Source organism: Schistocerca gregaria, chromosome 5 (genome assembly GCF_023897955.1).
Source record: "Schistocerca gregaria isolate iqSchGreg1 chromosome 5, iqSchGreg1.2, whole genome shotgun sequence".
Lineage (NCBI taxonomy): Eukaryota > Metazoa > Arthropoda > Insecta > Orthoptera > Acrididae > Schistocerca > Schistocerca gregaria.
Window position 1 is genome coordinate 488113898 of NC_064924.1, and position 144179 is coordinate 488258076.

The 144179-nt window shown below is 43.3% G+C and overlaps 1 protein-coding gene across 1 annotated transcript; it reads right to left on the reverse strand.

The window, feature by feature from the left end:
• Positions 1–1750: 1750 nt before the first annotated feature.
• LOC126272330 (uncharacterized) lies at positions 1751–101034 on the reverse strand. The gene is made up of 2 exons (XM_049975111.1): positions 100727–101034; positions 1751–2748 (listed from the first exon to the last, which is right to left on the reverse strand). Exons 1-2 carry the CDS (start codon positions 100988–100990, stop codon positions 2608–2610), a joined length of 405 nt encoding a protein of 134 aa, XP_049831068.1. The 5' UTR covers positions 100991–101034; the 3' UTR covers positions 1751–2607.
• Between the last annotated feature and the right edge of the window lie 43145 nt (positions 101035–144179).

Sequence of the window (144179 nt, forward strand, 5' to 3'; positions counted from 1 at the left end):
ACAATTTTAATTAGTGAGTCGATCGCTGGATGGTGGTTAATTCCTGTGTTACAGATACAAGAAGACCCACTTTGAAGGAAATTCATTAAAAGTTATAGACTTTAATAAATTTAGAAAGAAATATAAACACTTTTCGTAAAGTTCTTCTTATCGTATGATTTAGGTGGAAGAAGATGGTGAATAGCCGAGAAGTTCTCCAGGAACTAATTAGCATCGGGGCGAAATAAATTGTGTACTTAAAAAGTATCCGAAAGCACAGACGTGAGTGCCGCCCAGTTGCCTGTTTCGACGAGCCATATTAACACTCGTCACAAAGCACTATATGGATGGACTGACAATTTACTACAGGGTCTGCTGAAATCTATTCCGAAAGGAAGCAGAATTATTATCACCCACACTGGCAGAGAAGGACTGTTTTGTGCCGAATGCCTAATAAGATTTAAATCTGGTCAGAAGAAAGGGGATTATACAACAACAAGGATCTTTCAAATTGTGAAAAGTGGCTCAGGGTGAGGTTGATATCTAATCTGGTACCTCATACTGTCCTCTTTACAGTTAATGCTACTCACCACAGTAAGCAACTGACTCTTGCTGCAATATGAAACTCCACTAGGGGACAAATGATGTACTGATTAACAGAAAAGGGAATTCATTTCTACAAGGATTTTCTGAGATCCCAGATGTATTCACTGACAAAGATGAACAAACCAGGTCACATCGCTAATAAAATAGACAGTATTTTAACCGAACTTGGTCGTACTGTGTTGAGACTTCCTCCGTACCACCCATAATTGAAACCTATAACGCTGATGCGGGTAAGAGGCAAAATAGGTATTCTGAACTTAATGTGACATTCAGAATTGACATGTTATTAAAACATAGATGAATAAATTGTTTCCATAACAAATTAAGACTGATAGAACGCTGTGAGCACATACTATAGATAAAATAGGAGAGCAGTTTATTTCAAGTGAAAGATGATTAAGTATTATGAGTGCTGTATTTTAGTTTTGTTGTTTGTATAACATATATGTGACATTTACACAGGGCCGCAAATCAGAGCTCCAGCGACAAACTTTCAGAGGTGTTAGTGCAGACCAAAACAAGGAAAAACTCTAGTAAACATAGGCTCTAAAATGCACACCTTCATAGCTATAAGCACGTCTTTTCTGGAGTTTATCGATGAAATTCTGGTTTAACCTGTATAAGATATTGTGCACACGGAGAATTTTGAAAAATCAATTGGTCTGGCACCCTACTACCTACAAAAACTTAGTTTCTGAAAGACATTTTATCATTAACGGTATAACATTAACTTTTTGTTGTAGAGGTTACGACAATGTAGTTTTGTACTGTAACACCTAGATAGTTCTTCGTTGGTATTAGCAAGGAGAACTTGATCGCCTACATGATGTAGCACGATGTATTAAATTTTATTACCTTATCGCTGAATGTCGCCATGACCTATTATTCTGCATTCTATTGCAATTGCATTGACATAAATAGAGAATAGAAGATGAGTTTAAATGCATTCGTATTCTGTTTCACAATTTACTGGCTTTCACTCAGAAAACTGTTGATATTCGATATTTTTAATTTACTCATTTAATTAGTCTGTTGAATCTATATGTGGATACACAAAACGAACTGAGTTCCTAAAATTATTTCTCCATAAGAATTTACATAGTTGTTGAGGAAAGGGATAGGTTGGACGTATTCAATAAAAGGTCAGAATCATGTTTAATTTGGCTTGGCTTGTTAAGAAATGTATTTGTTCCATTTATTAACACAAAATTTATTTCGCGTATTAGTAAACTACCTACTTATCCTTACGTGGTCCAGGGGTATCTTAGAGTGTAACAGCATTTAAGTGTAATGATGCTAGAATATGTTTCAGTAGATTAGCTTCTAAGTAGGGAAAGGTCATCTTCAGGAAACTAGTCCTCTGATACAATGTACATTTTCGAGTTATTTGAAATTTTTCATAAACATCACGGTTTGACCAATGTTTCAGCTTCTCTGATGGATGGTACTGAAAAATCTAAGGGGACCTCTAGGCGTTACTTCTGTTAGCGTATCAATTTGCTTCCCGCCCAATTAAAGGAATCTTGACGGCGGTGGTCAGCCACAGGGGTCAAAATTGTTTCCAAACCCCTGATTACCTCGGATGAATTACAAGCATCATGTAAGCATGCGTATTACTCGATAGCAAGTCGAAAAGGGTGTAATGACGACCAATGGAATTAATTAGCACGTTCCTAAGATCCTGAGGAATCCCTCTCTCCATATCGTAATTACAAATTTTTGTACCGTAGTAAGGGTACTCAGTGCACTATGTTGAATAAGTGAGACTCTACTAAAAGAGTTCTCAGTAGCACACGAAGACCACTTGGAACACTGTCTCCATCACACCTAGTGTCCTGTTCTCACACAGTCATTAAATAGGAAGAGAGGAAATGCGCAACTCTCGAATACAGGTCTCCAGTATTTCTCGGTGGACAGCCGCTGAGCAGAATTCGTCCTTGACAGGGCGCAGCAGTGCTGCCAACTGCGCTGCTGGTGACAGTGTCCTCAGCGCAGCTCGCAGGGCCCGCTGGGCAGCAACCATCAGCGCGTTATGTTGGCCACCTTTCTTGCTTGAGCGGGCGCCGGGTCTCGCAGAATCTGTTCCGCTGCCAGCCATGACGCCACCTCAGGTTTTGCTGTCTCAATCAACCCGTAACGCGCTGACTGCGGCAGGGGCTCCTCCTGGAACAAATAAACACACAGCTGAGATGATAATTTTGTAGTGGTTGTCGCGCACTGCTACACAGCGCAAATACACCTAAGAACACAATGAAAAAGCGGAAACGGCTCACGAAAACAAAAGCCATCACGACAGAAGTATTTGCAGTTTTAAACATCCACTGAAAGGGAGTTGAGTTCGTTTCATACACTACTGGCCATTAAAATTGCGACACCAAGAAGAAATGCAGATGATAAACGGGTATTCATTGGACAAATATATTATACTAGAACTAACATGTGATTAATTTTCACGCAATTTGCGTGCATAGATCCTGAGAAAATAGTACCCAGAACAACCATCTCTGGCCGTAATAACGGCCTTGATATGCCTGGGCATTGAGTCAAACAGTGCTTGGATGGCATGTACAGATACAGCTGCGCATGCAACACGATACCACAGTTCATCAAGAATAGTGACTGGCGTATTGTGACGAGCCAGTTGCTCGGCCACCATTGACCAGACGTTTTCAGTTGGTGAGAGATCTGGAGAATGTGCAGGCCAGGGCAGCAGTCGAATATTTTCTGTATCCAAAAAGGCCCGTACAGGACCTGCAACGTGCGGTCGTGCAGTATCCTGCTGAAACGTACGGTTTCACAGGGATCGAATGAAGGGTAGAGCCACGGGTCGTAACGCATATGAAACATAACGTCCACTGTTCAAAGTGCCGTCATTGCGCACAAGAGGTGACCGAGACGTGTAACCAAAGGCACCCCATACCATCACACTGGGTGATACGCCAGTATGGCGATGACGAATACACGCTTCCAATGTGTGATCACCGCGATGTCGCCAAACACAGATGCGACCATCATGATGCTGTAAACAGAACCTGGATTCATCCGAAAAAATGACGTTTTGCCATTCGTGCACCCAGGTTCGTCGTTGAGTACACCATCGCAGACGCTCCTGTCTGTGATGCAGCGTCAAGGGTAACCGCAGCCATGGTCTCCGAGCTGATAGTCCATGCTGCTGTAAACGTCGTCGAACTGTTCGTGCAGATGGTGGTTGTCTTGCAAACGTCCCCACCTGTTGGCTATGGGATCGAGACGTGCCTGCACGATCCGTTAGAGCCACGCGGATAAGATGCCTGTCATCTTGACTGCTGGTGATGTGAGGACGTTGGGATCGAGCAGGGCGTTCGGTTTTACCCTCCAGAACTCACCGATTCCATATTCTGCTAACAGTCATTGTATCTCGATCAAAGCGAGCGTCAATGTTGCGATACAATTAACCGCAATTGCGATAGGCTACAGTCCGACCTTTATCAAGGTCGGAAACGTGATGGTACGCATTTCTCCTCCTTACACGAGGCATCACAACAACGTTTCACCAGGCAACGTCGGTCAACTGCTGTTTGTGTACGAGAAATCGGTTGGAAACTTTTCTCATGTCAGCACGTTGTAGGTGTCGCCACCGGCGCCAACCTTGTGTGAATGCTCTGAAAAGCTAATCAATTGCACATCACAGCATCTTCTTCCTGTCGGTTAAATTTCGCGTCTGTAGCACGTCATCTCCGTGGTGTAGCAATTTTAATGGCCAGTTGTGTATGTTTGTGGCATCTAGTTGTGTTGTCCATTCTTTCTTGATGTCTCTAGTTTCCTGTATGTGACGGAAGTTAACGTCAAGGAAGGACAAGAGTTCTCTTTCCTTTTTACGCTTCCGTGTCTCCGTATGTAAGAACGGAATACTTATAGATCACTTTGTTGTCTGCCTGTCATGTCTGTCTGTTCAGTGGCTAAGACCAACTCGTCAAAACCTAATAGGTGCTTCCCGTTAACCTAGAATGATGAAATATGTCAAAAAGAAAGTTTTCCCAGTAAAATTAAAGAAAAAAAACCGCAAATTGTTAATTTGCATTAAATCTCACGGAGAACAAATATTTCTTTGTCATTTTTGTGAAACTGTCTTTTTATCCGTCTGTTAAGACCCCATTTTCCAAGCAACGGAGACATGTCAAGCTGAAACTTTTCACATACGTAGGTCTACAGGCCTTTGACGTTGTAATATATGTAAGGTTCTACGTCAATGCACTCAAAAGTTACGGCCATTTATGTCAAATATTTTGATACTTGCAAACTCACCACTAAAACCTCTAGGGTACTTCCTGTTTAACAAGAATCATGCAATTGGGCAAGAAACAAGCTTTCACAATGCAAGTAAAGGAAAAATAATCTGAAAATTGTTAATTTTTAATTATGTCACAAGAAAAAAATCTTTTCTTTTGGTCACTTGTTATCCTACCTGACTTAAAACTGAAACAGTCCCTTTTCGGGACCTATATCTGGCACCTATATCTTGCCAGTATCATTGTCGGTACCCGGCATAAACCTTAGGTATCCTCGACTCTCGGGATCGATAATTGTCTATACACATGTTTAAGTTTATACAGAACCCTCAGAACGAGAGTCCTTCTCTCACCTGGCAATGTTTTTCAGTCCTTGCAGCTTGTTTTGTTGTACTAATCGTTTATCATGTGTCCTAGCCGTGCGTTCTGATTCCGCGTACCTGGTCTAAGAATGTGAGACGAGAGTGTTTCCTTGTGGGTGAAGGGAGTCTTTCAGTCTGCCAAGGCAGTCTTGCCAACGTAGCTTGGTTAAGCGGAAGGGCACAGAGCTATACCAACAGATAGAGGTAGGTGCCTTTGTACGAGAGTTTACGGGCGCGTAGGTAACAGGTAAGCTGTGGTCTGTGGCTTAGCCCGCTCCCCTCCTCCCACCCCCCCTCCCCCTCTCCGCCTCAAAACCTTACCTCTCTGGCTTTCGGAGCGTGCGAGGCCTATTCAGTCGGATCGCAAGAGCTCTTGGTAAGTGATATTGTGTATGCCGTACACACTCCGAGATGTAGATACAGATATTATAATGGCTTTGGTATACTTTATACCCCATTTTATAGTGGGGTTTTTGCTTATGAGGTTACGAGAAAATTTAAGTTATTCGTTTTAAATATAATTTCGCATGTGCGCGAGTATTTCTAATTTTTAAACGAGACAGAGTTTTGTCTGAGATCGTTTGGCTACCATGTGTGGTAGTGAGTGAAAGAAACCAAGCTTAGATAATCTGTCAGATTGTTTCATCCTCAAAGCATTAAATAAATAAAAGGTGTCTGCTAAGAGTAAACGTGACTTTGAAATTATAAATCTCTCCATTTGTAACTACTTTGTAATTAGGTCTTCATTTAAGGCACGTTTTCGTGTGATTCTATGACACAATCGAAATCTCCTCTTTTTCTTTCTTTCATACGTGTTCCCACGTGGCGAAATAGTCAGGTTTTCCTACACTCCTGGAAATCGAAAAAAGAACACATTGACACCGGTGTGTCAGACCCACCATACTTGCTCCGGACACTGCGAGAGGGCTGTACAAGCAATGATCACACGCACGGCACAGCGGACACACCAGGAACCGCGGTGTTGGCCGTCGAATGGCGCTAGCTGCGCAGCATTTGTGCACCGCCGCCGTCAGTGTCAGCCAGTTTGCCGTAGCATACGGAGCTCCATCGCAGTCTTTAACACTGGCAGCATGCCGCGACAGCGTGCACGTGAACCGTATGTGCAGTTGACGGACTTTGAGCGAGGGCGTATAGTGGGCATGCGGGAGGCCGGGTGGACGTACCGCCGAATTGCTCAACACGTGGGGCGTCAGGTCTCCACAGTACATCGATGTTGTCGCCAGTGGTCGGCGGAAGGTGCACGTGCCCGTCGACCTGGGACCGGACCGCAGCGACGCACGGATGCACGCCAAGACCGTAGGATCCTACGCAGTGCCGTAGGGGACCGCAACGCCACTTCCCAGCAAATTAGGGACACTGTTGCTCCTGGGGTATCGGCGAGGACCATTCGCAACCGTCTCCAGTGGTGTCGCGACAGGCGTGAATGGAGGGACGAATGGAGACGTGTCGTCTTCAGCGATGAGAGTCGCTTCTGCCTTGGTGCCAATGATGGTCGTATGCGTGTTTGGCGCCGTGCAGGTGAGCGCCACAATCAGGACTTCATATGACCGAGGCACACAGGGCCAACACCCGGCATCATGGTGTGGGGAGCGATCTCCTACACTGGCCTTACACCTCTGGTGATCGTCGAGGGGAGACTGAATAGTGCACGGTACATCCAAACCGTCATCGAACCCATCGTTCTACCATTCCTAGACCGGCAAGGGAACTTGCTGTTCCAACAGCACAATGCACGTCCGCATGTATCCCGTGCCACCCAACGTGCTCTAGAAGGTGTAAGTCAACTACCCTGGCCAGCAAGATCTCCGGATCTGTCCCCCATTGAGCATGTTTGGGACTGGATGAAGCGTCGTCTCACGCGGTCTGCACGTCCAGCACGAACGCTGGTCCAACTGAGGCGCCAGGTGGAAATGGCATGGCAAGCCGTTCCACAGGACTACATCCAGCATCTCTACGATCGTCTCCATGGGAGAATAGCAGCCTGCATTGCTGCGGATGGTGGATATACACTGTACTAGTGCCGACATTGTGCATGCTCTGTTGCCTGTGTCTATGTGCCTGTGGTTCTGTCAGTGTGATCATGTGATGTATCTGACCCCAGGAATGTGTCAATAAAGTTTCCCCTTCCTGGGACAATGAATTCACGGTGTTCTTATTTCAATTTCCTGGAGTGTATTTCGCGGATTCGACAGTGTTCTACCACTTGTTCAGTATAATTTGGTCAGCTGCCTGTTAGTATCCATCAGTGAATTCTGCTACATTTTCTTCGTAAAACAAGTACCGATAAGTGTAATTAAATTTTGTCTGCATTTCTGATTTATTGAATTTTCGTAATTTTCTTATGTGATTGTTTCTGTCGGCGTACATGCTCATTAGATTATTTTGGGGCGTTTTATAGCTTTCTGTAATCGACTGCTGTCTCTCTCTCTCTCTCTCTCTCTCTCTCTCTCTCTCTCTCTCGCTCTCTTTGAAGCAAAGTGAGAACCTAGAGGCGTGGCAGGATTTTATTAATTTTTATTTTCCTCATTTAACGAAGTTTTTCGATTTTCGTATCTACTGATTGTGATGACTTGCTTCTCTGCCCAGTACATAGTAGCTTCAGTACATACGGTGGTGTGATAGCTTCTCCGTTGTAAAACCTATTCTTGTATGAGTGGTAGTGTTTAGTTCTGTGTTTATCTGTTTACCTTATGAAACCACGTTTGTCTTCCTCTGCTTTCATATTACGATACACTGATCCCTGCTTCCATTTGAAGTAAACGGGAGTACATTCCCTATAATTGCTCATTTATGATTAACATTATCATGAATTCAGGTTATTATCTTATGTGGAGTATTGATTGCCTCAGGTCCATTTTGGTGTCCATTGGACTTGCTAATAAATTCGATTGGTGAAATCTTAAACAAACCTTAGGTCTTCCACTTTGCAAAACATGTGACTTCTTGATTCATTCAGATATTATTAATGTATAAAGTACTTGGCCCGAATTTAAATAGAAAATGTTGCATTTCTGCTGTCTAAATTAAATCTGTACGTTGACAAAGCTTACTTTATGATCAAAGAAAGCGAATTTATCACCAACAGTCAAACGATATTTTATAGAGATCAGGACAAACTAAGTTCATTAAATTCAAGAACAAATAGCAAACACGTAAGTTTCAGTGCGTCCCCCTTCCCAGGAAAGAATACAGAGATACCCAACGGAAATGTCTCCGTAGCCTGACTCTGCCAAGACAGTTTCTTTTCACATAGTCTGCCAAGTAATTCAGACTGACGGGGAAAAGAAAATCACATACCCAAGAATGAGTTGTGCGAGATAATCGATAGTTGGTAGGCGTGTTTATGCGTCTGAAACACGACGTCTTTTCCAATTTCGCGCCACTAGCATGACAGTGGCTCTAGTATGGTCGTAAGAAGACCAGGCTCCGTATGGCAACGAGGCACTACTGAGAGGGAAGACCGTCGTCTTCGGCATAAGGCTGTCGCGCATCGTTCTGCATCTGCAGCAGCAGTTCGACGAGGAGTTGGCGCCACAGTAGCACAGGGAACTGTTATAAATCGGATACTTCAAGGACAGTTCCGAGCAAGACCCCTCTAAGTGGCGTACATTCCGCTCATCCCAAGTCACCGCCGGCTACGGTAGCCGAGCGGTTGTAGGCGCTTCAGTCCGGAAGCGCGCGACTGCTACGGTCGTAGGTTCGAATCCTGCCTCGGGCATGGGTGTGTGTGTGATGTCCTTAGGTTAGTTAGGTTTAAGTAGCTCTAAGTTCTAGGGGCCTGGTGACCTCAGATGTTAAGTCCCATATTGCTCAGAGCCATTTGAACCCTATTCACCGCCTTTTTCGACTTCAGTGAGTCAAGCGAGAGCTGAGTGATGAGCGCGGTGGAGGTGTCTTCTGCATTCTGATGAAAATCGGCTAGTGATGGCCGTCTGTTTGTTTAAAGGAGGCCAGGTGAGCGTGTCCAACCCAAATGCCTGCGGGTTAGACACACTGGAGGTACACATGGTGTCGTGGTCTGGGTTGCGAGATCGTATGAAAGCAGGAGCTCTCTCATGGTTATCCCACGCATCGTAACTGCAAATTTGCACGTCAGTCTGGTGATTCGGCTTCTTGTGCTGCCATTCGCGAACAATAATGCAGGGAGTATTTTTCAAGAGGATTGCGCTCGCCCACGTACCGCAGTTGTAGCCCAACATGCTCTACAAAGTGTCGACATCATGCCTCGGCCTGCCCGGCCACCAGATCTGTCTCCAGTCGACCAGTCGAGAATGTACGAGGCACCATCAAACGACAACTCCAGCATCATCCACATCCTGCATCCTCTGTATTAACCGACCAACTGCGACGCACACTGAATCCTGTGTAATATCCTCTCTAAATCTGTGCTAATCCGAGATATACTAATCGTCTATCCTTTTAATACTTGACCCACCAACTATCGATCATTGATAATGGTACTTTTAAAGCTACAACTGGGAAAATACGTCGAGTCAGTGCATTTCACCCGCGGGAAGCATGCGTTTACTCCGAGTTGTTCCATTGCGCTCGGTCGGTTATAGAAAAAATTTGCGAGCAGGAAAAGGACTGTCTATAGAGAAGCGTTAATGTATGGACCTATGGGAATCGGACGCGCATAATTATCGATTGTTGAGAACCATTTTGTAAAACGTAAACTGGTACGGAGCTGTATAAAGAAAGCGAGAGAGAGAGAGAAGTCTGAGATTTTATCATTGTAAACCTACAGTATGCGAGAATATATTGAAATTCTATAAAAGGTAATTCAGTCGTTCTCAATTATTTTCTGAAGTGGCTTTTGAGGAAGTAAATTGTGCTGAGCTTCTATAGGAATTCCGGACGTTTGGTTGATGATATCTGCTTGTGGATCTGCAAGCACGGTCATGGGAATTTAGAAGTGTTTACCAGTTATTAACAGAAATCTGTAGTCTGCTACCCATCGTACACCGGAATGTGGACTGAGTCGTACAGAATCGGTGTCCGAGACTCCTATACAAGTTCCTATTTATGGACAGTAAAAGTTCACAGGCAACCGGAGGATATCGGCACTTGCTTCTGCTCTACGAGATAACGAGATTTCACCACTGCAGATTTGATATTATTTCTATGTTAAAATCTTATCGCAGGACATTTTTAACGAAGACTAAATGATATACGCTCATATTCTGTAAGGCTGTGTAGGTAGAATAAGAACAACTGAGATTTCCAAGCATTAGCAAGAGATGTTTTGCTTATTCACGCCACAAACTTTCTCAGCGCAGAGCAGAAGACAGAGATTCAGACTTTAGTTTGTCTCTATTAACTTTTAAGCTAACCTATTATTACTTCAAGTTTAATCGTTTTTCTTTTCTCAATTAATTGCACATTCGGGAAAATACATCCGCCCATACATACAACGATATAGACTACACAAACATGATAAAGAATATACTGTACCAGCACCTGTGCAATGCAATGCATGGAAGGAAGTTCGCATGCTTGCTTTCATCATTCTGAAGGCTACACCGATTATTAATATATCAGCATTTCACAAGGCAATGTCTTTTCTCGTGATTACATTAACCTGACATATGTCACCCAGACAAATGTATTCCCAGAATCTCATTACTCTACATTAATTATTTCTTGATGTTAGGTTTTTTTCCGTTAGTGTATAAAAACATTAGTGTATAAAAAACAGACATCTTTCACCTGGATAAATAAAGAAATCAGGCATACAGTTATTTTACAGTGTGTAATAATTCTTTGTAAAATCTCGCCAAGCAAATTCTAAGTGTTGAGATTTCTCTCGTTTTGGGAATAGGAGTGTGTAAATTTCACGTTTTATGTTAGGGTAACAAACAATTTTATTCTGGCCATTAATCTTACAACTCTATGAAGGATAAGAAATAACAAAATTTGTGTATACAGTATAGGAGGAAGAATCTATGATTGAAAGCCTACATGGTTTGTGGATACACGGGCTGTGGAATTCAGTACACTGAGCTGCCTGCTCTGAAAACAAGTGTTTCCAAACCAGTTGGGTATCGAATTGAGAGTTATAGGACGTCTTTGCGGGCCGCTTGCACTCTAAACCAAAGTTCATTAGTTGTTGTGGATGACTCGTGCTCGCATGTCCATGTCTCAACAAACCATGACCAGAAGTTTTCAAGGAGTGAGAGATCCCGGGAACGTGGTTGCCAGAGCAGCAGGACAACACAGTCTGTATGGGGCAGCTCAGCACAGTATGAGCAACGTGTGGTCTTGCATGATCTTGTTGAAATATAAGCTCATGCAGACGCCAATGACAGTGTAGCGACGGATACCAATCTTAACACCACAAAAATATAACGGCTCAGCCGGCCGCGGTGGCAGAGCGGCTCTAGGCACCACAGTCTGGAACCGCGCGACCGCTACAGTCGCTGGGTATCGAACCCGGGAATCCGGGCGCGGGAAGCGAGAACGCTACCGCACGACCTCCCCCCCCCCCCCCCCCCCCCTCCGTCTGGCCTGTATCGCTCTCGCTTTAAAACAAAACAAAAAGAGTCTGTCCTCTCGGGTGTTATTCGCTAGTTAGCAGCAGCGGAAATCCTGTATGGCGTTGAGTAAGGCCCTCATCAACCCATCGACTTCATACTCCAGCACCAGAATCGCAGGACAATAAGCCACAGGCCACGATGATGTTGCTATCGATTTCCGGCTTGTCCTAGTAGCCGTTTATCCTTCTCGCACGAGCCACAACTCGATCGTCTCACAAATAATATTTAAAACAGATTTTTGATTTGGAAATACAGAGTGAGATTTTTTTTCCTAGCTACGTGTTTAGACCTGATGAAATGGAGGCGGTCAAATGTACTGAAATCTCACACCCTGCCCATCTCTACACTCACCTCCCAGGCGGCCAGTACCAGGTCTGAAAAACGTCAGTGTCATCTACCATGAGCACCAATTTGTCCTTTCGACGATGAGTGCTCTTTCTTCTACATAACAACTTTCTGCGATTGAGCTGTCCATTTGAGAATTATTTAGCCGTCACGATCACAGCATGTCAGAGTTAATGTTTTGTTGGCGAGGGAGCGATGAAATGAATGACGGCACAAAAAGTAAATAGTAGTTCTTCTGACAAAATTTCGATAGCAATTCCATGAAACTGTGGTTTGGTAGAAAAGTAAAATGTGATTTATTCATTCCTCTTTTTTTGTGCGTCCTAACGATAATCTTCGATGCGGTCAACGAGTGAACATGTACTAGAGATACACAAAAAAAGAACCAACAATCATAAACTTAATTTTTACAGTGTGTTCGCAACAGATTACAAACTCTTTGCTTAATACTCCTTATATCTATGCTTGATAAATATAACTGTACATTAGCAGGAATGCTGACACCTTGAAAAAGGTGATAGTTATATTAGCTATTAAATAGTTGCTGTTTACTTCCGCGGGTAGCGTTATATTTACTTCAATAAATTTGTATTTTCAAAGACAGTAATTGCCGTTATCAGCGAAAACAGCTGCTTGTTTACAATGCACCGTTGCTTGCGTTGCTCTCGTACCTGGCGCAGATGTACATTAACTGAACAAAAGTAAACGAACATTGATAAAAGGGTGTATTCACCCTTCGCCTTTGCAACGGCTCTAGCTCTGATGGGTACTCTTTCAGGTAGGGGTGTGAATGTCTGTGGAGGAATGGCAGATCACTGTTCCTCAAGAGCGGAAACCAGTGACAATAGTGATGTTGGGCGCTTGGGTATGGAGCGAAGTTGACGGCCTAACTCACCACAGAGGTGTTCCTCTGGGCAGGCCAGTCCATTTGAGTAGGAATTTTGGAGCAGGAATTAAAGCCCAAGGAGAAGAAATAAAAACTTTGAGGTTTGACGATGACATCCCAATTTTGGCTCAGACAGCAAAGTACTGGAAAGAGCAGCAGAACGGAAGGACAGTATCTTTAAAGGAGGATATAAGATGAAAATCAACAAATGCAAAACGAGGGTAATGGAATGTAGGTGAATTAAATCAGGTGATGCTGAGGGAATTAGATTAGGAAATCAGACACTTAAAGTAGAAAGTAATAAATTAGTTTTGCTATTTGGGAAGCAAAATACCTGATTATAGTCGAAGCAGGTTGGATATAAAATGCAGACTGGCAATGGCAAGAAAAGCGTTTCTGCAGAAGAGAAATTAGTTAACGTCGAGTGTAGAGATAAGGGTCAGGAAGTCCTTTCTGAAAGTATTTGTATGGAGTGTAGCCATGTATGGATAAATAGTTTAGACAAGAAGCTTTCGAAATGTGGTGCTACACAAGAATCCTGAAGATTGGATGTGTAGTTCACGTAATTAATGAGGAGAAGAGAAATTTGTGGTTCAACCTGATCAAAAGAAGGGATTGGTTGGTAGGACACATTCTGGGACCTCAAGGAATTACCAATTTAGTACTGGAGGGCAGCATGTGTGGTGTGGTAAAAATCGTAGAAGGAGACGAAGAGACGAATACAGTATGCAGATTCAGAGGGATGTAGGTTGCAGTAGTTGGATGAGGCTTGCACAGGATAGAGTAGCATGGAGAGCTGCATCAAACCAGTCTTCGCACTGAAGACCACAACAGCAATAACATTGTCCATGAACCATTGCTTCACGCCTACTGTTTTATGACCGGATGCAGTGTCATGCTGATACGATCATAACCTCAGAACTGTTGCTCTCCTGTACGCAGTACACACTGGTGAAAAATGTGTTCATGTCCTTTAGCATTCACCGTTGTCCTAGGTACTAAAAGGGGTCACACACTAACTGCGAAGCGCAACACACGATGGCAGGTAACATGCTCCACGCATTCATCGAACCACAACCTAGCTATCGGACTGTCACTGCACAACCTGAAAACTCGCTTAGCATTGATTACAGAAATGTATGGCGTATTAGGAGCTGCTCGACCACTTAGTTCACTACACACAGTTATTGTGCTAGCCGCACTGCTGACAGCAGTTCGGAATTCACGGGTTCTTCCCTCTATTGTTTTCATGCGACTTTTTACAATAACCCTCCGCAATGCTCGAGGGTCCATGTCGGTCAGTACACGAAATCTGTCTAGTCTTGGTTGAATTGTGGTTGTTCAGTCGCGTTGTCACTCCACAATCACATTACCAACAGTCGGCTTGGGCAGCTTTAGAAGGGTTGAACTGTCTCTGATGGGTTTGTTACTCAGGACACAACCAATGACTAACACACTATCGAAATCATTGAGCTCTTCTGACAGACACATTTTGATGTCGCTTCTTGTCTTCTGACAACACAATACTGTTTGAGCCGTGGCGTGGTTGAGGGCGTCGCCTTTCGAATTCCTGGCGCCACTAGCTCGATCTCTCGTCTGACGTCCCTCTGGTTTGAGACCACTAAGATCTTTGCTGGAGGTTGTTGATGGCTGGTCGATGTGGCCGAGCGGTTCTAGGCGCTTCAGTCTGGAACCGCGCGACCGCTACTGTCGCAGGTTCGGATCCTAACTCGGGCATGGATGTGTGTGATGTCCTTAGGTTAGTTAGGTTTAAGTAGTTCTAAGTTCTAGGGGACTTATGACCTCAGATGTTAAGTCCCGTATTGTTCAGAGCCATTTGGTTGTTGATGGGGGACAGGGCGTGTTGTGGCGTAGCGAGTTGTTGAGTGGTAACGGAGGGAGGGCGGTGTGAGAGGTCCGTCCGGCGACTAAAGCGACCGCTTGCTCAGGCGTCTCGGGCACTGAGTCCGGCGAGTGGTTGCTCGGCATACTTGTGGGCCGATTTGAACCCGTGGCTGACTTCGAGTGCCATCTTCGTACGTAGCCTGGCCAGCCAGCTCTGTCCCCCTTTGGAACCGGAAAACTTCAGCTTTTGTTAACTTTGGATTTTGAGGTCTTAGCTGTTACTAGTGAAGACCTGTCTGTTTTCTATTTAGTAATTTTACTTAACTGAAGCAGTTGTTTTTGAAGGCCTTCCGCTTTTGGTAATTTTGCGTAACTGAAGTTGTTATTTTTGTAGGTCTGCGTGTTTTCTATTTGCTAATTTTACTTAACTGGAGCTGTTATTATTGAAGGCTCTGATGCTTAATAATAATAATAATAATAATAATAATAATAATAATAATAATAATATTTCCGCGTGTCCAAAGGCAATTCAAAATATGTACATGGACATTTCCCAGGATATAGAGACTGTATAACAATAAATGCATCAAAACTACGGACTTATGTCAAGCACCGAGTGTACACTAAACACGGACAGTGGTATAGTCATTTCAGAGCGAAAATAAGATATTACTGAACAGTGTATAAATGAAGTGAGCGAGTACTCACGCTAGCTTCGTAAATCTCATGTTCACATCCTATTAGTGATGTAAGATTAGTGTTAAGCAGAACCTAACTCAGGTTTTCTTTATTGTTTCTTGAAAAAAAAATGCACCGAAACGAACACACGTCACGTAAGTTTATCTACGTGGACGGACATTTAACATTATGAGACTCCACCTTCGCAACGTCCTTGTCTTGCCCACCTAACCATGTCAAGATGTGGCGAGACAAGACCACAAACAACTATCGATAACCCACAGCGAACAACGTCAAAGTGTTTTGTGTTCGTGTGCAACATGAAAGTTTATTAGTGTGAATTTAAGCGATGAGCAAATGACGTGCACATAAAGTAAAACTCTACAAAAGAGACAAAACCCCTGAACTAACTAAAACATCGTGCAGATGTACAGACAATTATTATCGTATAAGCCACCTACCTTTGATTATCATGTTAGATTATAAGTTTCTCTCTTTTCAGCAGGACTGAATTTATTAAATTTAAGAATATGAAAACTAGACCAATGTGTTGTACAATTAATTTTCAAGGAATGAAGGTCACCGCCTCTCCACTGACAGACGAACAGAAATGACCGTGGTACCGACCGCGATGAACTGAAGCATACTAGTGCGAAAACAATGGACTTTTAGTTTAAGGCATTAACACTTCTACGTAGTTATTTGATAAATATTATTGATATTCATGTATATGTCACGTTAATTAATTTGAGAGTGTGATTTTGACCATTTACATCAATGCATGTACTGTGCGCAACTACAACATCGCTGGAATTATGTGTGGACCACGAGAATCCAGTAGGAGTTCTCGTTCTCCACACGGCAGGCGATGAGATGTTGTATTTTCACACCAGAGTACCGGTACTGAAAGAGTCCACGAGCCATTTATTTGCTAATGTATAATATTTAACTACGCTTTGTAATGATAGATTTTGACGATTTACAAGGAGAAATGAATCCAGCGCCACTGACGCACCTAAGAAACTATAGACTAATTCAATGCGCATATTAAAGACAGACTCTGAAGACATTTGAATATTACAAAAACAAGCGGCCAACTCATCGTCCACTGACTGACGATATCACTCTCTTTTTATCTCCTGAATAATACGGACGCACCATTACATGGACGTCCTTATAAGATTTGTAACTTGTTTAAGTCTATTGAGAAATTCTGTCATTTTGTTGCACGTGAGACTACTATGTGTGAAAAACACAGTGTCTTAATGAATGGACATTTCTACGTGATTTATAAACTGTAATGGTCATAAAAAACCGCTCAGGCCATGTCATTGTTATTGACATAAGTGTTTACATGTTATATGTGTTCCAAATCAAAGCTCGTAATTATAGTGTCAATTACTCTAAATTAGTGTTTGCTTTAGTTGTTGGACAACCTTAATCATTTATTTTCTATGTGCCAAATTTTTTTCTTCAGATCCAACCATTGTTGAGGTTTCCCGACGATTTGAGGAGTCGGGGCAGACCAAGGAGAAGGTACCTGGATTCGGTTAAGAATGATTTTGAAGTAATAGCTTTAACATCAGAAGAGGCACCAATGTTAGCACTGAATAGGGGATCATGGAGGAATTTCATAAGGGGGCTATGCTCCAGACTGAACGCTGAAAGGCATAATCTGTCTTAAATGATGATAATGATGATGATGATGATGATGATGATGATGATCAGATCCAACCGTGTCCGACGTGTCATTGTGTGGACAGAACAGTCGAGGCCGATGTTAACATACTACTTTTATCCCCCCCCCCCCGCCTTGTAATATTTTTCAAAGTCTGTTGTAAACTGGCCCTTAGGTACATTTTCAGTGCGAGTGACGTCCGGAAATTTCTTAGCAAACTTCACTTCTCAAATCGTATATCGCTCGCACAGAGCCTCACTAATCCAAAATAGTACACGGCACTTTCTAAGCGGGAAAGGGAGCCACGCAAGTATATGTTGCTTCCCCTTCTCAATCTGGTGCTTAATAATAATAATAATGTTTCCTTACATCAGAAGGCCTGCCTGTTCCCTTCTTAATTAAATTAGGAGCTGTTTCATAATTTGGGTTAGCTGACACTCTTATTAATCACGACCTAGCTGTTTCTATTACCCTCTTATTGAGATTTGATATCTTACTCTGTGTTGTAATTAAATGAAATTGTGACTGATGAAGGCCTTGCTGTTTCAGAGGTATTGTGTCAACAAGGTAGTAACAGGAAATGACACATGGTGCTACTCGGGCCCCAACCTTCCGCCTTACATCCCTTTGTCCACAATTGTAGCTTCCACTGTTTCTATGAAAATTGGAGGTGGAGTGGGGAGAAAGGAAAGGAAAGGAAAGGGAAGGATTTCCTGGTTACTAGGCAGCTGCATTAACCATTGCGTCATCCAGATACAGCGTTTATCAAAATCGCGAAGATTGTTTCGGCACGCCTTCCGGTGGATCCAAAGTCGTACATACCGCCAGCTATACGCTGTCCTTGTCGTTCTCCATGCTCGCTTCTTTTGAGATTCCTGCAGGAGGTCGAACGTAATTGTGCATCCGTAGTGAAAGTGGTGAATTCATTGTTCATCGAGACGAATCACTCATTTGCATGCGTATTCTTTCGAACATTACTGTTATGTGATCGTTCTACTTTAAACTGTCCGTGACGGTTACTCCCAGATATTCAACGTATACGTTATTCATCAATTATTTAATCAAACAAAAACAGGTCCTTTAGTCTGTTTTGCGCAATACGATACATTTGTTTATGCTTAGGGTCAACACCCATTTCCTGCACCGAGAGCTGATCTTTTCCAGGTCTTCCTGTCGTTCGCTACAACATTCTGCAGTTGCGACATCTCTATATACAACAACACCATTGACGAACAGCTCCGTGAAGTTTCCGATGTTACCCATAACGTCATTCACACACAGAAAAGCTGACACGGATGAAGCAAAAACATTCGTCCGCAAATGGTCGTTTGTACAAAAGCCTCCAATATGTAGGCTACTCAGCAGAAGCAGCAACTGATTGAGAATGAAATACTGTCCTAGTCACTGCAAATGTGGTTGAAATGTTAACTTTTCGAAGAAGTAATCATCTAATGGGTTTCAAATTCCCCATTTGGCCTAACTTAAAAAATAACACAAATGAGTTGTCGATCATGCATTTATATACAATACAGAAGCAACCTTTACTGGAACGTATTTTTTCTCTTATCTTATACAGTACCCAGTGTCAGTTTTCGCTTTTGATTAGCATACGTGACGATTATATGGTAAACAATGGTATCCTAAGATACAGTTACGTCTGAAGATTTCTCTCCGTTAAGAACAAAGTGCAGTTGTCTGTTTGATAGATGATACGAGATCTAATAACTTCAACATCGTTGGAACATTGTACTCCTGATCTTTGTTCCTGCTTTATGATCCAAGAGGAAGGTAATATAGGGAAAACATACTGCTCTCTGTTTCACTGATTTCCATTGAGAGACGTTTCTACAGAAATCAGCGACAAAATCATCAGGGCGAACGCAAAGAGTGGCAATACCGCTGTCTCAGCCCTACCTTGCGTCTTCCTTCGTACTTATTCGGTTCAACAGGTAAAGGTCTTTAGCGAAAGTCTGCTGCTCTGTTTTACTTACCTCCCTTGAGAGCCATTTCCACATCAGTCAGCAAAATCATCACTAGGCGCGAATGTATTCCGGGTGTTCATTTTAACTGAAGACATTGGAATATCTCGAAAGATGTACACCGGATCAAAGAAAGTTATAATTCCAATTTGTTTGTCTCGCAGGGGAACATCCAATGATACCACACTCGACCACCCAACCCATCTTGTTTGTGCGTGGCGGGGGCAACATTGAAATCTACAATGGGAAACCCCGTTTTTTTATTGCAGATTAAGGTTCTACGTCAAAATCGACACAGGTTTTGTCTGAAGCATTTCCTTCGTTTAGCCACAGATTTAGCTGTAATAGGAGGAATATAAATTAGTACATAATCGTAATTTACGACGTACTACTCAATGGCCCTTGACTATCAAATGGAACGCGGGACCTCACATCCATGCCGGGACGGCATGTGGGCACTCTTAACGGAGATGAGTAAAACTGAAGGCAACCGCAATTTCACTGAAGTTCTTTACCCATTGAACGGAAAAAGTAGGAAGAAAGATTGATAGTGTGAACGAGGGTTAATGTTGGTGTAAATCGTAGCTACAAAAATGTAACTGAGAGTGAAACAGTTTCGCTAAAAACCATTACATGTTGGACCAAAGTAGTAAGAGGAAGATTGACAGCGTGAGATGGTGCCAGGGCGACGCAGCCGCTGTTCTGTCCATTGGCCCCGATGCTTACGAACAACTTAAATTGGAAGGAACGCATAGAAAATGTTGTGGGGAAGGGTAATCAAAGACTGCGTTTTATTGGCAGGACACTTAGAAAGTGTAACAGACCTACTAAGGAGACTGCCTACACTACGCTTGTCTGTCCCTCTTTCAGAATACTGCTGCGCGGTGTGGGATCCTTACCAGATAGGACTGACGAAGTACATCGGAAAAGTTCAAAGAAAGACAGTACGTTTTGTGTGATCGCGAAATATGGGAAAGAGTGTCACAGAAATTATACAGGATTTGGGGTGGAAATCATTAAAAGAAAGGCGTTTTTCGCTGCAACGGTATATTCTCACGAAATTCCAGTTACCAACTTTCTCCTTCGAATTCGAATATATTTTGTTGACACCGACCTACATAGGGATGAACGATAACCACGATAAAATATGGGAAATCAGAGCTCGTACGAAAAGATATAGGTGTTCATTCTGTCCGTGCGCTATAAGAGATTGGAATAATAGAGAATTGTGACGGTGGTTCGATGAACCCTCTGACAGGCACTTAAAAATGTGATTTGCAGAGTATCCATGTATATGGAGATGTAGATGATTGTGCCGCAGACTGCTGTAGAAACGGCTGTCCTCAGAAATCAGTGAAACAGAGCAACACGCTTTCACTAAAGACCTTTGCCCGTTGGACCGACGAAGTAGGAAAGAGTGAGCTGGGGCCAGGTCTGCACTGCTGTCGCTCTGTAGTCTCGTAGCCTATGACTGTGTCGCTGATTGTTATAGAAATGTCTCCCAATAGAGATGAGTAAAACTGAGAACAACACACTTTCACTAAGGACCTTCGCCCAATGATTAGAAGAAATAGAAAGTGTGTGAGCCAGATTGGTCAGGCACTGCTATCACTGTACAGTGTGTTCATTTTAACTGAAGACATTGAAATATATCGAACCACAATCATACTATCTCCCTGCCATTCCACTGCCGAACAGCGCGCGGGAAAAACGAACACGAAAACCTTTCTGTTCGAGCTCTGATTTCTCTATTTTATTTTGATGATCATTCCTACCTATGCAGGTTGGGCTCAACAAAATATTTTCGCATTCGGAAGAGAAAATTGGTGACTGAAATTTCGTAAATAGATCTCGCCGCGACGAAAAACGTCTTTGCTTTAATGACTTCCATCCCAACTCGCGTATCATATCTGCCACACTCTCTCCCGTATTACGTGATAATACAAAACAAGCTGCCCTTTTTTGCACCCTTTCGATGTCCTCCGTCAACCCCACCTGGTAAGGATCCCACACCGCGCAGCAATATTCTAACAGAGGACGAACGAGTGCAGTGTAAGCTGTCTCTTTAGTGCACTTGTTGCATCTTCTAAGTGTCCTGCCAATGAAACGCAACCGTTGGCTCGCCTTCCCCACAATATTATATATGTGGTCTTTCCAACTGAAGTTGTTCGTAATTTTAACACCCAGGTACTTAGTTGAATTGACAGTCTTGAGAATTGTACTATTTATCGAGTAATCGAATTCCAACAGATTTCTTTTGGAACTCATGTGGATCACCTCGCACTTTTCGTTATTTAGCGTCAACTGCTTCCTGCCACACCATACAGCAATCTTTTCTAAATCGCTTTGCAACTGATACTGGTCTTAAGATGACCTTACTAGACGGTAAATTACAGCATCATCTGCGAACAACCCAAAAGAACAGCTCAGATTGTCACCCAGGTCATTTATATAGATAAGGAGCAGCAGAGGTCCCAGGACGCTTCCCTGGGGAACACCTGATATCACTTCAGTTTTACTCGATGATTTGCCGTCTATTACTACGAACTGCGACCTTCCTGACAGGAAATCACGAATCCAGTCGCACAACTGAGACCATACCCCATAGGCCCGCAGCTTGATTAGAAGTCGCTTGTGAGGAACGGTGTCAAAAGCTTTCCGGAAACCTAGAAATGCGGAATCAACTTGAGATCCCCTGTTGATTTCTGAGGAGAATCGTTTCCACAGCAGTCTGCAGCACCATCTTAAGGGAAAAACGCACAGAGCAGCAGCTGCGTTGCGTCGATTTGTCACCAGCTCACACATTGAATGATCCTTCTTACTACTTTGGTCCCAAGTTTAGCGAAACAATGTTGCTCTCTGTTACACAGGACGTTTCTGCAGCAGTCGGCGACGCCATCGTCAGGGCGGCCCGAGCGCAGGCCCCGGGCGCGCGGCGTGCCTGTGCTGTGGCGCGCCCCGTTATTGATTGCCGGCGCTGCTGGCTCCCCTTTAAAGGCGACCCAGTGTGGCGGCGGCAGCGGATCATTGACCCAGCGTCCCGGCGGCCGCACTGCAGCCGTGGCACGCGGCGGCGAGCGCGACAAAGCGGCCTGCCCGCCAGACCGCCAGCCTCGGCCAGTGCATTTGCTGCATGCCGGCCGCCTCTGCGATCCTGCGGGGCGCCAGCCACCAGCATGTCAAGGCCCACCCCGCCCACCGTGGAGGCACACGCACTCAGCCGTCTCCCCTTCACCCTCAGAGAATACCGGAAACATTTATCATCTGCACTGACGGAGGCGGGAAGTGTTACACCACGAAGCACCGCTCTGACACTTACCTAACTTCGTCAGAGGTCGCACCGGGTGCACGCTAATGGAAATTAGAGATTCAAATGGTTCAACTGGCTCTGAGCACTATGGGACTTAACTTCTGAGGTCATCAGTCCCCTAGAACTTACAACTACTTAAACCTAACTAACCTAAGGACATCACACACATCCATGCCCGAAGCAGGATTCGAACCTGCGACCGTAGCGGTCGCGCGGTTCCAGATTGTAGCGCCTAGAACCGCTCTGCCACCCCGGCCGGCTATTAGAGATTGGTATCAGACAATTCTATAGGAATTATTACGTATTTTCCTTCCAAGATGCACTGTCATACGTTTCGTAAGCACTATGTAAAGGATGAATGTCGAGCTATTCGTTTGTCTCGGTACGACTCGGGATATAAGGCTGGTCGGAAGGGCCTGATGTGGTGGTTCCATTGTTTCTATGTAAATTAAAGGTGGAATGGGGAGAAAGGAAAGAAAACGAAAGGGAAGGAACTATTCATGTCAGCAGCATCGGTATTTCCATGCTGAATAAGCGGCTCTGAGTGAAAATGTGTGCCGGACCAAGATTCGCCGTGGGTTTCACGGACTTAGATCAAACTTTATACACCTTTAGTAAGCCATTAAAACAACACAATGTGAAAGTAGTAAGTTGCTCTACCTTGGCATTTCCGAGAAAATCGCAAGAGAAGTTTTACGCGTCTATTGTACAGGGTGAAAAACGGTATAAGGCGCCAAAATTATACAGATGGTAGATCTCGGTGTGCTTGACAAAAAAGTCTAAAGGCATTTTCTTGTATCACGTACTTTATTTTGTATTATTAAAACAATAGATAGTATACGCATTCCTGTTTACGGAGTCAACCGACAGTAAACAGCGTACCGACCTTATTGCCTATAATGACGGGCGGCCAGAGAAAGGCAACGAGCCGACCAGAGGATTGAAATCATTAGACGTGTACAACGACATTGTATGATAATCAGGTGGTACCGAAAAAGGAATGTAAACGGTTTTTGGGTTGTCAAGAATGTGTAATTCGCTTTACGTGAATTGAATACAACCAGTCTGTTTCTCAACAAGTCGATAACGAAGGTCGTAGTAGTAATGACAAGCTAATATCAAACACAATGTATTGCCATTAGTACAAATTCAATCAATCACCAAGTAGATAGTTGGGGCAGGTGCCCACGATTGCTATGATTGTGGCATTTGAAATGGTGGCCGTATCGTGTGCAATTGACTGCAGAATTTTATAGGCAGGATGGTCGTTTTCCCCAATGTCAGCGAGAAACTTCGTAATGTAGCCACGCAGCAGCAGAAGCTATACAGTACCTTACAACTAATCAAAAGAATAAAGACATTAGCTGCTAGTGGGTACTGAAGTCAATCCATGGAGAAGGTTGAAAATTTTTGCCAGACTGGAACTCGGATCCGGATTTTTCCATTTCTCTGGAACTGTTGCCTTAGCACCTCGGCTATCCAGAGGCTGTCCCTGAGCGACCCAAATTTCCAGCTTGTCCAGACACTGTTGACATACTGCCTCGCATTACTCTCACTGCTCAAAGCGATCCCTGATTCCCGTAGGAGCTGGGCTTATTTGTGCATATGCACTGAAAGGTTCACTGGCTCTCTTGCCATATACAGGGTGTTACGAAAAGGTACGACCAAACTTTCAGGAAACAATCCTCACACACAAAGAAAGAAAATACATTATGTGGCCATGTGTCCGGAAACGCTTACTATCCATGTTAGAGCTCATTTTATTACTTCTCTTCAAATCACGTTAATCACGGAATGGAAACACACAGCAACAGAACGTACCAGCGTGACTTCAAACACTTTGTTACAGGAAATGTTCAAAATGTCCTCCGTTACCGAGCATACATGCATCCACCCTCCGTCGCATGAAATCCCTGATGCGCTGATGCAGCCCTGCAGAATGGCGTTTTGTATCACAGCCGTCCACGATACGAGCACGAAGAGTCTCTACATTTGGTGCCACGGTTGCGTAGACAAGAGTTTTCAAATGTCCCCAAAGATGAAAGTCAAGAGGGTTGAGGTCAGGAGAGCGTGGACGCCATGGAATTGGTTCGCCTCTACCAATCCATAGGTCTGCGAATCTGTTGTTGACAAGCGTACGAACACTTCGACTGAAATGTGCAGGAGCTCCATCGTGCATGAACCACATGTTGTGTCGTACTTGTAAAAGCACATGTTCTAACAGTACAGGTAGAACATGCCGTATGAAGTCATGATAACGTGCTCCATTGAGCGTAGGTGGAACAACGAAACTAAAATGAGCTCTGAAAATGTCTGAAACGCTTGTCGTGATGTTGTAGGGCAGATTGTACTGAGACATAAATGATGAGAAAAAAAATGCGATACGTTGCGCCGTTTCCGAGTTATTTAGCATAGAATTCAGCCAATCGGGGCGTCGCGCGCTCACATTCAAGCGGCCTTGCCAGGGGCGGTGTTGCCCAACGAGTGCTTTGTATCGTTAGCTGAAACTTGAATTCACGCGCGCGACGATCTGATTGGCTAACTTCAATGCTAAATATCTCGGAAACGGCCCAACGTATCCAACTTGTTTCTTAACGTTTATGTCTCAGTACAACTTTCCCTACAACATCACTATAAGCGTTTCAGACATTTTCTGATCACCATATATATATATATATATATATATATATATATATATATATATATATATATATATATATATATATATATGGGAAGAGGGCCAGTGAACTTTGCAGTGCATATGCACATACAACACAAACAAGCCCAACCCGTACGAGAATCAGGGATCACTGTGGGTAGTGAGGGTAATGGGTAGGGGCACTAGGTCAGTACTGTCTGGACAAGCTGGGAATTTTGGTCAGTCAGGGACCGTGTTCAGATAGCCGAGATGATCAATGCGGTCATTCACGAGAAACGGAAAAAGCCGGGTCCAAGTCCTGATCCAGCATAAAATTTCAGTTTTCCCTATGGGCTGATTTCAAAGCCCTCTAGCAGCTCATGTGGTATGCTACTGATTAATTGTCAAATAAAGATTGTAGGATCAACGATGGCGTCTGTTCTTTTGGACATGACCGAAGTAACAGACAACCATATAAGAGGGTTGTTCAGTAAGTACTGCAACACATTTTTCTATAGCCCAGTCTCCTTTGAAAAAAGACAATTTGCTGTGGGACTTCATGTAATATTCCCGCTTCAGCCCCTATAGTTTCATGAAGTTCTTGATAGGTGGTGGCGTCTACGTTATCTTCAAAATGACGTTTGTAAAGAGGTGCATTCCAAGCAGAGAGCTGCTGTTGAGTTTCTTTTGGCAGAAAAACAGCATGTCAGATTTTCATAGGTGCTTGCCAAATGGTTAAGGAGACCTGGCAGTGAACAAAGGCATGATGAGTCGTTGGGCGAAGCGAATGACTTCATCTTAACAAGGTCATGCAAACCTGTCCGATCTCAAGCGTTCCGGCCGACTGCACACAACTGTGACACCTGGAATGTTGGAACGTGCGGACACTCTCATTCTAGGTGATCTACAGTTCACAATCAAACACCACGCTGCTCAAATGGACGTCTCTGTTGATGGTGCTGTGCACCATAGGAGCTCACGAAACTTAATTTTTCTCATCCACCCTACAGTTCAAATCTAGCACCTTCCTACTTCCGTCTGTCTGGCCCAACAAAGGATGTCCTTGTCGGGAAACAATAGTTGGATGATAGGCAGGTTGCTGAAGTAGCAAGACGTTGGCCGCGACGTCGACCAGTAGAGCGGTACCACGCGGGTACGCAGGTCCTCCCACTAAGTTGGCGTGAGGGTGCCGTGTTGAACGGAGGTTCTGTTGAAAACTAGGGTTTGTACCCAAAAAGGAACTGTTTAGTGGCGTGGCATTCATATCCTTCCGGAGAGGTCGGAGAAATGTATAAACAGCAATACAGATTATTTTGAATAAAATATTATCAGCTTCAAACAACAGACGTGTAATTATTGCAACCGAATTCCGGTTTTGTACTTCTACACCTGCAGATGACGACAAACGTTATATCGAAATTGACACGGTGGACGAAATTGGAATGGACTCCAGGGAAACAGATGCAACCCTTTTCATCATGGACCATACACTTCACAACTCTAATCGTCAAAATTAGTGCATTTTTCATTACATCATTGTGTTTTCACGGTCCTTCATTTCCTCCAACACCCCGGATGGAGCTGATTCGCGATAAGCCGCCCGAAGTGTCTTCAGTCCCAGGTGTAAAATATTCTGATCGACTAATAGTTTCTCTGCCTCTCATCCTTGCTACAACTACGGCAGGACGCAGTATCCAGAATGCCCAGATTGTTTTTCTAAACATGCGTATGTTCAGTACATGTCCACCTTGGTACGAACAGGAGCATGTGGCGGAACTTAGCAGAGGCTCACAGCGCCAACTCTGCGCAAACACGCTACAGCCACATCTGAAACTTTTGACAAAATATCCGCAAAAGATTTCGCTTTCATTAAGTATCAGCTGTTCGCTTGTTTCTATCATAAATAAGGAAACCACTGTTTAGAGTAGTTCTCCGCCTCTTAAGTCCCGACATCACCAAGGTTACAACCCTATAGCAAGCAACAAATAGTCCTGTGCTGTATATGCACAGTAATGGCATATCACAAGGAGGTCAGCCTTTCAACTATGCTATTGGTTGTGCCACCACTTCAAGCACCAAAGCTTGTTGGTAAAGGCGCTTTTTCATCTTTGGTTTTAAAATAGTAGGTGCCATCAACATTACATTGTCCAGTCGCATTATTGTAACATCACCTTTTGTAGACCAGATAGAAGCGAGACGCGCAGGGAAAGAAAGTCAATGAGGTCCTGCAAGGTGTCGATAGGGATGTGAAGCCATGTTGACTCTGGTGACTTTGCCAGCTGCGCCAGGTTTCTCGGCTGAGGATCCACAGCGCGAACAGCCTCATCAAAGTAGTTTCACAGGTTCTCGATTGCGATTAAATCTGGGGAGTATGGTAGCATAGGGGGTACGCTAAATTCTACCTCATGCTCTTCCAATAAACACGTACACTGCGAACTGTGTGACACGTTGCATTGTCTGCTGGTAGTTGCTATCGTGTCGAGGAAAAACAGACCGCATGTAAGGATGAACATGATCCCAAAGCTACCGTCGCAGGTTCGAATCCTGCCTCGGGGATGGGTGTGTGTGTTGTCCTTAGGTTAGTTAGGTTTAAGTAGTTCTACGTTCTAGGGGACTGATGATCTAAGATGTTGAGTCCCATAGTGCTCAGAGCCATTTGAACCATGATCCCCAAGTATATGTTCGTGTGTGTTGATCTACAGTGGCTTCCAGCACGGCGAGATCACCCTAGGCACACCACGAAGATATTCCCCAGACCGTTACACATTCCATCCTTCGGTCTGGTACCTTCCGTCGACTGTTTCCCACTTAGTGGTCGTCCAGTAGCGATTTTTTAAATTTTATTTATTTGTTTATTTATTTTCAGTCAACAGCCTTCTGGCTGGCTTGATCTTGATGCGGCCACCACGAATTCCCTTCCCGTACCGTTTTTACCCTCTACAGCGCTCTCTTGAGCCATTAAGCTATTCCCATATGTCTTAACACTTTGCAATCAGCCCGTCTCGTACAAATTTATTCGCTTGTCGTCGGCTAATTTGGATTACTTGGCTTGTCACCGGCCGCTTGTCACCTTTCCGTTGATGACAAGCTTCAAACACATTGACTTTTGCGCGGTTTAAATTTCCGGAAATCTTCTGTTTTGCCGTATCGTTGCACAAACTCGAATTTTCTTCTCAAGTAACTTCTCTGCAAGTTCTCCACTGTTATAATATACACTCCTGGAAATTGAAATAAGAACACCGTGAATTCACATAGACACAGGCAACAGAGCATGCACAATGTCGGCACTAGTACACTGTATATCCAACTTTCGCAGCAATGCAGGCTGCTATTCTCCCATGGAGACGATCGTAGAGATGCTGGATGTAGTCCTGTGGAACGGCTTGCCATGCCATTTCCACCTGACGCCTCAGTTGGACCAGCGTTCGTGCTGGACGTGCAGACCGCGTGAGACGACGCTTCATCCAGTCCCAAACATGCTCAATGGCGGAGAGATCCGGAGATCGTGCTGGCCAGGGTAGTTGACTTACACCTTCTAGAGCACGTTGGGTGGCACGGGATACATGCGGACGTGCATTGTCCTGTTGGAACAGCAAGTTCCCTTGCCGGTCTAGGAATGGTAGAACGATGGGTTCGATGACGGTTTGGATGTACCGTGCACTATTCAGTGTCCCCTCGACGATCACCAGAGGTGTACGGCCAGTGTAGGAGATCGCTCCCCACACCATGATGCCGGGTGTTGGCCCTGTGTGCCTCGGTCGTATGCAGTCCTGATTGTGGCGCTCACCTGCACGGCGCCAAACATGCATACGACCATCATTGGCACCAAGGCAGAAGCGACTCTCATCGCTGAAGACGACACGTCTCCATTCGTCCCTCCATTCACGCCTGTCGCGACACCACTGGAGGTGGGCTGCACGATGTTGGGGCGTGAGCGGAAGACGGCCTAACGGTGCACGGGACCGTAGCCCAGCTTCATGGAGACGGTTGCGAATGGTCCTCGCCGATACCCCAAGAGCAACAGTGTCCCTAATTTGCTGGGAAGTGGCGGTGCGGTCCCCTACGGCACTGCGTAGGATCCTACGGTCTTGGCGAGCATCCGTGCGTCGCTGCGGTCCGGTGCCAGGTCGACGGGCACGTGCACCTTCCGCCGACCACTGGCGACAACATCGATGTACTGTGGAGACCTCACGCCCCACGTGTTGGGCAATTCGGCGGTACGTCCACCCGGCCTCCCGCATGCCCGCTATACGCCCTCGCTCAAAGTCCGTCAACTGCACATACGGTTCACGTCCACGCTGTCGCGGCATGCTACCAGTGTTAAAGACTGCGATGGAGCTCCGTACGCCACGGCAAACTGACTGACACTGACGGTGGCGGTGCACAAATGCTGCGCAGCTAGCGCCATTCGACGGCCAACACCGCGGTTCCTGGTGTGTCCGCTGTGCCGTGCGTGTGATCATTGCTTGTACAGCCCTCTCGTAGTGTCCGGAGCAAGTATGGTGGGTCTGACACACCGGTTTCAGTGTGTTCTTTTTTCCATTTCCAGGAGTGTATATTCATGCAGAGGTGATGCCACTTTCCATCAGAAGGTTTCAATAGTTCCATCACTGTTTGTGCTAAAGGCTGTCCAGTGCCGGAATATATCTTGAATGAGGAAATATATCCCGTACTCTAATCACACAGCATCCGAATGAGTATGCCGTATTTCGTAATTTTCAATGGATTGTAAACTTTAAAATTTAACCGTCCACGCCACGGTATCATTCCTTCATCGATTGAGATGTTTTGACTTAGATTAAATATTTCTTTAAACTTTTTGGAAAAATAATCAATTTCGAATTGCACTTTTTACAAGCCGGTCGGCATTATCCGGTTTATTGTTGCTGTTGGAAAAATGTAAAATGACAATATTTATCTGAATCAGTTGCGGGACGTCGTTTTGCGAAATATCGGTGTATCTATCAAGGGATTCGTTGACCAATAATCACCTATCCTTGCTATTTTTATAATTCACATAAGGATAGGAAGCTCAAACTATTTTCTAAGTTCGGGTCCCATGACGTCGACAAATTTAGAATTTTTTAAATCCAGTTTCCTTCTATTTCAATTTTGACTGTAGTACTTGTTGGTTTCGTTGCTAATATATTCGAATAGATCATTCCCGACGTATAATTCTACGATATCCTCGACGCGCTGTGTATCTTTCGGAAGCATATTTGGACCCGAGGATCCTTCAAATTTATTATTGGTCCTCGGTAAATCAAAGTCTGACCACTGTGCACTGTCGCCTTCATCTGATTCATCCGGTTCAGTTGGCAACCGTAGCGTTCTCCGAATTCTTCTTGGACGTATTTCACTACCTTCCGGCGACTCTGCTTCATTTTCATTTTTTTTTATATTCAATGTCTTCTTCCTACTCGGCCAAGTCGTCCGGAACGTCAGACAAGACGTCTGCTGCCTCTGGATCCCAGAGACCCGGGTTCGATTCCCGGCCGGATTGGGGATTTTCTCTGCCCGAGGACTGAATGTTTGTGTTGTCCTCATCATTTCATTATCATCATCATTTGTGACAGTTACTAGATTCGATTGGGAGAAAAGAAAGGGACTGTGTAAAAATTGGGATTTCGTACGGGCGCTGATAACCGCACAGTTGAGCGCTCCACAAACCAAACATCATCATCATCATCTTCTTACGCACGCCATGATAAAAGGGAACAAGTATTTATAAAAACAAAAAACTTGATGAAGTGTGTAACTTATTGTTACCTAAACAAAACACCAACAGAATGCAAAAAAGACACTACAGTGGTGTCGCCGGCCACTGAGCGATACTGTGCAGACGACACCACTGTGGTGTCGCCGGCCGTTGACCGCTCTTTCGCGCATTACACCACTGTGGTGTTGCCGAACGGCATAGTGTTAAAAGTCTCCCATTACCCGGTCCCTTCTTCCGTCAGTGTTTTCCATGTATTCCTTTCCTTGCCGATTGTACGGAGAGCCTCCTCATTTTTAACCTTATCAGTCCATTTAATTTTCAACGTTCGTTTGTAGCACGACGTCGCAAATGCTTTGATAATCTTCTCTTCCTGTTTTCCCAGCCCTTCTCTCATTACCATATAGTGCTGTGCTCCAAATGTAAATCCACAGAAATTTCTTCCTCAAATTAATGAAAGAAATGCCGTTTTTTGCCGGTGCTAGCCTTTATTTTATGTCCTCCTTGCACCGTCTGTCACGGGTTATTTTGCTGCATAGACAGCAAAATTTCTGGCTTTGCCTACTTCGTGGTTCCCAGACCTGGCGTTAAGTTTCTCGTTATTTTCATTTCTGCTACTTTTTATTACTTCCTTCAATTTACCCGCATTCCATATTACGTACTCATTAGACTGTTCACTGCAGTCAACAGACCCTGTGATTCTTTTTTTACTTTCATTTATGCTAGCAATATTATCAGTATAGCCGGCACTGGTGGTCGAGCGGTTCTAGGCGCTACAGTCTGGAACCGCGCGACAGCTCCGGTCGCAGGTTCGAATACTGAATCCTGCCTCGAGCATGGATATGTGTGACGTCCTTAGGTTACTTATTTTTAAGTAATTCAAAGTTCTAGGGGACTGATGACCTCAGAAGTTAAGTCCCGTAGTGCTCAGAGGCATTTGAGCCACATTTTTCATCAGTGTATCTTATAATTGACATCCTTTCACCGTGAATTTTAACATCGCACATGAATCGTTTATTTCCGTCGTTACTTCTTCGATGTGTAGACTGAACAATACGGGCAAAAGACTACATTCCTGCCGTACACCGTTTTTAATCCGAGTACTTCGTTCTTGGTCTCCGACTCTGATTGTTCCCTCTTGCTTATTGTCCATATTACATATTACCGGTTTTTTTTTCTACAGCTTCTAAGCACTTTTCTCGATTTTCAAACGTATTGCACCATTTTACATTGTCGAACGCTTTCTCCAAGTCGACGAATCCTATGAACTTCTCTCGATTTTTCTTCAGTCTTGCTTCCGTTATCAACGGCCATGTCAGAACTTCTTCGCTGATGCCAGTTACGGTGTTGGTGTGAAAATTGCAGCCTTAGTCGCCGACGAACAGCTGTCAGTATGAACCAGATGCCTGCCGCAGAGTTCCATGCGTAGCAACGTTCGCTGTACGTTCGTTGAGGAAACACTGTTGGTAGGCCCTTGTTCCATCTGGGCCGTCAGTCGCTTATTAGCTGCACTTCTGTTCGCAGTAGTCGCTCACCTCTATCATCTGTGAACTCATGGCGCATCACAGATGCGTCGCAGCCGGTTCTGGATACCGCCATTTTGCTATAAACAATATACTTTAAGTCCGGCATCACGTGAACTGTGTACAGACTTAGCCGTTTCGGTAGTGCTTTCATCCTTGGCCCGAAAGACAATGCTCATGCCCTTTTACACGTGAGATAAAGCGCTCCGTTTCCGCATTCCGACAACGGCTGCACTATTTTCCTCGAATCCTGGCCACGCTTTATATACCCTGCAGTGCTAGTGTTGCCATGACTGTTGTTTGCTCAACAGCTGTCCATGACTGGTTAATGAGCGTTGATGTCGAACAGAAGCGGTGGTCCCATTAATATGATAGCCCATGTATATCAGTGTAGTACCATCTTATAATCTTGATTCGCTAGGCACTGAATTTCCAGATCTATTTTCACCAAGTTTAGGATTATTCATCTTCAGGTCTAAGCCACTCTTGCGTTCGTGCTTTCTCACAAATAAACCTACCTCTCGATGGTTTCCGCCTTGAACAAACGCAAAGTTTCTTCTTTGTTACCCAGAGATGTTACCTTGAGGATGCAGTATCTTCACTGTGTTTTGTTAATTCCTCTCTGTCCAATAACACAAAAAATTCCGTTTTACAATCTGCGCATCTAGAATTTCAGTTTTTAACTAATGTATTCACAAATTAAGACACCATTTTTTTTCAACTTATTAAAACAGCATTTATAGCTTTCTGTACTTGTAGTGTAGTTGATATTCAGTTGCAATTTGTCGTCTCCAATCATACAGAATTTAATATAGAACAATTACTTTCACTGAAAATTACGCACATTTACATAATTTTACTCTTTGTGGAAGGTTGTGTGTGTGTGTTGTGTGCTTGCTTGCAACATACAACTAGGCGACAGAAGTAATGGGATACCTCCTAATATCGTGCCGGACCTCCTTCTGCCAGGGCAGTGCAGCATTCGACGTGGCATGGACTCTGGAAGCCCCTGGAGAAACATTGATCCATGCTGCCTCAACAGCATGTGGAAGTGTCGTCAGTGAAGCATAATGCCCACGAACTGACCTCTCGATTGTATCCCATAAATGTTTGATGTTTTCTGGGTGGCTACAACATAAGATCGAACTGTCCAGAACTTTCTTCACACCAGTCGCGAAAAATTATGGCCTTGTATTATGGTGCATTGTCGTCCATATAAAAATTCCAACGTTGTTTGCGGACATGAAGTTGTTTGGGAACATGGAGTGCATTAATACCCATTGCCAGTCAATGATAGCTTCAGTTGGACCACAGGACCAAGTCCAATCCATATAAACACAGCCCACACGATTATGGAGTCACCATCAGCTTGAACAGTGCCTTGTTGACAACTCAGGTCCATGGCTTCATGGGGTTTAGGCCACTCTCGAATTCTTCCATCAGCTCTCACCAACTGAAATTGGGACTGCTTCCCCCTACTTATACTTCCCGAGGAGATCACGAATGTAAAATTAGAGAGATTCGAGCGCGCACGGAGGCTTTCCGGCAGTCGTTCTTCCCGCGAACCATACGCGAATGGAACAGGAAAGGGAGGTAATGACAGTGGCACGTAAAGCGCCCTCCGACACAAACCGTTGGGTGGCTTGCGGAGTATAAATGTAGATGTAGATGTAGATGCCGTACCCCATTATCATAACATTCGCCGCATTGTCCTATGGCATACGTTCGTCGTATGTCCCGCATTAATTTATGTCGTTATTTTATGCAGTGTTGCTTGTCTGTTAGAACTGACGATTCTACATAAACACCGCTGCTCTAGGTTGTTAAGCGAAGTCCGTCGGCCACTGCGGTGTTGTGTGGTTCGTTTAGGTGGTTCGCTGTTGGGGAGGTTTTCCTGTCAGCAGCACCGAGTGTTTCTATTGCTGAAATTTAGCCGCCATGCCGTGCAACTAACTATATTGGTTGACTGCAGTTCAAGTGCACCAGCGGAATTTTCTGCCTTGGTGTTCCGGTTACCTGCCCTGGCCACTAACGTAACTTCAGGCAGCGTCCTTTACTCACCTGTTGTTGCTGTCCAACATGGTGTGTAGTTTTGACAGCTAGTACATATTTCATTGTGGGGAATCACATTCTTACCTTTTGTGTTTGAGTTCTCATGTACTGATTGACGGGAAGCAAGTTGTTGTGTCGGTCGGTCCGTGGCAGTCCCCTGGTTGGGTTCCGACGGATCAAGTTCTCACTACCTGTCTCACCCAAGTGAACGAGGGCAGAGCGACCTCCGTGGTGGAGGCTTCTCCGTGCCATTTTCTTTATTGTCCTTCTCACAGGTGTTTAATTGTCTGTTTATAATCTATCATAGCCAATGATTTAAAAATCTTGTTTTTACTGTACCTTATGTATTTTTGAATTTTGGAAAATCAATTGTGGCCCTTAAGCCGCTTAAAACCGTATTCTTGAAATTACCCTTTAAACAAAAACATTGCGGCCTTCTGACTTAAATGATTATGGTAATAGATTTTAAAAATTTAAAATTTGAAATTTAATTGTGGCCCTCAGCCGCTTGATTTGCACCTTGCATAAGTTTCCCCGCGACCGCTACGATCGCAGGTTCGACTCCTGCATCGGGCATGGATGTCTGTGATATCCTTAGGTTAGTTAGGTTTAAGTAGTTCTAAGTTCTAGGGGAATGGTGACCTCAGATTTTATTTGAACCTTGCATATGTTTGTTCTATCTGCTTTTGCCTTGAGGCTTTCCAGCCTAACTGTGATACCATATATGTATTAATTATTTTATTTGCTATTTTAACAGCCTTTTATTTTGTTGACTTTTAAGATTTCTTGTTTGGAGGCCCTCGGCCGTGAAATAATTGCCCGTTTGAAACTCGTAGTTCTAAATGTTCGGCTATGTGCCGTTGTGGTTTAAAGCTGTTATTAAAATAATGGTTCAAATGGCTCTGAGCACTATAGGACTTAACATATGAGGTCATCGGTCCCCTAGAACTTAGAACGACTTGAACCTAACTAACCTAAGGACATCACACACAGCCACGCCCGAGGCAGGATTCGAACCTGCGGTCGCGCGGTTCCGGACTGAAGCGCATAGAACCGCTCAGCCACAGAGGCCGGCGCTGTTATTAAATTATAATAAATTAACAGTTTTGAGTGAATCTGACCGATACCTTATTTGGCCCTTTCCACAATCCTAATCACCTGTTCTGCCGTGCGGGTTTAGTGGCACTCTCATAAACTGTTTTCAAATCAAGGAAGAATCCCTTGCGTTCAAATTTGTCATTCAGAAATTCCATACATTTTCTTAGAACACAAAATTTCACACCAAAACTGATCAAAAACTACTGAATTCCTTTTTCGGCGCTGAGACCCAACTTCCTGAAGAAATGGCTCGGCATCTCCAACGCTAGAATTCCTAAGTACATATACTTGCAGAAATCGTTATGTACCAGTAACACAACACGCTAAAGCCAGTGCCTTACCCAGAGTGTCTGTGGGATCAGCCCCCACGTATGATTCTCAGGAAATACTGCGTTTTCAAATCAGTGACACCCTATAAAACCACCTACAAGTTTTTTCCCTCATTTCCGCAAAGGACACGTGTGAGAATTCTCTTCAAAAGCAAATTATGAGATACATTAGCCACAGTTTGCCTAAACGTTCCCCAACACACTCCCTTACAGGACTCTGTATATCCTTCGGAAAATAGGATTCAAACCTTCTGCACGCGGACGACGGATGAAGGCATTCCAAAGGCTCCTCGCTTACTGACCAGGCATCAATCAGGAAATAGAGAGGACAATCAAATCCTGCGTGACCTGCACACCAACTCAGGTAGCACCTCCGCAACTGTATCACGCTTGGCCAGCACTGCAGTACCTGCAGGAGCGAGTACATGTGGCACTTCACCAGACCAATCCTGCTCATTGCCATCGACACATACTCCAAATTCTCATCTGTCAATCTAATGTAGAATACCACAGAAAGGGAAAGAGTAAGTGTGTAGCGGAAAATACTCGCAGCTGAACGGACTCCAGAAGTAATCGTTCCGATTAATGACTCTCATTTCTGATCCAGTATGTTTCTAGATTCCTGCTCTTTACATAGCCTAGCACATTTTGCAGTGGGGCGGATCCACCCAGCTTCCAACGATAAGGCCGAGCGATTCATCTGCACTTTTAGTGGCAGATGCGGAAAATGATGTCAGCTGCTCTTAAAGACGACTTCCTGACCCAGTTCCTACTCTGCTAAATAACCACAGCAATCCAGGGAAACAATTTAGCTGAACCGCGACACGGCCGCCGACACTGAACTCCCTGGGATTTTCCGTGGCTTATGTCACACCCAATCCCGTCCTGCCAAGTTTTTGTTGTTCTCTGGGCGGAAATGTATGGACCTGCACCTTCAGGACACTTGCGGAAAGGCTATCAGGCGTCATGAGGGCCATCTGTTGATGGTAGATGGTCACCATGGAAGCCAATGGCGCCATACTGCTATGGCAAGCAAACCAGTTGCAATTACGCCTAGCGGCTTCCAACCCAAGCTAAACAACAAACCAACTTTGCTCCTGGAAACAGCTCGGTACAGCTGAAGACGCCAAACAAGCTCCTTGGAATGTCTGTATCCTTCTGTAGGAGTTTGTCTACAGCTAAATGTAAATGTCGTGTGACTAGGGCCTACCGTCGAGTAGACCGTTCGCAAGTCTTTCGATTTGACGCCACCTCGGCGAATTGCGCTTCGATGGGGATGAAATGATGATGATTAGGACAAAACAAGAACCAAGCCCTGAGCGGAGGAAATCTCCGACCCACCCGAGAATCGAACCCGGGCCCTTAGGATTGACATTCTGTCGCGCTGACTACGTAGCTACTGTCTACAGATTTATTCGTATGACGACCTGGTGCAGAACGATTTTGGGAACCGTCGAGTGATAACAGCGTTTCCACCTGAAATGTGGAACAGAAAGTGTTCGGAGAATTGTAGCTGGTATAATGTTAATTATGAGACGTACATTACGGGGTAGACACAGTGACCATAATATGATAATCACAAACAATGCAACACACTCAACTCAAGAAACGCATAGCAAGAGATTTCTGTGTAGTAAAGTAGATTGACGGAAATTACAGGACATAGTAGTGACGCACGATCTTTCACAGACTGAGGAAATCATTCACTATATATTTCGTAGACTGACGGGTATCTCGCAAGAGGCCTTAGATAAAACAATCCTAACAGTAACACACAAGAGTAGAAGGACATACCCTGGTCAAACGAAATTGGCAGCCTCAAAATACATCCCAGAACGAAACGTAGATACTACAAGAGGTCAGTAACTGCTACAGAGAGACAAGAATAGGGAGGCGAAGCGACAATAAAAGGACTTGCTAGTGCGAAAAAAGAGACGCCGTTGGGACGAGCATGTTCAAACACAATTAAGTGACAACTTATGGTCAGCACCGTACAATCTGATGACCGACGAGGTAAGAAAAGCAGTTTTGCTGTCTACACTTACGCAGTATAACGGTGTTCCAGCCTCGGTCCGGCACAAATTTTCAGAGTCACCCTTCCATTACACAGATGATGATTGTCCATATTTGAAGCTATGAATACGTTTCATACATTTCATAATGGTTGTAGTCGCCGCAATGCCTGTTGCCTCGGACATGTATGTATGCACAAAGAAACATTACATTGCGTCGTACTTCTGAACACTGCAATATCGTTTTTATCCGCTAACACCCGCCAACCGATCTTCAATTGAAACAAATTAAATGCTTACGCAATTGCGAATAAGGAGAACCATTAGCTGCAGAATGGAATGTCGACAGTGAAACCCTAACTTCCATCTGTCGCCAAGCATCCGTCTGCGACCTGGACTCGTACATTCATTAAGTGTATTCCCGTACAGGTCAGACATTGTACTTGAAAGTCGCTTGCACGGTATGGCCAGAGAAATACGACATTGCTGTGCCTGTCTTATTCTGATTACGATATGAAGTTCCTTCGGACATACATGCACGTCCAAAGGAGCAGACACTGCGGTGACTATGCCCGTTATGAAACACGCAATAAGCGGGAAATCCGGGTTTGAGTACCCGTCCCGCATGAATTTCCACTGTCGTTATTCCATTCTACAGTTGATGATTGTCCTCATTCGAAATTGCGAAAACATTTAATGTATTTCATAACGGCCGTAGTCGTCGCAGTGCTTGTTCCCTTTGACATGCGTACATGTCGAAAGGAACGTGGTATCGTAATCAGAATAACACAGACACTGGAATGTCGTATTTCAATTAAAACATGTCCAGTGCATGGGAGTATATACAGGGTGGTCCACTGATCGTGACCGGGCCAAATACCTCACGAAATAAGTGTCCAACGAAAGAACTACAACGAATGAAACTTGTCTAGCTTGAAGGGGGACACCAGATGGCGCTATGGTTGGCCCGCTAGATGGTGCTGCCACAGGTCAAACGGATATCAAGTGCTCTTTTTAAAAATAGGAAGCCCCATTAACAGCTATTATAAATAAGAAATGTGTTTCCTGTTTGGGAGGGAAAGCGTCGCATTGTAAATATTGCCATATCGACGTGATATGTTTCCAGCATCATAACGTGCTGAGCTATATAGGTTATTCCAATGATAGTGACCCAGCCAAACAACTCACGAAATAAGCGTCAAAATAAAAAATTACAGAGAACGAAACTTGTCTAGAGTGAAGGGGGAAACCAGATGGCGCTATGGTTGGCCCGCTAGATGGCGCTGCCATATATCAAACGGATATCAACTACCTTCTTTTAAAAATACGAACCCCTATTTTTATTACATATTCCTGTGGTTGGACCGCTTTTTTCACTTTGTGATAGAAGGCGCTGTAATAGTCATAAATATATGGCTCACAATTTTAAACGAACAGTTGGTAACGGGCAGAGTTTTTAAATTAAAATACAGAACTTAGGTACGTTTGAACATTTTATTTAGGTTCTTCCAATGTGATACATGTACCTTTGTGAACTTATCATTTCTGAGAACGCATGTTGTTACAGCGTGATTACCTGTAAATACCACATTAATGCAATAAATGCTCAAAATGCTGTCCGTCAACCTCAATGCATCTGGCAATACGTGTAACGACATTCCTTTCAACAGTGAGTAGTTCGCCTTCCGTAATATTCGCACATGCATTGACAGTGCGCTGACGCATGATGTCAGGCGTTGTCGGTGGATCACGACAGCAAATATCCTTCAACTTTCCCCACAGAAAGAAATCCGGGGACGTTAGATCCGGTGAACATGCGGGCCATGGTATGGTGCTTCGACGACCAATCCACCTGTCACGAAATATGCTATTCAATACCGCTTCAACCGCACGCGAGCTATGTGTTGGACATGTTGGAAGTTCATTGTCATTCTGTCATGCAGTGAAACGTCTTGTAGTAACATCAGTAGAACATTACGTAGGAAATCAGCATACATTGCACCATTTAGACTGCCATCGATAAAATGGGGGCCAATTATCCCTCTTCTCATAATGCCGCACCATACAGTAACCCGCCAAGGTCGCTGATGTTCCACTTGTCACAGCTATCGTGGATTTTCCGTTGCCCAATAGGGCATATTATGACGGTTTACGTTACCGCTGTTGGCGAATGACGCTTCGTCGCTGAATAGAACGCGTGCTAAAAATCTGCCATCGTCCCACAATTTCTCTTGTGCCCAGTGGTAGAACTGTACACGACGTTCAAAGTCGTCGCCATGCAGTTCCTGGTGCATACAGATATGGTAAGGGCGCAATCGTTGTTGATATAGCATTATAACATCGACGTTTTTGAGATTCCCTTTTGTCGCGTAATTTGTCTGCTGCTGATGTGCGGATTAGCCGAGACAGCAGCTAAAACATCTACTTCTGCATCATCATTTGTGGCAGGTCGTGGCTACGATCGCAAGTTCGACTCTGCCTCGGGCATGGATGTTTGTGATGTCCTTACGTTAGTTGGGTTCAAGTAGTTCTAAGGTCTAGGGGACTGATGACCTCAGATGTTAATTCCCATTGTGCACAGAGCCATTCGAACCATTTGAACCAAGTGGGTAGATACATGGGAAAGAAGAGATTAGTGCAGGATAGGAAGAGAGAGGGCACAGCATCAAAAATGATGGAAGCATTCTGAATAGAATTTATAACTACACATATCTGCAACCAGTCACTTATGAAACATATTTTAGTTTCATTAAATAATTTTTAAATCATTACAGCCTAAGGTGAGGCAAGAATAAGTGACATTTTTGCTCTTGGAGCAAGATGCTGGGTACCAGAAATTGCTTTACTGTACAAAAGTTCAGGAAGTCTTTTCGCAAAGTATTTGTATGGAGTGTAGCAATGTAGGAATGTGAAACGTGGTCGATAAATAATTTAGACAAGAAGAGAATAGAAGCTTTTGAAATGTGGTGCTACAGAAGAATGCTGAAGGTTAGATGGGTAGATCATGTAACTAATGAGGAGGTACTGAACAGAACTGGGGAGAACAGGAAATTGCGGCAAAATTTATCTAGAAGAAGGGATCGGCGGTAGGACATGTTCTGTGGCATCAGGAGATCACCAATTTAGTATTGGAGGACAGCGTGGAGGGTAAAAATCGTAGAGGCAGACCAAGAGATGAATACAACAAGCAATTTCAGAAGGATGTAGAGTGCAGTAGTTACTTGCAAATGAAGAAGCTTGCACAGGATTGAGTAGTATGGAGAGCTGCATCAAACCAGTCTCAGGACTGAAGACCACAACAACAACAACAGCAACAACAGAAGATACGAAAACCTTGGCATGTTATGTCGGAAGTTGGCCTTAATAGCATACTGAGGAAGAATCCAGATCCAAGTAACAGCTTCCATATCCATCAATTTTAAGTGTCAGAGTTGAGCACCATGTACAAGGTAGTGAAAGCATTGTAATACTTCATACTTGGCAGAATGCAGGTTTCAGTACATATAAGACAATGGTGGACTGAATATGTGCGCAGCACAAACATGAATCCTCCCGAAAGTTTTTCTTTGCAGCTGAAAGTGTGCACTGCTTGAATAACAGTTCGCATTTTTTATCAGAAAAATCTTCTGTATTTCTCCAGACTTCATACGTATTAATGCGTTTCAACAGACTGACTTTCGTCCGTTACATGTGCGACTGTGTATACACGGTGGTCCATTGATAGTGACCGGGCTAAATATCTCACGAAATAAGCATCAAACGAAAAAACCACAAAGAACGAATCTCGTCTACCTTGAAGGGGGAAACCAGATGGCGCTATGGTTAGCCCGCTAGATGGCGCTGCCATATGTCAAATGGATATCAACTGCGTTTTTTTAAAAATAAGAACCACTATTTTTTATTACATATTCACGTAGAGCGTAAGGAAATATCAATGTTTTAGCTGGACCAATTTTTTAGCTTTGTGATAGATGGCGCTGTAATAGTCACAAACGTATAAGTACGTTGTATCACGTAACATTCGGCCAGTGCGGACGGTATTTGCTTCGTGATATATTACCGGTGTTAAAATGGACCCTTTACCAATTGCACAAATGGTCGATATCGTGTTGATGTATAGGTATTGTCATCAAAATGCCTAACGGGCGTGTGCTATGTATGCTGCTCGGTATCCTGGACGACAATCATCCAAGTGTCCGGACCGTTCGCCGAATAGTTACGTTATTTAAGAAAACAGGAATTGTTCAGCCACATGTGAAACGTCAACCACGATCTGCAACAAAATATGATGCCCAAGTAGGTCTTTTAACTGCTGTCGCGGCTAAGCCGCACATCAGTAGCAGACAAATTGCACGAGAATCGGGAATCTCAAAAACGTCGGTGTTGAGAATGCTACACCAACATCGACTGCACCAGTACCATATCTCTATGCACCAGGAATTGCATGGCGACGACTTTGAACGTCGTGTACAGTTCTGCCACTAGACACAAGAGAAATTACGGGACGATGACAGATATTTTTCACGCGTTCTATTTAGCGACGAAGCGTCATTCACCAACAGCGGTAACGTACACCGGCATAATATGCCCTATTGGGCAACAGAAAATCCACGATGGCTGCGAAAAGTGGAACATCAGCGAACCTGGCGGGTGAATGTATGGTGCGGCATTATGGGAGGAAGGATAATTCGCCCCCATTTTATCGATGGCAATGCAAATGGAACTACTCGCTGTTGAGACATCATTTTGAGCATTTATTGCATTAATGTGGTATTTACAGGTAATCACGCTGTAACAACATGCGTTCTCAGAAATGATAAGTCCACAAAGGTACACATATCCCATTGGAAGAACCGAAATAAGATGTTCGAAAGTACCTACGTTCTGTATTTTAATTTGAAAAACCCACCTGTTACCAACTGTTCGTCTAAAATTGTGAGCCATATGTTTGTGACTATTACAGCGCCATCTATCACAAAGCGAAAAAAGCGGTCCATCTAAAACATTCATATTTATTTACGTACTACACGAATATGTAATAAAAATAGGGGTTCGTATTTAAAAAAAAAAAGGTAGTTGATATCCGTTTTATATATGGCAGCGCCATCTAGCGGGCCAACCACAGCGCCATCTGGTTTCCCCCTTCACTCTAGACAAGTTTCGTTCTCTGTAATTTTTTATTTTCACGCTTATTTCGTGAGTTGTTTGGCCGGGTCACTATCATTGGAATAACCTATATAGCTCACCATATTATGATGCTGGAAACATATCACGTCGATATGGCAATATACAATGCGACGCTTTCCCTCCCAAACAGGAAACACATTTCTTATTTATAATAGCTGTTAACGGCATCTCGCAGTGTTCTGGCCGCTCTCTGGCGGGAGCGTTCGACTCTGCACGTCAGCCGTGGCAGTTTCACGTATTTTTATTATGAGCCTCGCACGAGTAATGGCACATTCCGAGAACTGCCACGTCTTCCGGGCGCCGGCCAGAAGAAATTCCAGTAATTTAGTGGCGCGCCAAGACTCTCAGCCAGTGCTGCCTACGTCTTGCATAAGGGCGTCTCTGCTAACATACGCTGAGTCTCCTATTCTAGCGCAGCCATTTGGCAACGTTAAGTCTTCAAACTGCTTCTCTCAAGTAGCTGGCCACACCAAGGAGACATCGTAAATTCACTAGTGTATTTTTTTACGGTACAATGAATGGAGCTCTGCACTATCTTTCTGTGCTGTTGATTTCTGCGGACTTTAATATGTGAGTCGGATTGCTGTCATATATTTACCATCAAAGTTTTCTGTTAATTTATTTCAAATTATTAGTTCAAATGCTTTCAGGATTTTGTAGATGAGCTAATCAGAATTTTGAGAAAAACATAGAATACTTCCAGTACAGATACATACATATTCTAACAACTTACCGATTCCAGAATGAAATTTTTACTTTGCTGCGGAGTGTGCGCTGATGTGAAACTTCCAGACGGATTAAAACTGTGTGACTGACAGAGACTCGAACTCGGGACCTTTGCCTTTCGCGGGCAAGTGCTCTACCAGCTGAGCTACCCGAGCACGACTCACGCCCCGTCCTCCCAGCTTCAGTTCTGCCAGTACCTCGTCTCCCACCTTCCAAACTTAACAGAAGCTCTTGCGCGAAACTTGCAAAACTAGCACTCCTGGAAGAAAGGATATTGCGGAGACTTGGCTTAGCCACAGCCTGGGGGATGTTTCCAGAATGAAATTTTCACTCTGCAGCGGAGTGCAGGCTGATGGGAAACTTCCTGGTAGATTGAAACTGTGTACCAGACCGAGATTTCAACTCGGGGCCTTTGCCTATCGCGGCCAAGTGCTCTACCATGTGAGCTACCCAAGTAACCGAGATCGAGTCTCGGTCCTGCTTACAGTTTTAATCTGCCAGGAAGTTTCAACTTCTGCCGTCCTAGCAACCGTCTGCTTCGCGTCTGATGTGCGGCGAGCTGCCTTGGTTTGAGTATTGACTGTGTTTTTCTTCCTTGTCACTTCTTCTTCCGTGTGTTTTTGTTTTTGGGAAGCTTTAATTGTCTAGTGCTGTTGGTCGTGTTCCATAGATTTCGTGTTTGTTTTGAGTGCGGTCGGAGAGGGTCCCTTTGGTCAGCTGTGCTGCCGGTAGTGTCGGTGTCGTCCTGGCCGCCGTCTGCTTCGCGTCTGCTACGCGGCGAGCTGCCTTAATTTGAGTATTGACTGTGTTTTTCTTACTTGTCACTTCTTTTTCCGTGTGTTTTTGCTTTTGGGAAGCTTTGGTTGTTGAGTGCTACTGGTGGTGTTCCATGGATTTCGTGTTTGTTTTGAGTGCGGTCGGGGAGAGTCCCTTTGGTCAGACGTGGTGCCAGTATTGCTAGTGTTTTTCAACACAGTCCAGAGACAGGTAGTGCTATTTTCATTGTTTTCTACATGAGGTAGCTAGCAATCACAGTTTAGTCAATAATCAGCCGCCTTTAGTGAATTAGCAGTCTAGTTAAAAGTTGATTAAGTCTCTTCAGTAAATTGATTCCTTAGGATGGATAGGATGTGTGACTGCTGTGTACGGACGCAGGAGGAGCTGGCCACTCTTCGCGAACAGCTGAGCGTGTTGATGGCCGCGGTCGGCCGTCTTCAGGCTGCTGCCTCGGAGTGTAGCGGCAGTGGGGAGTCGGGTGCGTCGCAAGGTACACCCCAGGTGTTACATGCTTCACCCACTGTCTCTGCTGTCGAGACATCTTCGCGGGTACCGGGCGCGGTTGGACCACCCTCTCCTCAACGGGAAAACAAAGGAAGTAGGTTACAGTACGCTTGTTCGCCCACTGCTCGAATACTGCTCAGCAGTGTGAGATCCGTACCAGATAGGGTTGATAGAAGAGATAGAGAAGATCCAACGGAGAGCAGCGCGCTTCGTTACAAGATCATTTAGTAATAGCGAAAGCATTACGGATATGATAGATAAACTCCAGTGGAAGACTCTGCAGGAGAGACGCTCAGTAGCTCGATACGGGCTTTTGTTGAAGTTTCGAGGACATACCTTCACCGAAGAGTCAAGCAGTATATTGCTCCCTCCTACGTATATCTCGCGAAGAGACCATGAGGATAAAATCATAGAGATTAGAGCCCACACAGAGGCATACCGACAATCCTTCTTTCCACGAACAATACGAGACTGCAATAGAAGGGAGAACCGATAGAGGTACTCAGGATACCCTCCGCCACACAACGTCAGGTGGCTTGCGGAGTATAGATGTAGATGTAGATGTAGATACATTGTTTTAGTATTTCAGCAGATATTGCCAATTTGGTTTTTTCAGGGTTTAGTGGAGTGAGACCAAATAAACACTCCTGAACAAGTGTTTCAAGTGCAGCCTTGTGTTGATGGAATGCGCTGGATTATTTTCCGCGATAATGTTTTGAAAAGGAATTATGTGTGTATATTCGATAGAGTGGTCCCAAGATAGTCTATTGCAACATTAAGTTTACCGATATGTACTAACGAATGGAATGGACAGTGTAACGAGCACTGAATATGGATTGAGAGTAAACCAAAGAAAGACGAAAAGGATAAGGAGTAGAAAAAATGAAATTAGAGGTAAGCCTAATATCAAAACGACGAAGGAGACGAAATGAAGGAAACAAAAACATGCGTAACGACCGAGGCAATGAGGATGTAAGAAAGAGACTAGCACAGGCAAAGAGGGCACTCTTCGACAAATAAAGTCTACTACTGAACGGTCCTGTCACATTAATGTGACCATTGCCTATATTCGACAAAAGCCACTCACAGACGGCAGGTGGCAGCAGTAACAGTGGAAGGAATATAAAGCGTGTCGGAAACGGAGCGATTTATCTTATGGGAGAAGGATATGATCACTGGCTCTTTGAACCAAGTGTGGAAGCATTTCCGAACCGGCTAAGTTTGGAAACTGTCCGCTTGCCGCAGTGGTTGAAGTACATCGTAGGCAAAACCGGCGCCGAGGCAACCGCAATGTACCATGTGCCATAGAGGATAGAGTAAACGACGGCTGCGTAGTTGAACCAAGCGGCTACCAACAGTCTCTCCTCAGCGAATGTTGCTACGTATGGGCCTTTGTAGTAGGCACCTGGTTCATGCACGCATTCTGAAGCTGTCAATCGGCTATGAAGGCTCGAATTTACACGCTAGTGCCGCAGCGGGATGTCTGCTGAATGGCGGCAGATGGCCTTTACACATGAATCATGTTCTATGCTCCATCGGACAGATGGTCTTTGGACTGTTCGGAGTGAAACAAGCAAACACCCTGCAACAGTCGTCGGAAGGGTCCATTGTGGTCTGGGGAACGCTTCCGTTCTATTTCTTGGGTGATATCGTCATTCTGGAAGGCATAACGGATCAACATAGTATGCACCTATCCTTGGGAACCATCGTCACTCATGCATGCCGTTTCTTTTGGCGCGGCACGATGTCATTTACTAGCAGGACAATGCAACGAGTATACAGCTCGCACTATACGTGAGTGGTTCGCAGAGCAGGATTAGCTTACCGTACTCCCATTGTCAACCAACTCCCCGGGTGTAAACCGACTCGAGAATCGATCTAGCTTTGCGCTACGGATCCTCTGCAGAGAAACCTAGTGCAGTTGGCTACGGCACTGAAATCGGCATGGCTCCACATTCCTGTCGGCACCTTCCAGAACGTCAGTGGATTTGTTCCTGCATGTTTGGCGCTGCTTAAGGTGGTTATTCAGACTTTTCAAAGGTGGTCACATTATTCTGAATTGACAGTGTATTTTGAGGAAGATAATTCATTACGTAGATACGCAGCTCGTGGTCTTGCGGCAGCGTTCTCGCTTCCTGTGCACGGGGTCCGGGGTTCGATTCCCCGCGGGGTTAGGGATTTTCCCCGCCTCGTGATGACTGGGTGCTTTTTTGTTGTTTTCATCACTATCATTCTTCCCCATTACGGTCGACGGAAGACAATGGGAAACCACCTCCGCTATGACCTTTCCTAGTCGGCGGTGCGTGTCCCCGCATCGTTCCCTACGCTCCTCGGAGTATGGGACCATCATCAACATTATTCATTACGTAGGGGCATAAGTGATGCTCTGAGATAAATAGAATTTCAAAGTGCGCTGCATCAAACTACTCAATAGTCTGAAGTTTTCTTGAGTCCAAGAAAACATTAACAGGGACAGAAAGAGACGAGGAATAGCCAACAGTCCAGCATCAACCAAGTAACGTGTTGCAGTGTGGTAGCAGACACAGCAGACGACTCGGGCCCCCACTCGAGACGGGGAAACTCGAACAAGTTAAGACGTGACTGCCGATGGCAACCAGTCTTTCGCTTCCATCTTGTGTAAGTGGAATGGGACTGGGGCTGGTCAGCAGTAACTTTATTAATTATTTTATTTGACTACCAGTTTTGGTGATTCTCTGGCATTGATGATGGTGCCAATGAGACACTGAAACTGGCAGTAAAATAAAAACTTGATAAAATTACGGCTGTCCGTATTTTTTTCTTCCAGTCAGTAAGTAATCGTTGGTCCGTTAGTCGAGTGATATAGCGTGTGCACTTTCGTTAATTTAATTTACTTACATTATCCGTTAGGTGCGAGTTTTTGTTAAGCCAGCGCAATGTGTTCCTGCATTTGCGTTCAAGTATGATCTCAGCCGACAGATTCAGACAGCTACAAACGCGGCGTGCCAGAACGTCATACCTGTAGTGAAAAAAAATGGTCGTGTCGGGCTTTTGGGCAGTAATGCACTGACTCTAGCGGAGAAATAATTTCGTGCATCCTATATGTGACGGTCGATTAGATTTGCATTATTTGTACTGTCGGGGTTGGAATCCGCTCAGAGGCACAATGAACGAGCGCCGTTATCATCAAATCTGTTGTATTAGAGGGGACTATGGAAAACCAAAAAAGTAGAGAATGGAAGCGTTAGAGAAGTCATGTCAGAGACGGACGCTGAAAATCTAGTTGACTGATTAAAAAAGAAGTCCATCGTAGGATGAAAAGTATAGTTGGAAAATACTGACAAGGACAAGTAGGATGACATACATGTATTACAGCTGAGAATGATCGCCAGCGGCGGAAAAAATGCTGCTATCAGAGCACAAAAATGCGAATGAGCCCCTGTTTAAAAGTCTATTACTGCAAAATAAGATACCAGCTGCCCCAGTCTACCTTCCTCAGCACATTTAAAAATTTTCCCAAGAATTTTTGTATGCGAACATATTCGTGGCATTTTCAACATGCAACTCATCTCTCACTTCCACAACCTCCCCTAACTGTAACTTACTCACACCCACTGCCCATCCACTCTCACTTGTCCATCCTCACGCAGTCATTTAACCCAACTCATTGTCTTTATCTCTTTCTGTCTCTAACTGTCACTGTCTCATACATCATGCTCATAATCTCCTTCGTTCTGTCCTGCTACTACACTCTTCTCACTTTGTCACTGTCTCCCTCTCACTCTCTCTTACTGCTACTGCCTCATTCGTTCCTTCCCCCTGCTGCTGTCCTTTCCCAACCTCTCTCTTCATTATCATAGACTCCTCATCTCATTATCACTTGCTCTCATACAATTCCACTTTCTCCTTCTCTTTATTCCTCTGCCAGTGGCATTGTCTCTTTGGTGCTTTTCCTACTACTGTTTTGCTCCTGTCAGCTGTGTTCCACTGCTTCTGTATACCTCCCTTTGTCTCACGCTTCCGTTGCCTCCTCTGCTCTTTCTATACCACAACCACTGTCTTCCACTATTTGTTACTATTTCTTCTTTTTCCTAATGCCACTGTCTTCTCTCTCAACATAAATGAACAGGAATGTGTTCGCATGCCAAAATTTTTGAAAATTTTGTGAAGGTGCCGAGGAAGGTAGAATGAAGCTGGTACCCGACTTTTCAGTCATAATCTTTTTAACCGTAGCATATTCGCCTTTTTTGTGATTCGATAGAAGCAGTTTTTCGCTAGTTCCCTTCTCTCATCTGCCACAGCAGGGCATGTCATTGACATGAAAAGAACTTAAGAGGTCACTAAAATTTTGATAGTTTACTTATGCGAAAGAGAAATAACACAAAACTAATTTTACACATCATATCGGATTTTATGCACTCAATAATTTTGCTTGTGCTTCAGTACTACAACATGAGATTCCCTGAACTCTTCTGATGGTGAAGGGGGCACTTTATAGCATATGTGTTCTTGCTGCGTAACTTTATAAACTATGTTTATGTGATTATTTTACGTGTACAAGTAGAATAAGTTTGAACCTCTAGGCATCGTAAACGGGTAAACGTATGAAGAAAATTTTCAGGCTTGTTAGAGATTTGGATTTTAGGAAAATATAGTAAAAATTTAGCTGTGTGCTGTGCATAATTGTCTTGGGATCTGCAGCTCAGTTTTGGAACCCAAAAACTATATTTTTGAAGTGTTTCTAGATAAAAGATAAAGATTTTTGAAGTAGAGAAAATGGTACTTCTAGATATATGCCTAGATAATATATCTTTAAGATTTGACCAATTTGCAGCTGTCAGCTCTTTAGACATTCGCTGCTGGGGGCGCAGATATGGTGAACTACAATTTTACCGGGTATTCTCAAGAACCGATAATGAACTAAATGGTGCCTCCATACTGTAAGTCCCTTAAGCCGCACCGTATACTACATATAATGCACAATGAACGATCGATTCGCCCCAGTTGACTTAGCTGGAGGAAGGCTGTATGTAATGTTAGTGGTTAGCACACTGGACTCGCATTCGGGAGGACGACGGTTCAATCCCGTCTCCAGCCATCCTGATTCAGGTTTTCCGTCATTTCCCTAAATCGTTTCAGGCAAATGCCGGAATGGTTTCATTGAAAGGGCACGGCCGAATTCTTTCCCCATCCTTCCCTAAGCCGAGCTTGCGCTCCGTCTCTAATGACCTCGTTGACGACGGGACCTTAAACACTAACCACCTCCTGTATGTAATGTTGAAAATTCGGCCCTGTATTGTAGGAACGATACAGTAAGACTATTCTTCTGTTTGGTATGGAAATGGTGCCTAGTCTAAGGGCTATCGGAAACACATGTCCATACCTTTCTATGCCCAGTAGAACCAGATGTATGAGTCTCGGAAAAATCACGTTTTGGAACATACTGGTAGCATATGCTATCATGGTCGTACCAATGGTACTAGAGAGTAAAAACTGTAGGGGAAGAAAGGGATTGGACTTTGTCCAACAAATAATAGGCATTGGGTGTAACTGATAGTCTGAGATGAAGAGCACAGTGCAGGACATGAAGCTGTTCACCTGAAACTGGTGACAAAATAAAATTACCGGTATCGTGGAAAGGCGGTGACTTTATTAATTGTCCATTGTCGTTATAATTCTAAACCAATCACAGAAAGATGTTGGTGACTAATAAATTTCCATGTCAGCTGTCATTTCGCTTGCGTAATAACTTATCGCCTAATTACTTATGAGAATGGTCTTTAATGGGCGTGGATTATCTTTTTAGCGCTGACCTGCTGATAATACGATGACCTTACTATAAGATACATGCATCCACCCTCCGTCTCATGGAATCCCTGATACGCTGATGCTGCCTTGGTGAATGGCGTATTGTATCACAGCCGCCCACAATACGAGCACGAAGAGTCTCTACATTTGGTACCGGGGTTGCATAGACAAGAGCTTTCAAATGCCCCCATAAATGAAAGTCAAAAGGGTTGAGGTCAGGAGAGCGTGGAGGCCATGGAATTGGTCCGCCTCTACCAATCCATCGGTCACCGAATCTGTTGCTGAGAAGCGTACGAACACTTCGACTGAAATGTGCAGGAGCTCCATCGTGCATGATCCACATGTTGTGTCGTACTTGTAAAGAAACATGTTCTAGCAAGACAGGTAGAGTATCCCGTATGAAATCATGATAACGTGCTCCATTGAGCGTAGGTGGAAGAACATGGTGCCCAATCAAGACATCATCAACAATGCCTGCCCAAGCGTTCACAGAAAATCTGGGTTGATGACGTGATTGCACAATTTCGTGCGGATTCTAGTCAGCCCACACATGTTGATTGTGAAAATTTACAATTTGATCACGCTGGAATGAAGCCTCATCCGTAAAGAGAACATTTGCCCTGGAATGAGGATTGACACATTGTTGGATGAACCATTCGCAGAAGTGTACCCATGGAGGCCAATCAGATGCTGATAGTGCCTGCACACGCTGTACATGGTACGGAAATAACTGGTTCTCCCGTAGCACTCTCCAAACAGTGACGTAGTCAACGTTACCTTGTACAGCAGCAACTTCTCTGACGCTGACATTGGGTTATCGTCAACTGCACGAAGAATTGCCTCGTCCATTGCAGGTGTCGTCGTCGTTCTAGGTCTTTTCCAGTCGCGAGTCATGGGCTGGAATGTTCCGTGCTCCCTAAGACGCCGATCAATTGCTTCGAACGTCTTACTGTCGGGACACCTTCGTTCTGGAAATCTGTCTCTATGCAAACGTACTGCGCCACGGCTATTGCCCCGTGCTAATCCATACATAAAATGGGTATCTGCCAACTCCGCATTTGTAAACATTGCACTGACTGCAAAAGCACATTCGTGATGAACACTAACCTGTTGTTGCTACGAACTGATGTGCTTGATGCCAGTACTGTAGAGCAATGAGTCGCATGTCAACACAAGCACCGAAGTCAACATTTCCTTCTTTCAATTGGGCCAACTGGCAGTGAATCGAGGAAGTACAGTACATACTGACGAAACTAACATGAGCTCTAACATGGAAATTAAGTTTTTCCGGACACATGTCCACATAACATCTTTTCTTTATTTGTGTGTGAGGTATCTTTCCTGAAAGTTTGGCCGTACCTTTTTGTAACACCCTGTAGAGAAGACGTTTGGTCTCTATCAGATTCATCATACGTATGCAAAAATTAGAAATTTTAATTTTACAATAAATTCACGTCAGTGCGATAGGTATAAACTGCTCGCATCTGTCCGTCGAGTCTACACTGCATTATATTTTTACATTTCCTGCGGTAGACGATGGACTGTTGGTAGAAGAGGAACCAGTTGTTTCAATAATCATTTTCGAGCATACCAGGCAGTTTTAGAATTCCATTGGCCTATCATCAATGGATCGCCCGCACCGGTAGCTGAGTGGTCTGCGCGACGGAATGTCATACCTAACGGCCCAGGTTCGAGTCCCGGCTGGATTGGAGATTTTCTCTGGTCAGGGACTGGGTGTGTCCTTATCATCATCATTTCATCGCCATCGACAGGCAAGTCTCCGAAGTGGCGTCAACTCGAAAGGCTTGCACCAGGCGATCGGTCTACCCGACAGGAGGCCCTAGCCACACGACGTTTCCACTTATCAATGGGTCGTCTCCAGCTAGTTTTCAACTATGCACTCATTATTTATTTTTAAATGGAGGGTTACTCCATGAAACACCAGGCAGATATTTATCACACTTTGTGACTTTTCTCGTCATAAAATGGATATTAAATGACTAATTTTCACTCGGTAACTGATGTGCGTCAGTAACGTCAGAACGAGGTGTGACATCCACAAGTAAGAATACATTCTTCCAGTCGTTGTGGTATGCAAGCGGACAGCCTCTGAATATCTTGAAAAATGTGTTGCCATACCTCTAACACATGATGTGTCACTGTAAAGTTTCCTGGCTCGAGCCTGGTATGAAAGTACACGACTTCTGTTTATACACCGATATACTCAATGTGTGACATATCAGGAGACCAATTAGTCCAGTCAAGAATCAGCACATTCCTTAAGGCGTTTCTAGGGTAAACTTGAGCGTGGAGTTCTGCAATCTCGCAATGGACTATGTCATTTGGTAACTTTGTCATGAAAAATGTGACGACAGGGTTTACCACTCCTCCCGCAAAGTGATGAGCATACAGCCTCCCATCACCAGTTATCAAATTAGTGCTCTTATCGTCTCTAATGGCTCCATACACCATGATACAAGGTATAATTCTCGAAAGTGGTAGTTTCCTGTGACTTTAGACCAGATCGCACATGTTGGCGACGACCTTATCGCTGCAAGTAGAAGAGTGACTCATCACTGAAAATACAAAAAAATCTCAGTATAAGTATGTGGTGTGCGTACTGTAAGATCTTCGGTACACACACTATCAGATTATTTGACTTGTCGCTCTAACGAAGTAGGCGAGTGTTAGCAATATGTCTCGTGGTCTTATCGTGGCGTGTTTATCTTCTGCTGTTAGGTCAACTGATAGAAATGCCACTTGCATGCTTAGAGTAGCAGATTGATGGTGACCATCTTCAAACAGAACTTGATTAATTTTAACACACATTTATTAAAATAATAAAAAGCATATAAATTACTTAACTTGATTCTGGATGCTATTTACAATTGACAGTCTGAAGTTCCTTTGGTCTTGGTACGTTAATCTTATCCTCACATATCTCTGATACTTGACAATGTGTCTATACATTATTCATGGATATGTACAGGAATATGATAATCTTATTAGGCGCAGACTGAAACTTGACTATAGACTAATGGAGACTAATGCAGACCGACTAATCGGAGGTCTGTACACTCGTTATAATACCTCACGTATTCAGGTATCACTGTGCAAGTGTGATCCGCGAGGAGAAAAGGATCTACGTTAGCAGAAATCTCATTGGCTGCATCACATATTAATACGCCGATCGGCGGAAGCAGAATTTGGTCCGACTCTAAGGCAGCGCCATCTCGTAGTGCGGAGACAGACGCGGGCTGGGCCTGCGCTGTTGTGCTTAGTGGGGCGCGCTCTAGTGGGAAAGTTGTGTACGCGCAGACTACACGGAACTATGTACACAACAAACTAGTTCTACATCATGTCCTTGACGCATTTTCATTATGAGCCCACACCTCCTCACCACCTGTTCTTCTGTCACAGCACTGCTGTCAGTTGTCTGTATGATCTGCCATTATGATGGTATTATGTCCCTCAAGAAATTGATTCAACATGTGTCAAAGTCAGAAGATCACTATCAAGTCAAATTAGTGTGACCAATTGTCAGAATGGTGAATAACCACCTTTTGCACCATGGACCACAGCAGAGAATCCAGGAATGTACCGACAGGGGCGTGGAGCCATGCCGTCTCCAGTGCCGTGGCCAGATGTGCTAGGTTTCTCAGCTGAGGATACATGGCGCAAACAACCAGGTTAAGGTGGACCCAGAGTTTCTCGATCCAGGGCGTTTGGTGGCCAGGGATACGATAAACTCATCCTGGTAGTCTTCAAACCATCTGCATACACAGCAAGTTGTGTGAGTCGTTGCATTAGCCTACTGATAGATACCAACGTGGCAAGGCGAAGCAAACCGCGCTTAGGGGTGGATGTTGTCCCTAAGAAACAGATACAGTCGTGGCGAGGAAAAATAAACTGTGCATAGGAATGGGCGTGGAATAGACACTAATGTGGCCAGGAAAAATAAACTGCATGTAGGGGTGGACATAGTCCTCATGGAATAGATACCATGACTGTGAGGAGAACAAACTGCGTATTGGGGTGGACGTGGTCCCCAAGGACAGATGCATACCTGTGCTGATCGATTGAACCTTCAAGAATGGTGAGATCAGGCAGGGAATTTCACAAAAACATTTCCCAGGCTCTCTCGCTCCCTCTTCCGCCTTGGAACCTTGTGACAATTGTTGCAAAATGTCGGTCATCCGTCCGATGAAGCATGAAACGTGATTAATCTGAAATGGCTACCTGTCACCTCTCAGTGGACGTTCGGTTGTCGTACTGACTTGCAAATTCGAGCCTTCGTCGCCAATGAACAGTAATCAGCACGGGTGCATGGACCGGGCACATGCTGTAAAGGCCCAAATGCAGCAACGTTCGCTGAACGACCGCGATCGTTGAAGAGACACTGTTGATAGCCCCTTGTTTCATCTGGGCGGTCACTTTCTCAACAGTTGTACGTCTAGTAACCCATACAGATCTTTGCGCCATCACTCATCCCTCCCATCTATGGCTCATGGTGTAACACAATTGCCTCAGTGCCAGTTTTGGACAGCGACATTTTGCTGTGTAGCATTATACTTTAGCCACTGCGGCACACGAACAGTGTACGAACTTAGCCGTTTCTAATGCTTTCAAACTTGGCACAAATGCCAATGATCATGCTTTGTGGATGGCACATAAATCGCTCCGTTTCTGCGTCACGACAAATATTGCAGTATTGTCGACGTCCCCACGACATGCTTTGTACACCCTCGACTGCTAGTGATGCCGCCGGCTTTCTGTGAGTGGTTATGGCTTGTTGGCGTCGAATATATGCAGTGTTTATGTTAATGTGACTGGTCCGAGTATGTCTAATAAGCTGCACGTGCGCTATCTCTGAGCATGGTATGTTGCGATCTCCACCTGAAAAGTTCCACCATGTACACACACCATTCTTCATCCGTGTTAGTGTTTTTTTTTTTTCTTTACTGAACATAAACTCGAATAACTATGGATTGTAATCAACACTTCCAACCGGTACGGAAATACAGGGGCGTCAGCTTGTTGGTGCTCAGTCAAGACGTTCATGGTTTATCTCTTTCCACTTCCCTCAGTGTATGTCTATCATCTTTCGCACATGTGCGACGTTCTAAATGATGACAGGTTTAGTGAATTACTTCTATAGAGACTGTATTTAATATTTTCGCTTTAGTTTCATCACATTCCATTTCAGTCAGTGTAATTAATAATCAGCGAGCACCAGGACCAACAACGAATCTTATAAGTTCACTAATTTATTATAGGCCTAAAACTTCTTAATTTTTGGGTCACTCTGACGATTGGATCTTACATTAAAATTCATTGAAGACTCCTTACTCGTAGCTTATTTAGCTTTTGAGTGTTAGTATTAATTCGACTTTGTCTGAATCAGTGCTTCATTAAAAAAAAAAAAACTGTTGGAGAACAAGTGTGTGTATCCACCAGAGAAGTACATCAGTAGGCCCAACAAATATTTTGTCCTCTAACTGTGCGTGACAGAGCATGCGATTCCAAAGTTCAGATATGATCACGTTGTTTGTTGGATTTTTATTCAATTTTTTATAAAATAATTTTAACTCACATTTAAAGAAGTTGATTCCTTTGCCATGTGGCCGCAGGTGTTCGTCCTTATCACGTACGCTCCTCAGGGAGTACTCAACCCAGTCGCGTCGCTTTCAGAGACTAGCTAACTACGATTAAAATCATTTTGTGATAACGTTTCAACGAGTCGAGTGATATGGGCTAACCACCAGACAATCACTGTTTTTCCCTAGTTACATGTCATTTAGCTGGTGCCTTTTTTAAGGTACACTGTCTGATAAAATGTATCTGGACTCACTTATACAGTGTGTAATTGACCATTAGACGTCACCAAAACTGGACCCACCAATATAAAACGAGGCGAGGAGAATTGTCTTGGCAGAAAAGAAGCAGTAAGAGCAGAATGGTTCGATTAGGAGAACTCAGTTTTCTAAAACCTGGGCAGTCAAGGGATATCAAATGGTTCAAATGGATGTAGGTACTATGGGACTTGACATATGAGGTAATCGGTTCCCTAGACTTAGAACTAATTAAACCTAACTAACCTAAGGACATCACACACATCCATGCCCGAGGCAGGATTCGGACCTGCGACCGTAGCAGTCGCGCGGTTCCGGACTGAAGCGCCTAGAACCGCTCGGCCACGTCGCCGACCTTTCGTGAGAAGATTGTGTTGCAATGAAGAACGCCTTTCTTTTAATTATGTCCAGGCCAAATCCTGTGTCATATCTGTGACACTCTCTCCCATATTTAACCATAATACAAATTGTGTTGCTCTTTTTTTTAAATTTTTCGCTGCACTCCGTCAGTCCTATCTGGTAATGATCCCACACAGCGCAGTAGTATTCTAAAAGAGGACGGACAAGCATAGTTTAGGCAGTCTCCTTAGTAGATATGTTACATTTTCTAAGTGTCCTCCCAATAAAACGCAGTCCTTCGTTAGCCTTCCCCACAACATTTTCTATGTTCTATGACACTTCAGTTACTCATGTTAAATATAATTCTTTTCATTACGAACAAAATTTTGCAGTCTCACGGTGTCAAGCAGCCGCGGCCCTTTGAAATTTGCGCCACCGGTGCAGCATAGATGATAGGGTAACGCAGTGGCGGCGCTATGCTAAGTGTATCGCGTCACAGGCTCCACCGCGAAGACCTTCTGGAGAAGAAGAAGCGGCAGTGGAGCCTTGTTTCGGAGAGCGAGCGAGCAACAAGCAGCGTGCATATACCAACAGAGGAAACGGCCATTGGATTTGAGTGGATGCGGAGGCTGCCGTGGTGGGACAGCGGCGACAAGGCGGAGTGCGCTGGTCGGATACTTGCGATAGGCGAGGCTGGGCGCACTTTGTTTCTGGGCTGTCTGGCTGGTCGATTCCGAAGCAGAACATGGAGACAGCGAGATTTCCAGTGTGAGTGTGCTGTAAGACGGGGCTGTTCTCTGCTGGTTGGGCGTCTGCTAGTGTTTTAAACTAGTGTTGGCTGCTGTAAGGAATGTGTGTAATTCAGCCTGAGCAGCACACATTATGTTACCAGTACTCTCTGTGTGACTGAGTTCACGTCTCTGAATTCCTTACACATATTGTTGTCAGATGCCTGTCTGGTAGGCCACTTTCCGTTTGGCGATATTTGAGATTCATTTATGTTTCTGTAACCAACACGCTTCTTATTTAGTGTGTATTTCAAGTTCTGGATAATGCATAATGGTTTCGTGTCTGATAAAAATTAATGACAATTTGTTAGCAAGTTAACGAGCTGTTGAGTGAAATGAATTCACTACAGTGCACTTAGTTTTAATTGGGTAACTGCAAAGCAACATCGATGATGTTCCATGTACCGTATTTTCCTATGTAAGTGGTTTTTACACTATTACTTGGGCATCTTATTGATTTTGTAATTTTGTTTTCATTCGACAGCTACAGAGCTGACTCGTTATTTCATATTGTACTAGTTCTGCTTCTGGACGACAAAACTGCCTTAAAATATGTTTAAAATTGTACTGTGTATATATTACCAATTTAATACTGACAGCTTGTTTAAATAAAACAAAAATAATTTTTGCAAGGGGCAGAAAGCGTTAACAGCTCAAGTCAGCCCTCCCATTTCCTCTAGCGGTATAAGAACCTATCTAGAACTCCAGAAATCAGGCACTGGTTAGTTTAACATTACAACACGGGAAAAATATGTAAAGAAACTTTCACCTGTATTAATCAATTTTGCACTTCCACGTGGGTATTTAAATACTGATTCTAAACTATACTCTTCATCGACTGCACATAATCAACGGATTAAATGATTAAGATTCAGTACTTCCATCAAACGACCAGTCGGCCATCTGCGAGGATTCACCATCAAGTCACAACCATTACAAATCTCGCAAGTGGCAATCCATGCGTCTAAATCACTTAAAAATCATGTTGAGACAGCATGAATGGAGCACGCGGTCCTATCGTCGTTCGGAAAACCGTCACAGGTGTAAATGATACTTGGACGCTCATTCAAAGTCACTTACCACTCGCACACATTACCGCGTGTAATGTTTGTGGAATGACCCATCGCTACTCACAAGCTGTTTTGGACACTCGTAGCACTGTCCAAAAAGATGTGGTACACTGAAAATGCTGTATTACGTCAGAAAATGAACTTCTTTTGCCACGCGTTCATCTGCGTGACGTGCCTCTGAGACGGCGTGCTAGCGACTCCATCTTCCGAGATGCCCACTTCACTCAGCATATGCTTCTGCGCTCGTGAGACACACTAGATGTACACGCCGAAATTAAATGAAAACATATGAACCGAAACAGAGGAATCTGACCCATTATGTACCTTCTTTAGATCACAATACAAGCCAATAATTCTTAACCTGAAGGTTTAACAACTCATGAAACTGATTTACGTCTTTGTGTGACATCCCGATCTATTGCATAGCAGACCAGTACAAAAATTCCCTTTCGGCATAGCCATTCCACGCGCTTTCAAGATAACAGAAAGGACAACCTTTACCAAGCTACTAGTAGAACAATCGAGATGTTTTCTGTGTTGCCACGTAAACGCCACGCCCATGTATCTTCCAGCTATTTCACTGTCACCTTCCCGTTCTAAGCAACTCACCGCCTTCTATACGTAACGTTCAGTCGTCCGCCTGTCTGGTATTTGCGGTGTCACCGCCAGACACCACAATTGCTAGGTGGTAGCCTTTAAATCGGCCGCGGTCCGGTAGTATACGTCGGACCCACGTGTCGCCACTATTTGTGATTGCAGACCGAGCGTCGCCACACGGCAGGTCTAGAGAAACTTCCTAGCACTCGCCTCAGTTGTGCAACCGACTTTGCTAGCGATGGTTCACTGACAAAATACGCTCTCATTTGCCGAGACGATAGTTAGCATAGCCTTCAGCTACGTCATTTGCTACGACCTAGGCAGGCGCCATTATCAGTTACTATTGATATTGTGAATCATGTACCGTCAAGAGCGACGTTCTTCATTAATGGATTAAAGTTAAGTATTCCACCAGCTACGTCCGTTTTTCTAAATTCTAAATTCCTTGTGCTGTTCCAGACCTCACGCCAGCCTGCGCGAGTTAAAACGCGTGCCTTTCGGCCTCCTCTAGTAACACGTGTTGGCTCTCCTGCCATTCACAACAGTATTCTTCAAGTGCTCCCTCTTGCTTTAATCCGACTATAAAGTAAATAGTTTATTTCATGTCGCCTTACGGGTGGCGTGAAATTCTTCTCTTTATATATTTAAATGAAGCCTCTAGTTATTAGTATTATTGTTAAGAAGTAAGTAAAAAGAAAAATAGTGGAGGATACATTCACACATTACTACGTAACGTAGTTGCTGTGTTGCACGCAGAGGTGATTCACTGGTTCTTGCAGGTCGCCTAGCCGGTCTGGGGCAAATTTCGAATATTAAATATTTTAGAAGTTTTTTTGCACTGAAATTTTCATTTGCTGTATTCGGGTACAGCTCATTGTAGCCCACCTGGCTAGTCGAATCGTCACCTGAGCAGTTGTTGTTTGCTTTCGTAAAATGCGGGGACTAGGAAGCGTTTACGCAGTACTTTCTGAAGAGCCAATAAGGATGATGATGATGATGATGATGATGTTGAGGTTTGGTTTGTGGGGCGCTCAACCGTGCGGTTATCAGCGCCCGTGCAAATTCCCAATAATTACACAGTCCAATCTTATTAAGTTCATCAATGATGATGAAATGATGAGGACAACACAAACACCCAGTCCCCGGGCAGAAAAAAATCCCAACCCGATCGGGAGTCGAGCCCGGGAGCCAATAAGGAGCGAGGAAGATAAGTCACGTGTTGGCTAGAGGATGCACCCAGAGCGTCGGTCCAACGCCGGACGCTGCCTGTGGTCGAGGCCTCCAGTTAGACATGACGTGCACCATATCCTCTAGCTCTCAGAATTGTTTACAAACTTGTTGCGACAAGACGACATCTTTCCGTGACCTCTTTGACTGGCTTTAATGATCTCCCTTTCTGCACTAGGTGCGCCCAAAATATTGTATTCTGTACTCCAGAATACAAGGAAGTGACTCGAAATGTTTCTTTTACTTCGCACGCATTCCCTTTAGCTGCCCACACCAGTAAACGTTCTTGTAAGACTCTTGGAAGACCCAACAGGTTGTCATTTCTTCAAGTCCACATCAAAATGATATACAATCTAAGACGAAAACAACTACACACTACGGAGAAGATTTCCTAATGGGCTGGAAATCGGAATATGTGATGTACACGTGCAGACAAGGAAATGATTACAGTTTCAGAAAAATTGGACGATTTATTCGAGGTAAAGAGTTTCACAAATTCCGTCCAATTGGCGCATTACAGCTGGTTGGAGGGCCCTGCCCATTACGCTCCAAATGTTCTCATTTGGGGAGAGGTCCGACGACCTCGGTGGCTAAGGAGTGCAAGCATCGTCAGGTGCTGACGGGCATTTTCTTGCTGAATTGTAAGCCCAGGATAGTTTGCCATATAGTGCAACAGACATGGTGGAGAGCGTCGTCGACGTGCCGCTGTGCTGTAAGGGTCCCACAGATAACAACCAAATGGGTCCTGCTATGAAATGAAATGAGGCAACATACCATCGTTCGTGGTTGTCGGACTTAATGGCGAGCGATAGTAAGGTTGGTATCCCATTGCTATATAGGAAATCTCCAGACACATCTTCGGCCTGGAATCACGTTGACTGGAGTAGAATTGTCTTCAGCGATGAGTCCCGCTTCGAACTGGGGTGGGATACCAACCTATCTGTCGTCCGCCATACAGCCCAACAACTAGGAGTGATAGTCTTGGTGCACCTTTGGTTCTCATCCAAGGCAGCCTTAGAGCGCAGCGGTACTTTGACGATATTCTAGCAGGCCGTTGTGGTCGAGCGGTTCTAGGCGCTTCAGTCCGGAACCGCGCTGCTGTTACGGTCGCAGGTTCGAGTCCTGCCTCGGGCATGGATGTGTGTGATATCCTTAGGTTAGTTAGATTTAAGTATTTCTAAGTCTAGGGGACTGATGACCTCAGATGTTAAGTCCCATAGTGCTCAGAGCCATTTGAACGATATTCTAAGCCTCTTTTGTTGCCCTTCATGGCAAGTTTCCATTTCACCAAGACAATGCCCGCCCGCACATGGCGAGAGTTTCTACTGCGTGCCTTCGTGCTTGCCAAATCCTACATCGGCCACCACGGTCACCGGATTCCTCCTCAACTGAGAACGTTTGGAGAATTACGGGCCGGGCCCGCAAAAAAACATGGGATTTGAGCAATCTAACGCTCCAATTGGACGAAATTTCGCTCGATATCCCTCAGGAGGACATCTAACAACTCTGTCAATCAATGTCAAGCCGAAGAGAAGCTTGGATAAAGGCGAGAGGTGGACCAGCGCGTAATTGACATGCTCAGTTTCTGAAGCTCTATCACTTGAATAAATCATACAATTTTTCTCAAATTGTTATAATTTGCTTATGTGTACATGTGCATCACACCTAACATATTCCGTCCAATTCTGATAAATCCTTCGTGGTGGCTTTTTGTCACAGACTGTATTTTACCAACAGTAAAACTGAAATTCCATTTCCACTTTTCATCTGCACTCGTTCGCTCACTTACCGATTGCAAAGACTCATCGCAATGGGATAAGGCGTTGTGTGGTGGTTCGCACTCGACATTTTCAAAAAAGGAAAAGGAGAAAGAAACACGCTGCTCTTCTTTGAGCTTTCTCCATATTTCTTCATTTTGTTTTAATACGACTTCCGATTAGATGTCAGGCGTCTAGAGCGCAGCATGTGAGTTCATGATTTTCTTTCAAACTGCCTTTTTCGTATCTGTTCAAAATTGCATCAAGTGATATCTGGTATTTGCATTCACCATTTGAAAATATGTGCAGCGATTCTCTGCATGACCCAGAGAAGAATCAGGTTAAGTTATGGGGTCGTAGTCATTTATTCTTGACACTTATCGGTAACGCCATGTCGAAACAGTCGTCGGTTTTGCTGATATTTGATTTATGGGCATAAGGCCGTGGCCCAAGACATAATTGTCTGCCTGAAGTTTCGTCTTCCATTGCTGGAGACAGCATCAGAGGCTTTAATGACTCGGAAAACTGTTACAGACTGAAACAAGCTCACCAAGCCGAACTGTTTAAACATAATGATATAAACACATCGGCTTGCTGAGTGTGGAAGATTTCTTGCGCACATCGTTTGGTGAGGATCGCGTGCCGAGCTGCAACTTCTGTTATGCTTGGCTTTTCAAGTCCCCTGACCTCAATCGTGTCATTATTGGTATTGGGATTATATGAACAAGGAAATCTAGTGCTATCGTCTGACCTCATTAGAAATGCTAAAAGACAACATCCTTCGGTAGTTTCTCACCATACCTACTGATGGGCCGTACAGTGCCGTTCACACCATTGTCCCTCGACTAAGGGAAAGGGAAGGGAAGATGACGAGGAGTCTAAGATGACGAATCGTCAACTTAATGGGATTGCCGAGAGAGAGCACCACTTGAAAGACTTGCTTTGCTAGATAGTAGCCCTCCACGTGTACTACGATAGTAATTAAAGCTAACCGCCACAATATAGCCGTGAGACATCATCATTTGTGTTTACACGCATGTTCGTTGTAATATTTCGGTAAATCGAAATAACATCTGGATTACAGATGGTAAGTTTTTCTACTCTGGTTTCAATTTTTTCGTAAACTATAAATTTGGCTGTTACTTTAATGTATAGAGTAATTTCTAAAGAGAGTTCTGTCAACTGTTGTTTTTAGGTATAGATTACAAATGGCCGCTCCCGGTAAATTGACGAATGTACTCGGCAGATCAGATGACGAATTCGCCATCTTATCCGAACGTTTCGTAAATTATTTTAATAATCTTTTCAATTTCGCCCGCATCTCGTCGTCGTGCGGTAGCGTTCTTGCTTCCCACGCCCGAGTTCCCGGGTTCGATTCCCGGCGGGGTCAGGGATTTTCTCTCCCTCGTGATGGCTGGGTATTGCGTGCTGTCCTAGGTTAGTTAGGTTTAAGTAGTTCTAAGTCTAGGGGACTGATGACCATAGATGTTAAGTCCCATAGTGCTCAGAGCCATTATTATTCAATTTCATTTGCTGTATTCAACATGGGTAACAAATATAAAAGACAGCAATGGCCAGAGGAATCTATTATCCTAGCTGTGGAGGAGGTAAAGAATTGTGCGACAGTATACGCAAATGCGAAAAGATGCAATCTTCCAGAAGCTACATTTCGGCGTTACGCCAAAAAATACACGAGAGAGGTAAGTATTTTTAAATGTAATACCTCGGTTTTAAGTTGGAGGCTCTAGAGGAGCTAAATATAATGGACTTTAATTACTGTATTACGTTCGAAAAAATTAAATTTTATTTATTTTTCAGATTTTGCCGACCAGCACCAGACTGTTTCGATGTACGTTCACTCATAAGCAGCTGCAAAATCTCAAGGAATACGTCCAGGACTTGGACAGAAGATCTTTCTGCTTAACAAGGGAACAGTTTGCAAAACTCGCCTTTGGCTACGCTGAAACACCGCTTTAAAGTGGAAAAGACTTCATCCAGAACTTTAAGGACAAATTCAACCTTTCCCTCAGAAAACCAGAAGCCACATATGCATCCACACTAGGAGCTTTTAACAAAACTAGCGTTGAAGCGTTCTTTAATCTGTACTCACATATTCTAGCTGAGAAAAAGTATGGGCCTCGTGAAATTTATAATGATGAGACTGGCTGCTCAACTATTACCACTAAAAATTTGAGCGTCTTAAGCCCAATTGAAATCGTAGGGTTATTTAATTATGTTCTTCTGAAAGGGGTGTGAACGTTAGTGTAGCACGCAGTTTCAATGCTGTTGGTCAGTATGTCCCACCTTTCTTCACATACTTCAGGGTGCTAACGCAACAGCACTTTATGAACAATTCAGTGGCAGGTTCTGAAGGTGTGTGTAATGAATCGGAGTGGATGAACGCTGAAACCTTTGTCCTGTGGTTTGAACAGTGCATAAACAATGTAAGGCCAAGCAAGGAAAACCCAATTCTGTTATTCATGGACAACCACACATCACATGTTACATTGAATACTCTCAATTTATGTCGAAAAAATCATATACGTTTACTGGGTTTTCCCCCACATACCAGCCATCGTATGCAACCACTTGATGCTTCTTTCTATGGCCCATTTAAAACTGCCTACACTCCAGCTTATGATAATTACTTAATGGGGCATACAGGAAAGTGATAACTGTTAAAGACGTTGCTGGGTTATTTAATATAGCGTATAGTTAAGTTGCTAGAATAGGTAGCGCCGTAAAGGGCCTTAAAGCAACTGGATTTGTTCCACTGAATTCCCAAATATTCAGTGATTACGATTCTGAGCCATCGATGACAACAGAGAGACCACACAATGCATCAGTGGTTACCTAATGTTGCTCTAAAAGAAAGGAAGCAGAGAAAAAAAAATCCCTCATTCCAATTCACAAACAGTCCTGTCAAAACAGCTTTGCAAAATTAAGAAGCTGAGAAGAAAGTCAAAGAAAAGGAGAAAGAAGAAAACCAAAAGAAAAGAGATGAAAAACAAAATTCCAAAAAGGTGGCTAAGCCAAAAAGAAAAAAAAATAAATGTATTAAGGAACAATTTTGTGGAAGATTCCTCAGATTACTCGATATCAATCAATTACAGTGAACATGACGAAGACATTGATCTCGTCGGAGAAGAACTTTGTAAATCTGCAATGACTATAGAATATCAGAGACTTGGTATGTTAGTTCTCGCTGTCACAAATGGGCCAATGCTGGTTATATTGGGTCCACTGCTACAGAAACGTGGCATAAAGCGATCCGTTCAAAACCGTAATGGTAAGAAGGGGGTTATGTTATTCTCGCTTCCCTTACTGTGTTGGTGAATGATAGCCGATATGTCGAGTATTTGTGGATAAAAAGGTTCGAAAGCTAGCTGGCGTTATCTTGCTCTCCCTTCTCTTACTGTTGATGAGTTATAGCCGACATGTCGAGTGTTCGTTGCAAAGGAGGTAGTCTTTGCTAAAACTCAGAAGATATGCTAGTTATTGCTTGTGTATCATACGAAGCGTCGCCGGTTGTCATTTTGTAGAACTTTTTGTTTCAACAAAACTCTCTGTCATTTCAAGCATGTGTCTATTTTTACCTCTCTACCTATACTATTTCGTGAAATACTGAATTTACGAAAGTTAACGGATTTTTAGGTCATCAGGTACACATACATATGATTAGAGTCTTGCCAAACTGCCGTTCTTCGACTAAATTTTATGCTGTAAATATGCTTAGGACGAAATTCTTCTTCACTCTTTATACAGCATTGACTGAAACTAACTGAGGAAACACCTGCTGTGCCCTTCAGCATGAATAATTGTGCAGTCAGACAAAGATTGGGACATTACATTAATGATGCGCAATTATCTTGTAACGATTGAGGGTTCATCCGGTTGATATTGTATCCACACGTGGTTTAAAAGGAATTTCATAAGAAATTGCTCTTCATCGTGACGTACAAAATCCGAATTGCAACAGACAGATCTGTATAGAGGAATGCACTTCTCGATTACGCCACCATTATGTGGAACAATTCCGTGTTCTCATGAATACATACTGGTGTCTAAGCGCTGTCGTATGAAAGTCGATGAGCTTTTGCAACAAAATGTGTTGCTACTGAAACTGTTCCCACATGAAGCCAGCTTCAATAAGCGGTTATGAATATGCATTAGATTGATCTCAATATGCAGGTCTATTCCAGTGGCACGTCGATGTTGGGTATTCCCATGATAGAAGCTAGATATCGTCTACAACTAGCTAACTTTCGTAATGCAGTAGTTATTGGGTACACAATTGATAGCCGTACAGGGTAAAAGATTGCATTCGTTGTGTTTTAAAGGCTACTCTTGGAAAATAGAATGATATTAAACTTGCCTCTAACCATTTCTGTGGCCGTGGAAACTGTATATACCGCAATTATGCTGCCAAAGAATTTCAAGAAGGAACTGTTATGTGCCACTGTCTGCATAGACAATTTTAGTGACTTTCCTAGATGATCTAGTTAAATGCTGCCAGAGTGTATTAGACGACGTTTTGACCCCTTAAAGGTCGTATTTGCTTTATAATGATTTTATTAAGATGTTAAAAAGAATTTCGATTTAGTTCCCCGACTGATAAAGTAACCGATTTTCTCAGCTTTTAGGGATGTTAGGGGCTATCTTACTCTCGACAGGATTTTTTATTTATTAAAATAATCATTCTTGCAGCTTCGATAATGTGCTTCACATATTCCCTTATACGGCTGATCTTCCCATAGTTTCAAACCTACTGCTCAACGTCATGCACAATCCATTATGTTGACTCCAATCCATCTCTCTCCCTCTAATCTTTCCCCTTACTTCTCGTTGCAGACCATAGTTGATTATTCCTAGACGTAGTAGCAGAAATCGTATTTGCTTACCTTTTCTTAGGGCTAACGTTTTATAAAAGCTTATATCCTTAAATCTTTTTATAAGTATTTTTTTCATTTTGTAGAAATATGGAACACATTTTTGCTCTCCTGTGATGTTACTAGAGACCGAAAATCTCATCTTTAGGAGCCAGGGTCAATACGGAAAACATCAGTCTTAAAGACCTGTGATCACACTGTTCATCCGCGAGACGCAGGAGGCAATAACTAATGATGTCCAGGTTGATGATGTGTGCGTCATCTTCTTCTTCTACTACTTCCCCTTCTGCTGTTTTCATCCCGGAAGGGACTGATACAGTTCCACACTAGTCACAAGAATAAGAGCTCACTGTGCTAACACAGGATGCTCAACACATCGTTCTTAACAGTGCTCAACCGACCGAGTTACTTCGAGTGCATTGCTATGAATTATTATAGGGGCGCTATTTTCGCGATTTATATAAATATGGTGAACAGTCCCGTAACCCTGTTTGCAGAGGTTACTGTTGTTCAATGCGATAATGTGATGTTACGAACTCTCAGAGATGATGGAGACTGGTAAATACATCAATTTGAAGTTACGGATCCTAATCCGAAAACGAACAAGTCGAAAGTTATACGCAAAAATCGTTCTGACACCGTAGCAGTGGAGATTTGCTACTGCAGGTTCTTTGCTTTCCATATTTTGGGGGAAAGTAGTACGGAGCAATACAAGAAATAAATGTTTTGGAAACATACTATAAAGGCCATACGCACCTGTTCATCTTTGCTACTGTGAAAGATATCCCTCATACTGAACAAGTGCTCACAGCTCTTAAAGTATAAATTTCAGAGCCCATGGTTTACTAGACATTTTTTTCTTGCTTTGGTCCATCGGACCAGGGTCCCTAAGATCAACCTGATACATTTATCCAGGTCCATCATGCATTAAAGTTTGTAACATCATCACGGACCCATCCTGTGTACAAGCCGAAAAGCCAGAATATAAAACAAATGAAGATCGCAGGATGAGATTCATTGGAAGGAGTCGTTCGAGCGATTCTCGGTTATTCCTCTTCAGTCGACGTCTCTTACGAGATAGGACTGATAAAGAGAAACGATGCAAGGAATCGCGACTTCCATCACAGTTTCGATAAATATGCGTTTGACCATGACAACGGTTTTCAACTAGCTACAGAAGCAAACACTACAAGAGTCATTGAATAATACGGAGAGGTTTACTTTTGAGGGCGCTTGTTTCAAGAAGACCAAGTTGATTCGCACGTCGATGACGATGATGTAGGGAAAGACAGAGCATTCCGAGCTGAGACAGAGATTTCCCGCCAGACTTTTTTCCCGCTCATCTGTTCGAGAATGCAACAGTGATGTCCATATTACCCTTCGCCACTCACTGTATGGTGGCTTAAGCAGTATATACCACAAGGCGGCTTTGCAGTGTAGCTGTAGATGTATTTGTGCAATGAATTTTTGATTTCCTTCTATAGCATAACATTCAAGTGCCTCCAGTTTTTTGTTATTTCTAATTTTCCTGAGGATTACTTTTGACTGCCATACAGTGTTGTACACAGAGATCGAGAAAAGTATGCCACTTAATTGATTCGTAATATTCTATTGTTTCACTTCATTTTATTCTGTGTTGCTGGAGTGTTGATATCCTTAGAACCCTATCTGTCGGACCCATTTAGTAAGGAATTTAAAATAATAATTTAATGAAGATAATTTTAGCTGTGGGGTTTACAAACAGTACAATGAACAGAACACGACAAGTAAATTTTGTTGACGTTCTGTTTACTATCTATCAGTTTTTGAATAATCTGAGGAGAGCGTCTGCGTCAATAACTTACCATTATCGCACAAGATGCGTAACAGTAACCCCTTGTGATATTTTGTGTCTACTAACAGATGTTGAAGCTCCTTTACTGTATCATCTCCTCATCTTCCCACTGCTCCACCATAGGCGGCTACCCCTACCTTTCATTAAAATGGTAGATAATTTTTTTTTTTTGCTTTCCAGCCGTTTATGCTTTCTAGTACCCTTTTTAATTTTTTCTTAAAACTCATTTTTCAGTTTACAGTCAACTTCATTTGTAGATACATTAGCTCAAACAATGATAATGATGATATTGGTAATAGTTATAATAATAATAATAATAATAATAATAATAAACTTTAAGACAAGGGCAAGAAAAGAGTCACCACGAAGGTTAATTTGAATGGGACGGAAAACGGTAGATGTTATGTACATGCACAGTCACACAAACGATTACAGTTTCAGAAAAAATGGATGATTTATTCTAGAGAAAGAGGTACACAAATTGAGCAAGTCAATGAGGCGTTGGTCCATCTCTGGTCCGTATGCATGCCGTTTTTCGTGTTGACATTGATTGATAGGGTTACTAACTGTCCTCCTAAAGGATGTCGTGCCAAATTGTGTCCAGCCAATTAGATCGACAAGATCCCGAGCTGGATGGAATACATGCTAATAATACCGAAACCGTTCTGTATGCGGAGAGATACCGCAGCTTTGCCGGACGAGGTGGGGACTGTGACAAGAATGAAATAAGCAGTTGAAAATTCTCGCCTTACGCAGACCGGCATTATCTTGCTGAAATGTGAGCCCAGGATAGCTTGTAGGGCAACAAAACGGGCCTTAGATATCGTCAACTGTGTTTCAAGGGTGCCGAAGATGACACCCTCGGAGGTCGTGCTACTAAATGAAATGGTGCCCAAGACCATCCCAGACTTAGGGATGTCGGGTGGTATGGCGGGCGACAGTGAGGTTGGTACCACACCACTATCAGGGACGTCTGCAGACACGTCTTCGCTGTTCATCGGAGCTCATTTCCAAGCGAAACCCATCACTGAAGACAATTCCACTTTAGTCAATGAGATCCCACACATGGAGACGCCCCAGACGGTGGCGGGATACCAACCTGACTGTAGCCTGCCATATCGCCCGAAAACCAAGAGTGATGGTCTGAGGTGTCATTTCATTTCATAACAGGACCCCTTTGCTTGTAATCTGTGGCATCGTTACATCAAAACTGCATGTCGACGACACTTTGTTGCCCCTTTCTTTTCTAAATTGTAATCATTTGTTTGTCCGATCAGGTACATCAAGTCTACCGATGCCTGTCCCTTTCGGATAATTCTTTCGTAGTGTGACGCCTTTTCTTTTTTGTCTTACAGTGTGCTTTGATATTCAGTCATAACGCTCTCTTCAGTTTCCTCTCAGAATGTGATATCTCTTCGACGCTGCTTATGAGCTGATACTGTCCGCCCCGTTAATGCCCGCACGGTGGCTCACAGTGTTCGGTCAGGGGGTTTAGCTACCCTCTGTAATAAAAAAAACTGAGTGAACGGATCAACGAACAACCTGTACGTGTGTCATCGGACGTCCGCCACGAACAAATTCAACGAACAATATGGAACAAATGAGATTAAAAAAAATAAATCGGCTCAGTTGTCAGTAAGACGGATTGTCGTCCTACGGTCCCGGGTTCGATTCCCGGCTGGGTCAGAGATTTTCTCCGCTCCGGGACTGGGTGTTGTGTTCTCTTCATCATCATTTCATCCCCATCCGGTGCGCAGGTCGCTCAATGTAGCCTCGAATGTCATAAGACGTGCACTAAGGCGGCCGGACCTGCTCCGTAAGGGGCTTTCCGGCCAGTGACTCAAAACGCTCATTTTTTCATGAGCCTATACTGAGATCCCTCTCTTGGCCCTTTCCTCCGTTTTAACGCCACTGTAAAAATGAATTTATCTACTATAATTTAATTTTCCTTGTCCTTGACCTTATTTTTTACGGAGAATACCCTTCTACCTTCAACCTCCCTAATCCTGGAATAGTATCTTTTCTTTGTGCCTAATCCCCCGCACATTCAAATTTGTTACGAACATAGTCCATTTCCGTAGCCATTTTTGCTTCCGTGATTGTCCGATCCCGTTATTTTTCCGAAACGTTTGACGAAGTTGTTGAGCCGAGAAAATATACACTCACGCTCATAAATTAAGGATAATGCTGATACATGGTGAATGAACGCTCTGGTGGGCGGTTTGTGGGTTTAAATCACCTCTAGGTATGACCATGCTGTGCATTTGACCTGCGGTCGTCGCACGGTGGCACTGGCCGCAGTCCACATACGCAGAGGTGTGTTGGTGCTTGTCGGGGTACGGTGCAGCGAGAAAGTGTGCAGATGTTTTCAGAGGTGCTAAAGATGACTGTGTGTTGAAAATGGCACAAAGAACACATATTGATGACTTTATGAGCGGCAGAACAGTAGGGCGACTGGAGGTTTGTCAAACACTGCAGGCTGTAGCGCTGGCCCTCCGTGTGCTACAAACTGTGATCTCAAGACTATGACAACGATTCCAGCAGACAGGAAACGTGTCCATGAGCTGCGGTGCGATATCTCACTATCAGTGCCCGCATACCGCCACGGAGTACTGCAGGTAGCCTTGGCTGGATCTTACCGCAGCTACTGGAACAGTTGACACCAGACTCAGTCTACAGAAGACTGAACAGACATGGTTTATTCGTCCGGAGACCTGCAAGGTGCACTCCACTGACCCCTGGTCACAGGAGAGCCCGTAAAGCCTTGTGTCAAGAACACAGTACATGGTCATCGGAACAGTGCTTCTAGGTTTTGTTCACGTTATAGTCTGAACAGTGATTCTCGCCGGGTTTTCATCTGGCGTGAACCAGGAACCAGACACCAACCCCTTAATGTCCTTGAAAGGAGCCTGTATGGAGGTCGTGGTCTGATGGTGTGGGGTGGGATTATGATTAGTGCACGTACACTTCTGCGTGTCTCTGACAGTGGAACTGTAACAGGTCAGGTGTATCGGGACGTCATTTTGCACCAGTATGACTGCATTTTCAAGGGTGCAGTGAGTCCCACCTTCCTCCTGAGTTATGATAAGGCTCGGCCCCACCGAGCTGCCATCGTAGACCTTAAAACAGAATGAGAGGCCTGCCTGTTCTCCAGACCTAAACCCGATCGAGCACTTCTGGGATGCCCTCGGTCGACGTATCACTGCACCTCTTCAAACCCCTACGACACTTCGGGAGCTCCGACAGACACTGGTGCAAGAAAGGGAGGCTATACCCCAGCAGCTGATCGACCACCTGATCTAGAGTATGCCAACCTGTTGTGCGGCCTGTGTACGTGTGCATGGTGATCATATCCCATATTGATGTCGGGTTACATGCGCAGGAAACAGTGGCGTTTTGTAGCACATGTGTTCAGGGACGGTTTTCTCAACTTATCACCAATACCGTGTACTTACAGATCTGTGTCGTGTGTGTTCCCTATGTGCCTATGCTATTAGCGCCAGTTTTGTGTAGTGCCACGTTGTGTGGCACCACATTCTGCAAGTATCCTTAATTTATGAGCATGAGTGTATATTAAAAATGAGTGGGTGCCGGCCCAGCGATTCAGCGCCCATCCTGGAGGACGAGACAGTATTTCCGATTGCCATCCCCTAGGCACACGGCCTTCCAGAACTTTGAGCTCTGTCCGTGCGATAATCAAAGGAAGAAAATGTCAGGGCCGGATGATGGACAGATGGGACGTTGCGAAGCACCTTGCGTCTCGTTCCTCCGCAGATGGCCGCGTGCTAGCATGGAGAGTCTGCCAGCAGCTATGCTAACGCCGGTATAGTCCTCCACTTCAAGGAAACACGCAAACACTCTCGCCTCCGTCAACAGTGCTAAGATAAAGCGGTGTCTCCTGTGAGGTGTCAACAAATTCCTGTGCTCAATTATACCAGCTCACATTTATATCTACATACGTACTCCAAAGACCAGCAAACGGTGCGCGGCCGACGGTATGTTGAACTCGTTCTACTCGCAAATGAGGCTAGGGGAAAAGGCCTATCTATACAGGGTGCTCCATTGACAGTGACCGGGCCAAATATCTCGCGAAATAAGCATCTAACGAAAAAACTACAAAGAACGAAACTCGTCTAGTTTGAAGGGGGAAACCATATGGCGCTATGGTTGGCCCGCTAGATGGCGCTGCCATTGGTCAAACGGATATGAACGGCGTTTTTTTTTAAAAAGGGACCTCCATTTTTATTGCATATTCGTATAGTACGTAAAGAAATTTGAATGTTTTAGTTGGACCACTTTTCTCGCTTTGCGATAGATGGCGCTGTAATAGTCAGAAACGTATAAGTACGTGGTATCACGTGACTTTCCGCCAATGCGGACGGTATTTGCTTCGTGATACATTACCCGTGGTTAAATGGACCGTTTACCAATTGCGGAAAAGGTCGATATCGTGTTGATGTTTGGCTATTGTGATCAAAATGCCCAACGGGCGTGTGCTATATATGCTGCCCGGTATCCTGGATGATATCATCCAAGTGTCCCGACCGCTCGCCGGATAGTTACGTTACTTAAGGAAACAGGAAGTGTTCAGCCACATGTGAAACGTCAACCACGACCTCACGACCTGCAACAAATGATGATGCCCAAGTAGGTTTTTTAGCTGCTGTCGCGACTAATCCGCACATCAGTAGCAGACAAATTGCGCGAGAATCTGGAATCTCAAAAACGTCGGTGTTAATGCTACACCAACATCAGTTGCACCCGTACCATATTTCTGTGCATCAGGAATTGCATGATGCCGACTTTGAACGTCGTGTACAGTTCTGCCACTGGGCACAAGAGAAATTACGGGACGCTGAAGGATTTTTTGCACTCCTTCTATTTAGCGACGAAGCGTCTTTCACTAACAGCGGTAACGTAAACCGGCGTAAAATGCACCATTGGGCAAAGGAAAATCCACGATGGCTGCGACAAGTGGAGCATCAGCGACCTTGGCGGGTTAATGTATGGTGCGGCATTATGGGAGGAAGGATAATTGGCCCCCATTTTATCGATGGCAGTCTAAATGGTGCAATGTATTATGATTTCCTGCGTAATTTTCTACCAATGTTACTACAAGATGTGTCACTGCAAGGTAGAATGACGATGTACTTCCAACATGATGGATGTCCGGCACATAACTCCAGTGCGGTTGAAGCGGTATTGAATAGCATATTTCAAGACTGGTGGATTGGTCGTCGAAACACCATACCATGGCCCGCACGTTCACCGGATCTAATGTCCCCGGATATCTTTCTGTGGGGAAAGATGAAGGATATTTGCTATCGTGATCCACCGACAACGCCTGACAACATGCGTCAGCGCATTGTCAATGCATGTGCGATCATTACGGAAGGCGAGCTACTCGCTATTGAGAGGAATGTCGTTAAACGTATTGCCAAATGCATTGAGGTTGACGGACGTCATTTTGACAATTTATTGCATTAATGTGGTATTTACAGGTAATCACGCTGTAACAGCATTCCTTCTCAGAAAAGATAAGTTCACAAAGGTACATGTTTCACTTTGGAACAAGAGAAATAAAATGTTCAAACGTAGATACGTTTTGTATTTTAATTTAAAAAAAACCTACCTGTTACCAACTGTTCGTCTGAAATTGTGAGCCATATGTTTGTGACTAATAGAGCGCCATCTATCGCAATGCGTAAAAAGTGGTCCAACTAAAACAGTCATATTTCTTTACGTACTACACGAATATGCAATAAAAATGGGAGTTCCTTTTTTTAAAAAAACGCAGTTGATATCCGCTTTAGCTATGGCAGCGCCATCTAGCGGGTCAACCATAGCGCCATTTGGTTTCCCCCTTCAAACTAGACAAGTTTCGTTTTCTATAGTCTTTTCGTTTGACGCTTATTTCGTGATATATTTGGCCCGGTCACGATCAATGGACCACCCTGTAGGCTTCGATAGATCTCAAATGTCTGCTATCTCGACTTAGCGATACTTACACGGTATGCAGTTTGGTAACAGCATAATCGTTCTGTTGTATGTTTAAATTACGTGTTTTCTAAATTTCTCAATAGTGTTACACGAAAATAATGTCTTCGTTCGTCTAGGTATTCCCATTTCAGTTCACGCAGCATTTCCATAACACTCGCGTGTTGATCAAACGTAGAGGTAACTAGGACCATGCCTCTGAATTGCTTCGACATCTTTCTTCAATCTGAAATCGTGAAGATCCCAAACACTCAAGAAATACGAATGCGTCGCATAAGTATTCTGTACGTGGTTTCGTTTCTACATAGCTTCTCCTTCATAGAATTCTTCCAATTAACCAAAGTCGTCCATTCGCCTTTACTGCAGCCCACCCTGCATGCTCTTTCTACTTCATATCGCTTTGAAGCTCCCCGCCTATATACCTAAACGATGTGACTGTGTCAGGCAGCACACAGCGTTACGGGGTCGGTTTTATCACTCATATGAGTTAATCGTTTGCGATCCTGTGTGCCCTCTAGGGTTCCTTGACTAGTAACCTAAACGTTCTGCGTCTCGGGTTCATGCCTCGCCACTCCTTAAATTTAGAATACAAATGATCAGCAATGACGGCCGAAGACATTCGGCATCAGAGGCCACCCTCGTTCTACCAACGACCTTATCAAAGAGGGCGGAGGATCGGCGAGAGGTTCAAGGTACTCTCTCGACCTTCGATTGGGAAATTGTCTCAAAAAGGCAGCAGAGTCAGCAGTGATAACGGCGTAAGGTTTCAGGAGACAATGGATATCACTGCTTTAAAGACACATAATACGTATCCGCAGGACATGTGGCTTGAAAGTGAACAAGCATCAGGATGATCTCTCTATTGGCAAAGCATTCCGGATTAGTCCCACATCCACATCACCGGGAGGCGACTGTTAAGGGGACTTCATAATGAAAAATAAATGAATGACCAACGACGAGATAACAATTACGAGTCGGTGCATGAAATTTCAAAAGTTTGAACGCAGTAGAAAAACTAGGAAATCTGAAAACTTAATACTAAGCCCCAATCTAACTGTAGCGGGGGTCAATGAAATCAGAAGAAGATAATGGTTTCTGGTCAGACGAATAGGGAGCAGAATCGCATCAGCAGAAAAGGGTGTAACGGGAGAGGGATTCGTTGTGAACTGGAAACTAGGGCCGAAAGTCAAACTACTGTGAACAATACAGTTACAGGTTTATCATCAGATGCGACTGCTTACCAACGCCGACGACGATAGTTCAGGTATACACGTCCACATCGTAAGTAGAAGATGAAGACACGGAGAAAGTGTATGAGGATACTGAACGGTAGATCAGTTTTTAAAGGGAGATGAAACTCTAATAATCGTGGGAGACTGGCACATTGTTGTAGGGAAAGGAACAGGAGAAATGATCACGAAATAATATGGGCACGGCAGTAAGAATGAAAGTGGAGAAAAACTAAATAAGTTTCACTTGCTAATAGCGTTTACTCTGTTCAAGAATCAAAAGAAGACTTACTAGTTGGAAAAGACCTGGAGACACAGGAATATTCCTGCTGGATTAGATCCTGCTCAGACACAGATTCTGATATCAGATATCGGATTTTAAGGCTTATCCATGAGCTGGTACAGATTCATATCACAATTTACTAATGATGAGTGTAGTTTAGAGAATCTTACTTAATAGTGTGGATGGAAGTGGAATACTGAAGTAATGAGGAATGATCATTCGTCATTGAAGTTCTCTAAGGATGTGGATACAGCGATAGTGATTATCGGATTAGACAGTTCAGTTGAAGAGGAGCGGACATCTCTAAGAGGGGCAATCACAAATGTTTGACAGTCAGACACAGGTACGAGGAACGGTGACGAAACCTTTACTAGGAGAAGAATTATTTCACTTGATCGACGAGAGAAGTAAAAAAAGATTCAGGAAGAGATAGGAATATGGTAATACGAATTCCGTAGCAATGAAATAAATAGCAAGTGCAGGATAGCCAAGATGAAATGACTGCAAGAAAGACATGAAGAGGCCGAAAAATAAATGGTCTTCGGGAGACTGACTCGGTATACAGAAAAATCAAAACAACCATCAGTGAAATTAGAAGCTAGGGTAGTAAAATCAGGAATGCGCTTGTAATTCTACCGCTTAATGCGGAAGAGAGAGCAGACAGGTGGAAAAAGTAGATGGGAGGCCTTTATGAGGGTGAGGATCAGTCCGATGACACGATAGAAGAAGAAATTGGAGTCGACATGGAAAACATCGGCGATCCAGAATTACGATTTAAAAGGGTGCTGGGAGACTTAAGATCGAATAAGGTAGAAGGGATGGAAAAAATTCCATCGGAAGTTCTAAAACCATCTGGTCAAGTGGCAACCAAATGGATATTCAAGTTGGCTCGTAGATCTCAATGCCACTTGCGACATAGCACGAGACATTCAAAAGAACTTCCGAAGGTAATAAGAGCAGATAACTGCTGGAAGTATCACACAATCTACTGAACATCTCAAACATCGAAGATCCTAACAGGAACAATGCACAAGAAATGGAAACTGAAACTGAAAATCTCTTAGATGACTATCAGGTCGACTTTAAGGAAGTTAAAGGCCCAGAGAGACTTCTGACTTTGTGCCTGATATGGAAGCAAGACAAAAGAAAAATCAAGACACGTTCATTGGATTTGCTGACCTGTAAAAAGCATTCGACAATGTAAAATGGTGCAAGATGTTCGAAATCGTGAGAAAAATAGGAGTAAGCTGCAGAGAAAGAAGGTCATTACATTCGTGAAATATTTACGGTACAAGAAACAAGAGGGAACAATAAGACTGAAAGTCGAAAGTTGAAGTGATCTGAATAAAAAGAGTGTAAGATAGAGATGACATCATTCAGCCCCATTGTTCAATCTATAGATCGAAGAAAAGTGAGGACAACAAAACAATGGCTCAAGGGCGGTATAAAAATTCAGGGTAAATGAAGGTAAAGAGGAATTACAGAATCTGTTGCAGGAGATGAACCGTCTAATTAGTACAGGATCTGGATTGAGATAAAAACGAAGAAGGATGAAAGTAATGTGGAGTAACAGAAATTAGATAGCGAGAAGCTTAACATCAAAACCGGGAATCAAGAAGGAGGCCAAGGTGGGGAATCAAAATATCTCACGACGGACGAGCAAGGAAGACATAAAAAGCAGACTAGCGCAGGCATAAAAGGCACTCGTGGAAACGAGAAGTTAACTTGGGTCAAACATAAACCTTAATTTGAAGAAGATATTTCTGAGAATGTACGTTTGAAGCACAGAGTTGTATGGCAGTGATCATGGACAGTGGGAAACGCGGAACAGAGGAGATTCGAAACGTTTGAGTTGTGGTGCTGCTGAAGAATGTTAAAAGTAGATAAGAAATGAGGTGGTTCTCCGCAGAATCGGCGAAGAACGGACATATGTAACTTATATCTCTGAGATGAAGTGATCAGCGCAGGAGAGGAATTCGTGACGGGCCGCATAAAACCAGCCAGAAGACTGGTAACTCAAAGAAATATTAAATTACATTTTTCCAGATTCAGATCAAGCTGCTGTTCACCATAATAAATAGTAATTCTGTCAAGTTCGTACTGAATTGTACTAATTGTACTAAAGTCACTAAACGACCACACTTTGCGCACACTACAGCGTCATCAGCAAAGATCTGGCTTATCTACGTAGAGAAGAAGCGCGGTCCTATCATGCTTCCGAGGTGGGATCTTGACGTTGCCTTTGTTTCAAATGAACACGGTCAGTCCAATGTATTTGGTTCAATTACTTTACAAGCGTCCCAGCCATTCATATATCTAGGAGCGTATTTCACACGCTCGGACTCTCCTTAACACTATACAGTGTGGCACTTTGCCAAACGATTTTCGGGAACCTAGGAATATGCAGTCCGCCTGTTACTCATCATCCAAAGTTCGTAGGACATCGTGTGCGAAAAGGGCAAGCGTACATGAGCCGTGTGTGGCTCTCGTTGATGCCGTTCATAGCTTGGCATCCTGTAAGAATGATTGTGGCGTCTCGTTTTCTTAGTGTGTTTACTGGCGCACACTACGTTTGCTCGCCTTGTCTGTCCGTGAGTGGCAGCAGCAGCGCTTATCGATAGCGCGCACTGTGGTACCATCTTTGGAGTGGCCTCTAGTATTTTCCGGGTCATCGTGTGTCGAGCGAGTGGTGTTGGGACAGAGCAGCAGTGAGGTCCGGACAGCAAGTACTCGCCCGACCGCTGGCGACACACATGAACTGGTCGCGAAAGTGCACGACCACGCCAAAGACCGGATTCAGCGAGTTTCAGTACAATTTACAGTGATATTCGAGTAGTGCAACTTTAACCTGTATGTGTGTGTGTGTGTGTGTGTGTGTGTGTGTGTGTCCGCCCGTCGAAGTGACCTCATGGCAATAAGCTGTCAGTCGACGACTTGTAGTGGGACCTTTCTCGTGTCTCACTTGAGTGGGAACGACCGTTGGTTGGTTTTTCGGTCGGTCGTCGCAGCAGAAGACATGTATTTGGTGTTCCGACCGACTATGGCTTCTCTGTGTCTGTGCCGACTTATAATTCGTCCGTGTTGTTTCACAGTGACTGGTTTTAATATTGTGAGTTGTTGGTGGAATTATTTTCCCGGATCCGCGTGTATCTTGTGGTTTTGAATGAGCAGTTATCTTAATGCTGCGTGCGTACTGGATTTGGTGAGGGGTAGCAAACGGACATCAGTTCGGTTGGGGCTCAGCAGCGAGCAGGTCTGTGCAGCGCGAGGGCAAGCCGAGGCCGCTGGCGGCGTGCTGCCACTGCCGGATCGAGGAGGGGTAGCTGCGAGAGCGACGACTTCGTTGCACACCGAACCCTGGACGTTTAAATTGAGTGAAGAGTTAACTGCTAATGCAGCCCCAACTATTCTGAGATCTCGCCTTTGGTCGGCGGGTAGTTGCTCCCAAGGTTGCTGAGCCTGACGGCAACGAGTGAAGTGTTTCAAGGCAGTGAAATTTTGGAGCCGTCTTCCTCTATTTGTTATTCGTCATTGAATTTAGTATTATTCTTATTAGTGAAGTGAAACAAGCGGTATTTTCTGCTTTGTGGTCGTTAATACTCCAGTTATCTGCCCTGGAGGTTAGCGTATTTTTCCGGCAGTGTGCCTCTCCTCGTCGTATTGATGCTGTTCGACACAGCCTCTCGTATTGTACTATGCATATTTTTTGGGAGGTCTACCCTGGTTCAAGTGTTTTATAAAGACTTAGTGCTCTCTGTTTCTTCGCCCTTGCCTAAAAATATTCCATCGTTGTACCGGTGATAGGACGCTAGGCGGATTGGTTAGTCGGTCGGTCGGTCGGCGCTTAAGCTGCACCTAATTTGAGTTGCCATCCTGTTACGTGACTACAACTCTAGGCTGCTTGTCTCATCTTACCTTATGTTTGAGTTACCTTCCCAGGCTGACCCTTGGAACACTTGCTGAGAACCAGTTGTCGTGATTTATTAGATGGTGATGTTTGTCTTAAGGATATTTGTAATTTTCTAATTATTGGTGGTGTGGCCTTCATCCGAGCAATAATTTCACTTCTTTCGTGATAAGGCATGCAGCCATGTTACAGTAAGTTTTTTTTAAAAAAAGGGAATTATTTTAAAAGTGCTAATTGGAACTGTTTTCCTGACTTTTAATTCAGGCCTTGAGCCGTTTGGTATTTGAAATTGTTTATGACCTTGAGCCGAGTAATAATTTCACTTCTTTTATAATAAGGCCTTCAGCCATGATACAGTTCGTTTTAAAACGAAGTCTTTATCTTAATATATGTTATTTGGAATTGTTCTTCTGATTTATAATTCAGTCCTTCCGCCGTTTGTGATTTGAAGTTGTGTAAGGCCTTCAGCCGAGCAATAATTTCACTTCTTTCATAATAAAGCCTTCAGTCGTGTTACAATAGTTTTTTTAAGCAAAGTTATTTTAAGAGCAAGGTATTTGTTGAGATGTGTGCTATTTGGAATTGTTTTCCTGACTTCTAATTCAGGCCTTCAGCCGTTTGTTGTTTGAGGTTATTGTTGGTGGCACTGCGCCCAAAAATTGTGAATTTTTTTTTCCTGTGACAAGGCCTTCAGCCGTCATACAGTCGAATGTGTTTTTTAAGAGATTGTTTTAAAATTTTGATTTCTTTAAATAAAGTTTACGTATTTATTGTGCAACCAAGAGTAAACTGACTATGGCCACGTCCACAATCGTAACCTTATCCTGCCCCATCCTGATAAACCAGGTCTCAAAATATATAAGAAATTTTGCTGGAGCATCATCGTCAGTTACCGTAATACTGAAGACACGGTTAGGTATATCGTGTACTCCGTCAGTGCAAAAAGTTTCCACGGCGAGTCCAGTTAGTTGTACCAGAAGTAACCTCCACCACAGACTATCAGGTGGCATGCAGAGTATTTATGTACTTGTAGAAACAATAGGAATGCTATCCAAACCTTTCGTCTACGACGGAGAGAGAGAGAGAGAGAGAGAGAGAGAGAGAGGGGGGGGGGGGGACATGTGGAATTACCATCTAGAACAGTATTAAACATTATCAGATTAAACATCAGACAGAAATGGAAGACAGAATACAAAAACTCTCCAAATAAAAAGTTTAAGTTTGTGCTAAAGTGGTCCCAGTATCTACCTCCGTAGTCAAGGCTGCTCAGTTATGCCCGTACTTTGGCGCTCGACTCGGAGATAAGCGGATTCAAATCTTGGGGGTGGATGAAAATTTCATCGGCAGTATTTGTCCGGGAAAGGTGGCGGTGTACGTTGTTGATCATTAAACGTTGCGCCATTGTCCATCACTACATTACGAGCCTCTCCGCACTGTCTCGTGGAGGGACGGCATGTGACACTGTTGACGGTGATCCCTCCATCGGATGGGGACGTTAAGCTCGTCGTTCCACTTGGTGCTGTTCGAGAAGCACAGGTAGTTTGCTGGCACCAAGTTCCGCTCCGCCCTCCCCCCCCCCCCCCTGTCTCCACCACCACCACCACCACCACCACCACCATCAACATCACCATCATGCAACATAAACATAATTCATATCCGACACAACTCTCATGTTGCAAGCAAAGCGGCGTGTCGCAAAAGCCGTCAAACGCCGATGCCGCACGCCAACACACCGCCGTATGGCTGGCTGCCAGCTCAGCCCCTGCGAATACACAATGTTCCTACACCACTATTTGCTGCGCGACCTGCAGAGGTTTTTCACATACACCGGACCAAACCACAGAAGGCGTGTAAATGGCCAAGAGAGGGCGCTCCTGTCACAACCCTTTGCTGCATCCCATAAAGTGACGTCCAGCCAATCAGGCGGAAGTTTACCTCCGCCGAACAGGTATTTAAGACCGCGCCTGCGCCGATCACGGCTCCTAAGTCACCATCCATAACACGGATTCCTACACCTTCTACCCCTCCGCCGGTGTGCCACAAGGTTCCGTCCTCTCCCCTCTTCTCTACGTTCTATATACGGCGGACATGCCGCCGCCTTCACCCCCCGTCCACCTTCGCTGATGACATTGCCCTCGTCTCCACCTTGCAACGCTCCCAACACCTTCTCCAATCCCATCTTCACCGGTTCACCGCTTGGTGTAACCAGTGGTTGCTCAAGGTCAATCCTTCCAAGACCCAGGCGATCATTGCAGGCAAAACCACCCGTTCCTTCCGTCTCCTAGACTTCTACATCACCATTTATGGTCGTCCTATCGCCCTCACCCTCACGTACCTTGGCGTCACCCTTAACCGTCGCCAATCCTGTACCCCCAAATCCAGATTATCCAAGTCAAGGCACGCTCCCGACTCCGTCTCCTTAAGCTCCTTTCTGGCCGCACATGAGGTCTGGACCCCTCAACCATCCTCCACACCTATAAAACCCTCATCCGCCCTATCCTCTGCTACGCACATCCTGCCTGGCTCTCCGCCCCTCCTACTTTTTACAGATCCCTTCAAATCCTACAACGCCTTGCGCTCCACCTCGCATATCACATCTGCCTCCCATCCCCCACGCAAATCCTGTATGACCTCATTCCATTCCCACATCTCCTCCTTTTCCTCGAATGGATATGGATCCTCTACACCTCCCACAAACTTGATCACCTTCACCTCCCATCCTTTCCCGACCCCATCTATTGCCATGCCTGCATTCCCACATCGTACCTGCTCTCCATCTCTCCACTCTCCATATCCTCGCCCAAGGTGGCTTCCACCAACTCTCCCTCCCTTTTGATGCCCTCAACCCCTGCATCTACCCCTCCTACCAACCTTGATCCTCCCCTTCTACCCCGTTTGTTTTTTCCCAAGGGCACCTTCTCTCCCTCTTCCCTTCCCCCCTCCCTCCTCTCCCCTGGGCTTCCCCTACCCTCTACCTTCTTTCCTCCCCCTCCCCTCTCCCCTGCCACTGGCATCTAAACCCTCCCCTCTCCCTCCTGCCCCACCTTTTCCTCTTTGGCATGTCCCTGGAGTTGTACTCGTCCTGTGAACATTCGCGCCGGAGATAATCGACATCGGTTTTTTGTGTGCTGTCGCGTTAGTGCCTTAGTGCTTCACCGTCTCTGCTCCTCGTTTACGTGTGTCGTTTCTGTCATCTATGTTCGAGTATAAGTGCTGAACGTTTTTTATTTCGCTACGCCTGTGAACGGCTCCATGTGTTTTACTTTGTGTGTCTACTGTTTGTTAGCCATCATTTTGTTTTTGCTTTTGCATATAATCATCTGTACTAATAGTAATGTCTGTGGCCGGAGAGCGGCGTACCAGGTATAAAATGATAGTGAAGGAAAAAAGCGATCACGGCAGTTACGACGCAGCCAGCCGAGAGAAGGAGTTTGCTCCGGATACAGAGCCGTCTCCACCGCCCGCCGCCTTCGCCGCCAAGGGACCTTGGTAACATGCTCGCGGTCCTGTGGGTATTACTGCAGGCTCATTTCACAATACTGTAGAAACGTGAACTCGTACAGGACGTAAGTTACGTACTGTCGGTTCTGATGTGCTCCACTCAAGGAGAGCGAGGCTTTAAACATTTGGTGGTCAAACTAGTGAAGAACGAACTCTGACTATATAAGCTTTCATTGTGTCGTTTCCTCATCCAAGATTGTATTCTGAATACTCGCGTTTAATTGTGGACTTATTTCCCTGTTAGAAACTAGTTACAAAGTTTGTCACTTGTTTGTGACAGTCAACGAAGACTATTTGTGTTGCAGTGCCGCGGGTTTTGCGATAAGACTCATCACCTACAGTCACAAACGTTACAGAACACATTTAGAGCGTATTGGTCTTGTCGCATGCCAGCTGCGTTGAAGAAGAGGTTGTAAACCACATCTTTATAGTCTGCCTGAACAGGTACAACACTACGAATCACCTACTGCAACGTCTGGTCACCACTGGCTGCGGTTTGCTGACGTATATAACCGTATTGCTGTGCTTGAAAGACTTTCCTTTTTGTTAGAAGAACAGACCAATTTTTAATATGATTCTACTGTAATTTTATGTTGATGTACAATGTATGAAACATCAATTCTATGATGATTTCTGCCTAAGTCCTGCGAAATAAAAAAATAAAAAAATAGAATAAAGTACACTGCAATATCGTCAACACTAGCTACTATGACGCGTTCTGAACATCTTCATATAGCGGAGTGCTGTACTCTGGCAAACGTTACGGGGTACGTTATAGACCGTTTGACGCTGGATGATTTGCCCAGCGCCGTGGGCGTCTGCAACGGCCTTTACCACTGTATGCGGCAGCCTCAGTCGGACTCTGCCTCCTAGCGAGATGCTGTGTATTCGTCGTGTCGATATCCTCAGCCGACGAGAGCTCAAACAGTTCTGCATCTCCCTAGTACAAGGTGAGAAATCAATACACCCTTATAGAGGTTCCTGAAAGCCATAAGTTGTAGGTAGCCGTCAGCAGTTGGTAAATTTGAGTATATTCATCCACTAATAGGCAAATAATCAGTGATTTGCTTTTCGGGATATTAGTTGAATGGTCGAGTGACGTTGCTGTGCTGTACATGAATTTGCTGGGCAACCCCCTACTCCCTTACTGACACCTCTTCTTGCCGAAAAGCCATAATGGGTACATACCCTAAGCTTGAAATGACACTACAAGGCACGTTGGCAGACCTAACACTGTACAGAAGAGGCACAGTCCTTTCACTATGCTGAGAAAACAGATTTACTGTTACTTCCGTTATACACGTGGCTGTAAATAGCGCTTTCCTGTGGTCACACGTTATGTAGAGAGATATTTTCGTTGAAATAGAAAAACAAACACCCACTGGTAGCGGCACCACCTTTTAGTATAGGGAAAGTTGGTTTTGTGCTATATTCTAACCACAAAATTGTAGGTGCAGACCAGATTTCAGTGAGTTAAGCATACCAACAGTTGCGATGTAGATTAGAAGCCACAAGGCTGTCAAATTGCTGAAAGAGTATACATAGCGGTTTTGCATGGCCCAAGTCTCAGGCAGAAGGGGCACATTGGTCAGCCTAGCGTCTTATGAGTTCTTGACACGAAGCGGCGCGTATGGCAAACAGGGGCACACAGCTGCATGTAAATAGGTGCGGGTTTCTAACGAGATTCATTCAAGTGTGTCAGCTCTCTTGGACAGCAGGGCGTGTCACAACACCAGCTACACGCAGCAGCAGATGGGGCGCCAGTGTCCCAGTCCACGGCGGGTCGTTGGTTCGACCCTCTGAGCCCGACACAGGGTCCGCAGGCAGCCAGCCAGCGGCGCGCCACTCTTGGCTCACTACCACGGGCAATCTTCTGGGCTCTAACATGCACCAGTGACATCCAGGAAGAGGGTCGCTGATTCGGCTGTGGATCACAGGTGCTTGTCGTCTCCATGTCCCAAGCCACGCCGGCGAAGGAACACTGTGAAGACCATCCTGCAGTTGTCAGCCGGCCGCTCGGCGGGTCCTCAGAGCAGCGTGGAGCAACGAGGATGGGGACAGCTGAGTCGGCAGCTGGTGCAGCCTGGCCAAGGCCAGCTCGACACAGCATTGAATTGCACGGGTCACTGGGGTGTTTCCTCAGCATTGCGGGGCCCTTTGATGCAGACCTAGGTGTAGGAAGGCGCTGTGGTTGGAAACGATAAATCATTTGGAAAGCTCGGACGAATCTTAATACGGCGCCGTCTACCTCTTCCCACTACACACTGTAGGAATCATGAAACAGATGCAAAATTGTTTTTGAAATAGTTTGTAGGAGAAAGCAACGCATAAATAATAAAAAGAATCAAGAAATGTAATCTGACACGGACGCCTTAATAAGCTGAATGAAAATGAGTAGCCAAAAACAGTGCAGAAGAAAGTTCCTCGAAAGAAGAGCACGTGGAGTAGTCAAACTATAAGCCGGTATAGAGCTGTTGGCAGAGCGATGACTGTTGTGTACACGGTTCAGTCACATTAATTTGACCACTGCCAGCGTTCGATGTCAACATGCAATAACCACTCGCAGACGACAGAGGCCAGCATTAGCAGTCGAGGGAACATAAAGCGGAGCGACTCACAGACGACACGTGGCAGCGCTAGCAGACGAGAGTTTCTAAAGCGTGTCGCAGGGAGGCGGTTAACAGGGCAGTCCTCATAATGCGCAAACGGAGCGATGTATCTCACGTCTAAAATGGCATGATCATTGATTTCTGGGGCAAGGGTGGAAAAATTTGCGAAACTACTAAGTTCGTAAACTGTTAACGTGCCGCCGTTGTTAAAGAATTTTGTGCACGGCAAAATGGCGCTATCCAAAACCGGCGCCGAAGCAATTGTGCTTCACTATGGGACGTAGATGACAGGGGTCAACGATGGCTGTGGAGATGTGTATTGGCGAACAGACATGCAGCTGTTGAGCAATTGGCCTACTGATACATAAATTATTGATACATAACCAATACGGATTCAGAAAATATCGTTCTTGTGTAACACAGCTAGCTCTTTATTGCAATGAAGTAATGAGTGCTGTTGACAAGGGATCTCAGACCGATTACAGAAGGCTTTTGATACCGTTCCTCACAAGCGACTATTAAACAAATTGTGTGCAGATGGAGTATCATCTCAATTGTGTGACTGGACTCGTGATTTCCTCTCAGAGAGGTCACAGTTCGTAGCGATAGACAGCAAATCAACGAGTAGTACAGAAGTGATATCTGGCGTTCCGTAAGGTAGTGTCATTGGCCCTCTGATGTTCCTGCTTTATGTAAATGATCTAGGTTATAATCTGAGCAGCTCCATTAGACTGTTTGCAGATGACGCTGTAATTTACCGTCTAGTAAAATCATCAGACCATCAATTCCAATTACAAAATGATGTAGAGAGAATTTACGTGTGGTGCGAAAAGTGTCAATTAGCACTATAGAAAGAAAAGTGCGAGGTCATCCACATGGTTACTAAAAGAAATCCGATAAATTTTGGGTATACGGTACTCGCACATATCTAAGGGCTGTCAAGTCGGCTAAATACGTAGGAATTACAATTAAGAACAACTGAAATTGGAAAGACCACATAGGTAATACTGTGGGGAAGGCGAGACAAAGACTGCGCTTTGTTGGCAGAACATTTAGAAGATGCGACAAACCTGCTAAAGAGACAGCCAACATTACACTTGTCCGTCCTCTGCTGGAATATTGCTGTTCGGTGTGGGATCCTTACCAGGTAGGATTGACGGAGGACATGGAAAAAGTACACAGAAGAGCAGCTCGTTTCGTGTTATCGCGCAACAGGGATGAGAGTGTCACTGACATGATACGCAAGTTAGGGTGGCAGCCACTGAAGTACAGACGGTTTTCTTTGCGGCGAGATATATTTACGAAATTTCAAGCACCAACTTTCTCTTCCGAAAGCGAAAATATTTTGTTGACACCCACCTACGTAGGGAGAAATGATCGTCATAATAAAATAAGAGAAATCAGAGCTTGAACGGAAAGATTTTGGTGTTCCTTTTTCCCACACCCCATTCTAGAGTGGAATGGTAGAGAAGTAGTATGAAAATGGTTCGATGAACCCTCTGTCAGGCACTTAAGTGTTAATTGCAGAGTAACCATGTAGATGTAGATGTAAACCTCCCAGATGAACTAAGGGGCTACCGACAGTATCTGCTCAGCGACCAATCAGCGAACGTTGCTACATATGGATCTCTGCAGCAAGCGCGTCGTTCATGCATCCATGCTGACTGCTGTTCGTCGGCGATGAAAGCTGAAATTTGCACGCCAGTATCTCAACTGGACGTCTACTGAGTGGCGACAGTTGTACTTTTCCAATGAATCATATTTAATATTCCTTGGGCATGAAAGGAGGGACCATTATTGTCTTGGGAATGTTTTCGTAGAATTCCCTGGGTGATCTCTCCATTCTGCAAGACACAATAGATCTACACAAGTAAGCATCTATTCTTGGATACGATGCCTTCCCTATATACAGTTGTTTTCCCTCGGCACTATGGCAGCTACCAGCAGGATAACCCAACGTGTCATACAATTTGGAGTGTTTTTTGCGTGGTTCGAAGAGCGTCGGAAAGAGTTTACTGTAATCCCCTGGCCATCAAACTCGCCGGATTAAAACCCAGTCGTGAACCTGAGAGAACCATCTCCATCGGTCTGTATGCGCCGTGGATTCCCATCCGAGAAAACTGGCGCATCTGGCCGCGTCACTCTAGTGGTCACGGCTCCACATCGCTGTCGGTACCTTCCAGAACCTCGCTGGCTCGCTTCCTACACGTCTCGCAGCGGCCCGCGGTGTATAAGGTCAGTATTCAAGCTTTTGACGAGTGGTAACATAAATATGGTTGGACAGTGTAATTCCACGTAGCGGACTGGAAAGGAATGGATGCTAAATAAGGACGGTAGCAGCGAAGACAGATGCAAAACTCGCACTCATCTCTGCAAATCACGAAATAACATCGAATCATGACATGGTGGGGAAACATAGAAGCCGGCTGCTGTGGCCGAGCGGTTCTAGGTGCTTCAGTCCAGAACCGCGCTGGTGCTACGGCCGCAGGGTTGAATCCTGCCTCGGGCATGGTTGTGTGTGATGTCATTCGGTTAGCTAGGTTTAAGTAGTTCTAAGTCTATGGCACTGATGACCTCAGATGTTAAATCCCACAGTGCTTAGAGCCATTTCAAAACACAGAAACTTCTAGCATTCACGATGATAAGGGGTTCAAGTCCCATCGACGGCGACAGTACTGGAGATGGAGCGCAAACTAGTATTGTAGAACGACGGGGAAGGAAATCGGCCGATCTTTTCAAAGCAACCATCACGGCATTTGTCTTAGGTGCTTTACGGAATTGATACATAAGGTAAACGGTAAGGCCAGACGAAGATTTGTTAGGCTGTCCTCCCGAATGCTCCTACAGCGTCGTATTGACGGGGAAGAGACCGCTTAGTGTGTTTTCATAAATGTAGGTAACCCATGTGTATAGTGGTTCTGACAGGCTGATGTACACGTTCTACACTATTAGAGATGCCAGTTGCAACAGTAAACATATTCGGATGACATAATGGATGAGTTGTTGGCAGAATAGGGGCAGCGAGTCGTCAGTACGCAGCATCGTCTACGACTGTGGGGAAAATTCCAGAGGTTGGAATAATGGTACTATCGGCAAGATGGATTATGCATTAAAAACCAGCACCAGATTCGTTATTTTGGCCTCAGACGTCAAAAGGGACAACATCTGCCCCAGCTAGAAATCTTACTTCAGCGTTCGCTGGCAAAGCTGCATTCAGCGAGTGTATCTTCTGCTTCTAAAGCGTGCTCTGTATCCTAGACCAACTGTCAGATTCATCCCCCCTCACAGGAAGGCCCCAAAATTGATTGGGTGCTGTCTCGGTCGCTGTAAATAAACGCAGGAACATTGGGACAGTCTCCCCTATACGGGCAATTTTCTCTAGAGTCTGACAGTGATTCGAGTCATTGCGTAAGTTTTCGATGTTGTGGAAGGGACCTACAGGGCGGCATCAGTGTTCATCACGTTAATGGCATGTATGCCATTACTTGTATTTTCGTGCGAATAAGCACACAATATGTGCTGAGGGCAAACCAAAGGTAGGTGAAAGATATGAAAAGCAACAAAATATCGGATTAGTGGGAAAATTCTTATCGAAAATGGGGACCACGTAGTTCACGATATAAGGGAATTAAGTTATAATGAAAAAAATAGCACATCAGAGACGAAGCGAGATAACAAAAAGACTAGCACAGTAGAGAAGGGATTTCATGAAAAAAAATTAAAAATGACATATAATTTCAGAAGGTTATTTCTTAGCATGTGCATCTGGTACGAGGAATGGGAGATATGCACTATGAGAAAAGATCTAACATAAGAAATAAGAAGCTTATCGGCAGAATGGGCGAGAGAAGGAATATGTGAAGAACAATGACCAGAACAATGTACGAAGTGACTTCGAACAGTACGTCACATATGTCATCATCCCTCAACAAGAATGACACTTTGTCGGAGGAGAGTACAATGTCACTGAAACGCTTAGGCTACCAGGACAGAGCGGATTAGGTTGCGGAAAGGGGCCAAATTGAGTTCCTGTCAGTTGCAATCACCTCCCGTGATTAACTTTAGATCGGCTATAGGCCTCACTCAATATCCAAGACACAAGACCTAAGCAAGAAACGGAATTACAAGGTTCTTCTGGAGGTTTCACCCAAAAATATTCTCTAAATCTTCGATCTAAACAGGCTCAAAGCCTTAGGAATTTAATTTAAATATAACTTGGCTGGAGGCCGCATATTAAGCAATAAGGAGAGTTGCAATCAAAAGGCAGAAGGCCATTTCTCAAAACATTTCATGCAAAAGGGCAAGACAAGAACCATAATTTAAGAAATATTAAACCTCGGCTGAAAGCCACATATCAGCCACATATGTTTAACGGCTTAAGGCCTAGAAAAAGAGTTTGAATTAAAAAGGCAGAAGGCCTTACCTTAAAACATTTCATGCAAAAGGGCAAAACAAGAACACTAATTTAAGAAATATTAAAACTCGGCTGAAAGCAGCACATCACCCAAATAACTAAAACCTAAACAGGGAAATTACTATGTAGCACACAAGGAACGGCACTCAGAAGTTTCCAAGGGTCGGCCTGGGATTGTAATACTAACGCCCGTTTAGGTGAGACAGGCAGCCTGACGAACAATCTCTGAATCGGAAGGCAACCCAACCGACAGACAGCCGACGAACCAACCAGATACCTAATTTCCGTCACCAGACCAAAAACACTACAACCAAAATGCCATTCTTCGAATATAGGTGTGTCAATAAGCCAAGGCACAACAACTACTGACACTCATGAACATCGCAACGGATGTGGAACTACATGCCGTGGCGAACAGCATCAACACGGTAAGCAAACACTTACTCGCTGCTCTGTCGCAACCTACCAACTGGCTACTGCAGTACACAGACAGCATTACAGAATTTAAAGTATTGCTCAGTCGAACCGACAGAGTACGTAGTGTTGCAAGAAACACTGCCACAAGAAACTCGAACACTTGTAAAACGAATCACTGATGAACAACAAGAACAAACCACAGACGGACACATACACAAAACCAAACGACGGTCGGTAACGAAACACACGTAGTCTGACGAGACAACCAAGCAAGGTCGTTGGCGCTCAAACCATGTGTGTCAGCAACGGTCGGGTGAGTCTTACCCATCCGGAGCTCACTGCAGCTCCAGCCCGAATCAACCCGATGTCCGTCGGGAACTGGGAGATACGGCGATCTGGGCACACTGGCTCGGACCCAATCATGCAGAGGTAACTCTTGTCCATTGGCTACGACGTCTCCGCACAAGAAGAAACCGATCCACATCCAGCAAGATGCACCAGTTACGAGGCCCAGAAACGGTCAAACACACGTCGCCCAAAGGGGCTACCAACTGAACGACCGACCAACGGTCGGACACCCTGCCATCACCGTCCTTCGGACAGTTTATCCAGTGTCGCGAGCGGTCGGCGAGTACTGGATGTCCACGCCTCTCCAGCGCTCTGTCCCCGACTGCTGCTACGTCACGACTGCACTTCTCCCGCGTTCCAACTCCAACCGCTCCAGGTCTGATCTCCATCTGACTGCCAGACACAAGACGACCCGGAAAAACTATCGGTCACTCCAAAGACGTTAGTGGTTTCAGTGGTGAATAAGAAAACGAGGCGGCAGTACCGCAAGAGAAGATGACAAACAATAAATGGCATTAACACGAGCCGTGCAGGGCTCAGTCGCGTACTGGGTTTCCTGCAAACACCGTTCTATTGTAGTACGGATGAAAGTTGAAGCAAAGTATGGGTGTGAAATGGCATGGCAACTGGAAACATATTCCAACGTTAAAATACGAGTGACAGAACCAATCTTCGGGAAAACAGCACAAAGATTCGCAGTGAAATTCTAGTGTTATAAGTACTAAATGCAGCGACACTTCTAGCCGCAATGAAATGGTGTCAACAATTTGACAAAGGCCCTACGGATGTATGTGATGTTGATTGGGAAGGAAGGCCATCGACGCCTGCCACAGACAGTAATGTCTAGTCCATTGAAGAACTGATCGGCAGAAATCGTAGATTATCCGACGTGCAGGATGTTTACACGGAAGTTTCTGAATGTTTCCGTGACCAAGGAACAGATTTCAATCGTTGAAGAATTGAACCATTCGTAGAACCTTCCGACCATTATGTACTAAGACATGAGAACTGTTGAAAACTAGTGTCATGTCACTGTGTCAGTTTGAAATGTAGTGCAGCATACTATAAAAGTTATTTGGCCTGCCCTTAATAATGTATAACTATACTTTTTGAATTTCTCTCGCTCATAAAGACTGAACATGGATTAAAGCATCAAGCAATAACAGCGTCCATTGGAGTGGAGTAGCGAAGTTCAGACATTGTAGTGGAAGACAGAGAGACGAAAACATGTAACAAATAATTGAGGGCTTTCGTTGCAAGTGCTGCTCTGAGATGGAGACGTTAACGTAGGAGACGGGGGCAAGAGGGGACTCGCCTGGTGGCACCAAACAAAGTCAGAAATCAAATGACGACACCCCTCCCCTCAACATGACATCCTACAGCAGAGTGTGACTTCGTCGTTTCTTGGACGCATTTTGATTTCATTAAATGTTCTAGTGATTGTGAATATGGACAACCATCAGCTTTAGAATGGAATGACGGCAGTGAAAATTATCCAATTTTACAGATGATGGTTGTCCATATTCGCAACTGCGAAAACATTTAATGTAGTTCATAACGACTGTAGTCGCCGCAGTTCCTGTTGCTTTGCTCATACATGCATCGTAATTCAGAATAATATAGGCACTACAATACCGTATGGACCTCGGTTTCACCCAGTGCATCATAACAAAATAGCACCGAGGGCTGGCCTGATCGTCGAACACTGGTGAGACGAGGATATTACGTACATAGAGTGACGAGATTACTTCTCAGACCTCTTGTCGGTTGTGTACAATTCGAATGGCTGTACATCAGAAAGTATTGAGCTTATTCGGCCATCTACACTCATGCTCATAAATTAAGGATAATTGCAGAATGTGGGAACTGGCGCTAATAGCATAGGCCGTAGGGAACACACACGACACCGATTGGTAAGCCTACGGTATTGGTGGTAAGTTGGAAAACGGTCCCGAAACACGTGGTACAAAACGCCACTGTTTCCTGCGCGTGTACCCCGACATCAATATGATTACCATGCCCACGTACACAGGCCGCACAACAGATTGGCATGCTCTCGATCAGGTGGTTGAGCAGCTGCTGGGGTATAGCCTCCCATTCTTGCACCAGGTCCAGAAGTGTTGTAGGAGTTTGAAGTGCAGCGATACGTCGACCGAGAGCATCCCAGACGTGATCGATGGGGTTTATGTCTGGAGAACAGGCAGGCCACTCCATTCGTCTGGTAACTTCCGTTTCAAGGTGCGCTTCACGATGGCAGCTCCATGGGGCCATCAGGAGAAAGGTGGGACCCACTGAACTCCTGAAAATGCGGACATATTGGTGCAAAATAACGTTCCGATACATCTCACCTGTTACAGTTCCTCTGTCAAAGAGACGCAGAGGTGTACGTGCTCCAATCATAATCCCATCCCACACCATCAAACCACGCCCTCCATACACGTCCCTTGCAAGGACATTAAGGGGCTGGTATCTGGTTCCTGGTTCACGCCACATGAAAACCCGGCGAGAGTCACTGTTCAGACTATACTTGGACTCGTGCGTGAACATTACCTGGGACCACTGTTCAATGACCATGTACTGTGTTCTTGACACCAGACTTTACGGGCTCTCCTGTGACTAGGGTCAGTGGGATGCACCTTGCAGGTCTCCGAGCAAATAAACTATGTCTGTTCATTCGTTTGTAGACTGTGTGTCTGGAAACAACTGTTCCAGTGGCTGTGGTTAGGTCCCAAGCAAGGCTACCTGTCTAGCTACTTGTCTAGCTTGAAGGGGGAAACCAGATGGCGCTATGGTTGGCCCGCTAGATGGCGCTGCCATAGGTCAAACGGATATCAACTGCGTTTTTTAAAAGAAATAGGAACCGTGGCCATCTGCGGGCACTGATGGTGAGATATTGGTCTTCTTGTGCTGCTGTACACTGTGGACATCCCGTACTGTACCGCCTGGACACATTTCCTGTTTGCTGGAATCGTTGCCATAATCTTGAGATCACACTTCGTGGTGCACAGAGGGCGTATGCTAAGACCTGCTGTGTTTGACCAGCCTCCAGTCGCCCTAGTATTCTACCCCTCATAACGTCATGAATATGTGTTCTTTGAGCTATTTTCAACACACTGTCACCATTAGCACGTCTGCACACTTACTCGCTGTACCGTACTCTGACATGCACCAACACTCCTCTGCAGGTCAAATGCACCGCATGGTCATACCCCGAGGTGATTTAAACCCTTAAACCGCCCACCAGAGCGTTGTTTCATCATGTATCAGCATGATCCTTAATTTATGAGCATGAGTGTAGTTAGTCGATTACGGTTCAGATTGTGAGTTCCCAATGAGTCAGGCAGTAAATGAGATAGTGTCGTACAGTTAGGATGCTGGTTGTGCTCACCAGTATGCGGAAAATTATATCTGATGATTGTATCCGCAGTGCACAGTTTAGACGGTGATGGTATCCTTCAACATGTCTAAAGGTATTGATTTAATGTAGACTTGTGAGGGCGAGGGTTGGTACTATCACGATACGGGCATATGAGGAAACCCGTGGCATTTCCATTGTGGTTCCTCGCACACAAACTACCCAAAGAATTGATGGTGGACGATTTACCTGTAATTCACTTATAGCATCCCGATAGAGTCCAATAATTTCAAATAAGATCAAGCAATACACTACCTTCTGCATGTAGTGTCTCCATACACGTGAGAGTTGCCTGGATTCTGAAGTCACTTGACATCCTATCGATCATAATAGACTTTTACTTGGGAGTAGCATAGTCTTGTTGTCCTTTTACATTTTATGTCATTTCCTGAAATCACATCAGAGGAATGGTGAGATGTTTCCTTCAACGAAGACGTAGGCGATTATCTTCCTAGTCTAGTGCGAGTTCGGGTTTGATGATCTAGACGTGGACGGCAAAGTTAACGTTACCTTTCCTTAACCCTTGTCTGTCATTTAGCTTCATAGTCACCAACAATTCCATTCACAGATGGTACCTGGGAAGAGAACCACATTTTTGTTTTTCTGTCTTGTTTCGGTCATCAGGTCCGTTACTGGGCCAATCTCTTGATCTCAGAGAGTCACCAACATTCACAATTCCTCTGTTATTTGGTCTTTCCCTTGGAATTTTTTCTTCTGCTCCTGTCTCTAGGGCCGCAGAAGTATTTTAATGATATTCCATTTTCCAGTTAGCGCTTTTCATACATACATGTCCTCCCCGATTCACTTCATTTTCAACCTCCTTCTGTAACAAAACCTCTAACACTTCGATTCTCTTCCACTCCAGTCTTGTATCAGTCCATGATTCGTTTCCACATGATGCTGTACTGCAGACATAAATCATCAGAATTGTCTTACACAAGTTGAGAGGGCTGTCTGATACTTATTTTAGTGTGAAATTATATATTTTCCTGCGCTGTCTACTTGTTGTATCGTCCTTCTTCCGTCTGTCGTGCCTTCTGTATGGGCCCGCATTTCTCCATTGCTTGCATTACCCGAGATATATATTGGAGGGATCAGAATGCTTTTCTTCACGTGTTTTGAAATCTTGACTCTCAAAAATTTGGAAATAAGGCCACTGGCGATGCACATCAGCTTTCATGTACCGCTTCCCCCTGCTATATGTTGAGCATCTGTGCGACTATTATTTCTCTGCCTCGTGATGACTGGATGTTGTGTGATGTCCTTAGCTTAGTTAGGTTTAAGTAGTTCTAAGTTCTAGGGGACTGATGAGCATAGATGTTAAGCCCCATTGTGCTCAGAGCCATTTTTTGACTATACTCTGACACTAAATGAACATTCCTTCTCTAAATCTTTTCTATCACTTTCGTTAATCCGTCCCAAACTGAGCAACAATACTGAAGAAGTGGTCAAACCAGGGTTTGTACGCGGCATCTTAAGAGCATTAATTATGAATCTTTAAGAATCATCCAATAAAATCGCATCCTATGTCTGCTTTAACAAAAGAAGTATTTTACTGCAACTGCGAATTTACCGATACGTAGAAATGGGCAGGTGTCATTCATGAAAATTTAATTTCTGCATAAATTTAAATTGTATAGAAATATAATATTTTGCTGTTAACCTGGAGTAAAGTGTACAGTGCGGTCGTGCTACTCTTTGCTGCAATCGATTCCTTTACTTTTAAAGCATTCCCTTCAATATGAAACACTTCTTCCCAATAGTCTATCTATGAATTTAGTGTCTTCCTCCAGTTACAAACAAGCTACACAGGTGGTTTACGCTACGTTTTGTTGCTTTGTTATTTTGTATCTGTATGAGCCGGATAAGTTTTTGCTAACGTAAACAAACTCTTGCGTACGTTTTCTACTGCCTGATTTCTAGGAAATTGTCACTATCGATATTAAAATAGGATTCCAAGCGTTTTTGCATGAAACCGATAGTGTTGTTAAGCTTTCTGTGAGGTTAAAAAACCTCTGTCATAACACAAAAATACTTATTCGTCATAAATCGTAATAAAGGAGTATTATAATATCTGTGAATGTTTAGTATCTGAATCAACTTGTGTACTGTGTTATTAATATAGACGTATTTCAGCACAATGTATGAAATTATAATCAAAATTATCTATTATGACAACTACAGTGTAAAGCCTTAAGTGCTGTCTGCCAAAATACGAAATACGTGAAGATCACATGGTACCACCATATTATCATTTATAGGGGACATTATAGTTGCAAATGACACAATAACACAGATGCTGCAAATACTATGTAAAAGACAAAGCTCAATAAATATCGAAACAATTATTTCGCTGAAGAAGACATGACAGTGGTTGTAATATTGTTATTTAACTAAGATCTTCATAACTAGACGACTTATTTGCATTATCTAGTGGTAGATCAGATAATGAGGTCTTCTGAGGAATTGTACTGTTAGTGGATCAGGTATGCGAACGGTGCTGTATCAGATTCGTGAACTTATGTAAAAGTCAGTACATTAATAAACAATGAAAAATTATTCTGCACTTTCTACAGTTGCAAATATTTGTTTCCTGTGAGGAGTCAGATATCGAGACTTTCTGCATCACGTACATGGACCTCATATGACACAGCACAAAACGAAAGATGTTGAAATTTGTTTGGAGGAATATGAACGATATTGTTCCACTATTCTTAAAGTAAAAAGAAAAGAATAGATTACCATATCAATTTTTATCACATAACTATCATAGTTATCAAATTGCAATGGTCATCCCTATCACACAACACTATGAAAGTTTTCTCTTGAGCATTGACTCTGAAAACTAATGTCGTTTTTATATTGTTATTTGGTTTACCTCCATTATTTTGAAAAAGATAGTCAATATAATAAGTTGTGGGTTTCATAAGTAGCTCGTGCTATGGTTCCACAGTTTGTAAAATTTACGCTATGTAACCATGCAACAAATAGTGAAGGTCACAAACGGTGAAATGGTCAAATTAAATAACTTATTACAACGTGCATTATACGCAGGTAACAAAATACAAACACTTGTTATGAATGTACCAAAAATTTGTTTGCGCAAAATTTTATGCAAAATAGCTATTATTTTCGAGTATTGATAGTACAGCTTTATCCTACATCGAGGAACGTGCTTAGCTTGCCTAAAATCGAAGTGATGATTTTTTTAAAACAGATATAGTGGTTTCCTACGTAACAGACAAGTCCAGTTCCTCATAAGCGCCTAAAAACAAGGTTTTCAGCAATGGAAGCACGTAAATAGTCATATTTTTTTTAGTATAGCCCTTATCTGTTGCCTTGTTCATTACTGAGGAACGGAAACAACATCGACGTCTTTAATTGCTGCCATGTAGGTTATTTAATGACAGTCAAGAGCTTTGCAGGATAAAAGTATTGTGATATATGATGTACTGAAGTTGGCAGTGACAGAGTGTTAGGAATCATTTGTTTTCACATGAAAATCTGAACATTTCACACTTATTACACACCGAACTTTTATTGATTCGCTCCTTTTTTTGCTTAGAAGCTAAACTTTTAAATTGTGTAGTGGAAGTATAATGTTGTTGTAATCATTTGTAAGCAGGAAATTCTCAGTGTTGTTAGTAATATGTCTTAAACACCATAACCACAATAGTTGTACAGCATAGCTTAAGATACATTGTGTATTCTTTTTCTCTGCAAGGCAAGAAGTTCGTATCATAAGGAAAATAGAAAAAGTGTGTAGTTTTTCTTCAGCGAAACTACCGGTGCTCCTAGTCGTAACTGAAAGCAGCTTGATGTGTGGCAAGCTACAGCCACTTTCAGGTCTAAAATGGTGTTTGATATTTTTCGGCAGCGTATACGCTGACAGCGATCTCAGTAAACGGCTGTACATAGCGATGTTAAGTGTTGATTTTGAGGTTACGAAGTCTGCTGAAGATATATGGAGGAAAAGAGAGATTGGCGATGGAAAAACGCGACATAAAAGCTACAGTGAAGTAGCTTCTCACGTTTTTTTTGGTGTTATGGATGATGGGCAGCCTTGATGATTACTGACACAAAAAACACAGTACAGCCGAAGTGCTCGCAGGTAAGTCGTCAGTATCGTCGGTGACAAAATCGGCAGGAGACAGTTACTCTGGAAATCATACATACCGCCAGCGAAATGTAATAGGTAGTAAACAAAATAAAGCGTAAGCCCTGTTTTTTTCTTATAATATTCGGCACTTTGTACAATAATATACTCTTATATTTATGTTTCGGATGTAGACACAAGGGTGCTGTCATATTTTTTTGGAACCACAATTCGCCTTTTGGACTTAATCATGTCGTACTGACTTCGATAACGTGGAAGCTTGCAGTTGTGTCAGTCATGATTTAAGTAATAATATTAGTGCACCAGTTACATTTTATCTTGTGGAGCACAATGCGTTTCAACAATATGTGCACTTTCTCGAGCACTGTAAGACTTTACATTAGTTTAGGATGTGATGACTATGTGCGTGTTTTCCTGCCTCTTTTTCGCAGAAATCGTATTTTTATTTTATAAAAGCATCGTGCCTTCGTACGCAGAAACTGAGACACACGCCAGACAGCATTCCCAGATGTCGTTGATGTGCAAAACCTTGGTTCATTCGTATATCTCACATTTACTTTTAGGGCCTCATGTATATTTAGCGATAAATAAACATGGCTTACATTTTGAAACTGTATACATGATTTTATTTTCGTGCTGCGTTATGTATCTTTTTACTTATCGTCCAGGTTCGACCAAATGATAACCGCAATATTGGAATAACCTTCAGAATAATACAAATAAAACTTTTAGCTGCTTGTGGTGGTTTTTGCAGCAAAATATCTGTTATGTTAGCCGTGCACCGCAATTTTAAGAACATCCGAGTGTAATGTTTATGGTAAAGTTACAGTGTTAGGATTTGATGAAAACAAAACTTGTGGATAATTTATTATGTATGTCAAGATTTGTGGGTAATGAAAGCCGATCGACGGTAACACAGGAAGTACCATAGACATGCAAAAATGACGCTGGCCGCCACAGTACTCTGAAACGAGGATAAATCCTTGGTACACATTGTGTTATCTAACAAGACATGTAACTAACTGGTGCAGTCGCATTATTATTTAAATTCTTACTCAGACATCTACAACCTTTCTAAGAAAATCGTTCACGATGGAACAAATTAATTGCATCGTAACAGCGACATAGAACAGCGACAATAGTGGCCGTAACGTGAGAAAAATTTCCTCCCTGATATCTTGTTAGTGACTGACGTCACTAGAACATTGAAGCGTACGCTTATACTAGAGCACCTAATGTTTTGTTTGGTTGCAAGCTCAGCCGTCGCGGTATACACAGAGTTTCGGTGCAGTACCTGTGGGTGGTGGTCGTGCGGCAGCAGCAACCAGAGCAGCAGCGCGAACAGCAGGAATGCGGCCGCGGCCGCCGCCACCGCAGCCACCCCCTGGCCAGGGCCCGGTGCCGCCCCCGCTGCCGTCGCCCCCAGCAGCTGCCGGCCGGCGGGCAGCCTCGCCGCCTCCGCCTCGCAGCCCCTGACGAGGCGCGCCAGCCGCCGCGCCGCAGCGCGCACCTCGCCCGCTGCCGCCGGCGACGACGCTGACGTCGACGAGCGCTTCATGGCGCGCCCGCTGCGCTGCGATGCGTTCAGCCGGGCCGCAGGCGCTTGACTGCCAGCCCGCCTGGGCAGCGCCTCGCTCCGTCCTGCGGCTGCCCGCACTGCGCATGCGCGCGGTGGAACCGCCCCTCGGCGCCTGACGACACACGACCGTAGCAAGCCTTTACGAACACCGCTGAAAACGACTTAGGCCAGTAGTACCTTCGACCGTAGATACTATAGTGCGCGTCATTTATGATGGCGGCTGAGTTTACGATCGTTCTGCACATGTGACGTCACAAAAAACAGTCAGCCAATGAACAGAGAACGACGTTGCCAGAGCTCAACTGCAGTGCAGAGCACGGACAAATATCTTCAGTTTGAGAAACGTTCAGTCATAAATAAAGCAACAAAACAAAAGCGATGTCTTGATAGCAGATTTTCTTTTATAGAAATTTTGGAAAAAGCATTCTTTATACCAATTGCTTCATATTCTATTAATTAATTAAACTAAACAAGCAATAAGCCTCATAATTCAGGCGGTAGCAAAGAAAGGTGTTTGTATCATTCTCACGAACCGCTTTTTCGGAATAAAGATCAGCGGTAATTGTTTATTTCCTATTGTACTTCTATGAAGCGTGACCATAGTCATACCAACAATGTTTGTCGGTATTTTGCGTGACATTTTAGAGTCCTCCTGGATTTCTATTGAATGACGATTTGCGATAGCGTAATGGTCAAGGTTGTTGGGCTGCTACACGAAAGGTTCTCCATTCAAACCTTGTGCAGTGCTCAATATTTTCTTTATTTAAAAACAATATCGAAGTGTCTTACTTCATGAATTTTATTCGTTTGAATGTAATTTTTTGAAATTTCTAGTGCTTTGTCTCTTCATTAACCCTTTCGCAGCTAGAGAGACGTGCTCCCCGCATTCCGCGCTGTGCGCGATTTTGTCATCAACTGCACTGCTCTCCTGTGCTGACACAAGGTGTAACCAACTGCTTTGACACACTTATCATTCGATTTCACAAAAACTATTTGGCTCAAAAACTTGATTTTTACACGTCTTCTTGACTGATACCTTCTCCCCATAAACGACTTGATTTTGTTTCGATGTTCAACACAGTTATTGTGGTCTAGTGGTTCTAGGCGTGCAGTCCGGAACCGCGGGACCGCTATGGCCGCAGGTTCGAATCCTGCCTCGGGCATGGATGTGTGTAATGTCCTTAGGTTATTTAGGTTTAAGTAGTTCTAAGTTCTTGGGGACTGATGACCACAGCATTTAAGTCCCATAGTGCTCAGAGCCATTTGAACCTTTTTGAACAGTTATTGTGCAGCATTAAATGTAGTAAATCATTGCACGAAATTTTGAATAGTTTGCAGAGGTAAAAGTCCTTAGCATATACTTTCCGTGTGGTGTCACCTCCAGACACCACACTTGCTAGGTGGTAGCCTTTAAATCGGCCGCGGTCCGGTAGTATACGTCGGACCCGCGTGTCGCCACTATCAGCGATTGCAGACCGAGCGCCGCCACACGGCAGGTCTAGAGAGACTTCCTAGCACTCGCCCCAGTTGTAGAGCCGACTTTGCTAGCGGTGGTTCACTGACTTCTACGCTCTCATTTGCCAAGACGATAGTTAGCATAGCCTTCAGCTACGTTATTTGCTACGACCTAGCACGCGCCATGATCAGTTTCTATTGATATTATAAATCATGTAACGTCAAGAGCGACGTTCGTCATTAATGGGTTAAAGTTAAGTATTCCACCAGCTACGTCCGTTTTTCTCAATTCTAATTCCCTTGTCATGTTCCAGACTTCACGCCAGCCTGCGTGAGCTGAAACGCGTGCATTTCGGCCTCCTTTAGTAACCCTGTGTTGGCTCTCCTGCCAACCACAACATTCCGTATGGTCGATTTTAGTTGCCACAACTGCAGAGAATAGTAACGAAGCCTCTGTCGGCCATTCCGAAGGAACTATGACAAAATATTTGACGACAGGGCTGTAGCCCTTTTAGATCCAAGGCAAAAATTTTCGTCGAATAAGTATGATGAATACTTGCTCAAATTTTTTTATCGAAGAAATTTGATAGCGTCATACCGTTCTTAGGGGCCGCACAGACGAGAGAAGTTATCCGTCATCGGGAGCTAGTTTCGACATTGACACTAACGAATGATTTATTAAGCAATTTCGAGCAGTGTTTCGAACATGACTGCCTCGTGAAGTTCAGCTATGAAATTGGTACGGTTTTTCTTGGAACTGTAAAACAGTAGGCTATGTTACGGAATTTACAGAGTCCATTTCACACCAGTAGCGCCAAATGTGCTGTGGAATTCTTTCCTCTCCTAATTTCGCAAATCCATCTTAAAGTCCTCAATTTCCTTTTTATGTATTACACTTACAATTCAATTACAAATATTTACATTACAGCCTTGCAGTCCCTATGTGTCTTTAGAAATGATATCAATAGTAGTACCGGTACTGCTGGTTTCCATAACTGTTGTAAATTATATGAAGGAGAGTTATATTATATAGAACTGCAAGGTACTTAAGCATATCTGTATAATAGGCGCGCTATAAACATTTAAAGTCAAATGTCCTCATAATATTACCTTATTCTGTACGAGAACGATAAAGTTTAATATTGCATCTAGCTGTTCCATAGATAACTCACAGTGACCGTCAGGAGCATAGTATTTTGCAACGATCACTGCAAACTTCCAACGAATTTCTGCTTCTGTAGCACGAATCTCAAAATGTTGCTTCCTAAAAATATGACAGTACGAATGTTGCTTTTTTTTCTAATATCTGTGTCCTTCCATAACGTAAGTCACGAACTCGCCTTCAGATTCACTTTTCTAGCTGCTTCGTGCTCCCTTAATAACTATAAATTTTACCATAAGTTTCATTCATAAAAAATCTCCAAGGGTGCTTAGCGAAAAGAAACAAAACTGCAGTACCACATTTACTATTGGGCAGACGGGAGGCAACAAGACAACCACATTTCATCTCGAGTTATCAACCAAATTGCTTGGGAATCACGACAGATCAGCGATAGGTCGGTACTATCTGCGATTTGCCCACACATCTGCGATCTGCCCACAGATCGCGCGTCATCTGGCGACGTCTTGCTGCGAGTGGTTCACCTTTTGCACGATGGTAGTAGTATACATATATGTTACGAATACTGGTCTTGTATGATACTCTTCTCAGGCATTTACAACAAATCCTTCACACTTTTAAGGGTACATTGCAATCCATACGAGAAAAGCAACCTCTGAGTAGCGGCGTTAGCACAAAAGTTGAAGCCAGACCAGAAACTTTTTCAGGACTCTAAACACAATACCTTTGCATGGGTTGTCAGTAATCTGACGCTTTTTCTGCCAGAATTAAACGGCTCTGAAATATAAGGATTTATTGACTTTTATGACTTTGTAACTTTAAAGTCTCAGATCTCATTTAGGAAACGAACATAGATCGGCTGCCAGCAAAATATCTGTGGGTGACTCTCGAAGGAATAAGATACTGTAAATGCTCAAATCTTGTAAAATAATAAGCAAAATAGATATGCAAACATCTGCTCAATCTGCAGAAAGAAAAATGTATCGTTTGATTTGATGTGGGAATTTTTTAAAGAAGACGGAAAAATAATATGTTTTTATCTGATGCCTTAATATGGCCATATAAACAAAACTTTGAAGAAAGAAATACATTGAAATCATTAATATAAATACACTTGAAGTTCGTAATGTAGGACACCATTTAATCTTTTCCAGTTGTAACAGTTCTACTGTTAATTTCTCTAATTTGCAAGTGAAACCATTTCAAACAACCTTTCAACATAGCACAGAGAAAATATTCTGTGAAAGGAAATTGAAATCAAATTGCGTTGTTTAATACACACATATATAGGATCTACATTCTAGCAGATACAACATGTACACTGGTATTGACATTTCATGGTTAAAGTTCGAATTAACATTTGTACAACGTTATAGTTCACAATACAAGCTTTTAGTAAAATTTAGAGCCAATTAGGAAAAATAAATGGCTGCACATACTGAATTCGAATCACATCAGTTTCTTTAACTTTACTTTAAATTTCTGTCAAAAATGGTATTACAACGAAAAATATTCCTTCGGATTTATAGACTATGCCGGCAGAACATCGAGTACCATAGATGCATTAAAAACTGTGAAAAAGAAACGGCCTTGATGTGCTGGAACTGTGAACGGCTGAAAGCAATGGGAAACTACAGCCGTAATTTTTCCCGAAGGCATGCAGCTCTACTGTATGGTTAAATGATGATGGCGTCCTCTTGGGTAAAATATTCCGGAGGTAAAATAGTCCCCCATTCGGATCTCCGGCTGGGGACTTCTCAGGAGGACGTTGTTGTCAGGAGAAAGAAAACTGGCATTATACGGATCGGAGCGTGGAATGTCAGATCCCTTAATCGGGTAGGTAGGTTAGAAAATTTAAAAAGAGTTAAAGTTAGATATAGTGGGAATTAGTGAAGTTCGGTGGCAGGAGGGACAAGACTTCTGGTCATGTAAATACAGGGTTATAAATACAAAATCAAATAGGGGTAATGCTGGAGTAGGTTAATAATGAATGAAAAATAGGAATGCTGGTAAGCTGCTAAGAACAGCATAGTAAACGCATTACCGTAGTCAAGATAGACACGAAGCTCACATCTGCCACAGTAGTGCAGTTTATATGCCAACTAACTCCGCAGATGACGAAGAGATTGAAGACATGTAAGATGATATAAAAGAAATTATTCAGATAGTTAATGCAGACGGAAATTTAATAGTCATGTGTGACTGGAATTCGATAGTAGGAAAAGGAAGAGAAGGGGAAGTAGTAGGTGAATATGGGATGAGGATAAGGAATGAAAGAGGAAGCCGTCTAGTAAAATGTTTGTAATACTAAGCAGTTTTTATGTAATACTAAGCAGTGAAAAGAAAACGTGATTAACGGCGGCAAGCATTCCACGGACATCCCAACATTAACAGCGAATCACAAGTAGTATCATTGTTAACATTACTCATCAACAGTTACTTGTACACAAAGTTGTACTTCAAATGACATGACCAACGTCTTCTTTCTGGATCCGGATGCAAACCCATAACGTAAAGTCATTGTTAACCAAGCAAAGCGTTGTGACTTATCGAGACTCGATCACTAGGCTGAAAGAGACGCCAAATATTGACGTTTGCTCTAGTATCACTTATCAGTTCTCAACCTGAACGTAAATGACGATAATGTTTGTACGAAACCAGGAAGCCTAACATGAGAATTACCTTCTTGGTAATTAACCTCGGAAGACGTTGTATATTGTTGCATTGTCAAAGAACAAAAGATGCACATGTTTAAAATTGAAATGCCATAATGTAATCCTGGTGACAAGGGTGCGAACCCGGCACTTAATCGGATTGTTGAATAAGTACGTAAAATCAGAATGTAGATGCCACAGTTTGTCACCAGTAGTAATCTTGGAAACTTAAATGAAGACTGAAGTTGTATTCAATACTTTCAGCATTTCGCGGCCCTGTCAGCAACTGTATAAACATTATATTCAAAATTAACAGCCTCAGTTGCGGAGTTACCTAGATTTACCTAGGTTTCAATTGGGATAACCCAACCTTCTTCAGAATTACACTTACTAATGTTTGTCCATAATGGACATTGTCAAACTAAAAATACAAATACACCAAGTGTCGTCATATTTTAAAAACTTAACTGAAGCTGCCTCAGCCCCACTTGACCGACCGCGATGCGGCAACCACGAGTGTTGTACTGGAACGACGGCGATGCGGCAGCCACGAGTGTTGTACTGGAACTCCAGTACAACACTCGTGGCTGCCGCATCGCGGTTGGGAAGTGGGGCTGAGGCAGCTTCAGATAAGTTTTTAAAATATGACGACACTTGGTGTATTTGTATTTTTAGTTTGACAATGTCCATTATGGACAAACATTAGTAAGTGTAATTCTGAAGAAGGTTGGGTTATCCCAATTGAAACCTAGGTAAATCTAGGTAACTCCGCAACTGAGGCTGTTAATTTTGAATATGAAGTTGTATTGCCTGACCGGGATTCGAACCCGGCGCCAACCGCCGTCGTTGTCTAACCAGGAACAGACGAGAAATGTAAATGTTGGTTCACCATTAGCGAGATGTGCGCACGTTTAACTAGAAATAAGGCGACGAAAACGTCTATGCTGACTGAGAGTCGAACGCCGCAAACATGTTTATAAAGACAGGTTAATAAATTCTTATTCAGTAGTAGCTAGGAGTAGCATATTTAGTTGCTAACCTTAAGGCCTTTCTCATTCCTAGTAACGTGTGGCCTAATATCTGAAATATCACGATGTTAATTTACAAGTGGATTGACTGCCGTAAAGAGCAATGTTCTCTAGTAGTCGTTTATCATTGAGATGTAAATGAAGTGCCTCAGCAGAAAGTAATTTCCGTCGTGCAGCACGTATTGTTACAGACACACTGAGTACATGTTATAAGTGCACAAAACGTGTATTATATACTACGTATATACCATCGTCGGCCGGAGCGGTCGAGCGGTTCTAGACGCTACAGTCGAATCCTGCCTTGGGCATGGATGTGTGTGATGTCCTTAGGTTAGTTAGGTTCAAATAGTTCTGAGTATTAGGGGACTGATGACCTCAGAAGTTAAGTCCCATAGTGCTCAGAGCCATTTGAGCCATTTTATATACCATTATTTGGAGAAGCTGGCGCCAAACCTGTTTACTTTTAAATTCTGCTTAGTTGTCGTTGTTGAACACACGTTTTCTTAAGGCTACATCTAATGCAGAGCGCTTACAAGAAGAATAGTTTCCAGCGTCATGCTATTGCTAGCTAGGTGAAATATTTTGTGGTAGCTATGTTTAAAATGAATGCATTTTTGAACGTATTGTTCGTCAAATATTTGATGAATCGTCAACTGTAGGTGTGCCAGCGCATGTTATAGCATAATAACTGTAGCTGCTGCAAACCGGCGTTGATGTACTTCATTAGGGACATGTTGACAATGTGTGCCCCGACCGGGACTCGAACCCGGGATCTCCTGCTTACATGGCAGACGCTCTATCTATCTGAGCCACCGAGGACACAGAGGATAGTGCGCCTGCAGGGACTTATCCCGTGCACGCTCCCCGTGAGACCCACATTCCCAACATGTCACCACCACTACATTCGCAGTGCGCCTAAGAGATGTTTGCCCATCATACTCATTACTCGTGGCTGATTAAGCTACCAAGTCCCGTACGAGTTCGGGCATAGTGTGTGCGTTTGCACAACAAGGTCAGTGGCCGGGAAGCCATATTTTAACTATACATGACGATACTATCTGTTCCCGAAAGAACAGTTACCATAGATGACCATGCAGCTTTGCTAGAAATGAAACAGAGGAAAGCTGCATGGTCGTCTACGGTAACTGTTCTTTCGGGAATAGATAGTATCGTCATTTATAGCTGTTGCTGCGTTAGTTTATTCTACAGACTTGGGTAGGTTAGATGTAACTTTTGATCCTTCAATGGGTGATCGTGGCCTTGCGGCCCGGGTCTGTACTAGACGCGGCTCGCAAGCTACGGACCAGCCAGGATGGCCGAGGCGAGAGGCAAGTGTGCAAGTTGGCGGTGGCGTTGGTGGGCCAACAGCCCGTTTGACGTAAATATGTTTACCTCCTCTCCCGGCATCAGTATAAGAGTGGCAAGCAGAAATACACATCAGGATGTCTGCCTTAATGGCTCACTGGGAGAGGTCCATTCGAGTACAGTAGTCATTCTCATTAGAGAAGGAAGATGTTCCATTAGAGAAGCTGGCAGACTGTATGGCGTACCACATAGTACTGCAAACGAGATGGTGGAGGATCTGCCTTGAAACAGGCACCATCAACAGGGCTACTGGCTCAGGCAGGAAGAGAGTGAGCTCACAGCAGGAAGACACGGACCTAGTGTCTAGGAGCAAACAAAATCCCTTTCTGAATGCGAAGCAGTTGCGGCTCCAGTGACACGATTCGCCGAAGGCTGAGGGACGCTGGACTGCATGCACGACGATCCACCATGAAACAAGAGCTCAGCGAAGACAACGTTTTGTATCGGCTAGCATTTGCGGAGCTCCATCTGAGGGCGTCGTTGGACAGTGTCATTTTCACTGATCAGAAAGTGTTTACCACCAATAACGACGGTCCACGAATCGTTTACAGGCCACGAAGGACTCGCTATCGACGCGAATATGTAACCACGACGAGAAGAAGTGGCCGGCTATCTGTTGCCTACTGGGGTTGGATTTCTGCGAGAGGGGCGGGAATTCTTCACAGCATAGATGGAACTCTGGACAGCGAGCAGTATGCCCACATATTGTAAAATGTGATGCTTCCGTCAGTGCGAATGCTGTACGCTGAAGGGGACGTCACATTGCAAGAGGACCGTTCTCCCATTCACAAGCCTCCATTTGTTCAGCAGCGGCTCTCCACGATTGGCGTAATCGTCATGGACTGACCACCACGGGTGGCTGATATGAACCCCATGGAAAACATGTGGGTTGAGGTCGCCAGAACATTAACAGAGAACTGGCCACGAAACCAACCAACTACTGCGGACGCTCTTTGGGACTGCATCCTGGAAGCCGGAGAGGAAGTTGCTAGCCCGCCGTTGTGGCCGTGCGGTTCTAGGCGCTTCAGTCTGGAACCGCGTGACCGCTACGGTCGCAGGTTCGAATCCTGCCTCGGGCATGGATGTGTGTGATGTCCTTAGGTTAGTTAGGTTTAAGTAGTTCTAAGTTCTAGGGGACTGATGACCACAGATGTTGTCCCATAGTACTCAGAGACATTTGAACCATTTGAGGAAGTTGCTTCTTCAGGCTGTTACGTCGCACAGCTTATACATTCTATGCCAAGACGAATTATAGAAGTATAAAATAATGAAGGATTCAGGATAGAATATTAGAGTCCTTAAATGTTTTGTTACGTCTTCTTTTTCGTCATTTTTCCTCATTGGGAGCTAGTGGAAGATCACGTGGCAACAGAAAAGGTACAATATGGGTTAATTTTCCTCTGAGTTGTCTTTTTAATTCAAGTGGGTTCCTTTTGAATATACAGATTGTTAAATATTCCATTTTGATTTCATTTATACCCTGTCTAGATACAAACTAATCAGCGTAGATGGACTCGGTCACAGTAGTTTTTGTTATTTCAGATACATTTCTGTCTTCCCCTCCATCCATGAATACACCCTCCGTCCTCCACACAATACGAAAATGATTTCACGTTATGTTTATTCGTTGTTAATATCGCCTCTATTCTCTCTCACACTCTCTCTCTCTCTCTCTCTCTGACACTATCGCCGCAAGTGCCCTTCTATTCCATTCCCCCAAAACTTTATAAACAAATCTAGCGGTTTCCATTGACGCTACATTTCCTCAATTAATTGCTGCTGTCTTTACTCTCTACCATTCCTCTCAACACCTACGAAACCGTATTCTTAGCTCTCTCCTTGCCTGTAACCCATTCTTCGTTCTGAAAACGGTCCTTTCTTATCTCTCGGTCCTAAGATAAAACGAACTGTGTCACCCATCTAAGTAAGCAATACTTTGCATTTCACGCTTATATTTTGCACTTCTGCACTTCTATCCATTCCCAGATTCCGCCCTCCTCCCTGTTACCCGTCCCTTGACATCTGCATCTACATCTAAATGAATACTCTGCAATTCATAATTATGTGCTTCGCAGGGGGTTCTGTGGTCTGGTGAATTAATCTTGTATTGATATGTAAAAATTGTAGGTTCACATCTCACGTCAGGAGTAGATTTTAACACACACAAGTAGCTCTCCTTCACCCCTAGTAACGCCAAGTGCAGAACTCCAGTAAGCTCCGTAGTTCAATACCTGCAGTAAAGATAACATCCCTTCGCTGCCGACTGGGGCAGAGTGGCATCCGTTTGAGCTGCGACAGATGGAGAAACCCCGGAAGGCAGAGACTCTGTCACCAGCAAGCCGTCGTAAACTAGAAAACGTATTTCATTTAATGAACCAATGGCCATTTAAGTTCACAAGGCTCTTACTTTATTTGAAAATGAGACGTTGAAAATTGTGGTTCTGGATTGGAATTCGAATTCGATTTCACTGTGTTCCCCAAGATTGCAAACTGTTCTAGGCCTCCTCGAAAGGCACCTATCTGGTTTCGAATCCTGATCAGCACAAAATATTCATTATTTCGTTTCAAGCCCTAGCATATGCACTCCGAACTACTACTGAAAAATAGTTGCATTTTCAACGTCTCTTCGTGCGTTGTCAGCTGTAACGTGTTCGTTTCAACTCACAGCCACAAGATGAGCTTTTTATCACAACATTACAAGATTAAACGGTTCCTTACATCTTTTCAAGTTCAAATATTCCTCTCCATCCTACTGGCGAAAACGGATTTGGGTCTGACGTTGTGTTCGTTGTGATCATCAACGACGCTATGTTGTGGATTCAATTTCTAGCATGCACACTATTTTCCATCACGTCTTTGACAGTACAAACATGCCACTCCTAGCTATTATTAGAAAATAATTTTGATAGTTAAAGTGTCTTCATGACCACGTGTGCGGGGTTTAAATTCCATTCAGCACAGAACTTTTTCGCCGCCTGACGTCTAGCTAAACATGCGCACATCTCGCTACTGGTGAACCAACATAGCTGTTTATCGTCTGTTCCTGGCTAGAAAAGGACGGTGCTGGATGCTGGGTTGCCAGTCAGGCAAAAACAATTCTATCTTCATTTAAGGTTCCAACATCTCGCTATTAGTGAAAACATGTGATATTTAACTTCTGATTTTACATACTTCGTTAACAATCAGATTAGGTGCTGGGTTCGCATCCCTATCACAAGCTTTACATGATAGCATTTCAATTTTAAACATGAGCATACTTTGTTCCTTGTGAATGACACCATATTAAATTTCGTTGGGGGTAGTTCCCAGGAAGGTAACTGTTATGACAGGATTCCCATTTCAGTACAAACATATTCGTCATTTATTTTCAGGATCTGAATTGATAACTGATACTGGTGCAAACGTCTATATTTCACGTCTCTTTATGCCTAATGGTTCAAATGGCTGTGAGCACTATAGGACTTAACTTCTGAGGTCATCAGTCCCCTAGAACTTAGAACTCCTTAAATCTAACTAACCTAAGGACATCACACACATCCATTCCCGTGACAGGATTCGATCCTGCGACCGTAGGGGTCGCGCGGTTCCAGACTGTAGTGCCTAGAACCGCTCGGCCACCCCGGCCGGCTCTTTATGCTTAGTGATCGGTTCTAAATAAGGCACAAACAAAGCTTAGCTTAGTTAGCAATGGCTATGGGTGTTGGGTTTGAATCCAGGTCCAGAACGACGACGTTGGTCATGTCACTTAAAGTTCAAATTTGTGTTCACGTAGCTGTTGATGTGTTACGATAACTATGATATTACTGGTGATTCGCTATTAATGCTGAAATTTCTGTAGAGTGCTTGGTGCCGTTAACCCCGTTTTTTTTTACTGGTTCATCCAATATCCAGTTTCCAGATCCACTCGCCGTTGAGCGACGTTCAGCACGTGGATGGAAAACCTATGGGAGAGTGAAAAACTTTTTTCCAATTGCCGTACTGGTTTGTAACCCCACATATTGTCTCAAGTATTTCATTTTGACTAAGGATTACTGTACGATATATGTAAAATAATCCGTTTTGCCACTTGTTGTAGTTAAGGTTGTTCATGAGCGTTATGGGGTGTCTCATGGCTAAGAAAGTGTTTTCTAATATGTTTTGGATGACGATATTAGTTGACGCTTAGACTGACTGCCATAAAGACCTTTGGTCTCTAGTAGTCTCTTGCAGTACCCATTGTGTGTCGTGAAGTGACTGTCCCCGACGGGGCTTTGGTGTTTAGAGAACCTGCAACGCACCTACGTTATGTTGGCTGTATTCGCCAGTGATCCAATTTTTTTTGCTGTCAAGTGTACATGGAAGAAGCCTGGGGATCCTGGAAGATTTCAGATAGATTATATAATGGTAAGACAGAGATTAAGGAACCAGGTTTTAAATTGTAAGACATTTAGAGGGGCAGATGTGAACTCTGACCACAGTTTATTGGTTATGAACTATAGATTAACACTGAAGAAACTGAAAAAAGGTGGAAATTTAAGGAGATGGGGCATGGAAAAACTGACGGATCCAGAGGTTGTTGAGGGTTTTAAAGAGAATTAGGGAACAATTGGCAAATATGTGGGAAGAACTACAGTAAAAGAAGAATGATTAGCTTCGAGAGGTGAAATAGTGAAGGCATCAGAGGATCAAGTAGGTAAAAAGACTAGGGCTTGTAGAAATCGTTGGGTAACAGAAGAGAGACTGAATTTAATTGATGAAAGGAGAAAATGTAAAAACGCAGTAAATGAAACAGGCAAAAAAGGAGTACAATCTTCTCAAAAATGAGATCGACAGGAAGTGCAAAACAAATAAGCTGCGATAGATAGAGGACAAATATAAGAATGTAGAGGCATATATCACTATGGGTACGGTAAATACTGCCTACAGGAAAATTAAAGAGACCTTTGGAGAAAATAGAACCACCTGTATGAATATCAAGAGCTCAGATGGAAAACCAGTTCCAAGCAAAGAAAGGAAAGAAGAAAAAATTGGAAGAAACGTATAGGGGGTTTATACAAGGGCGATGTACTTGAGGGCAATATTATGGAAATGGGAGAGGCCGTAGAGACATGATATTGCGTGAAACGTTTCACAGTGCACTGAAAGACCTAAGTCGATACCAGGTCCCTGGAGTAGACATTCCGTTAGAGCTACTCATAGCACTGGAAGAGCCAGCCATCTAGTGAGCAAGATGTATGAGACAGGGGAAATGCCTTCAGATTTCAAGATGAATATAATAATTCCAATCCCAAAAAAGCAGGTGTCTACAGGCGTGAAAATTACCGTACTATCAGTTTAATAATTCACGGCTGCAAAATGCTGACACGAGTTCCTTACAGACGAATGGAAAAACTGGTGGAAGCCGGCCTCGGGGAAGGTCAGTTTGGATTCCGTAGAAATGTTGGAACACGTGAGGCAATACTGACCCTACAACGTACCTTAGAAGATAGATCAAGGAAATGCCAATCTACGTTTTTAGTATATGTAGACTTAGAAAAATCTTTTGATAATATTGACTGGAATACTCTTTTTCAAATTCTGGAGGTGGTGGGGGTGAAATACAGGGAGCGGTAGGCTGTTTAGAATTTGTACAGAAACCAGATAGTAGTTATACGAATCGAGGGCCACGAAAGAGAAGCAGTGGTTGGGAAGGGTGTGAGACAGGATTGATTAAAACCGAACTGGCCTTTAAAGCTCCCTGAAAGTCGTCATCTGACTTTTCTTCTTCTTTTTCTTCTTCATTATTTTCGTCGTCATAGTTGTCCTCCTCTTATGTACGACGGTCTTCACTGCCATCGAGGGAGTTACTTATGCCGCACTTCTTGAACAATTCAACAACTTCTTCTCTCGCTCTAGACTACGCCTGTTTTATCCACTGACACACTTGTCTGACTGTAGGTCGTTTTAAAGCTCACTTCGGCGTGAATTCATGTTGGGTTTCATCTATCATCCATTTGTTTAATTCCTTTCTCATATACACTTTTAATGGTTTATTTATCGGGTCATTAAAAGATTGCAGTTGTGAATTAAATCCTCGCGGAATAACAGCAAGCTCTGTATTTTACCGTCTCAGTTTCTATTTCACAGAAATTTTCCAATGATTACTAAACTGATACAGCACAAGACGAAAAATCTTCTTCAATAAAGAACCTTTCCTTCTTTCCCACACTCTGTTAAGCCATAATTTCATACCTGTTTCGTCCATCTAACACTTGTCATGTACGTAATAAACAACACCTGGCAGTATTTCAGAGAGTTTTGGCATTGGTTTGCTCTTGAAACTGATCATTGTATTACATTTAGTACAGTCAGCATAACATGAAATGATAACAGTGTAGTAAATGTTTTCATGTCCACTTGTATTTATAGTTACAGTTTTCCACCTTTCGTGGTAACAGTTCTGTTATTCGGCACATCAAATATCAGAAGATTTTCGTCCATATTCTACATGCAGTTTAGTTCCACGCAGGTTTTCTTTCGACGTGGAATAATAAAGCGATGGGAAGATAGTATTTTTTCTTCATCTCATTTTCTGAGGTATTGTTGCTTTGGTTCGCATGCTAAATCGATAACGCTTCATAAACCTATAGCACCAACCAACCTTACCCTCAAAGTCTGTAAAGTTCCAGTATAGAGCTAGCTTACGAGCATCTATTTGAATCATTTTTGTATTAATTACGGTGCCATTTTGACGATGTCCTTGAATCCATTTCAATATGTTGTCTTCTATTCTCAGCCATTTTGCATTCAGTCCCCTATTTGCAAAATTGTTCTTCCTTATTTTTCAGTTCTTCTTTAGTAGCCCGCCAATCGCAAATGGCTTTTTCTGTTGGAGGAGAGCCGACATGCCGCTCAGTTGCTCTGTTTCCATGTTATTCTGCATGTGTTATTATTTTCATTTTAGAGCCCGTATCATATGACTGCCTTTTATCTTTTTCCATTACGGAGCTAGCTAATATAAATTTTTGTACTGTCGCGATACCACAAATTACTTTCAATATAAGTTCACCGGCACAGTAGATTGCTATTTTGCACCATAGACTACAGTGTTCTTCGTTTGTAATGGCGGGGCTGGAGGGAAACAGTGTTAGCAAACTTGTGAATCAATTTTCGTCGCATCGGTTCATTGCTGCTTCCAGTTGTACCCAGTGTTGACAGATAGAGATAGGTTTCCCACGGCGTCGAATATACGGCCGTTTTTAATACTGGCGGGAATTTTAAATCAATCACTGGACATTTTTTTTATTAATTTCGAGTATAAGAAGCACGTAAATTTTGGAGGCAAGTTTTCGAAGAAAAAATTAAGTCTGATAGCCCTTAAAATACGGTAAGCTGATAGAAAATATTGATAAAAGATTCCGAATTAATGCTCCATTCGGTTCACAGGGAGGTAAATGCCAAGAGGGAGGTACTGACGAGAAAAAATTAATTAACGAACGACGGGAAAGACTAGAATCAATAAGCGAAGATAACCACGAATGGCAGGAAGGGTGTAATATGGGGCTATAGTTTCTCTGGTCTATCCATACACCGAATAAGCAATGACGCTAAAGAAGAAAAGTTCAGGATTGGAATTAAAATTCAAGGATGAAAGATATCAGTGGCAATCTTCGCTAATACTACTATCCCCAGTGAAAGTGAGAAAGATTTGTAGGACCTTTCAACGGAATAAACACTCTAGTGGGAGCACATTATGAATTGAGAGTAAACGGAAGAAATACGAAAATTATGACGAATAGCAGAGATGAGATTGCTATAAAGTTAGCATCAACATTAGAGTCCATTAAGCAGACGAAATGAAGAAATTTTACTAACTTACGAACAAAGTAACATGCGGTGGACGAAGCAAGGACATCAAAAGCAGACTAGCGGAGGCGAACAGGGCATTCCTGGCCAAACGGAGTCTACCAGCACCAAACACAGGCAATCATTTGAGGAACAAAGTTCTGAGAGAGTATGTATGGAGCATAGTATTGTATGGTTATGAAACATGGGATCTGAAAAAATAGAAATATAGCAGAATCGCAGAGTTTCTGTTGCCATGCTACAGGACAATGTTGAAAACAAGGTAGTCTGATAATAAATGTTGCAGAAACAAGTAAAGGAACATGGCACAGTATTGATTGTCTTGTGCACCGTCCGTGTGGCGACTACATGAAATTCGTGTGTCGCCACGCCATTGATTGTGTGGCCAGTACGAACCTCTGTGGTTATTGCTGTGTGCTGTGTGTGATGGTGGACACAGCAGACTGGAATATGCCCAACAAAGAACTAAGAACTTTGGGTACAAGTACTACTCTGAGAGTAATATGTGGCGGACTGCAACAAACCACACAGAGACTGGTTTTGTCTATATCTACAAATGGCCAGTATGACCCTCGGTGGTTATTGCTGTGTGCTGTGTGTGATGGTGGACACAGCAGACTGAAATATGCCCAACAAAGAACTATGAACTTTGAGTACAAGTACTACTCTGAGAGTAATATGTGGCGGAATGCAACAAACCACAAAGAGACTGGTTTTGTCTATATCTACAAATGGCCAGTATGACCCTCGGTAGTTATTGCTGTGTGCTGTGTGTGATGGTGGACACAGCAGACTGAAATATGCCCAACAAAGAACTATGAACTTTGGGTACAAGTACTACCCTGAGAGTAATATGTGGGGGGCTGCTACAAACCACACAGAGACTGGTTTTGTCTAAATCTACAAATGGCCAGTACGACCCTTGGTCGTTATTGCTGTGTGCGGTGTGTTATGTTGGACACAGCAGACTGGAATATGCCCAACAAAGAACTAAGAACATTGGGTACAAGTACTACTCTGAGAGTAGTATGTGGCGGGCTGCAACAAACCACACAGAGACTGGTTTTGTATAAACCTACAAATGGCCAGTACGACCCTTGGTGTTTATTGCTGTGTGGTGTGTGTTGGTGGACACAGCAGACTGAAATATGCCCAATAAAGAACTATGAACTTTGGGTACAAGTACTACTCTGAGAGTAATATGTGGTTGGCTGAAACAAACCACAGAGAGAATGGTTTTGTCTAAATCTACAAATGGCCAGAATGACCCTCGGTGGTTATTGCTGTGTGCTGTTTGTGTTGGTGGACACCGCAGACTGAAATATGCCCAACAAAGAACTATGAACTTTGGGTACAAGTACTACTCTGAGAGTGATATGTGGCAGGCTGCAACAAACCACACAGAGACTGGTTTTGACTAAATCTACAAATGGCCAGTACAACCGTCGGTCGTTATTGCTGTGTGCGGTGTGTTATGTTGGACACTGCAGACTGGAATATACCCAACAAAGAACTAAGAACACTGGGTACAAGTACTACTCTAAGAGTAATATGTGGCGGGCTGCAACAAACCACACAGAGACTGGTTTTGTATAAATCTACAAATGGCCAGTACGACCCTCAGTGGTTATTGCTGTGTGCTGTGTGTGTTGGTGGACACAGCAGACTGAAAGATGCCCAACAAAGTACTATGAACTGTGGGTACAAGTACTACTCTGAGAGTAATATGTGGTTGGCTAAACAAACCACACAGAGACTGGTTTTGTCTAAATCTACAAATGGCTAGAACGACCCTCGGTGGTTATAGCTCTGTGCTGTGTGTGTTGGTGGACACAGCAGATGAAATATGCCGAACAAAGAACTATGAACTTTGGGTACAAGTACTACTCTGAGAGTAATATGTGGCGGGCTGCAACAAACCACACAGAGACTGGTTTTGACTAAATCTACAAATGGCCAGTATGACCCTCGGTCGTTATTGCTGTGTGTTATTTTGGACACAGCAGACTGGAATATTCACAACAAAGAACTAAGAACTTTGGGTACAAGTACTACTCAGAGAGTAATATGTGGTTGGCTGAGACAAACCACACAGAGACTGGTTTTGTCTAAATCTACAAATGGCCAGCACGACCCTTGGTGGTTATTGCTGTGTGCTGTGTGTGTTGGTGGACACAGCAGACTGAAATATGCCCAACAAAGAACTATGAACTTTGGGTACAAGTACTACTCTGAGAGTAATATGTGGCGGGCTGCAACAAACCACACAGAGACTGGTTTTGTCTAAATATAAAAATGGTCAGTGCGACCCTCAGTCGTTATTGCAGTGTGTGATGGTGGACACAGCAGACTGGTATATGCGTAACAAATAACTAAGTACTTTGGGTACAAGTACTACCCTGAGAGTAATATGTGGCAGGCTGCAACAAACCACACAGAGACTGGTTTTGACTAAATCTACAAATGGCCAGTACGACCCTCGGTCGTTATTGGTGTGTGCGGTGTGTTATATTGGACACTGCAGACTGGAATATGCCCAACAAAGAACTAAGAACATTGGGTACAAGTACTACTCTGAGAGTAATATGTGGCGGGCTGCAACAAACCACACAGAGACTGTTTTGTATAAATCTACAAATGGCCAGTACGACCCTCGGTGTTTATTGCTGTGTGCTGTGTGTGTTGGTGGACACAGCAGACTGAAATATGCCCAACAAAGAACTATGAACTTTGGGTACAGGTACTACTCTGAGAGTAATATGTGGTTGGCTGAAACAAACCACACAGAGGCTGGTTTTGTCTAAATCTACAAATGGCCAGAACGACCCTTGGTGGTTATTGCTGTGTGCTGTGTGTGTTGGTGGACACAGCAGATGAAATATGCCCAAGAAAGAACTATCAACGTTGGGTACAAGTACTACTCTGAGAGTAATATGTGGCGGGCTGCAACAAACCACACAGAGACTGTTTTTGACTAAATCTACAAATGGCCAGTATGACCCTCGGTCGTTATTGCTGTGTGTTATTTTGGACACAGCAGACTGGAATATTCACAACAAAGAACTAAGAACTTTGGGTACAAGTACTACTCAGAGAGTAATATGTGGTTGGCTGAGACAAACCACACAGAGACTGGTTTTGTCTAAATCTACAAATGGCCAGCACGACCCTTGGTGGTTATTGCTGTGTGCTGTGTGTGTTGGTGGACACAGCAGACTGAAATATGCCCAACAAAGAACTATGAACTTTGGGTACAAGTACTACTCTGAGAGTAATATGTGGCGGGCTGCAACAAACCACACAGAGACTGGTTTTGTCTAAATATAAAAATGGTCAGTGCGACCCTCAGTCGTTATTGCAGTGTGTGATGGTGGACACAGCAGACTGGTATATGCGTAACAAATAACTAAGTACTTTGGGTACAAGTACTACCCTGAGAGTAATATGTGGCAGGCTGCAACAAACCACACAGAGACTGGTTTTGACTAAATCTACAAATGGCCAGTACGACCCTCGGTCGTTATTGGTGTGTGCGGTGTGTTATATTGGACACTGCAGACTGGAATATGCCCAACAAAGAACTAAGAACATTGGGTACAAGTACTACTCTGAGAGTAATATGTGGCGGGCTGCAACAAACCACACAGAGACTGTTTTGTATAAATCTACAAATGGCCAGTACGACCCTCGGTGTTTATTGCTGTGTGCTGTGTGTGTTGGTGGACACAGCAGACTGAAATATGCCCAACAAAGAACTATGAACTTTGGGTACAGGTACTACTCTGAGAGTAATATGTGGTTGGCTGAAACAAACCACACAGAGGCTGGTTTTGTCTAAATCTACAAATGGCCAGAACGACCCTTGGTGGTTATTGCTGTGTGCTGTGTGTGTTGGTGGACACAGCAGATGAAATATGCCCAAGAAAGAACTATCAACGTTGGGTACAAGTACTACTCTGAGAGTAATATGTGGCGGGCTGCAACAAACCACACAGAGACTGGTTTTGTCTAAATCTACAAATGGCCAGTACAACCGTCGGTCGTTATTGCTGTGTGCGGTGTGTTATGTTGGACACTGCAGACTGGAATATACCCAACAAAGAACTAAGAACACTGGGTACAAGTACTACTCTAAGAGTAATATGTGGCGGGCTGAAACAAACCACACAGAGACTGGTTTTGTATAAATCTACAAATGGCCAGTATGACCCTCGGTGGTTATTGCTGTGTGCTGTGTGTGATGGTGGACACAGCAGACTGAAATATGCCCAACAAAGAACTATGAACTTTGGGTACAAGTACTACTCTGAGAGTAATATGTGGCGGGCTGCAACAAACCACACAGAGACTGGTTTTGACTAAATCTACAAATGGCCAGTATGACCCTCGGTCGTTATTGCTGTGTGTTATTTTGGACACAGCAGACTGGAATATTCACAACAAAGAACTAAGAACTTTGGGTACAAGTACTACTCAGAGAGTAATATGTGGTTGGCTGAGACAAACCACACAGAGACTGGTTTTGTCTAAATCTACAAATGGCCAGCACGACCCTTGGTGGTTATTGCTGTGTGCTGTGTGTGTTGGTGGACACAGCAGACTGAAATATGCCCAACAAAGAACTATGAACTTTGGGTACAAGTACTACTCTGAGAGTAATATGTGGCGGGCTGCAACAAACCACACAGAGACTGGTTTTGTCTAAATATAAAAATGGTCAGTGCGACCCTCAGTCGTTATTGCAGTGTGTGATGGTGGACACAGCAGACTGGTATATGCGTAACAAATAACTAAGTACTTTGGGTACAAGTACTACCCTGAGAGTAATATGTGGCAGGCTGCAACAAACCACACAGAGACTGGTTTTGACTAAATCTACAAATGGCCAGTACGACCCTCGGTCGTTATTGGTGTGTGCGGTGTGTTATATTGGACACTGCAGACTGGAATATGCCCAACAAAGAACTAAGAACATTGGGTACAAGTACTACTCTGAGAGTAATATGTGGCGGGCTGCAACAAACCACACAGAGACTGTTTTGTATAAATCTACAAATGGCCAGTACGACCCTCGGTGTTTATTGCTGTGTGCTGTGTGTGTTGGTGGACACAGCAGACTGAAATATGCCCAACAAAGAACTATGAACTTTGGGTACAGGTACTACTCTGAGAGTAATATGTGGTTGGCTGAAACAAACCACACAGAGGCTGGTTTTGTCTAAATCTACAAATGGCCAGAACGACCCTTGGTGGTTATTGGTGTGTGCTGTGTGTGTTGGTGGACACAGCAGATGAAATATGCCCAAGAAAGAACTATCAACGTTGGGTACAAGTACTACTCTGAGAGTAATATGTGGCGGGCTGCAACAAACCACACAGAGGCTGGTTTTGTATAAGTCTACAAATGGCCAGTACTACCCTCGGTGGTTATTGCTGTGTCCTGTGTGTTGGTGGACACAGCAGACTGGTATATGCCCATCATATAACTAAGTACTTTGGGTACAAGTACTACCCTGAAAGTAATATGTGGCAGGCTGCAACAAACCACACAGAGACTGGTTTTGTCTAAATCTACAAATGGTCAGTATGACCCTCAGTCATTATTGCTGTGTGCTGTGTGTGATGCGAACACAGCAGACTGGAATATGCCCAACAAAGAACTAAGAACTTTGGGTACAAGTACTACACTGAGAGTAATATGTGGCGGGCTGTAACAAACCACACAGAGACTGGTTTTGTCTAAATCTACAAATGGCCCGTACGACCCTTCTTCGTTATTGCTGTGTGCTGTGTGTGTTGGTGGACACAGCAGACTGGAATATGCCCAACAAAGAAGAACTTTGGATACAAGTACTACTCTGCGTGTAATATGTGGCGGGCTGCAACAAACCACACAGAGACTGGTTTTGTCTAAATCTACAAATGGCCAGTACAACTGTCGGTCGTTATTGCTGTGTGCGGTGTGTTATGTTGGACACTGCAGACTGGAATATACCCAACAAAGAACTAAGAACACTGGGTACAAGTACTACTCTAAGAGTAATATGTGGCGGGCTGAAACAAACCACACAGAGACTGGTTTTGTATAAATCTACAAATGGCCAGTATGACCCTCGGTGGTTATTGCTGTGTGCTGTGTGTGATGGTGGACACAGCAGACTGAAATATGCCCAACAAAGAACTATGAACTTTGGGTACAAGTACTACTCTGAGAGTAATATGTGGCGGGCTGCAACAAACCACACAGAGACTGGTTTTGTCTAAATCTATAAATGGGCAGTGCGACTCTCGGTCGTTATTGATGTGTGCTGTGTGTTATGGTGGACACAGCAGACTGGTATATGCCCAACAAATAACTAAGTACTTTGGTTCAAGTACTACCCTGGGAGTAATATGTGGCGGGCTGCTACAAACCACACAGAGACTGGTTTTGTCTAAATCTACAAAGGGCCAGTACGACCTTCGGTCGTTATTGCGGTGTGTTATGTTGGACACAGCAGACTGGAATATTCCCAACAAAGAACTCAGAACATTGGGTACAAGTACTACTCTGAGAGTAATATATGGCGGGCTGCAACAAACCACACAGAGACTGGTTTTGTCTAAATCTACAAATGGCAAGTATGAGCCTCGGTGGTTATTGCTGTGTGCTGTGTGTGATGGTGGACACAGCAGACTGGAATCTGCCCAAGAAAGAACTAAGAACTTTGGGTACAAGTACCACTCTGAGAGTAATATGTGGCGGACTGCAACAAACCACACAGAGACTGGTTTTGACTAAATCTACAAATGGCCAGTACGACCCTCGGTCGTTATTGCTGTGTGCGGTGTGTTATGTTGGACACTGCAGACTGGAATATGCCCAACAAAGAACTAAGAACATTGGGTACAAGTACTACTCTGAGAGTAATATGTGGCGGACTGCAACAGACCACACAGAGACTGGTTTTGTCTATATCTACAAATGGCCAGTATGACCCTCGGTGGTTATTGCTGTGTGCTGTGTTTGTTGGTAGACACAGCAGACTGAAATACGCCCAACAAAGAACTATGAACTTTGGGTACAAGTACTACTCTGAGAGTAATATGTGGCGGGCTGCAACAAACCACACAGAGACTGTTTTGTATAAATCTACAAATGGCCAGTACGACCCTCGGTGTTTATTGTTGTGTGCTGTGTGTGTTGGTGGACACAGCAGACTGAAATATGCCCAACAAAGAACTATGAACTTTGGGTACAAGTACTACTCTGAGAGTAATATGTGGTTGGCTGAAACAAACCACACAGAGACTGGTTTTGTCTAAATCTACAAATCGCCAGAACGACCCTTGGTGGTTATTGCTGTGTGCTGTGTGTGTTGGTGGACACAGCAGACTGGTATATGCGCAACAAATAACTAAGTACTTTGGGTACAAGTACTACCCTGAGAGTAATATGTGGCAGGCTGCAACAAACCACACAGAGACTGATTTTGATTAAATCTACAAATGGCCTTTACGGCCCTCGGTCATTATTGCTGTGTGCGGTGTGTTATGTTGGACACCGCAGACTGGAATATGCCCAACAAAGAACTAAGAACATTGGGTACAAGTACTACTCTGAGAGTAGTATGTGGCGGGCTGCAACAAACCACACAGAGACTGGTTTTGTCTAAATCTACAAATGGCCAGTACGACCCTTGGTGTTTATTGCTGTGTGCTGTGTGTGTTGGTGGACACAGCAGACTGAAATATGCCCAATAACGAACTATGAACTGTGGGTACAAGTACTACTCTGAGAGTAATATGTGGTTGGCTGAAACAAACCACACAGAGACTGGTTTTGTCTAAATCTACAAATGGCCAGAATGACCCTCGGTGGTTATTGCTGTGTGCTGTGTGTGTTGGTGGACATAGCAGATGAAATATGCCCAACAAAGAACTATGAACTTTTGGTACAAGTACTACTCTGAGAGTAATATGTGGCGGGCTGCAAGAAAGCACACAGAGACTGGTTTTGTATAAATCTACAAATGGCCAGTACGACCCTCGGTCGTTATTGCTGTGTCCTGTGTGTGTTGGTGGACACAGCAGACTGGTATATGCGCAACAAATAACTAAGTACTTTGGGTATAAGTACTACCCTGAGAGTAATATGTGGCGGGCTGCAACAAACCACACAGAGACTGGTTTTGTCTAAATCTACAAATGGCCAGTATGACCCTCAGTCATTATTGCTGTGTGCTGTGTGTGATGCGGACACAGCAGACTGGAATATGCCCAACAAAGAACTGAGAACTTTGGGTACAAGTACTACTCTGAGAATAATATGTGGCGGGCTGTAACAAACCACACAGAAACTGGTTTTGTCTAAATCTACAAATGGCCAGTATGACCCTCAGTCGTTATTGCTGTGTGCTGTGTGTGATGGTGGACACAGCAGACTGGAATATGCCCAACAAAGAACTAAGAACTTTGGGTACAAGTACTACTGTGAGAGTAATATGTGGCGGACTTCAACAAACCACACAGAGACTGGTTTTGTCTATATCTACAAATGGCCAGTATGACCCTCGGTGGTAATTGCTGTGTGCTGTGTGTGATGGTGGACACAGCAGACTGAAATATGCCCAACAAAGAACTCTGAACTTTGGGTACAAGTACTACTCTGAGAGTAATATGTGGCGGGCTGCAACAAACCACACAGAGACTGGTTTTGTCTAAATCTATAAATGGTCAGTGCGACCCTCGGTCGTTATTGCTGTGTGCTGTGTGTTATGGTGGTCACAGCAGACTGGTATATGCCCAACAAATAACTAAGTACTTTGGTTACAAGTACTACCCTGAGAGTAATATGTGGCGGGCTGCTACAAACCACACAGAGACTGGTTTTGTCTAAATCTACAAATGGTCAGTACGACCCTCAGACATTGCTGTGTGCTGCGTGTGATTGTGGACACAGCAGGCTGGAATATGCCCAACAAAGAACTAAGAACTTTGGGTACAAGTACTACTCTGAGAGTAATATGTGGCGGGCTGCAACAAACTACGCAGAGACTGGCTTTGTCTAAATCTACAAATGCTATAAATTCGACTTTCTCTTTCTTCAACCTACTTTCTGTGTAACTGTCGGTGCTACCTCGGTACCTGGGGGATGTCTGCCCTTACACATTATGTAATTACTATGTATTTCCATTCTTTCACTTTAACTTTCGTTGATTATCGATGGTAGGTACTTGGTAGCAGGTCAAATAATAATCAGCTGTTGAAAGATTAAGAGAACTGTCGATGACCATCAACAATGGACTATAGAGAAACACTTTTGGTGCTGCTTGTGTTCCTAATACTTCATTTCGAGCATTGTTGCTCAGTATTCATGGAAGAAAAGTTGTACTAGCATAGAGCCCAGATGATTCGATTGACGTCTGATTTGTCTGTAAGAGAACGAAAGGGCCGTTAAATGAGAAATTAGTAAATAAAATAATGTTTGTTTTCCTAAATATCACGGTTTGAAAACTAGAACCACCCATAACCACTGCATTATCGAAGTCCTTGTTTGCCATCATTTACATTATGTCCAGATCCCTTATGTAACAAAGCTTCCGGTATACTAATACATATGTAAATTGTAAAATGATTTGTTAGTTAACTACAATAATTGTGCTTGTTTCTCGTTTTGAAACATATCAATAGTGGAATGATCAAAGTATTAAACATTTTATCAGGCTGGTATATCTCAAGATTCCAATACTGTTTGTCTGACACTAATGCTAATGCTATGATAGTACAAGAAGTAATCCCAATATCATGAGAGAGAGTCCTGTACCTGTTACAACAAGAAACAACTAACGAAAAATATTAGAAAATCTACAAGTGAATCTTCAACTTATGTTGTTAATTATAATGTTGAGGTATTTGATAATTTAATAAATAAAATGCACACAGATATTTCATTTCAATAAATTATTTTCATTAAATAAATGATACAAAATGTCTTGATTCATTTAATTTTCAATTTTGCAATTCTGTTTTTCCATCTACATCCAACCATTCTTACTTTCCATATATCTGCTTTAAACGGTTCCAAATTGGTGGATACAATTACAAAAGTTTTAATTACAGTAAAATTACCTTTAAATTTTACGTGAATCTTTGTTGGATCATTAGAAAATGTAGGTTTAAAGTTTCAAGTTATGATCATTCGTCTCAATATTGTTTTACTTCCACATTCCACAAGTCCAAAATTGAAATGCTTTTTATTTTTATCACTCCAACCAGTATTAGCTAAAACATTCGCAATAGTTCTTTGTAAGGTGTAGTTCTCCATCTATTACTACAGTACTTCTTAATCTTTTGATTTATTTAATAAATTACATACAATAATAATAAATTCATACATTGAAACCCAATAATAATATGTATCGAAGTTCCAATTTTATGATGATACGAAACAAAATGTTATGCATATGCTTCAAAATATATGTGTACAGTTTTTTAAAGTAAATATACAAATCCTCAGTACTTAAATAAGTTAAAAGTATTTTAACATATTCTAAATCACTTTGAAACATTTTTGACTCTTAATACAAAGATAATCTTCTGATCACCAATGTTTATTATATTTAATTAATGTAATGGGTTTGTGTTATTATTTTCAAAGATTTCAATTAAATTATAAAGGAAGTCTTTTTTGTATTATCGTATCTGGAATAGTTTGATGTTTCTCCAAATAATGTGGACTGCTCACTATGAAATTACAAACTGGTTGTTTCAGGGAATCATGTTTGTCTAGACCCAATAATAATTTCATCTCTCTCTTTTTCGTTATGTACCCTTGGTTTAGGGACGAATTGTTCAAATTCAGAGTTTAGAATATCTGAAAATAGTGTAACACAATTTTTGTTGTTCCTGAAAGGAAGGATATGCAGAACCATTCTGATTTCTCACAGAAATACTTAAGATCTTGTTTGCCAGAACTGTGACTGACATAGAACGCTTTAATGAATTTCGGTTCCCCAGTTAAGGTTTACATGAATTAGTTGTACAGACGTTGACAAGATACATAGTGTTGGTCACAGACATGGATATGTTCTGATTTTGTTCGTGGTTTATCACGGTACAAGAAGAAGACGTCTGCTGTGTTGTTTGTTTCGACAATTGTTTTATGTATAGTACATAAACTTTGTAGATTAATTTGCATTGCTCTTTGATGAAAACTTAATGTGCCCAATCTGTTTGGTTACTGGAAGTTCAAGAGTATTTACACATTTCTTCTCACCGAGAATTCTGAGTATTGTACATCTGACATTTCTTTTCAGGTCTGTGACTAACATGGGGACCACCAGACCTGTTAGTCATAGATTTTAATGAGTCTTACATATGTTGTAGTGGGGCCATCCTGAGTACCTAGCAGCTTTTCATGCTGCAGCCCCTAGTTTCTGGGAAAATCGATGTTGACATTTTGTGCATATCTACAAGTACTGCATCTGTAATGTTAAATATGTTTCGATCAATCAAGCATAGTGCAGGGGCTAAGGTTTGTAGCTACCACACTGGTGGTTCAGTTTTAGACCGAGCCTGTATGCCATTTTTTTCCTTTTTCATTTTATAGAATACTATTAAATTATATAGGTCATGCAAAACGACTGAAAATAATAATTTTCGCAAAGTAATTTCATCAATAAGCCAATCATTACAGCGCAGTTTCTTCAAATGTGTACTCCATCTGTTACGGAATCGTCGTGCCCGCTAATCATTTGCATCGTTTGCTGTGCTAGAACTGAATCCCGGATGTTATTTGTTGTAGAAGCAACAGAAATAAAAAATCATAGAATACTGATTGCATTTAATGAAAGCTATTGCCTTGCAGATACACGGATTTTTCAGAAGCGCTACCGGAACACACAGTTCCATTAAATCTATAAAGATTGTTCTGTCTTCGATCAGCTTCAGTGAGAACCACGTCTATTTGGTCAATCCTGTGAAAGCAGGTGCACTACACAGACGCAGAATAAAACAATGTATATCGAATCTTCCCTCGAAGGGATTTCTCTATTAGTCTTCATCAACTCGGCGAGAATTTCAATTTTTTTTGTGACAATTTTTTCCTGTATGTTAAAATAAACATCACAACGTTGGTAAAAAGGAGTACCTTTGGGAAAGATAACTTTTAAGGTGCAGGTGCATCCTTCCCTTTTATTTACAAGCATTTGATCGTAAACTGTCTGGTCGGTCGACCATCCCTCGAATCAGTAATATGAAGACATTTTTCTTGATCCACGCACTCTTTGTGCAGCACTTTTGTTTACTTTTCTGGTTTGATGGAAGTCAGAATTACACTTTTTAATTTATGAAAGAAGTCGTCAACTCTCCTTGCATATGGCAGGACACGTAACGAAATATCTTTCTCGACGCAGCTATATTATACTTTGGTGTGAGGGAATGACTAATCTTGTACAACTAGTTTTATCTTAATGTTCATGAAGCAATATATTGTACGTCGACTTGTGCTGGCAGCTGGTTTTATCGGTATTAATTACGCAGTGGAGGTCAAAACTAGGAATGAGTACTTTTGTCGGTATCTGGAATCCTTCCGCAGCTGCTAATACTTTGCCCATCGCTGAGAGCTCTTTGGAACTATCCAAATATTTGGAATTTTAACTACGAACCACAGACGAAATGCATATTTGAAGAAAGTATGGTGTAGTGATAGATTTATTAATGAAATTACTGTGGCGAAAATGACTAGTTTTGAATGACTTTGTGGACTTATAATCTTCAATGATAATCTATACAGTCAAACAGAACGAAGAAGAAAAAGGTATGTAGGCAGTGTACGAACCTATATCGCCAGTGTGGTAGCTGTGAACGTTAGCTCCTATATTGTGTTGACTAGGTCGAAACATATTTAAAGTTATGGATATAGGAGTTACTTATGAAACTTCAACATCAATTGTATGAAAAACTAAGAGTCATCGAACGAAAAGCCGTTAGCCAGGTACTCAGGACATGTTCCACTACAACATATCCAAGATTCGTTAACATTCAAAGTTAACAGGTCTGATGGTTCCCTTTTAGCTCAGCCAAGTAATGTATTTATGCATATTTTATGATCTTTCTGCACAGCAAAAATTTTATATAAAATGCTTCTAATATCACAAACATTATCCAAGACAATGCTGTCTGGTTAATAGTCTTCCAGTATTCGTGTTTTTGTTGGTTGCAAAGTTTCTTCTTCAGCCATTTTTTAAACTATAGCGTTTCTTTCGTTTTCTTCATCATTAGATTGGGAACAGGTACTAGATGGAATTGCTTCCTTTGAGTTATTTAAGAAAGGGTTCTGGGAGAATGTGTTTACACGATTTGATGGGAACAGCTGTGTAAAATATATGATTCAACATCTGTAGCCAAGAGTCTGAAACAATATTATTCATCAATTTGAATATTAGTATTTCCAAAATATTGTTTATACGTAATCCTTGATGTCTTTCATCAAAATAATGGAGATAACGAAGTTAGCAAATTGCTCGAATAATTTTGTGAACTAATACCTCTAATTCCACTAGATCTGATTGCAGAATGATCTTGAATAGGTTGAGACCATACAAAAGCCCGTTTTCTATTAGATGAGTCACGGTAATGAATATTTTTCCGTGTGTGATATGTTGTTCTCTGATTCACAAACAGCACAAAAATAGGGATTGATTCACGTCGTCAAAGTGTTTCATATAATTATGTGGTTGAAGTTAGTACTTATTAAATTGTAAGATGCAGTAATCATTACTTTTCCCAATTAATACACTCCTGGAAATGGAAAAAAGGACACATTGACACCAGTGTGTCAGACCCACCATACTTGCTCCGGACACTGCGAGAGGGCTGTACAAGCAATGATCACACGCACGGCACAGCGCACACACCAGGAACCGCGGTGTTGGCCGTCGAATGGCGCTAGCTGCGCAGCATTTGTGCACCGCCGCCGTCAGTGTCAGCCAGTTTGCCGTGGCATACGGATCTCCATCGCAGTCTTTAACACTGGTAGCATGCCGCGACAGCGTGGACGTGAACCGCATGTGCAGTTGACGTACTTTGAGCGAGGGCGTATAGTGGGCATGCGGGAGGCCGGGTGGACGTACCGCCGAATTGCCAACACGTGGGGCGTGAGTTCTCCACAGTACATCGATGTTGTCGCCAGTGGTCGGCGGAAGGTGCACGTGCCGGTCGACCTGGGACCGGACCGCAGCGACGCACGGTTGCACGCCAAGACCGTAGGATCCTACGCAGTGCCGTAGGGGACCGCACCGCCACTTCCCAGCAAATTAGGGACACTGTTGCTTCTGGGGTATCGGCGAGGACCATTCGCAATCGTCTCCATTAAGCTGGGCTACGGTCCCGCACACCGTTAGGCAGTCTTCCGCTCACGCCCCAACATCGTGCAGCCCGCCTCCAATGGTGTCGCAACAGGCGTGAATGGAGGGACGAATGGAGACGTGTCGTCTTCAGCGATGAGAGTCGCTTCTGCCTTGGTGCCAATGATGGTCGTATGCGTGTTTGGCGTCGTGCAGGTGAGCTCCACAATCAGGACTGCATACGACCGAGGCACACAGGGCCAACACCCGGCATCATGGTGTGGGGAGCTATGTCCTACACTGGCCGTACACCTCTGGTGATTGTCAAGGGGACACTGAATAGTGCACGGTACATCCAAACCGTCATCGAACCCATCGTTCTACCATTCCTAGACCGGCAAGGGAACTTGCTGTTCCAACAGGACAATGCACGTCCGCATGTATCCCGTGCCACCCAACGTGCTCTAGAAGGTGTAAGTCAACTACCCTGGCAAGCAAGATCTCCGGATCTGTCCCCCATTGAGCATGTTTGGGACTGGATGAAGCGTCGTCTTACGCGGTCTGCACGTCCAGCACTAATGCTGGTCCAACTGAGGCGCCAGGTGGAAATGGCATGGCAAGCCGTTCCACAGGACTACATCCAGCATCTCTACGATCGTCTCCATGGGAGAATAGCAGCCTGCATTGCTGCGAAAGGTGGATATACACTGTACTAGTGCCGACATTGTGCATGCTCTGTTGCTTGTGTCTATGTGTCTGTGGTTCTGTCAGTGTGACCATGTGATGTATCTGACCCCAGGAATGTGTCAATAAAGTTTCCCCTTCCTGGGACAATGAATTCACGGTGTTCTTACTTCAATTTCCAGGGGTGTATTTGTTAATTTCTGTGTATAACTTTGCCAAAAAAAAAAGGTTTTCAGATTTTCCGTTTGTTGACATGAATTTAATGAGCCGGATCAGAATGCACCTTCTTCCAGGATAGTGGCCGCTCCTTCAGCGAGGTCCGGACAGGCAAGGGGGAGGGGGTACGGGTTTGTAAGTTATTGAGAGCTCCAATGTTAGGCGGGTCATGGAGCCCCTCAGGAACATAGCGGCTAGGGCAGGGAGGAAGTCCAACGTTCATTCTGTGTGCTTGCCGGAGACCTTCTCTGGGATGTGGAAGAGGCTCTTCCGGCGACTATCGAGTGTGCGGGGTGCAGCCAGATGCAGATCGTTGCACATGTCGGCACCAACGATGCTTGTCGAAGGGGTTCCGAGGAAATCATTGGGCCCTTTCGACGACTGGCTAAAATAGCAAAGGCGGCCTCCATCTGTCGAGGAGTGGAAGCCAAGCTGACGATCTGCAGCATCGTACCCAGGGTGGACCGGGATCCTCTGGTTTGGAGTCGAGTGGAGAATATAAACCAGAGGCTACGTCGACTCTGTGACGAAAGTGGTTGTATGCTGTGGGGTGGAAGGTTGTATGATGCCCCTCGATAGATCAGGAGTGCACTACACACAGGAAGCGACTACATGGATAGCACAGTACTTGTGGCGTGCACATGGGGGTTTTTTAGATTAGGTTCCTCCCCACAGGAAACAAATCGCTTTCCTCAAAAATTACCAGTTCATGTCATTGATGTGGCTGTGCCAACTGTAAAAATTGTTAGTTCGCATAAACAGGTCATTCCAAAGGATTTAAATATGCTTAATCTCATGTTAGTTAATTGTCGAGTGTCTGCGAGTTACTCTCCGAAATAAACAGTGGTAATGCCAATATTGTATTAGGTACCCAAAGCTGGTTAAGCTCGGATTGGACGATGTTTAAGAAGTATAGGACTGATGCTATGGGAGGTGGTGTGTTCATTGCAGTTAAAAGCTGTTTAAACGCAGTTGAGATCGATACTGGGTCGAACTGTGAAATAGTCTGAATAAAGCTGCCAATCAGACAAGGATTGAACATTGTATTAGGATGTCTTTATAGACCACCAGCATCCGCAACAAACGTCGCAGAACGTTTCAGGGAAAGTCATGAGTACACATGAAGTAAATATGAGAATTATCCATTAGTTATAGGTGGCATCCATCAACAGATAAAATTACACGTTTATCACAGGGGGCAGAAGCAAATATTCGTGTTAAGTTATTCTAGGAGCGCACTCAACATACATCCTTGAGCAATTGGTTAGAAAACAAACTCGAGATCTGAATATATTAGATATCTTGTCGACAAACAGAAGTTAATCTAGAAGAAGGTATTAGCGACCATAAGTTGAAAAAAAAAAAACAAAGAAACAGGGTAGAGTTTTCTTGTTAGGGAAAGCAAATAAAAGTGTCATTAATGAATATCTCCATACTCAACTCCAAGCATTCACCCCGGGACACAAAGATATTGAGCATCTTTGGCCGGAATTTAAAGGTATTGTCCATCATGTTCTAGAGAAGTTTCTGCCTAGCAAAAATATAGGGGAGGGAAACGACCCACCTTGGTACAACAAACGTATTAGGAAGATACTAAGAAATCAGAGAATTTTGTACAGTCGTTTTAAACGTAGTCACTTCCCCCTTACAAACATAAATTATGCGAAATGAAAGCAGCTGTCAGAAAGACAATGAGAGATTCTTTTAACGAATTTGAAAGCAATGTTTTAGTTGCAGATTCTAAAAATAACCCCAGAAAATTTTGGTCTTAGTAAAATCTATGAACGCTACAAATAATTCAATGCCTTCTCTTGCTGACAGTACGTGGAACGTAACTGGTGATGATAAACAGAGGCCGAAATTATAATACTAGCTTTCAAAACCTCGTTTACGGAAGAGGACTGCAGCACCAATCCCCCTTTCAATGATCGAACAAACGCAAGGATGGCTAACATAGTGTTTAGCGTAACTGGGACTGTAAACAATTAAGATCCTTAGACGCCAGAAAGGCATCTGGCTCAGACGGTATCCCCGTAGGATTATATCTTGACTATTCTACAAACATAGCACCATTCTTATCCATCATCTGTCACAGCTCGTTGGAATAGCGGGAAGTTCCACGGGACTGCAAGAAGGCCCAGGTGATAGCAATCTATAAAAAGGGTAGAAAATCGGATTCACATAATTACCGGCCAATTTCACTGACACCGATTTGTTGTAGAATCGTGGAACATATTTTGTGTTCGGACATAATGACCATTCTAGACTCTGAGAAGTTCATCTGCAGAAATCAGCACGGTTTTAGGAAACAGCGGTCATGTGAGACACAGTTGGCCCTCTTTGTGCATGATATACAACAGGCTCTAGATACTGGCTCCGAAGTTGATGACATATTTCTCGACTTTCGAAAGGCGTTCGACTCAATTCTGCACTGTCGCTTTCTCCGAAAAGTGTGCACTTAGGTCTATCCGATGACATATGCGCTTGGATAGAAAGTTTTCTAACAGACAGCGAGCAGTATGTCGTCCTGAACGGGGTGACTTCAACAGAAACATGCGTAACTTCAGGTGTGCCCCAGGGCAGCGTAATAGGTCCTCTGCTTGTTACGATTTACACAAACCATCTGGTTGATGGTATTGACACCGGCCTTAGACTGTTTCCGATGATGCTGTAGTCCACAGGAACGTAGTATCACACGGAAGTTGTGAGCAAATCAATGAGGATTTGCAGAAAGTAAATGCGTGCTGTATGACTGGCAGTTATCTCTCAATATTAGTAAGTGTAACCTACTGCATATAACAAGGCGAAAATCCGCATTAATGTACGAGTACAAAATAAATGCCCAGTCTGTGGAAGCGGTAACATCCGTCAAGTTTCTATTCGAAATGATCTCAAATGGAATGATCAGATTACACAAGTTAAAGGTTTACGGTTTAGTGGTGAATCCTTAAGCGATGCAGTCCTTCAACAAAATAAATAGCTTACAATACGTTAGTTCGTCTGGTATTTTTCGTCTGTATGGGACCCTTACCAGTTGGGTCTGATTCAAGAGATTGAGAAGGTCCAAATAAGAGTGGCAAGTTTCTTGACTGGTACATTTAGCCATTGCGAAAGCGTTACAAATCTCATAGAAAGTTTGAAGTGGGACACGCTTGCAGATAGATGGTGCGCTAAGCGGAAGGGGCTGCTCACTAAATTCCGAAATCCGATCTTCGCCGAGGATGTATAGCACATATATTACCACCAACTTTCAAATCACGCAATGATCACCAATCTAAGATAAGGGAAATTACAGCTGTTACTGAGGCGTTCAGACAGTCGTTTTTCCCTCGCGCAATCCTCGAGTGGAACAGAGGGAGGGAGGGGGGAGGGATATGACTTTGGCGCCAATTGTGTCCTCCGCCACACACCGCTTGGTGGCTAGAGGAGCATATATGTAGATATGTAGATCATACCGCGTCGGAAGTGTAAACGAGTGATAAAAGCGACAGCAGGAACGATGGGACCCGCAGTAAGTAGAGCAGCAGAAAGAATGCCATCATGTCCATCATGTGTCATTATCGCCGCTGGACCACAAGCTCCTCTGCTTCTTCTGCAACGGTTGTGCCAATCGCACACCCCTCGAAGGGGTGTCGCAGACGGTAGTGGGGAGAATGGCGGACACTGTAGGGTCAGGGCATCGCAACCTGAAACATCCTGCCTATTCCATCTGCTGCCTTCGGTGCCTTCACCTTAGAGCGCTATTTGCGTATTCTTGCAACCACCACATTCCATACTGAACTTCATACTGTAGCGTATGCTGTTAAGGTGGTCAAGAAATTCTTGCAGGTTTTCTTCGCCATGCGGCCACACCGAGAATGTGTCATCTACATACTGGCAGAACGCCTCTAGTTTCAGGTGCGCGATTTCAAGACCGTTCCTTCGAAGTTTGAGTTTGCTGTGCCTGGCACTAGCGGTCATTCCAACATCCCATAGCGACTCCATCTAACTTTTGGTGGAACTTACCACCACAATGGAAACAGATGGTACTGAGGAATGGCAGAAAATTTCCACCCTGTCTTGGTGGAAGTCCTGTAGTGTAACCGTGTGATAAGTGACGTGTCATCAAAACTGACGAGGAGATCAGTCTTGTCAGACACATTTCCGGTAGCACGTTTCCCGTTCATCGTTTAAAATCAAATTTATGCTTGACTCAATGAAGACTAATTAGGACTACAAGCACCTGCAGCCTATAGCATCAGCTGCGAATGTGAGAAGCAATACATGCAAATGCAGCAGTCTATTTCGCAGCGCCACTGAGAACATGTGAAAAGTTTTCACATCGGCCAAACGCACAAATCTGCAATTTCAGAACAAAACCTCAATGAAAGTCATATGTTTAACTTTGAACGTGACCAAGCTGCTGCCTTCGGCGAACAAGTTCTGGGACTCAGTCATCAAAGACGCAGTAAGGATATAGGTCCATGATAATCTTGTTAACTGGGATAGCGGTTTCCTGCTGAGCCCAGCATGGCATGTGAAGGCGACGAAGGCAGCAGATGGAATGATACGCAACCCAAGAACATGATTAACAATATTCCCGGACCTTCCAATGCGCTGCAAGTTGCCTCCCTCCCCGTTCCCACAATCGTTCGCCGCTCTTCCCATCGCCATTTGCCACACCGCTTCGAGAATCTCGCAATTGGTACAGCTCTTGCAGACCAGGCAGAGGTGCATGTTGTCCAGTGGCTATGACGCTGGGTATGAACTCAATGCTTTGCCTGAAAAAGACGAATAGCAAACTTGTCGAAACGTTTCTGCAGAATGACGCCTTGACTTGGCTAGCAACCCAAGGAAACTTTGTCATCGAGGTTTTATGTTTTGTGGGCCCTTAGTTATCATTAAAATAGTTGTAATATGATCTATAGTTCTAATTTATTTTTCATGAATGTGTGTGTCTCTAATATCATCCACTCTACCTCAATATGGAAAAATTCCTTCATTAATTCACAATGTTCTTCCAATGAAGGAGCTGCTATCGGCAAATCATCAACTTAGATCGTATTCCTAGCACTAAGTTCTTTCCACAACACTTTATGAATAATGTGCAGGAACTCTGATACAGATGTGTTTAGCCCAACGAGGAAAACCTTCAGTTTTAACGATTCTGTCTCCAGAGGAATTTTGCACTAGCCCACAGTCAGACATAGACCTACCATGTGTTGCAATTCATGAAATTTTTGCAACATGTCATCTAACTATTCTGGATGACCTGTCTCACGTTTTACAACCTCGAATAGATAGTATGCATCTATATAAGCTCTACCTCTGCTGCCTTCTTTATTAACTTATCTCAGTGCGTTATTCTATTGACCCTTATATCATTCTATAATTTCCAGTGCTTCCATACAGTTTATTTCCTATTGCACTGCCTCTTTTCTAACTAAGTGTACTTCATAAATGTGCCCATATAATGGTTCACACAGCACTGTTTCAATTTTGTATTGTATATTGTGGACTAAACCAAGTTTTCCTGAAAGTACTTTTTTATCACTAATAGTATGTTACAAATATTTTCTCTATTCAGATGACTCATCCAAAACTGCCCAATTATTGTTGGAGATATTCCCTAAGAATGGCAAAACACGTTCAAATTTCGAACGTGGCAAAATTTCGATGCTCCACTTAACCCATTAAATATAAATACTGTAATTAGTCACAAATGTGTGTCATAGTTTCTTCCTATTCTAGAAACTTCATCAAAATTTGTTTCCATATTAACTTTCCTACTGAGCAAATTATCATTTTCTTACTATAGTCAGTCGCCTTGTATTTTAACAACCAGTTCATACACACAATAATTTCAGCACTCAGTTAAGATACTGCCAAAAAGTCATTTTCTGTTGTAATACTTTTAATGGAAAACTGAATTAAAATTTAAACCTTAACAACAAACACTGGTGATTCCTATTCATTTCACACCCGTGACAGGGATCTCAACTTCATCTGATTCTGTTTTAATGTGTTTGTAACAAGCAGAGGTAGAACAATGATTTAACTACTTCTACCTGCTAAAACTTGTGTTTCTGTTCTACACATTTCTACAGGAATCATGACTGTATACACCACTCTGATTTACTATCCTTATCCTCCCACAACAACTCTTGTTCTATGTCACTCCATAAAATGCCATCCAGTTTAGATAATTTATATGGTGGTGGTTTTAGCATTTTCCCATTTCTTTCTTCAGGTTCATTCAATACATCTTTTATTTCCAATGTATTTAACAACGCAAGAGTTGCACTATTTTCATCACACATGTTATAACAGATGTGTCGTAATCTTCTGATTCATTTACTAGCATCATACAACTATTGAAAGATACATATTCTAATTTCTCCTATAACTTCCTGTCCAGTCTGGTGTCAAGTGATCTATCCAAAGCATGTACTGATTTTTCCAAAGAATCTATTCTATTATTTAATTTATTTTTCATTTTATTTTGCCTTCTGTTCATTCACTTGCCCAAAGATTTTATTTCTTCTATTAAAACATTGTATATTGATTAATTTGAGGAATATAATTTACTGTTTATTTCTTTAACTGATTCACTTGCAGAATCTGTTTAATTATTCATTACCTTCGTTGTCTGTTTATTTTACTCACCTCACTACTCATTACTTCCCTTAACAAAGCTATCGTTTTAAGTATTTCTTATCATCTCGGCCCAGTCGCTTACCTGACTTGAAACTGGTTCTATTTTCGTTTCAAATTCGTCTGTAGACTCTGCACACTCTCTGACTGTCTCTCCCAAACTTTACCGATAGAAATCTGTGATTTCTTGTCTTATTTCCATATAAGATTTACTCCTCCCACATTTGCTGTATTGTTTTCCTTGCTGTGGTAACTGGCTCCATGTTAAACATTGCTGATCTCACCTCATGCAACCCCTTTGTCGAGTTCAACATTTTTTGCTGTTATCTGAATATGCAAACTCGCTACCTATAATTGAATTTTAATTAAATTTTGAATATTTGAATATTTACTTTAATTAAACTACCAGGATAATATCACCAGTGTATTCTATCTATGTGAAGTCGTCTCACGTATTTTGCCAAGTATAACATATCGACATTAATCGGTAATTATATGATACCTGTACCTAATGGCGTGTATTTTCCGAAAAGGCATCTATTTTGAAGCATTTTGTACTGACAGAATCCGAATAAGTGTACAACATAACTGTATTATGCCAACAAAGTACAATGCACTAATAATCGTCAAAACAAATCTGTATAACTGTGTTAATTGCATTTGTGTAGGTAATGTGAATGTGATTAATTTTCAACTGAAATTTAATAAAACTGGAGGTATTTAGTAAATAATATGGTCGCCACCTTACGGTTGAGCAGAAAGTGTGAAACTGATTATGCTGAGTGAAAATGTGGTTTTTAGAAGTAATTACTGAAAGTTGTGTAAGCAGTACCAGTCAATGGAAACATGGGAACTCGATTGAAAATGTAAAACATTATAAACTGGGTGAAAGTTAATTAATAACATACTGAACAGTATGTAATTATTCAAACTCAAGAATGAGTTACTAATTGTAACACATAACGTAGTAGTGACACAAAAACCTTACTTCACTATAATTCTCACTGTCTGCAAGTGTTACTAATCATCTCTCTACAATAATCAAAACTCATTACTAGAAACGTTATAAGTCAAAATCGACACTAATAGAAACGAGCAACACCGAAAGTACCAAAGCCAAACGTCATACTACATAAACATAAATACATAAAATTATACTGCACTCATGCAGTAAGTTAAGTACTATTATGTTGCCAGACAAACTGACTTAAATAATTAACCAGTCCCTTTCTCAAAAAAGGTAAAGGAAGTAGTTCCACTTGCAAAAGTTAATTAATATTATCAGTTAAACTGTTGTTTACCAGTTAAGAAATTGGAATTTTAACGGAGATTACAAATTTTAACACTTACTGTCTGGCTCTTTAGTAAATTTAAGCTGCAAATCTATTTATTTATGTGACACTCGGTTATTGCAATGATGGGGACAGGATCATACTACGGGGATAATTATTGATACTGACAAATTTGAAGTTTTCGTAATACATATAAGGTTCAGTTGCTGATTCTGATAGACTGGCAAGTCCCTTAAATTTCTGAATTCTGAAATGACGCAGCCTTACTTTGGAGTGTATGTGCTGTAGATATGGCCTGATGATTGGGTGACGACAGTTGTCAGGGAACAGGCTCTTCCTAGCATTAATATATCTGACCACAGCGTACTTTCTTCCATTAATACTCCTGAAATTGTTTCCAAGTAGTTGTTGTACTGCTGCTCATACTATTATCCGTTATCTTCATAATGTCTCGCCCAACATATTATTAACATTAAGTTCACACACAAATTTTCGAGCTTGCTTTCCCCTTTATCAACGTCAGCTCGCTCATTATCAACTTGCAACTGCCTGTTCGCGAGCTGTTGCGTACCAACGACGTTAGTACCATCCAGAGTTTATCTTTGGTTAGAGATGGTTATTATACATAGCAAAAGCTCTGACTTCGCCAATGTGTCTACCATACTTCTTACAATAGTATGTTTTCAATGATTTGCTGTAAATTTATTTAACAACATTCAAAGTAACTAATACTGATAACAAAATGACTATACATATACTTTTATAGTCTCAAATTACCATGAAAATATGAATAAAAGAAACGTGAAAAATATGAGATACTGTGTTGTAGTGTTATAGCCCGATACATTTCAGAATGAAGTACAGCTAGCTCCCACCCTACCCTCCCTCCTTCCCTGCCACATGTGTGTGACATCGTGTAGACTGTGCTAAGATGTCCATATCAGCTTAGTTAGTAACGTCAAAGACAAGTAGGGGCTTGCGTTCAAACTTCCATGTGTTCTATTTCTCATATTACAGAGGCGCAGAATGCACTTGCGTCAGGTTGCTGCCAGAGGAGACCAGCTGTTTACTCGTGGACTACCAGGAACATTAACAGTTGGTCTGTCATGTCAAAGAAAGAAAGGTGTGGTGCACTAAACAGTTATCTACGAGATAAATTCTCCATGATGAGCTGTCTGCGATGTTAAAGCACTCCATGTGGATGAATATTCTCTTAAGGATTTGAATTTAGTGCAAGATTATGCTGAGATTTTTAACAAAACGGAATAGTGTGATTACTTACCATCAAACAATGAATTCCGTGCACAAGAAGACTACCAAGGGCACAGAATCGTCAATGTGAACAATAGTATGACATTTGGAAAAGAGAGTAAAATTTGGATGAAGTGGAATTTTAGAATACAAAAATATAACAGATTCATATGTCAAATCACAAGCACCAGAGTGTTATCAATTACAGAAAGTGCCTGATGTACACCTATGATAAATTTTTATGTCTTCCTTGGCAAAAAAAAAACACATGCTATTACCAGACATGAAACTATGATTTATAGCTACACAATCGATAGTGCGTTTGATCCCTGTGGAAGACCTTCTAAGTATTAAATGCCAATTTCCAAGCTGCAACAGCATAATTTTGCATTATCAATAGAAGATGATGAGATTTTCCTCCACTACCAAAATTTAAAATTGCTGTCTCTAAATATAGCGCCTTGAAACTAGCGTGCTTTAACGACTCTTGGGTACAGAGACGGGTAAGGCGCCCTTTACATTGATTTCGATGTAGTGTTGTGCCTTGGAGAGCAGTTGCACCAATCCCAAAAAAATCTTCCTAAAGGATTACGTACTACCACACAAATAAACGTATCAATGCAGTACATGTATGAAGAAATCTGTAAAGTGTAACTGACACTGACTAGCAAGAAGTGTACCGAGAACCATTAATTATGAAACCTCAAAATTAGTTCGCCATCCGCCACTGATCTCCATTTAACTCAAGGTGCCTGACAGCTCTCGGTTCTAAAAGCTTCGGCCAGAACTGTTCCTGCAATGTGTAATGTTTTTTTTTTCATGTTGCCAGCCAACGTTAAAAACAGTTAATGATATGAATGTGGAAAGTATTCGTATGTAACCGAAGGTTGCCTAACAGCAAAGCAATACATACAAGTTTCATACGAATTACGACAAACTAGACTCTCTTAATTAAATGCACGTTAGCTAGCAAGTACCTACTATAAAGCAGCAGGATTAGTTCGTTTCGCGATAAGATACTTCCGTATTTCATTTTGTAAGATATTGTGCTTCCTTTCTCCCTTCCACGAAACTAATATGATTTGTCCTCCCTCATCATCCCCTTCCCCTATAGCTCGTATCCAGGGTATGTTCTCGGTAGAAGACGTATTTATTTTTACCTATTAAATATCTGGCCGAGAGGCTGAGCACTAGGATTGCAAGGTATCTGATTTAATAGCTAGTTCCTGTGGAAGGCTTCCTCGCAAAAATCCCCGAGAGTTGTATAAACCGCACGAATCACTGTCTAAATGTTGTCTTATGTTTTCTCCGTCTATTAAGTATCTCCGACTATTGAGTATCTGGCCGAGAGGGTGAGCACTAGCATTGCAAGGTATCTGATTTAATAGCTAGTTCCTGTGGAAGGCTTCATCGCAAAAATCCCCGAGAGTTGTATAAACCGCACGAATCACTGTCTAAATGTTGTCTTATGTTTTCTCCGTCGGACCCACTTCACATTTACATACTCCATATCTGTTCTTTTCTGAGAGCTACGTTGGTTTCTAATTATCTATTCCAGCACAGTTTTTCTCAGTTGACTTTAAATTCCTTTATTCGTTTCACTCGCATTATATTTATATTTTGGCAGCGAGATGGTAGTGCGATTGGGGAATTTTGGGAGGACATTCCCATTTCTTTACAGCCAAGGGGAACCTCCCAAAAACCTTGGTCTGATTTGCCAGGAATTGAAGCAGTTGTTAATTTATTTCTGGGATAGCGCGTCAGAAAATTGCGGAAGCCTAGTTTGTGTTTCAGTATCTGTTCGTGTGGGTAAGAAGTGAAATCGATGACTTCCTAAGAGTTGTGCTGTGTACCTACTGTGGTTCCGTTATAAAATTTTGAAAACGCTTATAACACAAACGTTAAGGTACCAAGCTTTCTTACAATTTTATAGGCGTAGATGATTGAGGGAGTTTTTATTCCGTCGTTTTGAAGATTCCATCTTTTCATTATTTCGGCAACTCATATAAACATCGAAATACTGTGAAGACAACTGGAATCGCAACCCTATTTGAATCAGAGAATATATCCCTCAACAAATTTCAATATATTGTATCATTATTGAAGAGTGTAGATATCTGTACTTTGTTAGTGGCTGTATGTTAACATAAAGACAATTTTATCTACCCAGAAATGTAATTTCGTGGAACGATCGAAAGTGACACACAATAATTTTTTGTCCTTCGTATTGCATCTGAAATGGTGAAGTTTGCGCTACAGAGGATATTTTGTTTTCATGTCCAGCTCTAGCGAGAGAAACCTGAACTACGATACAAACGTGGCACGCATGTCACAGTCGTCAACTTGTGAAAATCAGAGAAGTGTAGTTCGATATTTGTGGACAAAAGGGCATAAACCGAGTGACATTCACAAGGGACATGCGTGGCGTGTATGGGGATGATTGTATGGACCGCAGCAGGCGGTGTGAATCTTCCAAGGGGACCGTGTTGACTTTAGTGATTCACCTGGCTCCAGGCGGCCCGTCACAGCTGCACCCCCTGGGATATGCATGGTGTGTTATTGGTGAACTCTGCTAACCACAGGATGACTGTGAATGCTGTAGCTACATTAAAACCTTAAGCTGCGTTGTGCCCTTCTTCGTGACAAACGGCACAACATTAATGCTGGTGTTGTCAAACTACTTCATTACAATGCTCGCTCCCACGTCACTGCTCCTTCTCGTGAGAGACACGCCAAATTTGTGTGGGAGGTGCTCCAGCGTCCACACGGTTTGGATCTTGCACCGTCGAACTTTCATCGGTTTGATCCAGTGGAGGAATTTATCACTAGCCAACGCTTTGCGACGGACATGGAAGTTAAATCAGCAGTCCACAGCTGACTGTACTCCAAACAAACGGACTTCTTCGAACAGGGCACATTGAAACTGCATCACGATGTGTTGCGAAAGTTGGTGACTTCGTACAAAAGTAGATAAAGATGTATGTTCATGTGAGATTTTTTTTCTTATTTTCTTACCTATTAAACTTTTTGGTAATAAAATTATTGTACGTTACTTTCCGATCTTCCCTCGTATGAACAATCAAATGTACCTCTAAATGAAGTGCAATGGCATTACACTATATTCAATTATTTAGTACTCACAGTGCATGATTTTGTTCACAACCCTATTTGACATCAGAATAATTTATCCCCCACAAATTTCAGTGTATTCTATCGTTGTTGAAGAGTTTTGATGCTTGTACTTAATTTGTGGCTATAGAATATCAAAAATAATGTTCATCTCACCACAAACGTAATTCCTTGGAAGGGAGATGCGTCT

What these genes read in the sequence shown, in the direction of transcription:
- LOC126272330 (XM_049975111.1), bottom strand. Translation starts at nt 100,990, where the DNA reads ATGAAGCGCTCGTCGACGTCAGCGTCGTCGCCGGCGGCAGCGGGCGAG. An exon ending in CGCACGACCACCACCCACAG is followed by an intron (nt 2,749 to 100,726) that starts GTACTGCACCGA and finishes TATTTGTTCCAG; the next exon opens with GAGGAGCCCCTGCCGCAGTC.